Source organism: Molothrus aeneus, chromosome 2 (assembly GCF_037042795.1).
Source record: "Molothrus aeneus isolate 106 chromosome 2, BPBGC_Maene_1.0, whole genome shotgun sequence".
In the NCBI taxonomy this organism is placed as follows: Eukaryota; Metazoa; Chordata; class Aves; order Passeriformes; family Icteridae; genus Molothrus; species Molothrus aeneus.
Genome location: NC_089647.1, coordinates 20,327,405 through 20,471,583, shown reverse-complemented (window position 1 = coordinate 20,471,583; position 144,179 = coordinate 20,327,405). Strand labels below are relative to the sequence as shown.

Genomic DNA, 144,179 nt, shown 5'->3' with positions numbered 1-144,179 from the left:
ATATTATGCCCTCTTTTATTTATCATTTCCAAAACAAAGTTTTTCTCGCCCTGTTACTTAAAATACCTTAGTAGAGCTAAAGACTAAGAAAACACAACTTTTTTCTGGATTCATTAAAAGCAAAGCTATCTGTGTACAGGAGGTCTCAGTGTGATGCTGGGAACTCCCAGCTGGTTTCAGTAAGCTCTCTGGAGAACTGCATTTTCGGTGAGCTTTACTTGCATGTCTGTAAGGTGGGGAGTTTCTGTGGGGCCTTGAGCTCTGTGAGTGCCATGGGCACAGAGACCCATTGTGTAGCTCTCCGACCACAGCACACTGAGGCATGATGGATTACTCCCAGAGTTCATGTGGTAGAAAGGTTTTCTGCCCTGTGAAGGATGACACTTCCATTTTCCTGCACAGACCCATTCTGTATGTTACAATGGTACCTTGAATTCATCAAGTGCTATTTGCAAAATGGCCAGTGACTTTGGATTCTTAAGCTTCTTGTGTTTGAGCTGTTTCCTGTTTCAGTAAATAGCAAAATATCCAAGGACTGCAATGACAAGAAGATGAAGCTACTACCGTATTTCAAATGTTTGCCTAATAAAATGGTGATTCTTGCGCATATTCGCAATGGTAATTTCAGGTACTGAAACACCAGGTCTGCTCAGGGCAATTTTGAAATTGACTTGAGCTGTTTTCCATGTTTCTTAGCGGGTGAACTGAGACACTTCTAGCTTTCAAGGCAGGGCATTTGACAGTATCCTCAAAAAGGTTCTGGCTGCTAGATGAAAAGGTGAAAAAACTGGGATGAATGGGGGAAAACCTCACTTCTGTTTTATGTCATAGATTCAGACAGACGATCAACAATCACTCGTTTAATGAGGTACCAGCGTAGTCTTTCACCTTCGCAGATCCCCAAAAGCTTAAACCATCCAGCAGCTTCTTCCTTGCAACAAGTGCCACAGCCAAAAGCCAGGCCTGGCCGACACCTTCTCCTCGCAGCCTACAAACTCTGCCAGACATACCGGTGATTCTCATTTTCCTTCTCAGCTACATGGAAAAGCACATCCTCTCAGTGTCACACAGTCCTTAGTGAAACAGAACAGTGGTTCAACTTCGAAGAGCTCAAGTATGCCAGGACAGAAAGCTTTCACTTTCACTGACTTGTCCCCTTGCCTTTTCTTTGCAGCCTTTTATTTTCAGAGCATGCACTGAGGCATTGCACTTTGCTTCTCAGCTGAGTGTATTGTCATATTGCTGGAATCCCATGTGTCCATCTCCTTCTTGCACAAACTGCTTCTCTGATGTTATGTGCTTTCCTGCTCAGCTATTTGCACCATCTGAATCTAAATGGAGAAGTTTCTGGCTATGTCTCACACACACAGATATGCCAGGATGAAAAGGTTGCTTGGACCATGCCGCTTAGGTTCGAAAACCTCCATTCACTCCACAATCAAGAGACAGCTTTCTTTGCTTTACATCCTGCAAACTTCACACACACACACACGCGCGTGTGCATGAGAGACAGAGAGAGAGAGAGAGCTATGCATCTTCTTTCTTTCTCAGCTGCACTCACCTATCCCTTACCTTGAACTCTCTACCACTTTTCTCTTGGCTTTGCCATGCATGGACATTTCGTCTTAAGACATCCATTGTGTTGCCTACCCCTCCCCTATATTGCCTTGCCTTTCCTACCCAATCTTGCATTTCCTTGTCATTCCTGACCACTCCTTTGCCTTCCTGACCCATGCATGTGCTTCCCTTGCCCTTCTTACCAATCCAGTGCCTTGCTCACCTACCCTCCTTTTCTTTTCCACTTGTCCAGCTCCAATCTTTCATTTCCTTCTCCTTCTAGGAGCCTTATTGCCTTGCCTCCCTGTCCTTTGTGCTGCCTGGCAAAGCCACCACTTGTCTGGCCTTGCCTTGCCTTGCCCTTGAACCCCTTCCTTGCCTTGCATGACATTGCTTACCTGTCCCCCACCTGGAATTCATCACCTCTCTTTTTGTGGAATTTCTTCAACTTGCATTGCCCTGACTGCTTCTCCTAGGAATTTCCAGGCTTTCACTGGCTTTTTTTTCTCAAGGTCCCAGTGTTTCAGGAGCATGTGAGAGGAAGCCGGGAGGAAGTCATGTGCAAGCACACTATCTGTCCTGACAGCTTTCTTCTGACATCTATCCTTACATGTCTTGAATTTTGGATGCAAAATTCAGGTTTCACCCTTGGGCTTCAGGACCAGAATGACAACTCTTTTGTATACAAAGGAAAGCAGGTAATGCAAGTGTCTCAGTGGAGATTAGAGATGGCCCATGCAAGACCAAGACTGGACAGAGTGGTCTATCCTGGCCACTTCTGTGTACCAGCAATATTTGAATGTACCTGCCACTTGCCTTGCTTTGGTAACCCAACATTTTCCTTGCCCTGCCCTGCTGATCCTCCATTGCTTTGCATTCCCTTGCATGCCCATGCCTCACATTTGACCTGCCTAGAGTTTTCCTCCAGGACTTTGCCTTGCCTAGCCCTTCCTGTTACCATTACTTCCTATGCCCAGCCTTGCCTCTAACTTCTGGGACTTTTCTCACCTACCACTCCATTTGCTTTCCCCTCATGGCTCCAGCCTTGCCAGCCTCTCCCTTGATTTGCCTACAATTGCCTACACTTGTTTTGCATTGCCTTACCTGCATGGAAGGCGAGGCAAAGAGTGGTAGGCAAGGCAAAGCAAAGCAAAACCAGGAAGTTATTTGTAGGGCTAGGCAAGGTAGACATAGGCAAGCAAGCAAAGCTAGGGTAGGGTAGGCTAGGAAAACTAGGCATGGTACTGGAGGCAAGGCAAAGCCAAGTGACTTGGAGTGCCTTTCCTTGGGAAGTAAAAGATATGATGGCAATGTTGGTAGGGCAGCTGATAAGGTACCGTGGGGAGGTATAGTCCAGCAAGATATTTCTGTCTTGGCCCCTTCTGTGTAGGAGTTATTGTTGGACAGAGTCAGTACGGGACATGATATGCAACTTTTGCTTGGTGAGTTCCTGAAGGAGAGCAGCGATGCTTTCTCATGGGAAAGAAAGAACTTAGTCCCAGTGCTGGTGGTGCAGATAAGAAGCTGTGTCGTGCAGCTTAAGAGCAGCAGCAACTTTCTATCCTGGCATATTTGGTTTGGAAGCACTGACTCAATTAGTACAATCATGGAGCTTGTATCCATCTTTGGAAGGCAGTCTCCCTCCTGAAAGAATCCTTTTGGCATGTGTTTTGCAATTCCTCGAGGCAGCCTTCTTGAAATTCTGCCAGCACACTTCTTTTGGACAAGGTAAAGAGTTGTGCTGGGTCTTGGTGTACAGCCTAGCTAGTGCCTCTCACAGGAAATGCCCAATAGCAGTGTTCTGACACCTTTGTACAGGTCCTGGATGTGACGGTGTTCACAGGGGTTTTCGGATGAGCGAAGAGACAGAGATCAGACTCCATATTTCAGAAGGCTTGATTTAATTTTGTATGGTATATATTACATTAAAACTATACTAAAAGAATAGAAGAAAAGGTTTCATCTCAGAAGGCTAGCTAAGCTAAGAATAGAAAGGAATGAATAACAAAGGTTTGTGGCTCGGACAGAGTCTGAGCCAGCTGGGTTGTGATTGGTCATTAATTCCAAACATCCATATGAGACCAATCACGGATCCACTTGTTGCATTCCACAGCAGCAGATAATCATTGTTTACATTTTGTCCCTGAGGCCTCTCAGCTTCTCAGGAGGAAAAAATCCTAAGGAAAGGATTTTTAATGAAAAGATGTCTGAAACACCTGGATGTTTTGGATTTTGGAGGAGAGGATGCCATTTCTTTTGAGATGGGCTTCTAGTTCCTCCTCTCTTTGGCAAAGTTTGGATGGGCACTTTGGGTGGTCTCAGTGAATTGAAAGTCTTTTCCCAATAGGCAATTCTCTGGGTTAGAGTTGTTGAACTGTCAGTGGGAATGCAGAGGCCAGGCCTCTGCAGGACAGGTTTTTGTCCCTTGTAGCTTTAGTGTGTGAGCAGTCCCTAGTGCCATTTCGATCCTGATTCTGAGACTGAAGGCTAACGATGGTAACTAGAGCTGAGAAGGATAGTGGCTATATCTGGGTGTGTGTTTATAGTTTGATGGGTGCAATTGAAATTGTAGGTAGCAAAGAGCTTTCTCCACTGACAGTTTTGCGAGCTCTGTTTTTGGCCAATGTTTGCTAGTTTGTTACCAGACTCTAAGTGAGAGAAAAAGTTTGTTAGGGCAGAGGAGTTGGTGTTGGCCTTTGAGTGTGGTGCAAAGAAGAGTATCCACTTGGAATGTGGGAGGTCACGGGTCAGGCACTGAAGTGGTAATGCCCTGGGAAGAACCTCCCTTACTAGTTCAGGGTGAGAAACTGAAACATTTTCCCAAGATTCTCCATTCCTTTATGTAAATCTAGCCTTGGCACTCAAATGGTACTCCCTCCCCTGTTTTAGAAGACTCTGTACCTTCTGTTCACCCATTGGCCTCTGTTCAGAACCACTCCCCTTTCTGCTCCCCACTGGCTGTGGTTGTGTCACCCCATCCCAGCTCCTCCCTTCTTCCCTAACCCTGTTGGTTTATTTGTGTCCCAACCCCTCCCACTTTTCCCCGGTTATATACCTGGTCCCCTCCCCTGCTCAGGGCTCTCAGCATCTTGTGCCTGGGTGTCTTGTGCTTCTGTGGGAGAGATCAGCACCCTCTCTCTGGCTTCTTGAGAGACCCTTGAAGGGTCCAGAAACCCTTCAGTTGTGGTTGTGAGCCTTCCAGCCCATTATACCCCCCACCTCACCTGGAACCTACCTTCCCTAGACCCTCTGCTGTTCCTGTAATAAAGCCCAGTTGGATTCCTCGAGTCAAGAGCCCTCCTTCATTTTCTGGTCGAGCATGCATTTATTCCATCCAGGCCTGAGTGTAAGGTGGGCTGGGGGAGCTGGTCGTCAGGACTGGGAGGGGATCGCTCTTGGGAAGGTGGTCACCCTGACAGCACCTGCCCAGGGGTTCCCACATTGGAAGGGAAATTTTAGCTAAATCTTTTTGTCCTGTCACAGTTGATTTGATAGCAGGGACATTGCTGACTTGGCTGTGTCCTGGGAGTGGTTTCGAGCTGGGCTCGGTGTGTGTCCTTGTTTTGTGAGTCGACAACGCCATGGTGTGGTTATTTTGATGAGCATTGACAGTGCCCAGGAAAAAGACAAGCACTTTTCTAGCCCAGCCCTCTTTGTGTGGGAGCAGGGTGGGGACAAGAGCTCTGCTGGGGATCCTGGCTTTTGGGCACTGACAGAATGTGATACTGCATATAGCAGAGAAGGAAGAGGAATCATTTCATTGTTGGCTGTACAGTTTAGAAGCTTCAAAATAAAAGGCAATTGCAGCACGGCCTCTTCCTTTTAGAATGTTTTCTGGGCCATCAGCTACTCAACATGTAACTCGCACTCCCTGAACTGCATCCAGCTCCCTGGAGATATGCACTTTCCCTCAAGATCTATGTACCATCTTGCACTCTTAACTCTTGAAGATCCCAAACCGCTTCAAAATGTCCAGCAGCTGCTCTCATAGAAAAAGTCCTACAACAAAAAGGCAGTGCTGGCCATAACAGTCCCTTTGCAGTCTGTAAACTAAACAAAACCAAATTACTCAACAAAAACCCAAACTTGTAACTTTGAAAAAACTTCTATTGAAAAGTAGTGGAAACACTGGAAAAAGTGTAAGTTCGCTGCTTGCCAGTGTGCCTAAAACGCATAAAGTGAATTCCTGCTATACAGTAGCTCCAACATGTCAACAACATGATTTCCAAGTCAGCCTTCTCAGAACTCTAAACAAGGTGGCTGCACATACAAGAAGCCTCTTCTGATGAGTTACAGCAGCCTCTCACAGAACAGAAGATAGGCTTGGGAGCTCAGCACTTTGGACACAGAGACAGGTTGTACGTGGGTATCGCTGATGTGGAACCACTGACCTTTGACTGGCTCGGTTTCTGAAGCTGTGAAAGGAAAAATTTAGGAGTAAAAGTTATTACAAAGAATTGAAGCAATCAGTTCTATTACTGTTCTTCAGTAAGAATCATAGACTACAATCACAGAATCATTGAGTTGGAAAAGACCTCCAAGATGGAATCCAACCTGTGACTAATCATTGCCTTGTTAAAAGGACCAGAGCACTGAATGCTATATCCGGTTGTCCGCTGAACACCTCCAGGGGTGGGGATGTCGCCACATCCTTGGGCAGCCCCTTCCAATGCTTAACCACTATTTTGTCCTCTTTTCTTCCTAATGTCCAACCTGAACCTCCCCTGGCAGAGCTTGAGGCCATTTCCTCTCCTCCTGTCACTGGCTGCCTGGGAACAGAGCTGGATGTCCACCTTACTACGCCCTCCTTTCAGGCAGTTCTGGAGAGTGATAAGATCTCCCCTGTAGTAAACCCCATGGACCCAGGAAACCATTAATGCTAAGATTCTGCTTAACACAGTAAGCAGTAAGAATAATGAGGGAATATGTTGTGAATACACTCACAAAACAGTATTTTCCAGTTAATTAAGGGAATATTCTTTCCGGGAAATACACGTTAGTGCCTCAAAGACCGCAAAACACAATGCTGCATACGAATACCTTCCAAACTTTGGGGAAAAAAAACCCAAACTAGTTTTATAGAAAATAAAAGTAATGTTAGCATATTTTCAAGTTAAGCTAATACTACACGCATATGTACATGTATATACATATTAACTTGAGGCTATATACATGTATCAGCCTGCTACTTACCTGCTGAAACCTCTTTAAGTGAAGGGTTAAAATTGGAGGAGCTAGAGAGATGAGCATCTGCTTTTTGGCATTAGCATAAACACACTTCTTTTCATCTGCAGAAAATAAAAATCACCAAAGATTAAAACAAGTGATTTATATCAAAACAAAGGTTACAGCAGGAATTTATTTTTACTATTTACAATGTCATCTATTACAAGACCTGAGAAGCTGAGCATTCCCCTTTAATACAATGAATGAAAGTAGCCAAAGTTGTACAAGGGATAATCCCCCCACCCTTTACCCACTCAAGAAGCAGACAGGGATATGTTTAAAGTTTTCTTTTTAAAAAGTCTGTGATACTTATGTTGTTCTTTGGTCCACGATGCCTTTGTGTACACACATCTCACAGTATTTTATTGGTCTCGGTAAGTGTTTCATTATGGGTAAATTGATACAAACAATGATGGACTGAATCTTCCTTAGGGTTTAGCTCTTCCCTGTTTGCCAGAGTACAAAATGCCACTTCGGGGTCATCTTTGCATGTCTTGTTGGGAACAGGCTGAAGGCCATCCAAGGTATTTGTGTCACTTGTGTCACTGGCACCCAAGTGGAGTTTTGAAAAGTCTGTAGCGAGCTCTTCCTCATCTTCATTGTCATCATCTTCCTCTTTCAAAGACAGGTTGTCAAGGCCATTGACAAACTTCATAGGAGAATCTAAGCCTTCCATAGAGAGATCCATGAGTGACTCGTTTTCTTCCCACTCTTGTTCTGGCTTTCCTCCATTTTCATGCCTGCTTGTACTAGGTTGACTATATGATGCTTTTATCCCCAATCGTCTTGTTCTGTTTATGCTGAATAATAATTTGCTGAATAAATATTAATTATAATAAGAAGAATAATAAGAATAAGTTTTGCACCTTTAAGACTTGTTCCAGAGAGTGAAGGGGGCAGAGAAGAAGTGCACAGTTTGTTTTCAGTCACTGCACTCACCCCTCCACATTCCTGCTCCTGGACTGTGTTGTCTGCAGATGGACAGACAGCAGGACAGAGCTCTCCTTTGCTTTTAGTTAGTTTAGCTAGCTGAGGCAAAGAAGTTCCCTGGACTGTGGGGTTTTTTCCTTTTTCTTTGGACCTGTTCAAACCTGCTGTGGACTGAACACCCAGGGGAGCACCGGCAGCTCACACCTGTGACCCACCAGGCCAGGCCTGGCCTGCTACATTTCCAGCACCAGAGGGACAGATAAGAGACTGAGTGAGCTGAACTGCAACCTGGGGAGGGGACTTTCTCAGTTTGTCATCTCTTTTGGAGAGCAAGGGGTTTTATTGTTTAATATTGTTTAGGTTTTATTGTTTAATAAACAGTTTTTTTCCACTTTTCTCCAAGGAGGTATTTTCTCCTGGACCAGTTGGGGGAGGGGCCGATTGAATCTGCTTTCCTAGAGGAGCCCCTTTGGGGGTTCTCTCCAGAATTTGCCATGAATCAGGACAAATACATTTATTGGCGCCCAACGCGTGGCCCAAGAAAGTGGAAAAAAGCTCTATTGATTGCATGTTGGTTGTGCTTGCTCTGTAGTGAGTTAAAGCAGTCAGTAGCCATTTTGCTTGAATTTGTAATGTCTCTTGGAGTGGAAGCCTTCATGTGATTCTGGTCTCTAGACCTTTTTAAGGTTTCAATACCTTTCTGGTCACTAGGATTATTGTCTATAATACGTAATTGGTACAATAGAGGGGCACGGATTGGAATAGCTATTGTGCTGGCCTTGGTGATAATGATTTATAGGGCGTTTACAAAGATACTGGAGTCTGTTTATGATATGTATGGTTTATGGCTTCTTCATCCTACCCTACATCCTAGTTCCAGTAGTATATTTTGGGAATTTATTAGTCGTTGCACACAGTTTGTTAGAGGAGGAGCAGGGAATGAGGCTTTCCAGCCTTTCCTTTCCTTCTTCTCCTTTGAATCTGTTATGTCACTTTTTGAGAATGTTCAGTTTCCCTTGAATGTTAAAGAGACCGTCTTTCTGGTATTTAATCTGGTAAGCTTCCTCTCTATGGTCTGCAGCTTCTCTAGAATGAGGGCTGAGATATCCAGAGGAGCTGGTGAGACTCCTGACCCAGAAGCAGATGCAGGTGTGGCAAAATCCTAAAAATCCTGAGTGGTGTGGAGAATGGGAAAATAGGCTAAACTCTGAAGGAATTTTCTGATCCTGTAAACTGGGATTTTCCATGTAAACGAATTCAGAACCCAGCTGTGGTGGTTTGACAGGAAATGTGTTTTTTGGGATGCTGTGTTTTGGGCCAATGGATATTCAGGCTTTAATATTGGCATTTAACCTGGCCATTTAGGACATGGACACGCCTCTGAGAACACAGGGTTAAAAGCAGAGCTCTCCCCTGGGAGGGCCCTTTTTGGGTTTCCGGCAGGAAAGAGTTCGGGTCTCTCCCCCGGCCCAGCTGCTGGCTGGGCAGGGGGAGGGGAAAAGCCATGTGGCCGAGAGAGGTAGGCCTGAGCCCGGGGGTGGAAGGGTGGAAGAGAGAAAGAGAGAGACCGGGAGCCATCGGGCAGCCCCCCCCTGAGAGACAGAGAGAGAGAGAGAGAGAGAAAGAGAGCCAGTGCCTGAGACTGTAACCTTGAAACTTGATAAACATGGGCCTGTGACGGCAGCACGGCTGGGACGGAGAAGAAGGGGGGGTTCAGCCGGCCGCTTGTAGGAGCTTTTAACCCCTTTTTGGAGAATGAGAACTTACAGATCATTGACCTCTCCTGGAAGATAGAGTGGAAGATGAGGAAGGAAATGTGCAAGTGTGAGAGAGGTCTGGGCGAGCGAGAGATAGTAGAAGAGTAGAGAAGAATCCTAGTGGGAAGAGATGATGGAGTGGCTTTTGCTGGACTCTTTTTGTATAGCCATGGACAGAACCATGTTCCTTGTGATACAGAGACTGCATTCTAGGGGGAGGCAATGGCCTCAGAACCAAGAGGGTTCAGTGTTGGTGCCCCTTGGCCCCAGGGGGTGAAAAAATATGGGGGGGACAGGTGTCCCAAAGGAGAGATTGTGGGGACAGGTGTCCCAAAGGTCAGACTGTGCCTTTTTTTGATTGGACAGAGCATCCTTAAAAAAGACAACCCTAGAAGCAGCTCTGGTCCATGTTCAGTGGTGAGAGCACTGGACATGAAAAGGAAGAGGTCACGATGGCAGATGTACTCTGGGCGGTGCCACGAGTGACACAGAAACACACGAGGCTTCAGCTGTGTTTCCAGGGGAAGCCCATGGTACAAGAAGGACTCCTCTCCTCTTGATGAACTGAGGATTGATTGTCTAAAAGGTGGTGCTGGACCGAGAGTTGTTGATTTGAGAAATAGATGTATTGTGTTGGAAATTTGGTGGGGGGAGGAGGAAATGCATTTGTGAGGTTTTCATTTTCCCTGTGTGTGTTCCTTTTTATTTGTAGTTGTAGAGTAGTTAATAAAGTTCTGTTTTCTTTTCTTTCCTAAGTAGGAGCCTGCTTTGCTTATTCCTGGTCACATCTCACAGCAGCTACCAGGGAGAGGATATCTTCATGGGGGCACTGGCATTGTGCCAGTGTCTAACCATGACACCAGCTGAGGTGGGAAAATACCTGAAAGAGAAGTGCCATGATGATTTTAAAGAGAAAAGGCTCATTGCAATAAGTTGGGATCTGGCCTATGCTTATTGCACTCTGTTAGATACTGTAGGGCAGCAGACAGAGGCAGGGGGGCAGGGAGATAAAGCAGCAGCTACTGCAGTCACTCAGGCTGCAGCCAACACCCCAGGCTCAAAGCCAGCAGCTAAACCAGATAAGTGAGCCTAAGCCACTGGCAGTTGCTGCAGGAAAAAAGCACACAAGCAAAACCAATCAGCCAGTGACTGACGATGATGATGCAGGGGAAGGACCCTCAACACCAACTGATACAAAAGCCAAAGTTAACGCAACTGACACAGCATCAGAAATCAGTATTGAGTCCTATTCCCTGAAGGACCTTCGTGGCCTAAGGAAGGATTACACTCGAAGACCTGATGAATCTATAATTAGTTGGTTAGTCCGTCTCTGGGATGCTGCAGGTGAGGCTACAGTTTTGGATGGTAGTGAAGCGAGGCATTTGGGATCCCTGTCACATGATCCTGTCATTGACCAAGGAAAGATGAGGGGGGTTAACCCTCACAGCCTCTGGGCACGTGTCCTGGGAAGTGTAGCACAAAGATGTGTGCAGACAATCTCTGTATGCAGCAAACCCAGTGGAAGACCATAGAACAAGGGATTCAATGCTTGGGGGAAAGGGCAGTGGCAGAGATTGTCTTCTCAGATGACGTAAAAACTGTAAATCCAGACTTGATACAATGCACATCTGTGATGTGGTAAAAACTTGTATGACTTGGGCCACAAGAATATGCTTCTGCTTTAGCAAAGATAAAGCGAGATGAGAGGGTGAGGAGACTGTGCTTGATTTGGCAAAGAAGCTCCGAGCATATGCAAATGCTGTACATGGCCCAACACATGCCAGAATCGCAGCGGTGGAAACACGTCTGCAGAAATTATAATGTCATGAGTAGAAGAGCTGCCCATTTTTTTTAAAGGTTGCAGAGTTAACAGGTTGGGCCAGTTGCTGCCAGGGTGGAGTTCTAAGTGTTTGTTATTGTAATCACCTGTTGTTTTTGTTAACTACCTGTAGTTGATGGTTAAGAATTCCCACTTAGCTGGGCGTGCCCTGCTGCTTCCTGGAGAATGTCACCAATGATGGTGAAGAGGAGGAGACCTTGGAGTTAGCATGTAAATGACCTTGGATCCAGCATGCAATGGGAGAAGCCCCTCACCAAACCTAGCCAAAAACCCCTAAAAAGAATGAGCCAACACAAAATGGAGGAATCAAAGTGATGTCTAGATGTGAGGAACAGAATCTAGTATCTGCTTAGACCCTTTTACCCCTAACCCTAACCTAAAAGGATGTCGGCTAGACAGAGGACCTCAAATGTTAAACCAGAAAATAAGGGATTCTCCTGATGCTCTTGTGAGGACAGAAGCCCCAGTTCTGCCCACAGACCAGTGGATAAAGTTGCACTCTTTCTCCTCCTCCTCCTCCAAGTCACTCCTGGGAGCAGCGGCGGCGTGAGCGCGCACCCATAGATTCTCCCCACCCCAGCTGATCACTTTTAATAAAGGCATTAAAAAGGAGAAAGGTCCCCTGCCAGTGTTTTTTTCAGCTGGGGACTCATCTGGGATAGCCATGCCCAAAGAGGACACCAGGACTGGCCATCTTGATCCTCCAGGACAGCTGGCTATCAGGACCAAAGAAGATCAGCTTGGGACCAGTGACACGGAGGAGCGCCAGACTGGTGAGAAGTATCCAGTGGCAGGAGTAGGGGGCAAGTGAGTGTGTGTGAGTGAGATGGGGGCCAGCAACTTGGACCCACAGAGCGAGTGTGGACCTCCTAGTGCTGCGGTTCCGGACTCCCACGAGGGAGCTGGCCGAGAACAGGGGGAAGCAGGTGGAATCAGTGTGAGTGAGTCACCTCCTAAGGGGTAAAGAGGGCTCCCCTCTGGGCGTGCAGAGGAAATAGTGTATGAGTGGCATGCACCCCAAAAGTTCTGACAGAGGGAAGTCAGGCAGACTGCAAGTCCCGAGAAGGATTCGGGCAAGCTCACAAGTCCTGCAGGCAAATTAAGTCCAGACAAAGGGTTCAGGCACGAATCCCAGTGAAGGAGGCCAGAGTTTGTTTTTAAGTCCTGACAAAGGGGTCAGGCACGAACCCCGGCAAAGGAGTCCGGGGTCTCGTGTTTTTAAGTCCTGATACACAAGTCCTAGCATTTGGGGAAGTGAGGCAAATGAGACATCAGGCAGTGGTTTTTCCTGACCAAGGGAGTCAGGCACGAATCCCGGCGAAGTAGGCCAGGGTCTTGTGTTTTTAAGTCCTGATACGTAAGTCCTAGCATTTGGGAAAGTTAGGCAAACTAGAGATCAGGCAGTGGTTTTTGTGTAAAGTCCTGAGGGGTCAGGCAAATCTGAAGTGTGGATGAGGAAGCTGGAACTCCTCAAATAGAATTTTTTCTTGAGATTACTTGTCAGTACATTTTTTTTGAGTAAAGGCAACTTTGTGATTTTTTTCTGTTGAGACCTGAAATAATGGGAGGGTGTAATAGTAAGAAGAGAGGTGAGAGATTGAAGAATATACCCCCCCACAGTCCCTTAGGTGAACTTCTAGAGATGGGATTCTATAGAGGCAATGGAGGGATCAGATAAGGTTAAGACGATTCACTACTGTATAGAAATCTGGCCAGAGTTAGATGTGCAAGGAGGATGGCTGTGGTGTGGGATGAAAGACAAGTGGATGTGTCAACAATTTAGTCATATCTCACAGCTCGAGGAGATACCGATCCTGAACAACTATTATATGCAGCTTGTTGGTTAAAGAGTGCTATTGGAGATGAAGGCGTGCAAATTTGTAAGGTGCAGAGGAAGAAAGAGGGGAATGAAGGAGAGATGCTAGAGTTAGAGAGAGTAGTAAAAGGTGGGACCCCTAGACTATTTGCCTCCTGATGCCCCTCCACCTTATAATCGTCTTCCTCAGGCACCTCAAATTGCAGATCTGGCTTTTCCCCCAGCTGCCACCCCATTACCACCCTCTCTAATTCCTTCTACCTCTTTGCCTTCCTCTATGGTAAACTTGGTATCTCCCCCAGTAGCCACTCCCTTACTACCCCCTTTGGCTCCTCCAGTTGCTTCTGCACCCCCACAAGTGCCTACTCCACCGGTTACACTCTCCACCCCTTCTCCAGCTCCAATTAACATGCACCCAGGCTTCTCTCTCCGTCCTATTGCTGTCCCCTTACCTCCTCCTAGTTGGGATACAAGTGCCTCCTTACCTGGCAAACTCTTATCACGGAATACAGCTGTTGACCTACAGAAAGTCCAGGGTAATGCTAATACCTCTCAAATTAGTAGTTTTGGGTCGGAGGATGGGCCATACTGCAGTATCCAAGACCTCCAGGGTAGAGAGACTTTTTCCCCTCAGAGAAGTTCCTATGGGAGGAGTAGTGAGAAATGTTGGCTTTGTGAATGCTCCTCTAACCACTTCTGAGGTGAGAGGATTCAAGAAAGCATTAGGGAATTTAGTTGAGGATCCAGTGAGCATAGCCACTCAAGTGGATCAATTCTTAGGTCCAAATATCTACACTTGGGGGGAGATGAATTCTATTTTAAATATATTATTTTCCCCAGAAGAGGTCCAGATGATTAGAGCTGCTAGCATAAGAATTTGGGAGAAAGAGAACCGTCCGGGACCCCAGGTGCCATCAGGTGAACAGAAATTGCCACTAACAGATCCCAATTGGAACCCTAATCAGGAGGAAGGGAGGAAGGCCATGATAGAATATAGGTCTTTGATAATTTGGGGGATCAAAGAGTCAGTTCCCAAAGGAACTAATACCAAATTGGCATTTGAAGGTGCACAAGAAAAGGATGAAACTCTTGCTACTTGGCTTAATTGCCTAAAGCGGAACTTCCAATTGTACTCTAAAATAGACCCAGACACCCCAGAAGGTCAAGTGCTACTAAAGATCCAATTTGTTACCAAATCTTGGCCTGATATACGGAGAAAACTGGAAAAGATTGAAGATTGGCAAGAGAAAGACATTAATGAGTTATTGAGAGAAGCATTGAAAGTGTATTTAAGGAGGGAAGAAGAAAGAGCAAAGGCCAAGGTTAGGATCATGGTTGCAGTAGCTAGAGAGAGTGTGGGGGCAAGCAACTCTATCCCACAATCCAAGGTAACAAAAGAGTGGGCGGGTCCACTACCAGGAGGAGGCAAGGATAGGCCAGTACTCTCAGGTACAAGAGGGATGGAGAGACCTCAAGTCCCTTTGAGTGAAAGGCGCTGCTATTATTGTGTGGAAATTGGACATGTTAGGAGGGTTTGTAAAAAGCTCAGTCTCGATGAGGCAATAGCCAGGGAACAAGAAGCCTTAGAGAGTGTTCTTAGAGGTGACAATTAGGGGTGTCAGGGGCTTTACACTTTAGGGGATCCAATGTAACATATAGAGGAGCCTTGGTAAACTTTGAAGTGGGACCCCTAAATGAAGAATTTGAATTTTTGGTTGATACAGGAGCAAATAAGTCCTGTCTCAACAAAGTACCAGAAGGCATGGTAATTGGTAGAAAATTTTGTGAGGTATTAGGGGCTGAAGGGAAACCATTTAGAGCCTCAGTGATTGAAGATGATGTAAAAATAATTTGAAACTCAAGACAGCGTAAAGCTAATTTTATTTACCTACCTAAACTAGAAAAAAGTTTGTTAGGAAGAGATTTACAGGTCCATTTGGGGATTGGGATTGTCCCAAGAGAAGGGAGGATGGTAGTACAAATAATGAATTTACCCCAAGGAGACGTCACAGAGATAAACCCCGAGTTATGGGCTGAAGGAGGAAAGCAGGGACTATTAGACATCCCGCCAATAACAATAAAAATGCAAGATGACACATCACCCATACGGGTTAAACAGTATCTGATTTCCCTAGAAGGAAAGAAGGGGCTTGCCATAGTTATCGAACAACTGTTGCAAGAGGGAATTTTGGAACCCTATATGTCACCGCACAATACCCCTATACTGGCAGTTAAGAAAGCTGAAGGGAAATATAGGCTGGTGCAAGATCTGAGAGACGTCAACAAAAGAGCCATTGCTAGACATCCAGTTGTGCCCAACCTGTATAGTCTCCTAAGCTGAATTCCAAGAGAACATGCTTGGTTCACTGTTATGGATTTGAAGGACGCTTTCTGGGCATGTCCTCTGGCAACAGAATGTAGAGAATGGTTTGCCTTTGAATGGGAGGACCCAAGTACAAAACGGAGACAACAGCTAAGATGGACCCGATTACCACAAGGGTTCACTGAGTCCCCCAACCTCTTTGAACAAGCCCTGGAAGGTTTGCGAAAACAGTTTGTTCCTGAAGAGGAAGTACAGATTCTGCAATATGTTGATGACCTGATGATGTCAGGGAATAGAAAAGATCAAGTCAGAACAACTAGTATTAAGCTTTTAATTTTTTGGGGGGAAAAGGAACTGAAGGTTTCCCAAGAGAACCTACTGTTTGTACAATCAGAAGTAACATACCTGGGGCACATAATAGGAGAGGGATATAAGAAGTTAAGCCCTGAAAGAATTTCAGGTATTTTATCTCTCCCAGCTCCAAAACCAAAAAAGAATGTGAGGAAACTCCTGGGCCTGTTCAGATATTGCAAGTTATGGTTGGATCAATACACACAAAGTGTAAAATTTTTATACAATAAATGTGTAGCTCCAGATCCCATAATATGGACAGCAGAAGACGATCAACAACTGGAGAGCTTAAAAGACAAGTTGTCTTCTGCCCTGGTCCTAAGTTTACCCCCTTCAGCACTCACAAACAGATCGAAGCCCACCTCAGGAAGGGCTTTGATCTGTTTGTGAGTGCTGAAGGGGGTATAGCCTATGGTGTACTAACTGAAGAGTGGGGAGGCTGCAGGAAACCCATGGCTTATATCTCCTAATTGTTAGATCCAGTGGCTAGAGGCTGGCCAGTTTGTATACAAGCAGTAGCAGTGACTGCTATCCTGATAGACACCCAAAAATTGACCTTACAAGGAAAAATTAAAGTACACACTCCTCACGATCTTAAAACAGTGCTGAACCAGAGAGCTCAGCAGTGGCTAACTGATGCAAGAATATTAAAATATGAAATAATACTAATGAATACAGATGATTTAGAATTCATCACATCAAATACCCTCAATCCAGCACAATTTCTTAGGGGAGAGTCTATAGAAAATTTAGAACATAATTGTCTTGAATTGATTAGCCTTCAAACAAAAGTAAGAGAAGATTTAGAAAGTCAGCCTCTAGCAACTGGAAGAATCTTGTTCATAGATGGCTCTTCGAGGGTAGTAGTGAAAAAAGAGCTTCTGGTTATGCCATCATAGATGGAGAAACTTTACAAATTAAAGAAAAAGGGAAATTACCCCAAACTGGTCAGCCCAAAGTTGTGAAATATATGCCCTGAAAAGAGGATTAGACTTACTGGAGGGAGACTGGGGAACTATTTATACAGATTCCCAACATTTGCGATAGTACACATATTTGGGAAAATATGGGAGGAGCATGGATATCTAAGCTCAAAAGGAAAAAGCTTAGCCCATGAGAACCTGATCAGGTCCATATTACAATCTTTACAGAAACCAACAGAAACAGGGGTGGTCCATATAAAGTGGCACAAAAAAAGGAGACAGTCTTGAAGTTAGAGGAAACCGACTGGCTGATCAGTTAGCAAAGGAAGTAGCTTTAGAACCAGGGATCCAGTGAAAGTTTTTAAAGCAGAAACCACACCTGAGGGGGGAGAAAGAAGAGAGGAACCCATATTTAGTGAAAAAGAATTGGAGGTTATAAAGGATTTAAAGTTACACCAAGGGCAATGAGGGGAGTGGTTAACCTCAGATGGACAGGTGTTTCTAAACAAAGCACTTGCTCAGATAGTGCTAACAAAACTACATAAATTAACGAACTGGGGGGTCCAAAGACTATGTGATCATTTCCTAAGAAATAACCTGTGCATAGGTGTATATAGCCTGGCAAAGGCAATTACAAAAGGGTGTTTAATTTGTCAAAAAGTAAACCAGAAGGTTATGAGAAAGGTAGCACCTGGAGGGAGAGAATTAGCTCTAAGAGCTTTCCAGAGCATACAGATAGAATTCACTGAGATGCCTCCAGTGCAGGGATACAAATATTTACTGGTTAGAGTAGATCATCTCACCCATTGAGTGGAAGCCTTCCTGACTAAAAGGGAAACACCCCAAATTGTGGCAAGAGTAATCCTGGAGAACACTATCCCCAGATATGGAATGGTGAACACCATAGACTCAGACCGAGATCCACATTTTGCAGCCCGAACATTGCAAAATATAATCAAAATTTTAGGAATGGAAATTACATGCTCTGTGGCACCCCCAGAGTTCTGGGAGGATGGAGAGGATGAACAAAACTCTCAAAAATGTATTGTCTAAATTGATCAAAGGAACAAAAATGAATTGGCTAAAGTGTTTGCCCCTAGTGCTTTTGCACATCAGAACAAGACCCCAGTCTGATATAGGGATTTCACCCTATGAAATGATGTTTGGACTGCCATTCTTGTTAACACCCTATAGCACAGGACACTATTTGGAAGGAGAAGAAGCTACCAGAAAATATTTAGAAGTCATTGGAAGAACCCTGGAAGGACTTAGAAAAAGAGGATACCTCCCCCAAACATCCCCTCTGGACACGAAAGTACATAACATTAACCCAAGAGATTGGGTTTTGATAAAATCCTGGAATAGTGGACCATTGATGCCTAAATTTGAAGGCCCCTTTCAGGTATTTCTCATTGCTAATTCAGCTGTGCGGACCAGAGAAAAGAGTTGGACTCACATAACGGGAATAAAAGGACCAGTCTCACCTCCGGGCACTGGACAGGATTCAACATCTGTTTGTCTCTCTGGCATTGGGCCAGAGTCCACACCACTCTCACCCCCTAACTCAGGACAAGATTCAACCACATCACAAGTTAATTCACCTGAGTATACCATTATAAAAGGACCGAAAGACTTAAAGTTGACTCTCAAAAGGAAGAGCAAAAAAGACTGATGAACTGAATAAGAAAAGAGTTTGGAATCAGAACCATACCATATCTTAAAGTGTTATAAGATGGTTCTGTGTTTAAAATCAGTTTGTAAAAAAGTTAAGACTGTTAATAAGTAATTCTGGTTAAGTTCCCCCAATTTAGTACCAAAGACTCCAGATTAATCCTCTACAGAGCACCCCCCCTAGGAGAAACCAAAATTAGTAAAGACAGACCAAGAGAGGTTTAACCAGAGAAGTGGGTAGAAGGGACTCTAAAGAGCTTGGAAGCTTCTTCGTAAAGTCCCCAAGAGGCAAGGCTGGGTGGGCAGGTCGTGCAAGATGACCCATACCGGACTCTTGGAAAGGGTAGTAATGACGGCTTTCATTGCTGGTGGTGCTCTGGGGAGCCCAAAAGAGCCATGCAGTAAGTGCTACCAACCCCTTTATGAGGAGGAAGAAGTAAGTTCCTTGTTGAGAGTGCACACCAATTCTAACCCTCATTGTGTTAACCTCTCCCAATTGGTTCTTTGTCAAGAGGATGAGAAAATGTATTGGATGGCCTGGAATACTGCCACTTTTAGGCAGCGACTCCTGGGAGAGTGCCCTGTAGGAGAAGCCTGGTTGTGCTTTGAATGTGATGCTGCTGAAGCAAGCCTGGTAGATCTGGTCAAAGAGAAAGAGATAGTAAAAGCAATAAGAAAACAAGACCATTTAGAGATACCCCGAGTTAAGAACCTATTCATAGATTCGGTGAAAAAAGTTAGCCATAAACTAAATTTAACTGATTGTTGAGTACGTACCCAGATGACTGAAATTTGGCCCTGGGAAAAGATTAATCTAAGGCAATTAGAAATTTTAAATTGGATACAGAATAAGTCAGAATTTAGTATTAAGGGGTACAGTACACCGGTAAAAAGAATAGTCTGTAAAAGGTATTTAGGAGTAAAGAACTCTGCTACCCGGTGGATCCCAAGAGATCCAAATAGATTTTGGTCTGTTGAAAGGAAAGAAAAGAACAAGTGTATCTACCATGAAGCATATGAATTTTATGAGTGTACTGAAGAAGGGATAAACCCCTTTTGGGGAATGAAAGACATTTCTAAATATTGGGAATGTCCAACAGAACCTAAGAACACATTTTTGGGGCCCCTAAACACCTGTTTTGGATCTATAGTACTATAGCATACACTAAATTGCTGAGAGACTGGTCTGGCAGCTGCACCACTAAAATGATAAAACCAGCTTTCTTCGTATTTCCCAAAGAAACTGAATCAAGTTTAGGAGTTTCTATATACAATGATTTAAGAGAAACCAAACTGAAGAGGCAAAGTGCAATAGAAATTGGGAGAATCCAAAATTGTAAGAGTCAGGTTTGGACCCCGAGAAAAATTATTAAGACTTATGGCCCAGCCACCTGGGCTCAAGATGGGTCCTGGGGTTATTGGACCCCAATATCTATGTTAAACAGAATTATCTGGCTTCAGGCAGTATTAGAGATGAAGAGAGCAATCATTAAAAACCTCTTGAATGAAATAAAAAAACTAGCATATATAAGTAACCAAGAACGGACTCCTACACTTGATTCCAGTTGGTAGGATAACCTATGGACTTTCAAAGGAGATTGGTGGAAAAAAGTAGCTTTCTTCACTGTGTGTACATTTGCAGGTTTGGTCTTTTTATTATGCTTACTTCCCTGATTCATTAAAATGGTAATATCTGCTGTGCAGACCAACCTAGGGATCTCTAAAAAAGTTGACCTGAAGAAACCAGGAAAGGTAACAAAGTTAAGTAACCATGATTACCAGAGTGCTCAAGAAATTTATAGCCAATACAAAAAATTAAGGAAGTTCTATGCTCATGAGTCAGAAATTGCAAGTTGATGCAAGCTTAAATTTAAGCCTGATAAAGAAAAAGAGGGGGGACTGTTATGAGTACAACAGCTGCCCATTTTTTTTAAAGGTTGCAGAGTTAACAGGTTGGGCCAGTTGCTGCCAGGGTGGAGTTCTAAGTGTTTGTTATTGTAATCACCTGTCGTTTTCGTTAACTACCTTTGGTTGATGGTTAAGAATTCCCCTTTTTGAGTGACACCCTGCTGCTTCCTGGAGGATGACACCCAGACGGTGATGGGGAAGGGATATCGGATCCAGCATGCAATGGGAGGGAATCCTAGGGCAACAAACCTAGCCAAAAACCCCTAAAAAGAATGAGCCAACACAAAACTGATGAATCGAAGCAATGTCTAGACGTGAAGAACAGAATCTAGTATGCACCAAGACCTTTTTACCCCTCACCCTAACAAAAAAGATGTTGGCTAGACAGAGGACCTCAAATGTTAAACCAGAAAATCACGGGAATTCCCCAATGCTCTTGTGAGGATGGAACCCCCAGCTCTGCTTACAGACCAGTGGACAAAGTTGCACACTTTCTCCTCCTCTGAGTCACTCCTCAGAGCAACAGTAGCATGAGCGCAGACCCATAGATTCTCCCCACCCCAGCTGATCACTTTTAATAAAGACATTAAAAAGGAGAAAATTTTCCTGCCTGTGTTTATTTCACTTTAATCTAATATATGTCAGAAATAATAAATCTAGGCATATAAACTTTGAGGAAAGGTTTGAAATTCTTTTGATTTGAAACACATTTTATATGAATACTAACTTACAGAGGACTAAAATATGTTGATGTGCATTTGAGCTTGACACTTTTTGAAAAAGTGCATAGAATTTAAAATAAAACCAATAAAATTAAAAACTTCTTGCCATTTCTTTTTCCTCTGGTATTCAAAATTGCATATGTCAAATATCTGTGCTTCATACAAATCTCTCAGACACTCTCAGAAAAAAGTTTTTGTTTCAGACTACATTGTCGTTTATGTAGAACACTAATACTAGTGAAGGTTTCTCTGGGCATAGCGGGAACACCTTCTCATTGAATTTGTGTGCACAATGCATTTTATCCAAACTGGAAAATTCATCCCAGCTGTGTTCTATTCATCATTCCTACTGCATCAGGCCACAAGATTCTGTGAAAAGTATCCTGTGGACCTGGAACATAGCTCATGTGAAACAGATGAGAGGTGATGGAGAAGTTGAGGGAGAGAATAAAAGAGCATATGGCCCAGTACAGACACCAGAAAGTACTTTTTCATGTGATCCACAGCCTGAACAATTGTTTAGCACCCTTTAAAGGCTGTGTTTGACAAACAGGGCTGAAGCAGGTCTTCAAAATATCCGGGACATCAAAATCCATTGAAGGAAATTCCCATGGCCAGTCACCTTGCTGCTGATAATTCACCCTCCATACCAGCTGATCAGGCCTAACAATGCTGCTGCAAAAGCTTTGTGAAAAAGGTAGGTACATTTTCACAGATGCAGGGGAAGATCCCCTTGGATGATGATTCCAAGGGATAACTTGATGGAGCAAGTTATGTACCCTTATCTACTGTGAAATATCTAAGTTGGTGAGTTCACCATCTGTCAGTATCACTTTAGAAAATAAATGTTTGATCCACAAAAAATATTTCATATGTCCTGTCTACCTGCTTCATTTCAGTCAATGAATAGGCTATGTTCCATCAGCAAAGTGTTTATGGTCATATGTTTCTTTAAACTGTGATCATTCTTTATTTTTTTCTAAATCAGACACTGTCTATTCATAAGATTCAGATGTCCATGGTAGGGGTGTAATTAAGTTGCATGTTCACTGTTTAAAAATATCCTTCTTGTTATCTTTTTATTAAATTACTGACATGTAACATCAGTCTGAGAGCTGGAAAAAAAACCCTTAATTTGCTGTTTGCCACGTATCATCTAAGTGATGCAAATTCTACTTGATAAATCACAACCATACCTTGCCATATAATACTACTAGTAAAGCCTTCACAACTTTTTCTTCATTGTTAGGTCTTTTGGTGAAGTGAATGATTAGAACATAAGCAAGGGCATTTGTTCAAGACGCTCCAGAAGGAGTTGCAGTCTGTTCTCTTTGCTGCCTATGTTAGCACTGAGCTGCAAAAAAAGAAAGATTACTAGGAAAAGTGTTACTTTTAGTCTAAATTTGTAAATGATGTTTGGAATATCCTGTTAAATGACAAGATGCTATTTCAAAATATGGCATCTTAAGGGAAAAAGTCAGCTTTAAAGAGGTTTTGAGACAGTTGCTTCTGGAAAAAAAAAAAAAAAAGAGTTGGAGACATCTATGGTCTTTAGCCATACCATTTTGAAGATTGGTTCAAAACACAGTTCCTTCATATAGGAAGAACAGAGGACCATAAATGCGACCCATTTCAAAATGGAGTTCTATATGTTTCTGGTTGGGATTACTGGACATCATTCCTTGTAAAGTCGAGGGACTGCAGTTAGCTCTCCAATAATTTCCTTCCCTGAAACTCATCTGCATTTGTTCCTTTGTCCAGAGTCCCCATTTATTAGTGATGGCATACTCCATCTATGCATTAGAGTATTCAACTAGAGTGTGTCTCATACTTTCTAGTTAAAATTGGCTGGAATGGAATGGGTAGTTACAGTTGCTTGTTTACAATAGTCTTATTTTGATAAGTTTTCTTTAGACAATGTTTAAGCAGCACTAGCACATAGGAAGTACAGCTCGCAGCAGGGAAAGACACTCTTCTGCTTTCTCAAGTTTCCTGTAGTTAAATAGACGCCAAAAGGCTTTTTGTAGTACTGCTACTGTCTTGTAGGAATACTTGATATAAACCATACTTTTGATAAAATTACTAATGTGCTACTTCTCCACAAGGCAGAACATTTTTCTTTTAATAATATGTTTTTTTAAGTTGGAAATGTGAACTTGTGCACCAGCCATGTGGAATGTACTCCTACTTCTTAATAAGTTCCACAACCTTCTTTAGAAAATATTGACTCTGTGTAACTTCAAAATAAGAATTCTGGGCATCTTCATTCTATTGATGTAATTTTTTTCTACCATGCTATTATTGTTTTCTATTAAACTCATTTTTACCAATAGAAATATTTTTCCCTGACACCTATGGAAAATACCCATGTTTACTCAATAGTGCAGCATCAGTAAATTGTTTAGAATTATTTCAACATGGTCCCAAACATATCTGACAGCTAGACAGCAGTGGTTAGCAACAGTGAATGGGAATAACTTCTGAACCATTTCAGTAGATTTCCCAGTAAGGGCTTGCTTTTTGCCCCTGCAAATTTTCCCAGAGATATTGTCTGGTTAAGAGTTGCATCAAAAGAGTATTTTTGCACAAACTTTGGGGCAAGCTCTATCTCAGATTTACTAGTGAATGCAAAGAGGGTGAAAGTGCTGCTTCAAAACCCTCTGTGTACTTTCTGTGCCAAGAGGGGGGTGACCCCAGAAATAAGTTTTTGATCTCTCTTCAGAACACAAGGCATGTCATCACCTCATTCATCTTCTTCTGGGACTCATAGCATCTAAAAACTAAGAAGCTCTCTTGCTTGCTAAAGTGTGTTCAGCAAAAAACCTTGTCCCATCAGCAAACTTGAACACAACTATAATCAAGTTGTCAGGGAAAAATAGAATTGGGAAGAACTGCACATTTTTCTGGAAAAAAACCTCCTGCCACAATCTTACAGACATCCTTTGCTGGTATCATTTTTAATAGTTGGGTTTTTTAAATTTTGTATAAGATAAAATATTACTGCACCTTTATGTTTTCTTTATATTAGTGCAGTCATTTCTTAATAGAATAGAAGGAAGCCATTTGAATATGCACAAATGGCCTTTTAAAATACATATGCCATAGCACACTGTGAAAGTAATTAGCTATAAATAGAAATTCAAAGGTTTAAAAAGATTTTGAATAAAGTAAGTCTAAGGTGATAGAAGAAAAAGAAAACAGCAGTTTTCTTCTTCTGGTGAAAAAAACCTGAGGAAATTGCGCAGTGGAGATGTATTATTTCGCTTCCTGAAAAACTGAGTAGGTTTGCTATTGCCAATTGTTTTCATTAAGAAGGAAGAGATTCCTTTGGAAAAAAAAAATCAAATTGATTTGACATAAATGTTATGACAGTTAACTTCACCAATCCTGAAGAAAAATTCTCATCACTTGATATGGAAATCATGATGGTAATGGAGACAAGGATGTCTAAGCCGTGCCATCAGGAACATAAAAAAGCATTAAAATACAGGTAAGACTGAGCTCCTGTACTACTGAGAAGAGAATGCAACAAAGACATTTTCCTTTAAGAGTCTTCAGGATGTACAGCAGATCAAATTTTTTCATGTGAAGTATTTATGAATTGAATGAACCTTTAATATTGTTTTCAAAAACCTATTTACAGTATCCCTTAGAATGGTACATAGTTCTTATTAATAGAAAAAGAAAAGCACTTTTTTCCAAACAGTTGTGCACTCTTAAACAATCTACAATAAAAATAGTAATTTTTCATGCTGGGAATGATGTTAATTACAAAAATGCCTTGTAGCACACTTGGCACTGTAGTCTCTTGATTAGCATAGTTTTTTATTCATCAAACAAGTTTCACATTGACTATTTTTCACCTTTTAATAATGGTGTCTTTGTACTTATGCAGCATCCATGAAGAATTTCTTGGGTGTTATTTTGTACTTGATCCTAAATGGCAGGTTCTGCATTCTGCCATCTGTCTAGCTTTCCTGTTTGATGCAGCTTCTGAGAGGTATTTTCAGAATTGAGGACTACCTGCAAGAATGATGTTAAATACATGCATTTTACTCCTCGGTTAATGCAAAACTATTTTTCTTTACAGCACAATAATAATAGGAAAATAATGATGGTAGATTAAATTCGTGTAGTAATACAAAGAGGACTATCATCATCATTAGAAACCAAGCAAGTCATATTTATTGCACATGCAGTACAACCACTAATGCAAATTACCCTGTAAATTCAAAAGGAATCTGTATCATAGGAGTGGGTTGAATGTTTTCTATTGATATTTTGCTTAAACCAGAAAATTAATTCTTTTGACAGCCAACTCATAATTACCACCTAACTTTCAACTACTCCTTTCAAACAGTTGAAACATGTCTGTTTATAAAACAATACGGTACAGTACACAATACCAAATCAGGTCATACACATTCAAAAGAAAAAGATTAAAGGACAAATTCATTCACATCTGCAAGCCCCCAAGAGTGTACAGGTCAAATGTCCCTAGAAAACGAGGCTGGTGGCAGAAGTTCTCTATGTTGGCACCAGCAAAAGCAGCCGCTATCTTTATAGGATGCAATCTTGCTTACATCACCCTTCAGAGCAATCTTCTGTACCCCTGCCCAATACACCTTCTGCTCTATTCCTTGGACTTCAGGTTTGCATTTCTACAGAGTCCTGTCCTGCAAACTGACTCAAAGTTCAGGTAATAGATTTCCAAGATTTAGAAATGTCAAGTTTATTTATTTCATATTTCATTCCATCTAAGCAAACTGTAACTTTCTGAAGTGAAATATGTTGAGGATGTCATGTGTATTTTGCATGTTAGTTCTGCTTCACATTAAAACTTCTCACAGACCCCTGTGGTCCCTTACTGCAAAAATATATAGCTGCAAAGAGTGGTTGTGGGAAGTTAGAATTGCCAGAAAACTATATAAACAATCTAACAATAGAGCCATGAATTTCTGAATATAATTGCACCATGTAAAGTCAAGATATAATATTTAAATTATTTTCATATGATAATGAGTGTGGAGAAGGGAGAATCCAGATAGACTTTTTTTTCTTTTTAAGAGTTCTGGGAAAAAAATAGCCTTAACCAGGAAGCATAGCATTAAATACTTCTATACAGCATGAGCTCTCATTATCTAATCATATGATTTGTATAACTGAATTGGAAACCAGGAAATAAACGAAGAAAAATATTCAAGCTATAAAAGATGTGAGTTTAAAATTTTCTTTGTATTTCCTATTAAAAATATTAGGTAGATAGATGGTCACCCATTATTTAAAAAGCATCTGGACATAAAAAATAGGTAAATTTCTGTGGGACTTGGATATCAGGTATTCCTGAAAAGCTTTATTTCTCTGCTTCCCAACCCTGATTCAATCCACTTAAATGCAGCTGTATTTCAGATGCTGAGTGAAATTGTCCATGTAATGCATATAGTTGACAAATCTGCAGAGAAATAGATAGATTTGAAGATCTTTTTCTGTAAATATCATTTAAATTATTTGTACAAACACACAGATGGGATTTCTGCTGTCTTCTTCAGGCCACTTCCTCCAGAGAACTCTCAATTAAATCTCTCTTGTTCTACTCTTCTGGTGATCCAAAGTCAGCACTGGGATTATCCAACTGCATGTAATTACTCTATGCTATAGCTGCACACTGAGGGCTTCTGTGTGCAGCATCACGTGAGCTGTACTAATGTCACCCTGTTGGTAAGGGACAAGATTGTGCACTCATTTTGTAATAGAAATTAGGTACTAAGAAGGAGGTTGGAGGATTTAAATATTTCTGCCTCCAGCTTAAGCAACACTAAATCTTGGTCTTTATCTGAAAAACTAGGTGAATTAACCCATTCGGCATTCCTATGCCAAAAATGTCAGTAGTACCCTTAGAACTGTCAAAAGAGTAACAATTCCAATCATTACTTTATAAAAATAATTCATTTGAAGAAGTCGGGAAGAAGGATGAAACATGCAAATATCCTACCCTGAGAATCATTCTGTTGATTTGCACAGGTTTCTTATTATATTCCCATCTAATGCATCGGACATGCGTGCTTGTGAGGACACAAATACTTGCAAAGTTTACCAGATAAACCATGTTCTCTTCAAACAGCAAACCATTTCTTGATGGTTGTGTTTGCTAATTACATTTAGACTCAAGGTTCTTAAAGGTCTTTTCCAACCCAAGTGATTCCATTGTTCTCTAAGTTGCATATCCTGCTTATCCTGGTTTATGGCATATTTGGCAGAAAACCTTGAAAAGGCCCCCCCCCCCCCCAGAAAGCCCACCCACACGGCCCCTCCCCCAGCTAGTTTGGGAAAAATTTCCTCAGAAAGAAGTGGAAAAACCCTGCTTATTTAACAGGCAAAGCACTCCCTAGCACAAAAAATGAACAATAGCAGATGACAAAACTCATTCACCACTCTGAAGAGATGACAAATTCAGAAAGTCTCTCCTGTGGGTGCTCGCTCTGTTGTCAGTTCCTCCAGCACTGGGAAAGGCTGCTGCCAGGAGTAGACCTTGGTAGGCCACAAAATGTAAGCTCTCGGTGCTCCCCAGGTGCCCAGTCCAGAGCAGGTTGGAACAGTTCCAAGAAAAAGGAGAAAAAAAAAAAAAAACAGTCCAGGGAAAACTCTGCCTCAGCTAGCTAAACTAACTAAAAAGCAAAGGAGTGCTCTGTTCTGCTCTGTCAGTGCCCAGACAACACAGTCCAGCGCAGAATGTGGTGTTGCTTTCAGAGGAGTGAGTGCAGTCTCTGATAACAATCTCAGTGCTTCTTCTTCTCCCCACCTTTGCTCTCAGAACCAGTCTTGAAGGCAGAGAATTTAATATCCAGCATTAACAGAACAGAGGACTGGGGATACGAGCATCATAAAGTCACCCTAGGACACAGCTCTATTGAGATATGTCACCAGACTATGCTAAGACAGAGTGTTGGAACTGCTGATTAAAATTCTACTATCACAGTGAAGCTGAGGAGGAAACACAGCTCACTACAGTTACTTTGTGGCATGCCAATACTTCCTTTTGATCACAATGTTTTTCGTTTTTAAGTCCCTGACATCACAGGCATAATTCAACATCTTTTGGACAGGAAGGAAGATATTATTCTTCTCATTGTACTGATGGGTAAGCTGAAATGCAAAGCAGTTAATTCGAAGTGAAAAAGCAATCAAGTCAATAGTAAAACTCACCACAGTTTTGTTTACCACCCTAAATCCTTAGTATCTCAAAATACAAGAACAGCTGTAAATACCTTGAGGCTACCTGATTTTTTCCTATACCTACATGGTAGGGTAAGGGATAAACGATCCCAAACAATGGTAATCCACAACAAAGCATTCTTGACATCATGTTTGTGTTTTGCATAGCGAGCTCTTCACCTGATCAAGTTGTTCCATTGGAATAGTTTGGGGAGTATCTTAGAGGGCTGTGTGTTGTTTGGTTTGAAACCAATCCATCATTCAGGTTGCCAGTAGCAATGAGAGAGTTCAAAATAAGATAGGGCTATGCATTGATTTTCATATATGACATACGTATTTCTACAACACAGAAGGCTGACCTAATGCTTTACTATAACATGGCTGAAGTGGCATCCTGTCCCCCATTCCCCCATTAGTTTTTCCTGCTTATTTTTAGCTGCTTTCTTACCAGATTAATGAGCTGAACTAGCTCAAAAAGGAATCAGATAAGTGCCAGACCTTTCAATCAAAAAAACAGATGCAAAGTGATGATTTGTAAGTGCATTTGAAAATAGAAATTTTTTTTGTACTTTTCATAGATACATGGCATTCTCTAGAATGACATTGCTCCAAAGTTTTGGTGCTGGTTTTGGTTTTTTTTTACTCAATTGTAAATGCTACGCATTCTTTTTGGCCATTTTAGTGAATAGATTTTCTGATACGTATGAAAGACAATCTGAAATTCCCCTCATTTGCCTCAGGACCCTCCCCAGGACGGACATCAGGATGCTATGGCCCCTGAGCAGAATTCTGGCCTGCCAAGTGATTGTTCGCAGCTGTGTCTACAGTGACTGCTCCTAGCAGGGCCTGCCAAGGGCAACATGCCCTATATGCTTGCACCTGCTTTCCGACAATAGCACAGGAATTTTCCCACCTCTTGGCCAGATGAACTTGCTGGGACAACTTCGGTAGCCCCCCCATGGAAAATCCTTCATCTGCTTCACTACCACCATGAGGGACGGAGATAGAAGCCCCCCTCCCAAGGACTGAGACTGAGACCCCCGTAATTCTGATCCAGGGGTGCTGGCCTGACTGAAGCAGGATGCCTGCTGAGTGTTGCCTGCAGATGTGTTCACTGGACCTAGACTGGTTTCCCATAGAAACAAATCCTGAAACAATGGGTCCCACTCACTGCTGATATTGACTTATCCTGCTGAGAACATGGACTGTCTGTCCATACCTATCTGTTCAATACCTTTTTTCCCCCTCAGCCATTTCAATAGACTTCTTTTTGATTGTATCTATTCCTCCTCAGCCATTTCAAGATCTGTTCTCCCCTCAGCAATAGACTATAATAGAACCTTAAAGTTAACCAGGACATTGAGGTCTCTCTGGTGTGACTTAGGCGAACTCCATCAGCTGGACTTCAAGGATTTTGTCTGTCTATGTTTGGTAGCTATACTCCCTCTCTCTTTCTCCTTCTCTTTTCTATTTTTTTCCTCTCCCTAATTCCTTTCACTCGTTTGCTGTGGTCATTCTGTAAAGGTGCATTTGTTTTGTTTGATACTGCAATCCCCTTTCCGTGTTGTATTTGCACTCCGAGATCAGTTAACAAACCATCATGACTCCCGTTCGCATGAGCGGATCGTGACAATATGTTCTTTCAAGCTGAAATTGGTTCTAGTCAATATAAGCACACTGGTAGGTAAAAGTAGACTATAAAAGATAACATTCAGAATGTATTTCCCTTGTCTTCCCATTAAAGCAAGTGAAGAAAGCAGACAGGAGATCTTCAGATAACATGCTATGTGAATTGAAAAGAATCTGTCCTTATTTGAAGCAACTGAGAAACTCACACAATGAAATACAGTTCAGACAGATGGAAGGGTCACATATGATGTCAAATTGATACTTTTAATGTTTGAATGAAACAAGATTTCTTGAAGTACAATCCAATAAAATGAAGGTGAATTTGCAGAAGCAGTTGAACTGGGTCTGTTTTATAAACACAATGTTTTCTAATTAAACTGAGGATTCAGGAAGGCAAACTTGAAATTTGGATTTCTTGAAAGGATTTAGAAACATACAAATACCAAGAGTGGTAGTTCATTAGCTTTAACAGTCTCTTTAAGATAAGATTTATTTTTAACTTCTTCTTGTAGTAGGTCTGAAGACATTAGGAATGTTGTAATATTGAAAAAAAACCCAAACGAAACTACCAAAACAACTTTCTCAAAAAACTTTGAGAAACCAGAGAAGTTATGCTTTTTAGGTGTTAAGCAGTCCTTTAAAAGTTGTCTCTGGCAAAAGAGATAAAAAACCACTAATGACTGTGGAGTACATTCCAAAACTGTAAGGAAGCATGTAAGGGGCAATAGCCTGTAATAAAAATACTTTGTTGAGCCCATCTGTTGAAAGCATTCCACAATGGTCAAAATTATGATTCACATGTTGTGGGATAAAAAAAAAAAAAAGAAGAAGGAAGAAGAAGAAAACATAAGGGAAAAAATATTTTGAACATGTTTTCCCATTCCAATATAGTATAACTGTTTTATTTCATTTTGTTCCTAAGACTGGTTTATATCCTATTAAGTATTTTACAATCGAGAGTGAGAGTGTTCACTCTAACCCTACAATTTGGATGGATCTCTTTTACTTTATACAGCAGCTGATATGGTTTAGTACTCAGACCCCAAGAATGAAGGAGTGTGGCAGATTTAACCTAACTGCCCAGTCCACCAGAATGCTTAATTATGTTGAAAAATGCTTTGTTATATCCCATTATCTAGACGTGTCTCTCTATCTCCACTTTGAGCTCCTTGATCTTTCATCTACAGGATGAGATCCAATTTAGCTTTGCAAGGATATAGCCTTTCAAAACCACATTTTTTATCTTCTGTATTCATACAAGTACATTTCTACTGCAGTTGGAACAGTTTGGAAGATCCTAGTTGTTTTGCTTCTCAGATATGTTGCTGCATAAAATAGCTCTTTTAATTTTTTCCCTGCTAAAGTATAGGGTGATGACTGTGATGCTAACTCATTATCATAAATTCTGCAGTCTTACAGAGTATGCAGCAAAGTTTTCTCTTCTTCTGAGGACATTTTACTCTTTTTATGACAAATGCTGAAGGTCTCAATTTAGTTGCAAAGGTCACTGATTCACAGATTGCAAAATTGTTAAGTCTAGTAACTAAGAAAAGTGTGCTGTTGCTGTGTGTGTAAATGTCATGTCAGCTACTGTTGGGATAAAAAGCATGAGCATAAGCAAAGATATCTGCATGGATATAGAAGAAATGAAGAAGACATTTGTTGTGATTTCTGCACTAAGGAACAAGAAGAAGTATGAAGCGTTAATTTCAGTGGCTAAGACAGTATCATCCTTGCGCCAGTTCTCTTTAACATCTTTTGAACAACCTGGACATGGGACTTGAAGGAATATTAAGAAAGTTTGCCAAAGACACTAAATTGGGAGGAGCTGTGAACTAACTCCCTTGAGGGCAGAGAGACCCTGCAGAGAGATCTTGACAAATAAGAGAGATGAACAATTATTGACGGCCGGGACTCTATGCACAAATCACAAAAGGGGCGGGACTGCTGGGGAAGGCGTCTCAAGCTGTTGTATTTTCCAGCATCAGTCTCATTATATGGTCATGACAATGGGAAGATGCCAGCAGCTCACATCCCCGGCAGCAGACAAAGAACTTAGTGCTACAACTTACTTTAAAAGGTTTTTGACCAATCACACAAAGCAAAAGCATACTGACAGAACTTCTATCCAATCACTATAAGTACACGTACCTTTGGTTAAAACAGTGCTTGTTTATTTCGAATACAATACCTGCTTGTAACAAGCCTTGAGATACTATGCACAGAGCTCCATTATTAAGCTTAGAACTTCGAACATCTGGCTAGATATACTTTGCTGTAGCTTAGGCAGCAAAGACAAACCTTATGACTACTGCTTAGCTCCAATCACAGTTCTGCTGTCTCTGAGGCCTGCCTTTTGCAGCTTTCCCAAAATCTTCTGTTTTTAAAGATTCCCACAGGCAATCAACAACCAGATGGAGTTGAACAAGGGCAAGTGCTGGATTCAGCACCTGGGACAGGGCAATCCTGGTGGGTGTATAGACTGGGGAGGGAGCGAGAGGCTAGAGAGAAGCACTGCAGAAAGGGACCCAGGCTCCTGGCCAATGGCAAGCTGAATGTGCATCAGCAGTGCCCTGGCAGCCAGGAGGGCCAAGCCTGTCCTGGGGTGCATCAAGCACAGCATCACCAGCTGGGTAAGGGAGGGGATTGTCCTGCTCTGCTCTGCATTGCTCTGCTCTGGGGCGGCCTCACCTTGAGTGCTTGGGGGCAGTTTTGGGTGCCACAATGAAAAAAGACATGAAGGTATTAGAAAGTTCTAAAATGAGGTCTACAAGGACAGGACTCAAGGAAATGGCATGCAGCTGAGTCAGGAGAGGTTTAGGTCGGGTAACAGGAAAATGTATTTTAACCCGAGGATGGCTGGGCACTGGAAGAGTCTCTCCAGGGAGTGGTCACAGCATCACACCTGTATGAGTTCAAGAGGCTTTTGGACATTGATCTCAGGCATAATGTGTGATTCTCAAGGATGGTCCCATGCAAGGCCAGGAGTTGGACATGAGGATCCTGATGGGCCCCTTCCAATTCAACTGATTCTACAACTCTATGGTTCTGTCCTGGCCCCTCAAGCATCAGTCTCATTATATGGTGATATATATATTGCTTGCTCTCACCAGATTTTGATCTGCTCTTGTTGGGCAGAATTGGTCACTACTGGCAAATGATATTTATCACAAAAGACAAAGTGCCTTTTCTCTATTTCTCAAGAAATTTGAACATGCACCCTACAATCCTAAAAAAGTCTTTTCCTTGAAACAACACTGTCCTATGCCCAGTATTCTTTCCAGATCTTAAGGAGAAAGAAGGCAAAATGAGGGGACCTATTACAATGAAGCATTGTCAATTTTTCAATTCTTTAGCAGTATATTTGTACTTCCACTATTCTTTTCTATAAAACGATGGTTTTGTGTAGCATGTAATTTTCTAGCAAGACACACTTTTTCAACTTAGCCCATCAGTCTCTGTGAAAATATATTGTCAAAAGCACAAAACATATGAATAGGCAGTGACAAGTGAGGGGGAAAAAAGAGTATGAGAAGCAGCTCTGTGATACTAAAGTGAGACAAGAAGGAGGAGGAGGTGCTCCAGTTGACAGAGCAGAGAATCCCCCACAGTCCCTGGAGGACATCATAGTGAGGCAGGTTGTCTCCCAGCAGTCCCTGGAGAACCATGGAGGAACATATACCTACACTACAGCCTGTGGAGGGCTCCATGCCACAGCAGGTGAATGTGCCTTGAAGGAAGCTGCAGCTTGTGGAGGGAGGGCCAGAAAGCCATCCTTGACCTCCACCTTTAGTGGAAGAGTATGTGCAAATGTCAAACAGCTGTTAACTCTAATCTATTATCTTTCCAGTTCTTGACATAAGTAAGTAAGAAGACAATATAAGAATTAGAAGCCTACATCTTTGGCTTGAGGCTCCCATTGTCTCTGCCACTCCCTTAAAATTTAGTTTGATATGAAATAAAATTCAAGATCAAGTTCTTAAGGCTTGATGTTTGGGCTTTTCAGAAAATAGGGAGTGCTAATAACTCTTGTCACTGTCATTTTTTTAATAGAACTAAAAAAGTTAAATTACTCTTTTCTAAGGACTTATGGAAATCAATTGTTAGAGGTGGTGAGACTGCATTGTATAATTAATCTGAAAAGAGAATATCATTTAGCTACATCAGTTGTGTACAAGTATTTTACCAGGAACTCTAGACTTTTAAACAGACTTAGCACACAATAGTTATCTCTGGGAATATTTTAGTATGTATAATGCATTCATCTTTAAATAGTTCTATCTGTTTTATAGTTATGACTTATGTTTTAAATTTTATTTGAAAAGAAATATTTGTGATTCAGATAATTTACAGTTCTGAGGCATTTCAGTTGTTGACAGTTTTTGCTGTCTCCTGAGGGCAAGAAAATAAGTCTTTGTACCAATACCGAAACAAACTAAATGGAAAAGACTTTTCTTCATTATTTTCTGATTATTCTAACAGGCACAACAGCAAAACCTCTGCTATGAGTCTGAGTTGCCCTTCCACTCCTGGATGGCAAACTTGTAGTGGCTAGTATTTTATTTGCACACATTTCTGATGCCGGTTGTTAACTGTTTTGCAGAAAGATCTGTCAATTGTTTTCACAGGAGGACACTCCTGAATTGCTTCACTTGTCTCTGAACCAAAGAACTGAGCTGGCATTCCATTTCTGAGATCTTGCTGTGCTAAACCCTAAACCCGTTTCCTTAAAATGCATTTTACTTTAAACCAAAGCACTTCATTACTTCACGATGTAATCTGTTGTTCTTAATGTTCAGGGGATTGTTTTAGAATCATTAGAACATATTCCACTAAGCAGGTAGAACATCTGTCTTATGTAGTATACATCACTTGGCTTTGATTCATGGATCATAACATCTGGCAAGGAATGTTATTTACAATCAATAGATGAGCTGGGGTAATGGGCCACAGGTCTAGGAATCTTTCTCAAATTAATTTTGCTTTAAAATTTAGCTTTTGCCATTTCAAGTGTGTCTTTATTAAAACAATCAACTTATTTCTTATCTGTCCCACAATGAAGAACACTCAACAGTGGCTGAGCATCCCACAACAATTCTAAGAAGAAGAATCATCTGAGCCTCCAGTGTAGCACAGGGAGTCTGTCATCAAACCAGAGTCTTCTAGGTATCTTGTCAGCCTGGAGAAGAGCAGACTCTGGGCAAATGTTAGAGCAGCCCTCCAGTATGTGAAGGCAGCCTACCAGAAGGAGGCAGATGAGCTACACAAGGGCACGTAGCGATAGGAAAAGTGTGGATGGCTTTAAAACCTGAACAGTATGTGTTTCCTTTGGATATTGGGAAGGAATTCCTTGCCAGGAGGGTTGTGAGACACTGGAACATGTTGTGGGCGACCCATTCTTGGAAGTGTTCAAGGCCAGGTTGAATGGGTCTTTGAGCTTAATGCAGTCTAGTGGAAGGTGTCCCTACCAATGACATGGGGGGTGAATTTAGATGAACATTTAGGTCCCTTCCAACCCAAACTATTCTATTATTCTATGATTATATTCATTCTGTGCAGTAGCAGTAAGTTGTTTAAGATAGAAATAACAGATTATTGATTGTGAGAAACTGCCATCCAATGAGTTTAACTGTTTTGGTTTCACATATATGCTCAATTTAGCATTACTATATCTAGCAACAGTCCTGGCACTTAAATATCATACACACAAATATTTTATAATTTTTAAGATTTCTGACATTTGGGAATTTTTTTTTCCTTCCTTCCTTCCTTCCTTCCTTCCTTCCTTCCTTCCTTCCTTCCTTCCTTCCTTCCTTCCTTCCTTCCTTCCTTCCAACTTTGATGTTAATTTGCAAATTGTGAAGTAGTTACAGTAAATGACTCTTCCCTAAATATTATTTTGACACTTAGAAATGGATAAATAACAACATTGTGTGAAGACAGAGCACTTAAAAGTGATTTTAAAGTGAGAATTAGAGCTAGATATTGAAAATTCAAAAATAAAAATTGAAATTATGGAATGGATGGTTTTAAGGGATTTGCTTTGTATTTCTGTGATACAAATTATGATCTCCATTTTTACACCTTCTAAAAATACATCTTGAAAGTTACTACTTTGGATAACAAAAATATTTCCAAAACAAGGAAATTGATTTATGCAGATGAAAATATAATATTCTAAATCTTCTTCATCTAGTCCAAAGGATTGTGTTGCCTTCTTGGGAAGGCTGCGGTGACCTGGTTTCAGAGTCCAGCACGGCGATCTCCTCCTTGGGATCCTTCGGGGCCAATAATGGACACTAACACCAATGTGGTGGACGGTTAAAGGCGTTTATTGAGGGGTCTCAAGGGGATGTATGGACTAAGGGGTTTCTCTACGTCAGAAAGGGGTTTGGCTATACTTTCTAGGGTTAGTATGGAGTGGAAAGTTACTGGCATCCATAGGTTAGGGGGGCTACACGTTTGGCTACATTCCAAGGGTGATCCTTATCTATGGGGAGAGGGGTTGAAGGATTCCTGTAATTTTCCGTCACAGCCCAAAATCTTCCGAACGCCTGTCCCTTTCCTATCACAGGATTGCCCTTACACAGAAAGCTTTATGGAGATTTCTATTCTTACACAAACACAGAAGAGTTTTTCAACTGACTAGAAAATCTTTAAAAGCAAATTAACCTTTGAAAAAAAGATCAATAAAGATCAGGAAATTATATGTATCCACATTTACTATATGTTGGTTACTTAATATGGGCTCTGTTTTGTGGGTGAGTACACCTCCCGTCCACACACACAGATACACCTCTTCCCCCTGCACACTGATGTGTGATATTGGGTCTCAAAGAAGGGACTATCTTTTTTCTGTTCACTAGGTTTAGATTCTCAAAGTCAAGGGGTATTCTTCCTGGATCTATTACCTGGATTTATCACCTAGAAGGTAATAAAATTAATTAGATATTTGGTAAAAACTGTCCTAACTACGTCTTCATGTGAACCATTTAGTCTAACTTGGGTTTTGAGAAGAAAAACCCACTTATATACAATTGTTTTTCAAAGTATTATGGCAACTGAAGTATAATTACATTGATATTTTGCAGGAAGACATCCATGGCATGTTTAGCACACACCTACGGCATGCATTTTTTATTTTATCAAAGTTCCTATCGAGCCTTTTGGATTAGTACTTGCAAGTTTCTAAAATGTAGGAACCATAGTATCATTTCAAGGAATGAGGTGTGAAAAAATAAGTTGAGCCTATACGGTGCCCTGTCCATAATTTCTAGCTTGTAAAATAAGAAAATAGCCATTCTTATAAAGATGCAAATACAGCATATGCAACATCTATGCAAAGTGTGCACTATAAATTCAGGTAGAAATAACAATTTATTAAAAGGCTAATCACTGAAGAGAACAAAGCAGAGGCTGGGCTACTGCACATCACTGCAATTCTTTGTCCTCATCTGGCAGAAATCTATTGAGCTGGAAGCTCATTTGAACCTTAATGTAAGCAGTGACTAAGAGCACACATATTTAAATTGCCTTCTCCAGATCTTTCTATTCCTTCTATTTTCTTTTTGAATATGGAGAACTTATGCTACAAACTGCAGAGGCACTAAGTAGTGACTAAAGGGACTTGCCAATCAATTCTTTAAAGGTAAGTGGTTTTCCCACTATCCTTCCTTTCTTCTTTGGAAAATCTAAAACATTTTCATCAGAAACAGTAAAATTGTCTTTCACTATACATTCTATGAATGATGTAGAATAAATATTGTTCTCCATAATGTCTTTATTTTACCCTTTTAAAATTTGACTTTCAGTGGGAAAATTTGGTTATTTAATCTTGGGTATTTAGACTCAGTGAAAATCCTCTTTTCAAAAGGAAATTGTTAGGAATTGATTGTGAGGATTCCTTCTTCAGCAATATCTTTTGAAAGTTATTGCCAAAACATGCCAGTGAAGTTTGGAGCATAGGAAAAGTCTATTAAACAAATTAAACCAATTAAAAGAAACTGACCTGATTTGTACAATCACGTACAGACACAGCTATATATGTCCATCAATAAATAGGAGTATTTTATTTCTGTAACCAAAATATCTTGCACAATTTAAGTTGCTTAAAACCATAGAAATAATTATGAGTAATATTTTCAATTATAACAGATAGAAGAAAGCTCTGCTACTTACTTAGAACAGAAAATCGTATTAGAAACAATATTTAGGCCAAAATAGTTTAAGAAGCAATATGGTTTCAAATAGACTTGGATTTTTCAACTCCTTAAACTGCCAAGAGCTACCTTTACATTGTGGAAGAGAAGTGAAAAAGTGACAACGGAATAAACTGTTTCATTAGTTAGTTTCTTGGTGTGTTTGAGCTTTTAGGTTTTGTTTTTGGGGGTTGTGGTTTTGGGTTTTTTTCCTTGTTTTTATATTGTTTCTAACACAAGATACAGTTATTACTTCTAGTGTTCATTAACCCTATCTGGAGATATTTAGGTTCTGATTTGGCTAGTACATCAAAATTACAACAGTTTTTATAGAAGTTAATGCCTAGAATGCAACATGAAACAACTCTTCAGATGTAACCAAGTAATTGTACACTTTTCCCCCTAGATACTTGAGACTAACAATTTACAGCAGAACTCTACATTGCTTTGTGAATGCGGCAAATTTTTTTTCTCAATATTTTGACTTTTCTGAAGAATACTGGAAACCAAAATCTGTAACAACCAGTATCAGCATATTACAAATTATTTCGCCAGGGAAAAGAGCTAGATGGTAGACAAGGAGATGCTTTGGTTGTTTTTTTCCCCAAGTCTAGATTCTAATAGTGGGGGTCCTGTCCTTCAAGCAACATGGTAGAAATAAACATATGAGCATGTTGTTCTTAAAAGTCTGATGAGAAGCTCTGTTTGATAAATTATGAGTGTGTTTTGGGATTCTGGACATAATATAAAAGTGTCTTTGATCAATGGTGGGAAAAAGAGTGGAGAAGTATAATGGGAATACTCTTTTCTTTAGTGGGTTTGTCTTCTCAAAATGACACCATAAATGCTTTATAATATTAAATGACAGAGCAGCCAATTGAACCATTTCTGGAAATTTTTCCCAGTGTTCCAAAAAAAAAAAAAAGCTTATGCAAATATTAGGGAAAAAATGGATCCAAAAAGTATTAAATTATAGATTGTAAAGGCAGTTAAAAATGCAACAATTGCTGATGGGAAGCTAATAGGTGGCTAAACATGTATTCACAGGGTACATGTCTCTAAAGAAATACTCTAACTAAAAGCCATGAATTCCTTCTATCATAATTTTAGTATCTTTCATCTTTTAAATGTGAATGAAAAACATCATTAAGTACTCCATATGTATCTCTCAGATTCATCTTACATATAAAGCAAATATTTTTTCACTGGTTTGCTTGAAGTTCTGCTGACTGCATTGTGCATTTATTTGCATGCTTTTTTGCTTCTTTCTGCTGTCAATACTGGGCAATACATGCCATCTACAAAGAGTATGATATCGCTCACCGAAGCAAATGGATTTAATCTTAAGGATCCCTTTCTATTAAATTGACAGAAAAGGAATTGATTGATTGCACCTAACCTAACACTGAGTAATTTGGTAAAGGTCACCTTGAGAAAACTTTTTTTCTGCTAGGATTCAACTCAAGGATTGGAACAATTGAGAAGACCGCAAGGCCCTGGAGCATGGAGAGATCTTCAGCCTCTGTGGATATATACCGCATAATAAAATTATCAACTCTCTAGATTTTATTGACTGTACTGAGCAGAATTCTGGCTAGAATCTCTTTCACACATAGATACTCCTTTTCAAGACACATGGTAAGATGAATCTCCCCTCCTGTTCTGTGCAGGTATTTGTATTTCTATTGACTATTTAGGATACCTAGATGAATTTCAGATGTCCAAAGTTACGTGAAACAAAGCCAACCCTCAAGGCCTAGAAACCTCTCCCTATAAGCTGCAAAACACACAATGTTGCAGTTCCGTAAAATTTGCCAAAGCAATGACTAGAGCATTAACTGTGTGCAAAATACCTGCAAAGAGATTGTTTTCAAGATATTCATAAGATATATATGTGATATATGTGTCTTCTTTACTAGGAAGATTTGAAGATACATCTTTTAACTCTTCAGTGAATAAAACCCCCAAAATATATTCATTTTTTTAATTTAGTGCTCTCCTTCTTACAATTATTTAACTTTGCACGCCTTAATTAAAAAGCATCCAATTAAGAGAAAGATTGGTAAAGCCAGATAGGAAAGAAATTAGAAATTGGTTACTCAGAGTGTGAGTAGGAAGACAGGGAACCATTCAAAAGAGTAAGGAAACTAAACAGAAGCAGTGACAATGAGAGACATCCAGCAAGTTTCCTGACGGGATTATGTGTTATTTAATCAGTGACAAAGTTAGAAGAATCTGCACATTTGATGTCTAACCACGGGAGCACACTAGACATTGTGCATGTGCATAATTGCCAAAGTAACATGACAAAGAGAAGGAAATATAGAGAATTATAGAACTGAGTAAGAAGACTTTTTCAATCATTGAAACTCAGGTGAATTATCCAAAGAACCCTTTTTATACTGTAAAAGAGCAGATATAGACAGTCTGGTAAACTGCAGATATGTATCATTTGTAGTCAGAAAATGATTCTCAGAAAACGACAAGTTCTAGTATGGACCAAAAGTTCCTGACTGTCACATATGAAAGTAGAAAAACACAAATCAGAACACCTGGCAAAAGTACCTAGATCTGGTGATCAAGATCTGGATCAAGATCAAGATCAAGGGCAGCAGTGAGTTTTTCAAGAAGCAAAAGCATATGCAGCTGATTGTGCTTGTGGATGAGCAGCTGCTGGATTTTTGCAATTCCCTTCAGTGCGCACAAAAGCCGAGTGCTCTACTGCTTCATTCTTCACCTTGTGTGATCTGCACAGGACTGAAGCTGAGTGAGGCTATTCAGCTTTTCTTGTTTTCAGCATCTGTGCTACATGTGTGCACTGTGACATCTCTCGGGATCTTTTCCTTTTGCGAGGTTGTAATGTGCCTGTGGCTGTGAAGAGGAAAGTGTCAGCAAAGGTGCTTCAACCTGGATTATTCTTCATTTATCTTTCACCTTTTTCTTTTGCAATGTCCATAGCTAGTTGCCTTGCCCTCTTTCATGGACTTGGCCATTCCATGACAGACCCTAAAAACTTCAAACCCAGTATTCATTAAATCATTGAATTGTGGAATGGTTTCATCTGGAAGGGACCTTAAAAATCATCTTGTTCTTGTTATGAATAAGAAGCTTGACTAGGCCAATATTCAAGCAGCAATCAATTTATTATTTAATATGGTAAAGTATGAGCAATACAGCGCTGGGTACAGTGGGGGAAGTTTTCCCTCCAACTGCACACCGATAATTGATGGTTACAGGTATTTATAGGGGTACTCATCAGTTTTTTCAACAGTTTCTATTTCCAAATTATTACATCACAATTCTATACACTATTGTGATCTTAGTTTCTCAGGATGTATCTCAAAAGGAGTATCCCCAGATGGTGATGGTCCAGTTTCCGAAAGAAGAAAGATGAATCCCATCTGGTGGAGTCCAGCTCCCCAGATGTGTCCACCTTTTAATTACAGAGGCTACAAACCTCATAACAGTGATGTCCAGCTTCCCTTTGGTCAAAACCATAAATCCTTGAGGTGATGTTCATCTCCCTTTCTCAAACTGTTTTTCCCTGCTTCAATAAGGTGTGAGATAAGCATATTTGCTACAAATATTCTAAAGCTATAGTTTAAAGGATACAAGTAATATTCTAAAATTATACTTCAAAAGGTTATTATTGCAGAGCTTTTTTATGGATTAAATGCAAGCAAAAAGCAACATCCTTAACACCTTAATTCCAATGCTCCTAAATCAACCAGGGTTAATTGCAAACAAAAGATAGGTTCAAAGGCCTTTTTCCATGCTTTATTTTCATCAGTTATTATGAGAATTTGCAACTATCCCATTGTCGATGTCCACACATTTCGCATTTACAAGTACACACTTTGCCTGTTTGTACCTGACACGAAACACAGCTTTGCATCTCACATTCTGATCCTCTGCCATGGACAGAAACACCTTCCACTCGATCACGCTGCTCAGAGCCCTGTTCAGCCTGGTCTTGAACACTTCCAGGCATGGGGCAGCCACAGCTTTTCTGGGCAAGCTTTTCTGTGCCAGAGTTATTTCTGTAATCTGTGAGCTAATAATTTGTGACCACCTGTCCCAAATACTAAGGGATGTGGGCTTGGGCCACATTATTTTGGGAGTAAAAAGTGCCCAAATTTTTCTATGTTCCAGCCTAGCACTTGAAAAATGAATTCTTGCCCTGTACTGAGGAATCCAAGTGTTCTTTGCTTTTTCTATTTTTTAAATTTTTTTTTTATGGAGATGGATGGAAATCATATCCTGGTGCTCACCCAACTCTGAAGCTCATGGAAATATGTTACAGCTCCAAGAAAATGAATGGTTATAATTTTTAAAACTACCATTTCTCCAAATTCCCAACTGGTTCCTTGGTTCCTTTCTCTGGTGCATTCCTCCAGCAACAGGAGGGGGAGAGACCAGCCATAAGCAAACGAAGCCCTATTCCCAGTAGCTCAGATGCCAACTCTCCCTCTTTGTGACACCCGGAGCAGGCTGTCTGCTCTGGATTGAAAGTCGTCTCATCAGACTCACTTTTCAGCCTTGCCACGTGACATGTTATGACAAGCTTTTAACTTTGGAGCAGCATTGCATAGAAACATGTCACTGCTTTGGGAGCAGCATGGCACAGGCAGCCAGATCCAGCTCCTGCTGCAGAGGTGCCAGCACCTCTGAGCCCCACACCCATGGGGTGTAGGGGGCTAGAAACATGTCACTGCTTTGGGAGCAGCATGGCACAGGCAGCCAGATCCAGCTCCTGCTGCAGAGGTGCCAGCACCTCTGAGCCCCACACCCATCCCAGCCATGGCTCCTGGGGAGGGATTGACCTGGGATGCTTCAAATGGCCTAAGCACACCTGAGGCAAATGTGTGACCTCCAACAAGTAAGTGACTGGGAGTTAAGAAGTGAAGCTGGGAGGCATTTTTCAAGAAGTAAGTGCCTATAGGTTGCAGGACCTTGGTTTGTAAAACCAAAGCTGTCTAAGAACCCAAAAAGAGAATGTTGGAACTGGAAACTTCCCATTGGGATGAGGTAGTTAACAAGGGCATGGTCTCTGCTGGTTTATCTGTGCCTGTTGCTACTGGTGGTGGAGGGCAAATACAAGATAATTCTGGAAAAATTCCCAGAAGTGAGTCGACACTTCAGAGTAGCTGAGGACAGCTACACTTCAGCTGGTGAGAGCTGAGGAGCAGGAGCTGCTGCAGACTTCGTGGTCTCAATGGCTTGTTCTGTTTTTATCCCCTCACTGCTTTCTATCCATTTAAGCACACCTGAATGATACCAAAAAAGGCTTTTGACAACAAGCTGTCTCTGCTTTCCTAGCCACCCTGCACATTGCCGTGGGTTTTTTGTGGATGTATTTTGCTCTGAGGAGATGGTCACTGCTGACAGAGCTGGTTCTGGGGCTGCCAAGCACCCACCCATGCTGAGCTCATCCTGCTCCCTGCCTTTGCTTCATCACAAAAAAGGACTGACCAGGTGAAAGCAACCTTTGAACCAGTTCTGTGACTCCAGGGTGCACTTGGGAGATGACCCACCACAGTCCCTTCCAACCTTCCCCATTCTGTGATTCTCTGCATTTTATGAGCACTCAATACCTCTGAAAACCTGCATTAATTAGCCTGTTTGACATTTTAAACAACCTTTGTCTTGACCTGAGAGTACAACTCCAGTAAGTACAACAGGCCAGTACTGAGGGAAAGCAGTGTGACCCAGCCAGTGTCCTACAGCTGAGACCTCTTCATCCCTCCACCAGAACAGTCTCACTCATGTCTGACCACAATCTGAGGGCAAGTTGTGACAGGCCAAATCCAAGCCAGGGAGTGAGTGCACTTGGCAAAGCACCTGGGTAACTAGGTGACCCCCAGACAGGGCTCAGCCCCTGGGCATATTCAGGACAACCATGTTTCTGAAGATCACACTGGGCTGTGGGGAGCTGTGTGCTGCAAATTCCTCTATCCGTGTGCAGTGTGAGAAGGGCCGGTTGGTCATGGCCAAGTTTCCATGACCACTGTCACAATCCGCTAGTTGCTAGTGGGGGTTGTGACGGTTCATTAACTTGTCTCAGAGTGCAAAAACAACGTGGAGGGGATTTCAGTATTGATCAAAACAAATACACCTTTTATTGAATGACCACAGCAAATGTGATAGAGGGATTAGAAAAAAGATAAAAGATATAAAAAGAGAGAGAGAGAGAGAGAGAGAGAGATAAAGGGGATATAGCTACCAAATGTAGAGACGAAATCCTCGTGGTCCAGTCAATGGGAAATTCGCCTAGTCATGTCAGGGAGAATCTCAAAATCCTGGTTAACTCAGGGATCTATTATAGTCCTTTGCTGAGGGGGGAACAGACCTTGAAATAGCCAGGGGGAAACAAATACAATAGAGAATAAGTCTCTTGAAATCACAGAGGAACAGGTATTGAAAACAGGTACAGACAGTCCATGTTCTCAGCAGTGAGCAAGACCCATTGTTTTCTTGGTCCAGGAAACCCATCTGGGCAAACATCTCACTTCGATCAGGCCATCCCCCTCCCCCCCCACACCACGTGTTAGGATTACAGAGGTCTCAGTCTCAGTCCTTCAGAGGCGGCTTCAATCTCCATCCGTCATGGTGGTAGTGAAGCAGATGAAGGGTTTTTTGTGGGGGACCACCAAAGTTACCCCTGAAAGTTCATTTGGCCAAGAGGTGGGGAAATTCATGAGCCATTGTCATGAAGCAGGTGCAAGCATATTGGGCGAGTTGCCCCTTGGCAGTCCTTGCTGGAAGCACTGTTGACACAGCTGTGAAAAATCACTTGATGAGCATCCACCTCAACCAGGCCAGAACTCCAATTAGAGTCTTCAGTGGTACCATTCAGTTCTTGCGACAGTTGTGAGGCAAATAAGGGAAACTTCAGTCAGACTTCAGACTTCAGACTGTCTCTTTCAACCACCCACAGGAAAAATCTCATGGCCTTGTTGCTCTCTGAATTTTCAGGAAGGAAAAAAACCTAAACCCTGAGTGTAGGTGAGGTTTGGCTTTGGAGCTCCTCCTGGAGTCAGCTCCAGAGCAAGCAGGGTTGATGCCAGCTTGCCTGTTGCTGGACTATTTCATGGGCAGAGTAAGCAGATAAGATGTCCAAAAAAGTCACAACTGGCTCAGCTGCCACATCAGCACTGAGAGCTTTGGCTGTCCTGCTCTCCCTGGCCTACTCCTGCTGTGTGGGCTCCTTGCTGCTCCTTCCCTCAGGCCCTTGGGAGGGAGGGACAGCTAACATTGCTGGATGGCTCACAGGTCCTTGCATCAGGACAATGGCCGGTGTTACCCAGGAGAAGAATTCATGCTGACAAAAAGGGGAAAAATTAATTCCTGCTCTCTCAGTGTTCCCAAATCCATCCTGAAGCAATGGCACCATCATTGCAACACTTGCCACTGAGTTATCTTCAGGTTTAACTGTATTGTGGGCTTTTCTGTGATCCATTTGTTTTAATTGAATATTCCTTGGGTCTGGTTCAATTTTCCACCAACTTCAGTCCCAAGACAGGCCTCCAGTCTTCTACTGAGATCAAGAAGCTACTGTGAAATTTAGAGCAAATGGGAAAAAAGAAACTCTAGTGACATGTCACTCACAATTTTAAAGAGCAAGAGCCATCCCTCCCTGGCAGGCTGCCTTTTTCTCCCTGTAATCTGTCCCACAAAGAGCATGGGAGATAACTCAGTGGCAGATCCCTCCCCTGGACTGATAAAAGGGGCTTAAATTTACCAGCATGGTCTTGGCACTGCAGAACAACATTAGAATGATAACACTCATCATGCTCAATGAACTTCCAAACCTTATTTATAAACTTGAAAAAAAGGACCTGAGGATTTGTTATCCTTTGGATGAAAAAAAAAGACAAACAGCACATATGTCTTGAAGTTCCCCTTATTTAACCCCCACAGATAGTTTGCCTGATGCACTATCTTCCATCAAAAAAAAAGAAAAAATATCATTTTCTGGAGGTTAATCTCCTGTTTTCAGAGGAAAAGAAAAAAGAAAAAGGAAACTATCACCTCTGTAGATGGGAAAGCAGAGGCAGAAAGAGGGCAAGAGAACTGTTCTGTAGAAACAGATCACATCGCTGATTATCAAAGCAGTAATTTTATCACAAGTCTTGTAACTTTGAGGGCAGACTAGCTAATGATTCAATTAGCAGGGAAAATATCCATATTGCTGCTTGAAATGTTCTGGGCAAATCTGTCACTCATTTTGTTATATATCTGTGTACCTACACCAGGAGTCAGATTTAGAAAATCCTTTTTGTCTACCCATATTCTTTACATTAAAAGAAACAAAACAAAACACTTTCAATTACTTTTTCCCTAAGCCCCAGCATTCAGGGCAGTGAAGTATGGACTTTGACATCATTAGCACAGAAAAAAAACCCACATTTTTTAGTCTTATTCCTTGAAAGAAAAGAATTGTCTCTTTATTTAAGGTTGTTCTGCCTTTCTTTTTTATCAGATTCTCCTTAAAAACTCCGGCATCCTTTGCCAAGTGTTAACCACTCTTGCTGGAAGCAATAATTACATCCATGAGTGTTATGTCATTTAGTTTTAAATAGGAAAGGCAGGAGATAGTGCCTACTGGAAGGAGCACGTCTTGGGAAAAGCCTTTGGAAAGGAATACATAAAAAAACCCCAAAGATCTGAAACCCTCATCACAGGATCCATGGGTGGCTGGCACCCTGACAATTGGCTGAGAAGGGCTCACTAGCAATTTCTGGGAATGGTCTACTAGTGGGACATATCCATTGACTTCTCCAACCATACCAATTTTAAGAACTCATTAATGTTAAAAATTATTCAAAATGGAGAAAAGACAAACAAAAATCAACATCTGGTGTGATTTTGATAGCTCCAATTTCAGAAATAGAAAGGAAGGGACTTTGTTAGTGTACAAATATTCTGCAAAACTTCTTGAGGTCAGAGTGTTTCTCCTCTCTGTCTCCTTCAGGACAACTGACTGGAGAGAGGCAAGGAGAGATTTTTATTTGTGAAGTTTTGCATTTAACCATTATGGGAGGTGGTACAAAGTGAGACCTAAAGGGTGGTGGCTCTTTGGCAGTGACTGAAGTTCTCTGACAGCTCTTAACCCCCCATCCCTGGGGTTTTGAATTGGGCCAGGGAAACAGACGTCTGTGTGTTAATCCTGTTAGAGAGGAAAGCTTACCCTGGGTATCTGTCAGCAGGAACCTGTACCTCCAGGCCTTGGTAGCACTGACTTCTTAGCCAAAGCTTCCTGCTGTGTATGAAGTATCCTATCACAGAATCAGAATATTGTGAGTTGGAAGGGACTCGCAGGGATCATCAAATGGCCCACAGAGGATCAAACCCACAAACCTGGTATCCTTAGCACCATGTTCCAACCAGCTGAGTCAGTCTCAGGGTCATCACTGAGGCCACCAGCAGAGCAAGATCTCCCCATGGTGCTGCCCAAACCAACTCAAGCCGGTGATGGCACAGGCAGCATCAGCTCGCGGAGTCACTGTGTCATTGCTGCCAGCGCAGGTGTCAGAGCAAGGAGGAGAGAGCTCACTCTGAGCTCACCACAGCCCTGCCTTGGGACTGACTGCCAAACAGAGCTGTGCCATGCATGCCATCATCTGCATGGCAAAGAGAGGACATGAAAAGCCACTAAGGAAACTGCCATCTCCTCCCTGAAGTCTTCCCTGAAAGCCAGCAGCCACTTTGGGAAGACTGCATTTGCTGCCCATCAGCTGCACTGTGTCTTACAGGAATTTAAATACCCCAGGTTTGGCTTGATCCTGAGCAGAAAACAGTAAGGACAAAGGGAGAAGGCTGCGCTGCAGGGCAGGTGGATCCAGGCAAAGCTGATTTGGGGAGCAGGCTTGTTCTAACAGCATTTCATTTTCCACTACTAGAACTGTGTGTCAACAGATTTCAAATATCTTCCTAAGTCCCTGTGTCTTGCTTGAAAGTGCTATGTCTTTATCAGACCATTGATGGTCCTTCTGAAATGTGAGTCTCACTGGCTGCATCCAAACCTTTTGCTTGAAGAACATTCCTAATTAAAGCAGATTGGGCCTTTGGGAAAGAATGGGCTGCAAAGCATTTCCTAAAGCATTTTCTACTCCAATTTCATAGTGAGAAAATATACCTGAAGCATGATGCTGGGATTAGGATTGAGACAAATATGAGTTTGGTGGGTCAATTTTACCTTGAGAGCTTGAGAAACACTGGAAGCTCAAGTGATGATCCCAGAGGGTTTAACAGACAGATTTCACCCTCCCAGAAATACAAGGGCCTTAAAACCACTGTTAATTTGTTGACATCTTTCATCTTACTCCTTTCAATCCCACCTCTTTTTATTTTCTCCATAACTGTCTTTACAGATATTAATTACCATTGATTTAAGTCTTTCTCCCTGGGTCTTCCTTGGTTTTGCAATTATTTGCAGTGACATAATTTTCGACTCTTTTGTAGCCATTTCTGCAGTATTAGGCGTGGCTACTACCTGCATCCCCTTGATCACCTGCTGAAAGAGTTGCACTTAGCAAGGTGTCATGCATGGTAAAAAGATTAGAGTTGCTATAGCACAGAAGAGGACAAACGCTATTCATTTAACCCATAGCTTGCCAGGTATCCATGACAACGTGTCCCATTCCCATCCTTTCCACCTTTGGACTGGTACACAAACTAACTTGATTTTCTTTATTATTTGTTTGACCACTTTTCTGTTGCCATCTCTTTGCAAACAGCAGTTTGAAGAATTTAATAACTCGTCCTCCTTCTGCTAATAGATAATCTTATACCATCCAATGCTGAAATATTGCATTCTTCATTTGAGTGGCTTGGTCGTCAAGAAGGTCAAGAGCCATAGCTGTCCGGTTGCTTATAATTTCAAAGCAGGTTGTAACCTAAATATCCCATTCAAATTATAAATGGGTTCTCTGGCACTTCATATTAATTCATAAGGATTCCAAGTGGCTGGTCTATAGTGTGATACAATTTTTTCTGGTGACCATTTATCTTTTCCCCATTTTAGGGTTCTCCCTCCAGCCAGGGCTGCATCAATTGATTGCTTTCACTAATTAAATCACCATAGATTTTGATTCCTAAGTGAGTTCCCTGAACTTGTGGTAGGTCTAATATGCCCCATATAACATCCTTGAGCAGCTTGGAGGTAAGCTGCAATACTCATGGTGACTGCAATGCCAGTCAATGGCATCTTTCCAAAGCTGATGTTCCGTTAGCAAAGGGGCCTTCCTACTCTGTGTCATCAATTGGTGGGTCAAAAGTTGGATCATTTCCTGGCCTTAGCGGTCCTCCAACAGTAGCTACCCCACCCTAAGAGTTACAATGTTTTTATTTCCAAGCTCCCCTGCAGGATTCCCAGCTACATTTACATCTGCAATCTGTTTGCTTGGATTTGGAGAAGAGCTCACTAACAAAGGGCTCAAGTTTCGTTTTGGTGTTGACATTTGCACTGATAATCACAAACAACGTGTTCTACTCGTGGAACTTTCTTGGAGGCAGCTTAAAAACAGGTGGTCAAAAAATCCCTTGTCCCTCCCCACTGCTTTACAGCCTTCAAAATCTTTTTGGTAATGATTGTAGGAACACCTCAACCAGCTACCATTAGTGAGCTTCACAGGCATTTGATTGCATTTGCTTGATGTTTGGAACAACTGCAAGGAGGGCAATTGGGAGTCCAGACCCAGATGTTTAAACCCAAAGGTAAAGTCAAATCACAAACGCTTTTCCTACATAGACACCCCCTGTCCTATTTAGGCAATAAGTGCCTGATTCAGAAGAATGAAGTCACCATGGGCTTCCTTCTTTTACCCAAATCCTGTCCCATTATGGACCTCATTTAGGGTATTGATCCACCATTTAGATTCCACTGAGCTAGTCACCCACAGCCACGCTTCAGATTCTTCTGGCCCTCTGCAGACCCAACAACAGCTAAGGTTAAAAACTTTGGCTGCTTCTTCTCCTAAGGCTGGAAATGGATTCTTCCATTCCTGGCCTAAACTTAGCTGACAATATAAAAGTAGAATTAGTAAGGAAAATATTCTAATAGTGTCTTCTAATGACTTAGTCTAATTTTCGCCTTGTCTTCCATACCACCTGTGGCCAGTGAATGCACAGAAATCACTTAAGATAAAGAAAACAGTGACAGCAAGTAGTAGCCCCCCAGTGAGTGGAGATTCTAAAAGAAGGATGCTGATGCCCATCCAGACTATTTCAGCAGACAGTCTGTGGTAGGTACACACGGCTTGCCCCAATGTCAGCGCACTGGCTGTTGCTCCAGACTATTCCTCCTCTGCTGAGATGTCCTAATCTCTGGGGCCTTAGAGACCTTGACTAGAGTGTGATGGGTCCACCTGTGTTCAGCTGTCTTGATGGCTGTTTCTGTGGTCAGTAGCATTGGAAAGTCCTACTCCACTTTGTCACCAGTGGTGCATCTTTCCACTCCTTAAGCAGGACTAAATCCCCTGGTTGGATGTTATGAACAGCCAAAGTCCAAAGGCAGGGGCTATGCCAGCTGAGCTTCCGGTTGAAGGGATTTCACGAGAGACAGTATCCTGGCCACCTATTCTTTTAAATATACATCACTTACCTCTACACCCCACTAGGTTGAGAATTAGCCAGGTGAGGAATCCCAAACAATAATTCAAAGGAAGAGAACTGATTCTCTCTTCTAGGTCTGGCCTTCATTCTTGCCAAAGCCAATGGAAAAAGCCCTACCCATGGCATCTTGGTACCTATTAACAGCTTCAAAGGGTGTTTCTTTATTTCTCTCTTCATTTGTTTTATACCTGGCACAAGTTCTGGTGGTGCTAGGGGGTATGGAGGATCCATTGTTTTCCTAAAGTAGCCATAACCCCTTGAAGGATCTTTCTTTTAAAATTGGCTCCCTTGAGTCTGTTGCTTCTACAATCCTGTATCTTGAAATAATTTGTTCCAAAAATACCTTCATAGGTGATGCTGTAGCTGCTGAAGCAGTTGGGAATGCTTCTGGCCACCTTGTTAGCTGATATACTATTACCAGAAGATATTTAAGCCTTCCCACTTGGGACATCTCAGTAAAATCCACTTGGCATCTTTATGGGAATTTACAAAATTAGACGGTTTTGGGAAAGCTCCAAAAGGCAGGCCTCAGAGACAGTAAAACTGTGATTAGAGCTAAGCATCAGCCATGAGATAGGTGAGCAGAAAAATTATTTAAAAAGTAGAAAGGCAAGGACAAATAGAACAACAGTTTGTGTATTGGCGCTTGTCTAGAATAACTCTCTAAGCTACAGAAAAGTTTATCTAGCAAGACATTAGGAAAGTTGAACTTAATAATGGAGCTCTGTGCGTTGTGTTTTAAGGCTTATAAGTAGGTATTGTATTCAAAATAAGCAAGCATTGTTTTAACTAAAGGTACGTGTGCTTATAGTGGTTGGATATAACTACTGTCAATGTGCTTTTGCTTTGTGTGATTGGGCAAAAACTTATAAAGTAAGTTGTAACATTAAGTTCTTTGTTTGCTGCTTGGGATGTGAGCTGCTGGCATCTTTTCATTGTCACAATCATGTAATGAGACTGATGCTGAAAAATAAAACAGCTCAAGACACGTTCTACAGCAGTCTTGTCTTGTTCGTGATTCGTACATAGCTTCTGGCTGGAGATAAATGGTGCTCCATGTGAGGAACTTTGTTAAACTAGAAGAATAAAAAGAAATATTGTAGACAGTTCAGTCACTGGAAGGCCAAGCTGTTAAACAGAAGAATAAATCATCCCGTTCGTCATCTGCACCTAATGTCCTTGTAAGTAATAAGTAGCATTTTAAAAGCTCCTGAGCTACACGATAAGAAATCATTTATCTAAAACAGAAGGAGACATTTTTTACTGGCTTGAGAAAATTTTACAAGATAAAAGATGTTCAAACATCTCAAAGCATGAACTGAAAGACTTATTAATCTGAGTAAAAGCAAATACTCAAAATATAGACTTGCAGTCTACTTTCACCTTTGATTTTTGAAACCAGATAAACTGGAAAATTTATAATCTATTCTCTCTCAAAAAAGAAAAGAACTGTGAGCAAACTAATGCCTGTCTCCAGAGCTTTAATAGAGAGCTTTAAACAAAATAATCATAATAAAGACTTTTTTGAATGCCAAAACAGAACATCTGGTTCTGAGATTTTAATTCCAAGTAGTGCTGAGCCGTTGTCCTCTTCTAGGAAGATCTCGAGTTCTGTTCGAAGTTCCTTCCCTTCTAGCACGTCCAGAGTTTCTCCAAGCAATGTAGACAGCACCCGGATCCCCAAGAAGTGAGAATCAAATCCACTTTCAGCTTCTGTTGTGTCCTCTGTTTCTTCCGAAATTCCCTACGTCACTGATGCTGTGACAAGCCACCCTCACATTCCTCTGCAGAAGCACCCACCCCTGCAATGCCTGAGAAAGCATTCAAGATTTTCATTGCATTCCAAGAATGTAAGAAGTCAGAAGTTGTGTTCTAGAGAAGATGAGAGTCGCACAGGTCCGAGAGATAAGAGTTAGGAGAAGCTTTGCAATACAAGAGCTGTTTGTTCTGAAGTTGTGCAAGTGAAGACTGCCGAAAGAAGCTCTAGGTCTGCTCTGCCTAGTCAAAAAGCTGCGGAGGTCACTCCTGCCACTACTTCCCCTTCTCAGGAAGATACCCCCTCAGATCTAGCTCAAGCAAGCAGATTGCTTTGCAGTTCTGAAAATTCTTTTCTTGCAAATTCTTCTCCCAAGTCTCTCCCAGAGTTTTTGCTGTTTTTAGTTCCCCAGCCTCCAGATATAGGTAGTAAGAGAGCTTTAGATTTGGCTCTGCCTGCAGAGGAGCGAGCAAAAAAGAAGACAAAGGTGGCAGGCAGCAGCCAAGGGCTGAGCGAAGCCAAGATGGCTCTGCCCAGACAAATGCATGAAGTAGAAGCAAGACAGCTCAGAAAAGTTTCTGGAGAACCACAAACAGAAGCTTTAAAGCCCCTCTCATTCGCTGCTAAGAGAGAAAATAGCATGTCAAAATCACAACTTAAAGCTGAAAGTTTTCCAGCTGAGTCCCCGCAGACAAAGATACAGTGTGAAACCTGTAACAGTTCATTAGAAAGTGTCACAAATACAAATTCGAGATTTGCAGCTCGAAAGTAGCCCAATTTGTATAATTCTAATAAAACCCAATTCAGTAAAATGAGAGGAAATTTATCAAGCTCTAACTTTTTTCCTAGCACCAATACAACACATTCCTCAGCCGCTACCTCCATTGTGGAAGAAATGTTGAGAATGTGAAGCTCGCCTCCTCCTCCTCTGCCCTTCCTGGCAGGGCTCCCGGAGAGGCGTATAACTCAGGCAGCACTGCTGCCAAGATTTCAGAATTCTAATCCTCCGCCCTTCCTGGCAAAGCTCCTGAAAATATTTGTTGCTGCGGCAACACCTCTGCCAAGAACTTAGAGCTTAGCAGAGTTCCTAGAACAGATGATGACAGTGACAATACTACCTGTTCTGTATCAGAAACAATAGTGATGTGAGAGAAAAATAAAACACAATCTAAATCAGAAGTAAACCCTCCATTGCAATTACCTAATTAGTCTAATATTAATCAAAATTTAGAAAAATATTTAGATTCAAAGAAACAACTCCTTGCATTACCTCTAAGATATAGTCGTAATGATGTAAAACCACGATTTAAAAGTCTTTCTCACCATGATATAAAAGAACTACGTCAAGCTTTGAAAGAGAATTCTCTTCTCCTTATTTTAATAATGTGTTGAAAAGTATATTTAATTCTTATGACTCAGTCCCTGCTGATTGTCAAAATGTAGCTTCCCTGATTTTAACCAATTCACAATATCTTTTATAAGAATTACAACAGAAAAACTTCTTAATAAATTAGTTGAAAGATATGAAAATACTCCTTATAAGACTATAGATGCTACCCAACTAGCAAGTGATCCACCTTTCCATAGACCAGAAAATCAAGCAGTAGAATTACCTCAGACTGTATTAACAGATATTAAAGATGCTGCTAGAAAAGCTTTGTTTTCAGTTGAGCCAACTAGTACACATGTAAATGCTTATACCATCAGACAAAGTGAAACAGAATCCTATAATTCTTTTCTAGACAGATTACCCAAGCAATGTTCAGATGAACAAGCACGCTCCTATATTGTTCAAAACCTTGCTTTTGTAAATGCTAATGAAGAATGTAGAAAAATTATTTTAACTTTACCTAATCAGCCTCCAGCTGTTAGGCAGATGCTAACAGCTTGCAGTAAGCTCACTTCTCCACAACATCTTGCTAACATGCAAGTCAATACATTAAGAAAAACATTAAGAGATAATATGACACAACAAATAGATAAATTTAAAGAGCTCCTAAACAAACAAGAAAAAAATTAAGAAAAATCTGTTAGTACTGTACAGTTAGATTCTGATAAAAAAGTTTGTTGCTTTGCTTGCAGTAAACCAAGTCACATTAAAAAAGATTGTCCTACGAAAACAATCCAACCTAAACAACTTTCTATTTACTGTCGATGTCAAAAAAAAGCATCTTGCTAAGTACTGTCACTCTCAGTTTGCCATCGATAGCAGACCTTTGTTGTTAAACTCAAAAAAGAGTGCGGATTACCACTGCGCCCCGACACAAGTAGTAGTACCTCCTTGCAGCCAGTTACCCAGTCAAGTAGTATTAGTACCTCAGTCATTTATTCCTCAATCAACCAATCCTCAAATAGTTCCAACTCAATACCCTCAAGTGCAAAGTTCAAATTAGCATCCTCAAAATTAATTCATCTATTAAATAATTTGTGTTGTGAAAACATTCCTATTAGAATTGTCAATCTTTTTCAACAAAGACAAGATTTTTTGATTCTAAGCAAAGCCAACAACAAAATTTTTAGACTTTCAATCTTCCTTCTCTTGTTTCAGTAAATTCTAATGAAGAGCTAGTAATTTTAGCTCTTGCACTTGATGTTCCTATAGTAATTCCACCAAAAACACCTATAGCTATTGCATTTCTTTCACCCATGAATACACCCAAGCAAAACAACTTTCCAAAGAATTCAGTTGTGTCTGTGCCATCTAATACCTCAGGTCCAAAAGTCTTTTAAGTGCAATGTTTAGACTGCAACTGACCAAAATTGACTTGTAGCCTGACTCACTGTAGTAAAATAATTTATGTTACAAACATGCCAGACACTGGTGCAGATGTCACTGTAATTTCTCACATGTTCTAGCCCAGTGATTGAGATTTAGTAGCTCCTTCAAGTTCCCTCACAGAGATTAGAAGTGCTACTGTGTGTTTGCAAAGTGCATCCATGATTAACATTACAAGTCCTGAAAGAAAGACAGCAACGGTGCGTCCTTTTGTTGTTCAGAAGCCTCTCACTGTCTAGAAAAGAGACGTCCTGTCCCAAAAGAAAGGAAAACTAGAAGTAAGACTGTGATAGAAACCACATCAAAACCTGCCACTTTAAAGCTGACCTAGAAAACTGATCATCCTATATAGATTGATTAATAGCCTTTAACAGAGAAAAAATTAAATATACTTAAAAAATTAGTAAAAGAACAATTACAGCAAAGTCACATCACCCCCACAAATAGTCCCTAGAACTCACCAGTATTTGTCATCCACAAGAAGACATCAGACTCCTAGAAGTTACTTCTTCATTGAAGAAGATCAATGAAGTGATTAAAGACATAAAACCTCTTCAACCTAAACTCCCTTCTTTATCAATGATCCCAAAACACCAGCCTCTCATTGTCATTGATTTAAAAGACTGTTTTTTCCACATTCCACTTCATCCTGATGATGCTCCAAGATTTGCCTTTTCAGTTCCTATCATCAATCGAAGAGAACCCATGCAGAAATATCACTAAAAATCATTGCCGCAAAAAATGAAGAATTCGCCTATAATTTGCCAGTATTTTGTTGCATAAGCTTTGTCTCTAGTTCGACAGAAGTATCCAAGATCCATAATTCTACACTACATAGATGATTTGCTCATTGCAGCTCCAATGCAGACAGAGATAGAGCAAACCTGTACTAGTGTTGTTACTGAAATCCAAAATGGTAGACTTAAAATTTCTGCAACAAAAATCCAAGAAGTTCCACCCTAAAAGTATCTAAGATAGAAGATGACTGAGAAAACAATAACACCACAGAAGATACAGCTCCAGACCAGTGTCAACAATCTGCAAGACTTACAACAGCTTCTAAGAAAAATCAATTGAGTCAGACCTGTTTTAAGAATCACCGACGATAAACTAAGTCCACTTTTCAATTTACTGAGAAGAAGCTGCAACATCAGCTCTCCTAAAACCTTAACACCTAAAGCTCATACAGTCCTTGACAAAGTCATAAAAGCTCTCCAAGGACGACAAGCTCATCGCTGTATTCCAGAAAAGCCTTTCTTTTTTGCAATTTTAAGAGGAAAAATGCAACTTTGTAGTCTCAGTTTTCAGTGAGACCCTTCTGAGACAAATCCTTTGTTGATAATAGATTTTTCTTCCCTACAAGTTTCCAAAAACTATTTTTACAGTTTTAAAGATGATAGCACAAATTGTAATTAAAGCCAAAACAAAATTGTTAAGTTTAGCAAGTCAAAAATTTGCAGTTATCTATTAACCATTAAAAAAAATCTTAATTGAGCAATGCAAAATTCTGATGATTTGCAGTATGCATTGTTGAACTTCTCAAGTGTTTGTTCTGCTCATTACCCAGCTCACAAATTATTGCAAGCAAAATTGAGTTTTAGAGAGAAACGTAACTTAAATAAAAAAACCTTTAAACGCAATAACTCACTTCCCTGATAGCTCTAGCAAAAGCCACAAATCAGTCGTAACTTAGTTAAATCAAAAAACTAATGCTTGAGAGTCAGACATTCAAATAGTAGAAAGATCTCCTCAGATTGTTGAGCTTGCTGCTGTAGTTCGATCTTTTCAACTCTTTCCCCAACCTCTTAATTTAATCACAGATTCTGCTTATGTTGCTAATGTAGTTAAGAAATTAAAAAGATCAGTTTTAAAAAACGTTAACTATGACACTTTATACCATTAGCTTTCATGTCTTTAGAGAACTTTACATTATAGAACTAATCCATATTTTGTTTCTCACATCAGAGCTCATTCTTCGCTTCCTAGATTTTTAGTAAAAAGAAATGCAAGAGCAAACAAACTAACAATAGTTATTTCAAATGCTTTGCCAAACATTTTTGAACAAGCAAAACTAAATCATGCCTTTTTTCACCAAAACGCGCAAGCACTTGTGCGAATGTTTCAAATTTCCAAAAGTCAAGCTAAAGCTATCATCAGTACTTGCCCTGACTGTCAGCTTGTGCAGCCTCCTGTTTCTACAAGAGCAATCAACCCATAAAATTTGCAAAGCCTGAAGTTATAGCAAACAAATATCACTAAATACCCTTCCTTTAGTAAATTTAAAAATATTCATGTTTCAGTAGACACGTTCTCTAATGCAATTTTTGCTTCCCTTCACACAGATGAAACAGGTAATCATGCCTGTCATCATTTTTTGCAAGCTTTTGCTTCATTAAGTGTGCCCCAAGAAGTAAAAACCGACAATAGTCCCATGTATACATCTCAAAAATTAGTCACATTTCTAAAAAAATAGAGTATTCGTCACATTTTTAGTATTCCTCACTCTCCCACAAGTCAAGCTATTATTGACAGAGCACATCAAACATTAAAACGCATTCTAGATCAGCAGAGAGTAGAGGTCACACCACAGATGAGGTTGAACAAAGCTTTGTATGTTTTTAATTTTTTAAACAATTTGGTTGCAGAACCCAATCCACCGATTTTTAGGCATTTTTCAAATAACACACAGGCAAAACTGAAAGAAAATCCCCCTGTTTTAATTAGAAACCCTGAGACTGGACAAATTGAAGGTCCTTTCTGATTAATCACCTGGGGCAAAGGGTATGCTTCTGTCTCTACAGGTGTAGGAATTAAGTGGGTCCCACCCAAGAACGTCAAACACATGTTCGCACCCCAGAACATGTTGACGAGTCCAGAACCGAGGAAGCAAGTACAAGATGTGAGCCGAGCAGAGGAATCCCAGGACACGCCTGATGTTCTTTGTGCAGCGGTGGAACCTGCAAACTCTGATTTTGTGTCAATGTTATTTATAAGTGTGTCAATTGGATGTCAAATGTTTGTTTCGTAGAGCTGATTTTTGGCAAAAGTGTGGGTTTTTGTTTTTGTTAGGTTATAGATCCCCACTATTGGATCTTCAAAGTCAAATCTTATCTTAAGGTCAAAAGCAAAGTTCCTAAATTGATATATATGCGAGGATTTTGCCAAAACTTAGCTCATGAAAAGGATGGAGCAAAATCAAATTGTATGTTGGTGTTGGTGGGTTTTCATTGTTTTTTGTAGTGCAGATTTGCCTGTGGAACAACCAAAAACAAATGTTTGGGTGACCTCAGCCAAGGCAGCAGGCTCCGATACTATATACTTGTCTAATTCGGAACCAGAAAAGCCTTTCTCAACCTGTCTGCTTGGTCTGCCAGTAAAAGATTTGCCTTTGATCAAAAAGCAATTCAATGGTGAGCCAGGTGAAATTGACAATGGGAACAATCCTGCATTGAACTGGAATGTTTGGGCCAAAGAACTTCCCAAAGCAGTATCTGAACCCCAAGAACTGGAAATCCTTGGTTCTTTAACAATGGATTTTTGCTTTACCTTCAGAGCTAGTGGTTGGCGAGAAGGTGATCCTCCAAAGTACAATGTTACTCCCCATTATTTTGCATACAGAAACTTAAGTTTTTGGTGTAATTATTCAAACAGTTGGGATGTGCTTTCTGAGGCTGACCAATATCCACGTCAATTGCCCAAGGGATATTGGTTAATTTGTGGGGATAGGGCTTGGCAAGGCATTCCATCACACCTTGAAGGTGGCCCATGTAGCATTGGGATGCTCACTGTAATTGCACCCACTGCCAAAGTGGTCATGAAAAAAAAACAAAGGTGAATAAGATCTGCTCTTCATTATGATGAGAACTGTAAAAGTAATTTTATGCCTTGGAAGGCTGCGAAAAGGGTTTCAGCAGGTTTGTTTTTACCCCAATTGGCTTCCGCAATGGCATTGAAACAATTAGATTGGGTTGGATGTTGGCTGAGTAAACAAACTAATGCCACATCCACTGCAATTAGTGACACATTGACCGATGTTGATAGTGTTAGACATGCTACCCTTCAAAATAGAGCAGCAATTTTCTTTTACTGGACATGGTTGTAAGGAATTCGAAGGATTGTGTTGTATGAACCTGTCAGATCATTCTGAATCCATCCACAAAAGCATACAAAAACTGGAAGATTTGACAGCCCAAATTAAAGAAGATGGTGGGTCCTGGTTAGATGATTTGTTCCAAGAATGGAGCTTTGCACCTCGGCTAAGGCAACTTTGCAAGATAGGTCTCTGTGTATTGGGTGTTTTGGTAGTGATATTAATAGTAATACCCTGTATACTTCAGTGTGTGCGACGAATGATGAACAAAACTGTCAAAGAAGTTTTTATCATACAAGAGAGAGAAATAGGAAGTGGATTCACAGAAAGTGCGTGAAATCTCATGGAGATGGTGGATGAAGGTATAGAAATGGAAGAAAGTTTTGAGTTAAGACCCTGAAATCGACAAGAGTTTTTTGAACAATGACTTGTAACTATTGTCAGGTGTGACTTATGCCCTTTTCACTGACTGGACCTTCACAGTATTAAGTTGTTGTGTTGTAAAATAGCAATGCTTAGTGCCAACAAGAACAGGCTTTAAGCAGATAATAAGCAAAAATATTATAGTAAGGCTATGAAATGCAAGTAATAAATGACACGATTATGAAGGTTTCTTTTTGAGTGAACAGAGAGGGGGAGTTGTGGGAATCCATAAAATCAGAGGGTTTTAGGAAAACTATAGAAGGCAGGCCTCAGATGCAGCAGAATTGTCAGTAGAGCTAAAAGCAACAGCCATGAGATTAGTCAGCAGAAAAATTATTTAAGCTGTAGAAAAGATATGGGCAAATAGAACAATAAAACTGTGTATTAGTGCTTGTCTAGCTTTCTAAGTTGCAGAAAGTTTATCTAGCAAGATATTAGGAAGGTTAAGCTTATGAATGGAGCTCTGTGTGTTGTCTCTTATAAACAGGTAATGTATTCGAAATACGCAAGCATTGTTTTAACCAAAGCTACGTGTGCTTATGGTGATTGGATAGAACTACTGTCTCTGTGCTTTTGCTTCATGTGATTGGTCTAGAAGGTTATAAAGTATGCTGTAACATTAAGTTTTCTGGCCTGCTGCCTGGATTTGTGAGCTGTTAGCATCTTTCCATTATCACAATCATGTAATGAGACTGATGCTGAAGAAATAAATAGCTCGAGACACTTTCCATAGCAGCCCTGTCCTGTTCATGTCTGTAAATAAACTGCCGGTGTCATCTTCCTTTTAGAATGTTTTCTGGGCCATCAGCTGCTCAACATGTAACTCACATCCACTGAACTGCATCCAGCTCTCTAGAGATATGCACATTCCCTCAAGATCTATGTACCATCTTGCACTCTAACTCTTGAAGATCCCAAACCGCTTCAAAATGTCTAGCAGCTGCTCTCATAGAAAAAGTCCTACAACAAAAAGGCAGTGCTGGCCATAACAGTCCCTTTGCAGTCTGTAAACTAAACAAAACCAAATTACTCAACAAAAACCCAAAGCTGTAACTTTGAAAAATCTTTTATTGAAAAGTAGTGGAAACACTGGAAAAAGTGTAAGTTCACTGCTTGCCAGTGTGCCTAAAACGCATAAAGTGAATTCCTGCTATACAGTAGCTCCAACATGTCAACAACATGATTTCCAAGTCAGCCTTCTCAGAACTCCAAACAAGGTGGCTGCACATACAAGAAGGCTCTTCTGATGAGTTACAGCAGCCTCTCATAGAACAGAAGATAGGCTTGGGAGCTCAGCACTTTGGACACAGAGACAGGTTGTACGTGGGTATCGCTGATGTGGAACCACTGACCTTTGACAGGCTCAGTTTCTGAAGCTGTGAAAGGAAAAATTTAGGAGTAAAAGTTATTACAAAGAATTGAAGCAATCAGTTCTATTACTGTTCTTCAGTAAGAATCATAGACTACAATCACAGAATCATTGAGTTGGAAAAGACCTCCAAGATGGAATCCAACCTGTGACTGATCATTGCCTTGTTGAAAGGACCAGAGCACTGAATGCTATATCCGGTTGTCCGCTGAACACCTCCAGGGGTGAGGATGTCGCCACATCCTTGGGCAGCCCCTTCCAATGCTTAACCACTATTTTGTCCTCTTTTCTTCCTAATGTCCAACCTGAACCTCCCCTGGCAGAGCTTGAGGCCATTTCCTCTCCTCCTGTCACTGGTTGCCTGGGAACAGAGCTGGACGTCCACCTTACGTCCACCTTTCAGGCAGTTCTGGAGAGTGATAAGATCTCCCCTGAGCCTCCTTTTCTCCAGGCTGAGCCCTCCCAGCTCTCTCAGCCACTCCTTATATCATTTCACTAGCTTCATTGCCTTTCTCAGAGAACTTAGCAGCCGTGGCAGGAGGCTGGAACTACATGATCTTTAAGACCCCTTCCAACCCAAACCATTTTGTGATTTTGTAAGAAAAAATTTGAAAAATATTTCCAATGATTTACCATGAGATTGTCCTCGAAGAACAAGATCAGAGAGGTGGTTGTTCATAGCTCTCATTTTAACATAGGCAGTGTAGTGCCCAGACCTCATTGTTCCGCTGTGTTCAACAACTCCATAGAGAGAGTACAAGACCTTTGTATTCCCTTCAGCCACATTCTAGAAAACCACAAGTTTAGCTATGTCAGCCAAGTGCTGGGTTTTAAAGAATATAAGCTCTTTGATTTTTTTGCTGATGAAATGGAAACTGATCATTAGAGATTCATGCAAGCACTACAGTTATGAGCAGTGAAATGCAAGTTATCACACAAAGTAACAGGCTTGAGAAGCATTGTGCAAAGATTTTGCTATGCAGCTTTGTTGTGAAAGCACATTAGAACATGGGAAAGGAGAATCTGATTGTTTTCCCACTTACTTTACATTTAGCTGTACAGAAAGGAGCCAAGTCTATCACTTCTGGGAACTTGATATGCCTGTTAACCTTCTGCAGATTAAATCCAGCCTTAAACAACCAAAGTAGAGGGAAAACCCCATCATGTTAAAATGGAGCATACTAAAACCACACTTAGTTACTAAATGTTTCAGGTTAAAGTTTCAACAACACAAATTAGTTTTACCTTACACAAAACTGAGTAAAAGCAATTTTTTTTTCTCTGATGTCCAGTATTCCAGCATTACTTCCTTGCCCCCACACGCTGCACTGGAGCACAAATTAAGATGGCTCTTCAGCTCATTCATACATTAATGTAATAGTAGCAGAAGTGGAAAAAGAATCAGCTCTAATGCACTTCAGTAACTATGAGGCCAACTCTGGCTTCTCAGATACTGTCACATGCCTGAGGATCTGATCTTAGAACACCCGAACTGACGCAAACTGCTCCCACCTTAATCAAACAATTGTCCAGTATCAAACTGGAAAAACAAAAGGGAGATGATGATAAATGTTATTTTCTTCATATTACAGTCTCTTGGATCAGGCTACACATTTCCATTTTCTATATGAAATTGGTTTTCATCTAATTAAAGTTGCCTCCCTTATTTTTCAAGTATATTGACCAAAAACACCAAACAGCTTTAAATTTAGAGGTACTGTCTCCCTTTCCTTTCCTTTCCTCCTTCTCTCTTGAAAAGCTAAAGCCCTGAGTCAAAAATTTTTCTACAACTTGGGAATAAAAAGATATGTGACTTCAGTGTCTGTAAATAAAACTGAAGTTACTTTCCTTTCATCCTTCTGCTCCACAAGGCTCAGAATCCTCTCTTTTCCACTTCTGCCAACTTGATACTTACTTGTTACTAGTAAGGGATCCTATTTACCTATACCTACTGAAATATATGAGCCTATGAGCAACTGTAATAGTAGGAAACCATTAATGCTAAGATTCTGCTTAACACAGTAAGCAGTAAGAATAATGAGGGAATATGTTGTGAATACACTCACAAAACAGTATTTTCCAGTTAATTAAGGGAATATTCTTTCCGGGAAATACACGTTAGTGCCTCAAAAACCACAAAACACAATGCTGCATACAAATGCCTTCCAAACTTTGGGGAAAAAAAACCCAAACTAGTTTTATAGAAAATAAAAGTAATGTTAGCATATTTTCAAGTTAAGCTAATACTACACGCATATGTACATGTATATACATATTAACTTGAGGCTATATACATGTATCAGCCTGCTACTTACCTGCTGAAACCTCTTTAAGTGAAGGGTTAAAATTGGAGGAGCTAGAGAGATGAGCATCTGCTTTTTGGCATTAGCATAAACACACTTCTTTTCATCTGCAGAAAATAAAAATCACCAAAGATTAAAACAAGTGATTTATATCAAAACAAAGGTTACAGCAGGAATTTATTTTTACTATTTACAATGTCATCTATTACAAGACCTGAGAAGCTGAGCATTCCCCTTTAATACAATGAATGAAAGTAGCCAAAGTTGTACAAGGGATAATCCCCCCACCCTTTACCCACTCAAGAAGCAGACAGGGATATGTTTAAAGTTTTCTTTTTAAAAAGTCTGTCATACTTAAGTTGTTCTTTGGTCCACAATGCCTTTGTGTACACACATCACACAGTAGTTTATTGGTCTCGGTAAGTGTTTCATTACGGGTAAATTGATACAAACAATGATGGACTGAATCTTCCTCAGGGTTTAGCTCTTCCCTGTTTGCCAGAGTACAAAATGCCACCTCAGGGTCATCTGTAGATACTTCGCAAGTCTTGTTGGGAACAGGCTGAAGGCCATCCAAGGTATTTGTGTCACTTGTGTCACTGGCACCCAAGTGGAGTTTTGAAAAGTCTGTAGCAAGCTCTTCCTCATCTTCATTGTCATCATCCTCCTCTTTCAAAGACAGGTTGTCAAGACCATTGACAAACTTCATAGGAGAATCTAAGCCTTCCATAGAGAGATCCATGAGTGACTCGTTTTCTTCCCACTCTTGTTCTGGCTTTCCTCCATTTTCATGCCTGCTCTGAATTTCTGTACTATTTCCCTGTATACTCAAGTCTTTCTGAGTTAAGCAGTGATCTTTGCAATCATGTGATGATTCCTCTTCTTGCTTCTTATCAAGAGTTTCGGAGCTCATTTCAGTATCTGATTCTTGGTTGTACTTGACATCTATCTCTGGCTGTTCAGTTGTGCAGAGATCTGTCAAGTGAAGCACCTTTCCTTGAAGTTTTTCCTGCCGGCGTTGGCTCTGCTCATTTAAATACATAATAAACAAGAGTACAAAAAACAAAGTAAGTATAAATGATATTTAGCATTTCTTACCACTTATTTGTAATCTTTGTTGCATGCCATAGATGCACAAGGCAGGAGGGAGAAGAATAATCTATGATTTAATGATCAGAGGTTATCAGTTCCACCAATACTGAATATATCCTCACTCAGACATAGTTCCTACTGCTCCCTGTTATATAGTATCATCAAAAGACAGCTAATGATGCCCTTGCTATCTTCCTGATCTTTCTTGTGTCTGTATTCTAAAGTGTTGTGAATATTCTTGCAATCAATGACTGGAAAACAGTATGATACAAATTAAGGCTTCTTCAGACAGGCAACAAATTCTACTGGATATTATTATATTATACCTACCCAGCAATGCTGAACAGAACATCTTAACACCAAAGACATGGGTATAATTGGTCTTTTCAGTTGTGTATTTTGAAAAGAGGAGAAGTTCTAAGCTATCTCTTCCTTCATGTAAACTAAGGAAACAAAAAAGAATTTCTTGAACAGAAACAGCAAGCACAAAGTGAAACACCTATCCAAACCAACCTTGGCTTTTTTTTTGGCCTGTTTCTTCATTTTTTTCTGAAGGTGCTTACTTGTACCACGGGGCTCATATTTCTCCTTAAGGTAATGGTCATTGATTTTATCCTCTTCATCTTCAGATTCCTTTTCTTTGTTTTTTTTAACGTTGTCTCTCTTTGTAATTTTCCCTTTCTACAAAACCCAAAAAGCCACAGAACAGCCACAGAAATAGAGATGTTATCTGAGTTTTCAACTTAAGGTAACATTTTAATGATGTAACGTTCAACTAACTCACACCCTGGTGTTAATGGAAGGAGTGTCTCACTTCAGAGAGTCCATATGAAACAGAATGAAACAGTATGAAAAGTAAGGCTATTGAGGGCCAAAACCTAAACCTGTAAAGGGGCAACATCACCTTTGCCTCTAACAGATCTCATTAAATACATTGAAGAGTAATGTTTTACACAAGCAGAGACATTTTCTGTTGAACTCTCTGCCACAGAATTTGTTTGCTTCTGCTAAAAGGAAACTTGTTTGACGCCAAAGTCAAGCCCCTTTGGCTCTGGGGGTTCCATTCCAATGTTTATGAGTAAACAGTGCTACACAAAAAATCTGAATTATTACACACAGAGATTATCAATACAAAACATAAAGCAAATCAAGTACTTTGAGTGTCTGAAGATTATTCAAATAAATTTTCACATACTATCCTATCAACATTTCTTATCTTTATTCCATAACCTGAATATTAGGAGAGGTGTTCTTGGACTTGGTGCAGGAAAATGGATGAAAAATGTGAAAACAAACCCCCAAAGAACTCAAACAATCTGTGTGATTTTCCAGAGACAATTTATAAGCCACAACTTACAGGAATGACTCTCATTAAAAATCTTATTCTCTGTCTTTCTGTGCAATTTTGACTTGCAAAAGAGCGACTTCTACAAAGAAGCTTAAATACTCTTCCTAATGACTGTATAATAAGTGTTTTCATATGAATTAAAAAAAAATAAAAGCTGAAAAGTACCTATGACTGTTTCTTACCTGAACATCTAGTATGGGAAGTGACAAATCAAGGAAAGACTCATGGACCAAGGACACCTTTAAATGAATAATCAAGAGTCCAATTTAATTTTGTTTGGAAACAGCTGGCTTGCTGTCAACAGGTGTATTTGCACGTGTGCATTCAAGGCCCTCTTTTACTTGTGCACTCAACTGTAAAACACGGTTCATTTACCTCCACAAATAGCTTCCAATGACCAAAAATCCAGAAGTCACATTACCACAGAAATAAGCAGGAAATACTTTTATGAATGTCAGTTATCTAGTGAGATTGCACCTTAGGTCCTAAGAGACCCATAGCTGTAATCCATCATGATATTCAACTAGCCCATTTGCTAATACACTCAATTACTTCATTCTCAGGATATATTATCCCAATAGCATCTTCTTAACTGTTCTCCTGGCACTCCCACGGATTTTTCCTTGTGGTAAAGGGGAAAACATAATCCCCTGAATGAAAAAGGAAAGGGCCCCATAACAATTAATTTGCTCTATGATCTGTACCACTGGAAAGTGTTCACTGGGAATCTAGGAGAGAATTCTGGCAGAGGCAGCTTGCTGTTTCTGACTTCTCTTTCTGGAAGGCTTTTGAAAGGTACTGCAAGATTAACTTTAAAGCACAGTGGAAGAAAGATTCCAGCCAAATCATCCTCCTTTTTGAAAAGCATGCAGCTAGTCAAGTCTTATTTCTACAGACAGTCACTTTGGGGTTCTCCTGCAGATTACAGCACATGACACTCCAGGTTATTCAGAGCAGGCAGTTTACTCACAGTTCTGCATTCCTCACACATAATTGTGCTGGTTAATTCTCCACCAAAGATTCGATCTACAAAACTTTGTATTCCCTTTTTCTTTTCATATTCTGAGAATTCAAAAAGTATATAGTAAAGTTAAAAATATTACACACAATATACTGGCAACCAATCTCATTACGACATACCGAATAAAAAAGGAGACTATAACATGCAAGATGTATGACAGAACATGTTGGCCTGTTCTGGTTTCCTCAGGATAGCAAATACAGCAAGATTCTTAAATTAAGAATCTTTTGTGGATCAAAAGAATGGCGATGAAAATACATTCCTAGAACACAGCTTGGTTAAACCATACCTCTACCACTTTCTCTGCTCAAATGCATTTCCCTATTTTCTAAGAAATACTGCATCTCAGTAAGAATTCCTGTTTTCTCTCTAGACTGAAACAACTATCTGAACTTAAAAAATAAGCACCAACTTTTGTTAGACAAACAAAACCATTTTCCTCAAGTTGTAATTTCAGAGTAACAGAGTCTGAATTTATATTGTCAGATTATCTCCTAAGTCATGTTGAAAAGTTAAAAAATTCTTCTGTTCACTGTTTGGAGTTTTTCTATACTACTGTTAGGTAACAATGGACTATTAGCAGCTGCATAAATTATATTCACATACTAGTATTTTAATTTCTTATGTTTGAATTATTAATCATTGCCTAAACATATTTTAATGTATGATGTCTACAGAATCAACTCTCTCTTATCCTGTTAAGAAGAAAATGCCAACAAAGTTCAGCAAGACATTTAAATATATACTGAAATTATTGAGGCTTTTATTCTAGATACACATATACTCAAGAGGTCATAAAGCTGTACAAATAAACATGTATCTTTTAGTTGATACAATTAATGTTGCTTTATATACTTCAACAAAGGAGATTTTACAAGTTACTGATGCTGTCATAATTTACCTTTAATTTTCTTTTTAAGTTCTTCTTCATTTTGTTTGTTAGAGTCACTCAGTGCCTTTAGCATTCCAATGCTTATTTGCTGAAATTTTCAAAACAAATATACTCTGTAAAATTTCCTAAAAAAAATAATTCAGTTAGCTACTTCATTTTATGATGTGTTTCAGATGGAGGAAAAAGTATAATCTTCACCAACTAAGAGAATCAATACAAACAACAAATACCTGTAGAACCACACAATAGTTCCTGTAGATATCAAAAAAAAAAAGAAAAAAAGAAATCACCAGAGAAGTTGCAAATGAAAACTGACATAAAACCCAGGGATTTCTGCAAGTGTGTTTCAGAAATTAAAATCTAAGGATATTCTTTAGGGTGCCTACACATACTCCCAACCCACTTTTTCTGTGGGTTCTCGTTGCTAATATGGTTCAAGTGAGTGCTATGGACAGCACAACCACACTTCAGAAGCTGACATATCTCAGGAAATATGTTCTTTCTCCCTTCAGCAGAAGAAAGAGTCTGGGTCCAGAGTACGAAGAGAAAGGTACGCACAACTATGACTTTAGCACTCACCTGGATTTCTTCTGCTCTCATTCCATCAAGTAAGTAACGAAGCAGTTCATGACTGTCTTGCTGCTGATAACCTTTGAATCGTATTGCTCTGTTAAATGAAATTTTAAAGTATAACTGAATTCAGAAATAAAGCAAAAATTATTCACAGCAAATATACATGGACAAAATCTCCAGAATGTAAGTATATAAAAGCAACAAGTGTCTACATACAGTATTTTCTAAAAATATGATGCCAGCTACACAGTATGTCACTGAGTAGCTTTCATTTTACTGCTATTAATTTTTATTTTGCTCTTCTTTCAAAAATTAAGATTTCTTTCAATAATTAAAAATTATTCTACAAATTTTGTATGCTCTGTTCTGAGCTAGAGATAAAAAAAGAGGAAAAACTGACAGTCTTAAACAACAAACTTTTTCATACCCACTATGACGTGCAATTGTACAGATACTTACCTTTTACAAACCTGAGCAAAAAGTTCCTTAGGAGTCACTACTCCTTTTTTTGTCTCTTGCATTTCTGTCACAAACTGATGCATGGCTAGTGTTAAAGGACCCGGCTGATCTAGTTTTATTAGCTGAGGTTCCTGTTTGAAAGAAAAGCAACAGAGCTGTTTTGCCTTAATTCAGTGGCAGATTGTTTTGCAGTAAGTTCTTCCTTTTCAGTTCCTGAAAATGTTATTGTCAAATAGAATACCCAAAATTCCAAAATGGTAATCAGTTAACCTGACAAAAACGATGTGTAGTTTATCATGAAATGATATCACAACTCACTCATTTATTGCTTAGTTCAAAGTCTGGATTTCTCACCTTTACTAGGAAAAAACCCAGTTTCTTAAAAAAGATTGTGCATTTTCTGTCATCTAAATCTCTAACTATAATGACAGGTGTGCTATTTAAGTTAGTGCTACAGACATCCTCTAATTTCCTATTTTGCATTTAGACAAGTGGCACTATAGCAAGAGTTACACATTTTCATCCTTTAAATAACATCATCATAATACAAGCACTCCTTCTACAACAGAGTATTAAATCACTGCTCTTACACTCTGAACAAAATACCTCCACTGACTTCAGAAGCAGTTTTATAGAAAGCAGTGGTGAAGCTCCTGCTGATTTTACACCCTAATCTTGTTAGTATTTAGCTGGACCATGTAGGAGAAGGGACTGTAAGCAACCCTGCCCCTGATGAATCACGGCTGTGCTAATTATCAAAGAGTGGAAACAGCCTTGCCCATCCAATGAAGATGGGTGTTATAAGAGAGTGGGTTAGCTAGCCAAGGGCAGTCTGCTGGGGATGGAGCTGGAGTTTACGGGCTGTGAATAGGAAGCTGGCAATAGGAACAGCTTTAAAATTGACAGATAAGTATCGCTGGTTTCCTTAACAGACTGGAAGGTGAGGACAAACACTACGGAGGTCAAAGCATATTACCATGCATAGCTCAGGTGACTCAATTTTAATCGTTGTGCCAGGTATTTTAGCTTCTTTAAGTAGCTCCCTCAGGACTGGAGTTTGTGATAAATTCTGTAGAACACAAAAGACAGAAAGAGATTGGAAAACAGGGACAATGGGAAGGGCAGTTGAACTTCCTTAGTCATGGAATTTGTAGCAACCAGTTCAGCAGCATTTTCCCAAACATAGAACTAAAGTGGTTAATTACCACTCTAGAATCCCCATCTGTGTTTAAGATTTAAAGGTACATTCTGTATAGCTAATAGGACCTCCAATGCCCTCTATAAGCATTACTTCATATTGCAGAAACCCTAAATGTATTTTCCTTATACAGACTGATCTTTTGACAAATGTATTTACTAGTGTCTATTTCCAAAAATTCAAAGGATAAAATGCAATGTATGTATTTGCTTGGTTTAAAGTGTTTAAAAGTAAATCAAAAGCAAAATCAAAGTAAAATCTGCAAGTACAGTGGGAATTTTGTTTTGAGTAAAGCTTCAGTATCAAAAGCCAAAGAGCACAAGATAATGTCAGTTTCAATACACGTGAAAGAACAAGTATATTCTACATTTCTGAGCTGAACAAGTCACACAAGATGGCAATGCCTGCAACTTGCTCATCCTGTTTTTTTCATCCAATATTTACTTTTGATTTCCTTTTGCTGAGAGAGACATTTTTATTACAATGAACACCCATGGTTTTTGAGTACTAATCTCTTATAGTCTAAGAGGTCACAAGGGTGAAATATTTCATATTTTTAAAAAATAACTAGAAGTTGTCAAGCTTATTTTATTTCAGTGAAAAACGCTGTCCCTCAAGGACAATGCTGTTTATTGTATTTACCCTCAGAGCAAGTCTGAACCTGTGGCTCCATTTCTTCATATTTCTCTGGGCCAACACACTATTTTTAGAAAGAAGCCATCATTCCTGGCAGATAAAAAAATCCCATTCTAATTGTGTCACTGTAAAATGCTGGAGGCAAGGTTGTTGTTTTTTGTTTTGTTTGTGGCTTTTTTTCCATTCAAAGTTTTTCTAAAAACAGCAAGTTCTGTACCTGCATCACTGCATTAAAGAAACATGTATTCCCCAAGTTACTAAGTCCTTTCACAGTGACTTCTCCATTTGCAGTTGAATGAGAATTTTCTTCTTTAAGTGAAACTTCTTTTCCTTGTTTATTTTTGCTGTCTTTTTCTATTTTTTTATTTTCAACTTCTTTGTTCTCTTGTTTTTCGACTGAAATAATAAAAACATATCACAGGTTAACACAGTTACAGGGTGTAGGCTAGAAAAGATTATTACAGCAGGCAGCAATCTATGATGTTTAGAGCTCATACACATGATATTTAATTCTTTCATTTTTAAATACGAAACTACTGGTTTAGGTTCTTAAACTGTCTAGGTAATAGAAGTTAAAAAACAAACAAAACAACAAATTGCGAACCCCCTGAAATGCCATTTTGAATCAGCAAGCAAATTAAACATCTCTTGGCACACAAGCCATTTATGCCAACATACTCTGAAATTCCTCAGAATGTTCCTTTCAAAATCACCTATGTGAGGGCTTTCTCCCACAACATCCAAATGGCTCCGACTGTTGAGGCATTCTCATATTCATTTCATGTACCTAATCAAATGATACTGAAAGGTTTATAGTCTTCAAGACAAGTTAAAAATATTTTCCCCCAAATTATTTTGGTGTATTGCCAAGAATTTCAACAGCCTGTTTAATAAAGCTGTAAGGGAGTTCCAGGCAGTTTTTAAAATAACATCCACACTGGTTCTACCCATTTGGCTGTCAGCTGTTATTAGGTTTCTGGTAAATAGGGCTGAGAGCTAATACTATCTGTAAAATCAAGTAAAACAAGTTCAGAAAAAACAAGAAAAACAAACAATACAATCTTAGAACAAGAAACAGATAGATGAACAACAACACACAGAACACATGAAACAGGCAACAACTGCATGCAAGTATTCATTGGTTTTCCAGTTCAAACCCAAGAAGAAGATTTTGTCAACTCATATGAAGTTCAACTGTCTCTCTGGGAAAGACTGACCACTCAAAAAACTCTGCTCCCTATAGGAAAACCTCACCTGCTTCCTGAAAAAATTGAATTCAGAGACAGCCACGTAGCACTGCTGGATGTTTGTGTTCCATTTCCCACAAGGCCTGTGATTTCACCCAAGTGTTGGAATTTCTTACAGTCATTTGTTATAGCACTTATTTTCAAATGCAAATTCATCCAATTTTTCTAGTGGAAATGCCTTGTACAAAACTAGTTTTGCCATTATGGAAACCATGGGGTTTTTGCTGGGTTTGTTTTCTTTTAAACAATCATATTTTACAGATAGACTGCAGGCTGAACACAATATTTTAGAGTTCTAAAAGCACTGCAGCTGCCTAAACTAAACATACAGATCCAGTGATAAAATCTCTGTATACTATTCCTTCCATTAGGATATGTGCTGCAACAGCTGGAGACTTAGTCATTCCTAATACATTCAAAAATACTCACTAAAAGACTTTAGAAAAATCAAATCAAATTATCCTTAAACAAGGACAATTTTTCTTTAGATCTCAAGACAGACTGAGCAACACTGATGAGTAAACACAGCACCCTAAGTACTGAAAGTCAAATGTCTATTTGCAGAAAAACTGAACATCGCATTTTAGAAAAAGTCACAGTAAAACTGTCCTTTTTTCTGCCTATTCTTGTATGTTTTGTCTGTAAATGTTTAGGGGATGCTGAGCAAAATCCTGATCTAATTAGGCCTATGGGCTAGGACATTACTTATGCTATCAGAATTGTGACAAAGAATATTAAAAAAGGGGAGAAATTAGTTTTTCCCTTTACCATAAGGAGTGTAAATTCTGGATTTATAATACTGTCTCCAAAACTTAGGAGACCTGATTTACTGTACCTATACTATAATTGCTTACCTGCATGTGATGAGTCAATACCAACTTGTTTTCTAACAAAATCCACAGTCTGGCCCAAAAGGGTTGAAGTTTTATATGGAACTTCATTATCACATGGGTAGCACCTGTCTCCGCCGCCCCCAAAAGAAAAAAAATTAATCCTATTTTTTTTCTATTATTTAAAAATCCTAAGCTATTTACTTTTTTGATGCAATTTATTACACAAAGTTATAAAATCACAAGTTTTAGTGTAAAAGTTATAAGTCTTAGAGAAGAATTCAATCTACTTGTCACAAAAATAAAAGACTTAAAAATTATCTTTAGTAAATTATTTTGGTGACTGGCAGTTGCAATTTACAAATATAAATTAGACTTTTAAAAGATGTGCTTAGAAACCCTGCAGCAAGAAAAAGAAAAGCTTGGATAACTTTGCCAAAATCAAGAAGGTAAGCTATCAAGCCCTAAAGGAAATGACTTATGAATATTATGGTATGGAAAAATATTTTGAATATTCTAGTCAAGTAAATATTTAATTGTACTTAAATCAGTTAAGAAATAATTCAAGTGTCCACCCTTAAACCTGCAGACTTGTATTTGCTCTTCTACTGCTGATACAAACTCCATTTGTCTCTTTATAAACAAAGAAGCTCAGGTTATGCCAGTAATGTGCTTTAGAGAAAATTGTAGGAGAAGCTGCAGTCATAAAGGCTCAAGAAGGCTAAAACCATGACAGGACACAAACATCTGAAGAAGTTTTACACATACCAATTTTGTAGTTCCACCCAATCAACTCTTTAAAGAAGTACTGATACTTCTGCATTTTGGAAAACACCAATTACAGTTCTTAGGGAGATTTCAGATTACCATAAGTCAGACTCAATTTTCTGATATTAAAAGCAGAAGTCTGCAGCAAAGTGTTTCCCCAAATCTCCAGCCCCCCTGGCATTAGCTATAGTCATCACATTTTCTCATATTTCATTTAAAAATTTGACTCAGCTTTTGGATCCCTGATTGCTTGTCTATTGTCTATCTGGTTAATAATAAAAATAGACATTCTCACTCCTGGAATAACAAAGGACAGTTACTTCCATGGTGTGTTTTAACACCATAACCTTCTACCTGTCAAAAAAAATTGTAGACAATCTTGAAAGAATCAAGGTATTGGAAAAGGTCTTGTTAGTGATGGCTGTTTGACCAGCACTGAAAATAAGTACAACAGCAGTTGTAAACCCAAAAGCACAGAACTTAGTGAATACCTAGAACTCTCCCTTTCTTCTCCGCATGTCTTTAAACTCTTTACAGTTATTATTTATATCCAATTTGAACCACATGTGCATGCACACCACAGAGAGGTTTGGTCACACATTCATATAATGAATAAAAGAATTTTTATTAGAATTATGATTTTGGTTAAAATTTTGATCAGAATTTCTGTACTAGGCCCACTCTGAAATACAGTTCTTGACAGTGGGTTTGATCTACAACTAGGTTATAGCCAATATATCAATCTTTGAATCATTTCTTGGGCAAGTTTGTACAACCAAGAAATTCTAGAAGGAAGCCAAAACATCTTACTTCCACAACTTCCTCTTACTTGCAAGTATTTTGATTAAAAAACAGGGAAAATAGGGCACTTCAAACCTACAATTTTAACACTAATTAAAATTCACAAAGACAAGCTCACTAGTTCATTAGTTATAATGTTACTGACAATGTCCATTTCCATTAGAATTCATTAAAAGTAGTGATCGTTACATGTAAGTACTAAGTATGATCAAGTAAATAGATAATGTTATATAAAATGAACAAAATGACAGATACTAAGTTGCAAAACCACATTACTAAGCAAAACAAAAACTCTTTATGTCAAGTACAGTATTTCTATATAGCACAGTTTAGAAAATTGGGGTTCCCCTCATATACACAAGTGTATAAGTACTTTTGAGAGAAGAAAAAACTACCAGGGACGTTGATTTTGTATTGCTTGATCCAGTAGCATCTTGTAATTCTGGCTATGCTTCCTGTCTATATGTAGTATTAAAAATCATATTTACAGAGGAGATAAAAGTAATGTTGTCACTAAGTGCACATCAGAAAGAACTTTCTTCCCAAGGTCGAAACTTAAGATTTAGATCTACTGATCAACATTTGTGTCCATGTGTCAGTATTCTGACCAAGTAAAAACAGTTAAATATTAAGTCAAACACATTTACTAGTTGGTCAAGTTCAACCTTAATTATGAAGATTTCCAAATCATAAATTTTACATTAAAATAACATTTATTCTGCAAATCTCAGCAAAGACTGCTAGAAATTACATGTTTGGAAATATTTTAATATATGCCTAGAGAGAAATCTCAGAATTCACAAAGAAAGGACAAATTATATTCCAGCCTCTGCTGCCCTCCAGCTCTGTCTTGTGCTGCCTGACAAACTCACCACACACTCCAGTTGTCCAAATTGAGAACCAAACAGTGGGGATCTGATCTTGGTGTTTCATAATGTTTTAAAGCATGCTGGCCAGGAGAATTTCTGCCACAGCCCTACAATATTGATAACCACAAGTGTCACAAAATCCATTTGACTGCCAATGAAACATACATAAATTCAGAGTAAAAACAAAGTATTACAATCAAAACTGTTCAATTACGTTCAACTAATTGGGATCAACAGATGGATATCTATTTCAAAATATTTATTTCTGCAGATGGATAAATTACTGGGTGCAGAATAAAGCTGCTATGGGACTGAACATTTAATGAACAAATTCCAGTCTAAACACCTGAAAGAACGAAACAGAACCAAAACCTCTTCAGCATGCAGAGTTCTAATTTTCATGAACTATCATGAGCATTAAGATCTTGCAAAAAAACCCCACAGATTAGAAGTATTTTTATTTTCTCTGCAAAATAATTCACTTTCTAGGAAAACCAGTCCTCAAGATGGTGTTTTAGCCTTAAGCCTACTAAATGTCTTTGAGCCATCTTCCAAGTACTTCATTTGACATTCAGAGCAGACATTTTTAAATCACACTCTACAGTATATAAAGTCATCTAGGTAGCACCATATTTACAATAAAAAAAGAGAATATAAGAATTTATATAGAAACTCTCTTGTTCCGCTGCATTATGAGATACTGAAAGGTATTAAGACAAATTAACAACAAAAGAGATACCCTATGGCCACATTTTAGGCATAACCATATCGAAGTGCCTTCATCAGTCTCCTCCTCCTCAGCCTTCTCTTGTGTCTTACTGCCTGCCTTGCAGTCCTGACAAACATGCCATTCCACATTTTGCAGTGCCCTTCTCACATGGCCTTGGTCCAGTCCTTTACGAATATGCTTGCACACAGGTTCTACAAATTAAAAAGCACAAGAAGGATGTAGGTAGCATAAAAAATGCAAGCTTTTAATATACTGGCAGTAATACAGAAGCTAGGATAGTCTTTCTAGAGCCAAGGAAACACGAACAATTTATCAGAGTATCAGAAAGAAACTTTTTGTTACCACCATTGACAATATGGGTATACTGTTGCTGCATCCTAAACTTTGAGCTGTTTTTATTGCTCAGATAGTGTGACAGCTCATAAACTATCATTGTTGAGGCAAGACTACAGCCTCAAGATTGCAATCTTCTATTGGCTTAAACTGAAATTGGTGCAAACTTTTGTACCTCCAGTTTTGTTTCTGTCAAAGATTACAGGATTTTATCAAAGTGCAAATGCTAGCCAACAAGAGACAAACATAGATATTCAGCATTCTTTTAGCCTTTCTGAAAAACATAAGCTTCATCTACAAAATTGTCATTTAAAAAACAAACAAAAAAATTTTTGTATATTGGCAACTACTGTTATAGTGGAATTATTCACCATGATTAGTCTTAGTTTCATTTGTAGCTTTAAAGGTCTTTGTCGTCTTAAGGTAACCTATTCATAGGCAAAAAATTCAGATGCCAGCAGCAGCTAGAACATAACTGGTCTCTTTTGCAGGAGAAAAAAGAGGAACAGTTACAGCAGACATTGACCCTGACTCCAGGAAACAAGCCCCCAACAACCAAACCAGACAAAAGTAGATAAAAAAGGCATCCATTAGAGACAGAAGCTAACACAAGAAGACCAGGACAACCAGGAAATCAAAGCACAGTGGACTTAAACAGGCCATCCCACCAAGTCTCCTCAAACTCTTAAATGCTCTCTCCCCCAACTAAATTAATCTGGTTCAAATCACTTCCCCAAAAAAGATGAGAAAGACACAATCTGTAACCTGGAAGATAAGGTAGTAGAAGAGAATGCTACACAACATAAGTAAAAAAAAAAACTACAACAACCAAGGTAAACAAGTCCAAAAAAATTCACAGGTGAGATCGAGTGGAGCTAGGAGAATAAAATTTAGTATCTGTGACTAGGAACTATTTGGAACAGAAGAACAGAAAGAAGAAGTTTTAACCAAAATACACTATGAGAGCTGAAGTGTCCAGAGTCAGTATCAAATTAGCTGCTAGAATAAAGGAAAACTGCTTCATAAAAAGTATTTTAGTCACAGCTTTTACTGTTAAAGCAAGAATCTTCTGCAACAAACTTTTCACTAGGAAAATGCAACTTAAGCTTGGCAGCTGACTCCACAAACCCTTTATATTCTGAGTAATTTTACACAATCTGTATCAGTAAAGAACTGTGTGTTTGAGTTTCCTAAAAAAACCAGAAACTAATCTCAGTTTTCAAGACAGGATTATTATTTTCTAGCATGCTTAGAAAAGTCACAACAACAATATTTCTTGCTAGACTTGAGTTTCAATTAAAAATCCAGATTTTGTATATGTGACTTCAAAGCCAGTGACTAGTGTGAAGGCCTTCTAATGTTAATGAGCTTTCAAGCCTTCTCTGAGGTTAAGATAAACATTAGGTCCACAAACTTCTCCAAGGAAACATACTCAGTATATCTGGAGACTCATCAGACTGTGCAGTTCTGCCTTTGATGCGTTTCTTGCCCATATTTGTTATCTGTAATTGTTCTTAAAAGGAAGAGTGACCTAAAAAGAAAAAACAGTAAGATTAGAAAGTAGTTTTAGTTGTCCTTGTTCATTGCTACACAAGTTATTTCTATGGCCAAGCTCCCTTGAGGTGAATTAACTTGTTTTAATTTGACATTTTCAAAACAAAAAATATTAATTATAGCTTAACATGAAACAATTGTAACTGTTGTATAGGCAAGATCACAGTGTGAATTACAAAACCCAAATGATTTAAAATGTTAAATCAAAAGCATTGCACAAAATAACAAGACTGGAAACTTTGTTATCAAAAATCCTATAAACCTTAAGGACTTGAAATAATACCACAGGAATTTTATGAAAAAGAATTGGTTTTGTCCCAATTCAATCTTGAAGACTTTGCAACCTTTTTATTTTGTTTACTGCAAATTTCCTGTTTCTTTGATGAAATCTGACAGAAGTAAAATACTCTTGACATATTTGAAGATACACAGACCACGGGAATACTGATTTTTCAATTTCTTTGCAGGGGAAGATCTATCATTACCTTCCCCACATATCAAGCAAATAATTCAGACAGGTCTGTTATCTACTATACCTGTGGATCCTTCTCGACAAGAGTGATCTACACAAGAGTGATCTACCACTTCAGAGTCCTAACCCAAGTGCTTGGCTTCAGATAGGCGGCTACTGCACATGTGATAGACCATGTTTAGTTTCTAGTCTGTGTGGCAGCCTACATTGCTGCTAGTAGAGTCCCAGGTAAAGAAGCAAAGAGGGCCTTTGCATAATATCCACTATATATTATTCAGCAGCCCAGTAAGATGTTCAGGTCACAGGCACACACACATGGAGGGTCCAAGCGTACCAGTCTCTGAAGGGCCTGGGGGTGAACCTGGTCTCGAGGCAGTACAAAGATAAGGGCAAATCAGGGAATAGGGAGGGAGTAGCTCAGGGACATAGGAACAGGGGAACGAGCCAATGGGGTCTTAATAGCTTTTTGAGGTAAGTTTCTTGTGTCTCCCTAAACCAGGGAATGCCCCCCAGGGTCTCCAAAAGTCTGTAGCCCCTGTACCTTACCTGACAAAAGATCATCCAAAAATCTCAGGAAAACTTAAAACTCACGTTGTACAATGAAAACAAAAAAGCTAAAAGGGCTCAAAATCAAGAATCTGCAATCTTTGCAGGCTAGCTTAACCCTGCTGTTCACCCTTCACGTAAACACAACCAGCACTAAATCTGTATCAGTCCACCTTTCCAAGTTAATTTCTATGCTGGTACATGGCAGTACACCAGCCCCAGAGCACAACTGTCTGCTTGGAGGCAAAATAATTAAGTCAGATCAAGAGAATCAAAGAGAAAAATTAAGCTGGGGAGAGTTTAGGCATGATACTCACAGAGGACGTTTTGTATGAAAAGCCATTTACAAACATGAGCATGTTTGCATGAGCATACTCTTAGGGCAGATGACCCAATTATTGATGGCTGCTCGGCAGCCACTTCATCGAGAGCAGAATTGCCAACTTTTGCAACTTAGCATTCACCTTGTTCAGAAAAAGAAGTAACTGTTCACCCAACAACCTTCCTCTACAGCATATTTTTCTGCAAAAAGCTACAACACTTGGTCTTGTATAAACAATTTTAATTAATAAAATCCTTTCCAAGTTGTCCTTGCTCCTGCCGGGAATGCAGGACAGCATCAACAGGTGGGGCTGTTAATTTAACCCCAGCTATGCCTGGGAAGACTTGTCCGACAGGCTTTGCACCACGGCAAAGCCCTCACGATGAATGCACAGCCTAAACGACTGAAGCATTTTATATATTTTTTAAATAATATCGAACGGTCTGTAAACGACCAAACGCGCACCTGCCTTTGACTAACACCCTGGAAAAAAGCCCTGAGAGCTTTTTTACTTGGGGAACCCTCAGGTTGCGGCGGGCAGCAGGCCGGACCCTGTCGTCAGGCCGGACTTCCCGTCCGGCGAGTAGCAGGTGAGCCGTAATCCCCGAGCCCGCAGCCCCCCGGCCCGGCCCGAGGCCGGGCTGCCCCCATGACCCGGCCCCGCCTGCTTCCGATTGGCCCGCGCAATGAGCGACAGCTGTCGTAGCCAATCAGGAGCCCCGCGCATTCCGGCAGAGGAGACGGCCGCAGCGTGCCGGCGGAGCGAGTCCGGACTTGGGAGGAGAGTAGCTGCGGCGGTAGGAGCGCGGCGGCAGCCTCGGGGGATTCCCGTCCCTCACCTGCCGGTGCGGCGGGACGAACAACTTGGTGGAGCATGACTCCGCCAGACGAGGCAGACGGCAACCTCTTACCTCAATCACCAGTGGAGGGGCGGCGGTCACCGGCTGCCATGCGTGCTTCTGGCGCGCTGCATTGTGGGGCCGTGATGGCGGGGGGTGTCGTGGGGTGGTGCGGGACGCGTACGCGCATGCGCGGGTGCGACGCCGGCTCACTTTCCCCTCCTCTGTTCTCTGGGGGCTGCGGTGTGCGGTGGGCGGTGTGGAGCGGGGCGGTGGTGGTGTGTTCGAGGGGCACGGGAGGCTCCCCAGTGCTCAGGACACCCGAGTAGCAGCCCTGTGTGGAAGGCGTTGGTTTGGTGAGACACCAGCGCGTCCTGTCCCACCTCAGGGCAGTGGAAACTGCGTGGGCTGTCTGTGTGTGTTACCCAGACTGCCCGGGAGACACGAGCCGGTTATGATGGGCTTGTTCATAACTATTAATATCCATTAAGTCTACGGCTTCATCGGGAGGGGAAGTGGAGAGGGAGGCACTCTCTGGCGACCAGTGGCAGGACATGAAGCTGTGTCAGGGGAGGTTTAGGGTTGGATACTTAAAAAGTTTTTTCCCTCAGAGAGTGGTTGGGAACTGGAACAGTCTCCCCGGGAAAGTGGTCACTGCACCGGCCTGACCGAGCTCAAGAAGTGTTTGACAATGCTTTTCAGGCACAGGGTGTGACTTATGATTGTCGTGTGGAGGGCCAGAAGTCAGACTCGATGATCCTTGTGAGTTCCTTCTAACTCAGCATATTCTGTGATTCTTTAACATGATTTTCATATGAGTAGTTAATGAATTTTGTCCCATATTCAAGCTGTGTCTTTCTTCCCTGTATTTTTCTTTGCTCAAGGAACAACAAAAATGGCCAACCAAGAAGCAGCAGAGATACAAATTTCAGAGTTAGATTTACTGTCTAGCATGTTTCCTTATGAGGAAGAGTTTGCTGTCACAGACCAACTGGCTCTAGCTGAACTGAAACACTGTGTTGAAAATGAGTCTGCCGAGGTGCCATCTTCAAAAGTTCAGTTTATACTGAATGTAAAGACAGAGGTGCCTAATGCCTCTACGGTATTGTAAACCCTTTTTTAAAAAAATTATCGTATTACTTTGTGGGATTTTATGGCTTATGTGAAGTAAACATTTCCTCATTTATTTTTAGGTGGAATTCTCTATGTCCTGTGCTTTACCATTTAAATATCCATCTGTTCTCCCAGAAATTACTGTGAGGTACAACTGCTAATAAAACATTTATAAGTTACAGTGTACTGCACAAATACGGTTATGATCAGAGAAAGCAGTCCTTTTTTTTTTATGGTTTACTGCTGAATTAAGCCAGATTGACAACAGTGCTGAAGAAAAAACAAATATACAAGCTTATGATTTCTCTGTTGTGCTCAGCAAATAAGTGAGGGAAAGGGAAAAAGTGAGAAGGAGCCATCACCTGTACAGAAGGGTTACATGTAGATACTGTTCATAGGTCTGATGCTCAGGAAGAAAGATGTGTCTATTTTGATAAAGCTTAAGACTTAGTAAAGGGGTGAAAAGATAATCAAAGGTATTACTCTTCCCTTGTCACAATGCTGTTTCTTCCAGCCTTCTGATCTTTTTATTTCTGTTTAAAGACGTAGACTTGTGTATTACAGGAAATTAGTTCAGCCACCATACTTACTTTTCAAGTACCTTTTTCTTGATTTTATTTTACAGATTGGTAGTGCTGTTTGTGAATTCAAGAGCTAGCACACCAATTAAATAATAATTAAGATGTTTTCATAGCTAATATGAGTTAAATATCAATAGCAAGTGCATATTATCTAGCTATGCCTGATTTTCTTGGCAACTTGAAGCAAAACCTTTGAAAAGTTATGAAGGGTCTGGAACAAAAGTCCTAATCAGAAGCAGCTGAGGGAGCTAGGGTGGTTTAGCTTGGAGAAAAGGAGACTCGGGGGACCTTATCACTTTCTAGAGTTACTTGAAAGGAGACTGTAGGCAGGTGGAGATTGGCCTCTTCTCCCAGGGAACCAGTGACAGGTCAAGAGGAAATGGCCTCAAGCTGTACCAAGGGAGGTTCAGGTTTGGACATTAGGAAGAATTTCTTCATGGAAAAGTTGGTCAGTCATTGAAAGGAGCTGCCCAGGGAGGTGCTGGTGTCACTTCCCTGGAGGTGGTCAGTACATGATTGGATGTGGCACTCAGTGCGCTGGTTTGGTTGACAAGGTGATCATCAGTCAAAGTTTGGGCTTGATCTGGGATGTCTTTTCCAAACGTAAGGATTCTATTATTCTGTGTTTTTAAAAAACATGCTAAATTGTAAACACATATATATATATCTATATGCATTTTTTTTTAGGTCATCATTATTAAGCCGCTCTCAGCAGATTCTCCTGAACTCTGATCTAAAAACATACTTGATGCAAAACTTCAATGGCGAGCCCTGCATACTGAGTGCAAGGGAATGGGTTAAAGACCATGCAGCTGCTTACATTGACAAAGATCTTTCATCCTTCTCAATGACAGCCGCAGATGCCACAAAGTCAGAAGTCACCATGTTCACTCGATTGTGGATCTACAGTCATCACATTTACAACAAGCAAAAAAGAAAGAATATTATTGAATGGGCCAAGGAGCTCTCTCTGTCAGGGTTTTGCATGCCAGGGAAGCCAGGTGTTGTTTGTGTAGAAGGTTTACAAAGTAGTTGTGAAGAGTTCTGGTCAAGGTTAGTTCTTCTTTATGCTTAAATGCCATTAGTAGTTAGAATATTGCATTTTGTCATGCTCTACATGTGGCCAGAAGGTGGAAATTCAACCACCTGCCAAGCTGTGAAGATCTGTAAAGTATTTGTGTTTATAATAATGTATTTACAACTCTGAATATCCACTGTACTGTTGGTTGCAACACTCAAAGAAACTGGTACTGCAGGATGCACATTTATTTCTGTTTTATATTCCTCTGTGTTTCACTTTTATAGAGATGGATTGCAGTACCCCAGTTGTGTTAGATTTGTGTGCTTTTATATCACTTCACATTTGTGTTTAATTTTGCTCCCATCATTTATCTTTCTGGGTGGTGCAGACTAAATAAGCATTGTAATTTGATTGTATCAGCTAAGAGTCTCTGAGAATTCTTAGCACAGGGAAGACAGAAGTGAGTCCTGAAATGGAAACCACATCCTCATTAATTATTTTGTGAGCAATAGCATTAAAGGTTTCCAGTCCTGAGGAGTTAAAAAAGCCCCAAGCTTCTGCTTATGAGAGTGTTTGCATGTGAGTAGTATTTCTGTGACCAGCTCGTGAACCATTATCTCTGTCAATATATATACACAAATAGAATTTATTGACTTTTGTGATAGTAGTTATTCCATAGTATTTCCCAAAACAGTCTTTATTTTATAAGTAGATTAATATTTCCTCAATTGCTTTCAGGATAAGAAGATTAACATGGAAAAGAATCCTTATTCGGCACAGAGAAGATGTTTCTTTGGAAGGTGGAGGACATGCTGAGATCCAGAAGCAACGAAAGTTCTCCACTTTGGAAGAAAAATGTTTTGATGCACATGGTGCCCGGGGAAATCATATGGACTTGGGGCAACTATATAATTTTTTAGAAGAAAAAGGATGTGCTGATATATTTCAAATGTACTTTGGGGTTGAAGGGCATTCAAGGGGTTGAAGATCAGCAGAGGCCCCAGCAGCTACATTTTTAATTTAATCCTCTTAACAGATTCCTTAGCTTTTCTGCAACAGTTGATCAGAGAGGGAATTAATAATTCATGATTCATGTGATGAATTCAGTTTTCAATATAAAAAAAATATCCAGTGAAATCCTGAATAATGGAAATGACTCTATGACTGCTTTGTGCACTTTCTGGTGTTGAAGAGATTTAGGGTACATACCTATTTAAAATGAAAGAAAATGTGTTTGATAACCTACTGGACAGTTACAGAATTGTAGATGGATGAATGTGGTGAATGAATCTACAAATAAGAAAAGACAAAATTGCAGTGTGGGTATCTCAGGAGTGAGAACATGATGTTTACATTAATCGTTACTGTTTACATACACTTCATGAAAACTTTTCTAAACAATCTTCTACTTTCAACCTGAAAGTTTAGTAAGCCCTGAGATCATTATTTTATTTTAAAAAAGAACAAAGGGAGGGAGCAAGTTTACAAGAGTCTTACTCATGCTACCAAGATGAGCTAGGATTCCTACTCTAAGGCATAAGAATTTTCTGTAGGTCAAAGTGTGTGTGCAAGTAAGATAGATACCATGGTGTCTCCACTACATCTGTTATTTTGGTTTGTGTAAAAGCATAAGGGTACCAAGGATCAGGTTCCCTTATAGCATGCTCAAAAACTCTGAAACAATCCTCAGCCTTCTGAGTTCCCAGGTTTCCAATGCTGTAATATGAAGTGCATTATGTTGCATATATTTTTGAGTGGGATTTCAACAAAGTTGTATCACTGAATGCTAATTTTGCAGATACTGCATCTAAATCCCTGTAGAAAAAAGCAGACATTCGTTTCTTTTGATTAAATATTTTTATTAAATATTGACTAAATGTTTCTGTACACATCCAGTAAAATCGCTAACATTCAGCTCTCTCGTGTGGACTTGGAACACCTCTTGTAGGGATACTTTACAGCGATGTCATTCCACAAGGGTGGGTGAAACTTTCCCAAATCCAAAGTCTTTGTGTACAAGAACGCTGCGGCTCCGTAAAGGCCTCACGGGACGCTCGAAGTTAAGGATCGATTGATTTCATTTTTATTTCTTTAAAGGATATTGCTGAGTTTAAGGCCACTGACGCAGGTACCCTCCCGCGCCGCGCGGCCCCGCCCCGGAAGTGTCGGGGTACCCGCGGTGGCTCCGGTCGGGCCCCGGTTCCGGTGCCGTCGCCGCCATGGGGGGCAAGAACAAGCAGCGAACCAAGGGCAACCTGCGGGTGAGCGCGGCCCGCGGGGCCGGGCCCAGGGCTCGGGGGCTCGCGGTTCCGGCACTCCGGGTGCCCTGGGCGGAGGGTCGCGGACCGCCGGAGCCCGGCTCCCTCGGCGGGGCAGCGCGATCTTCGGGGCCGGTTGTGGTAGCTGGGGCTGGGCCTGAAGCCGCCTCTTGGCCTGAGTCGTGCTTTAGGGGAGCGTGACTGCTGCTGCTGTGGTATTTGTACGGAGACGGAGAGCAAAATCACCGCGGGTGTAGATTTAGCAAGGTGTCGGTGGTACATTCGGTGTGGTTTTCTGTGCAGAGTTTTAGAATACACTCTTGCCAAAAGGCCAGAGATGACGTGACATCTGCCCTATCACTCAGAATTGTGGGAGAAGTCTGGTGTTCAGGTTCCCTAATTCCTCTGTGGATTTAGGGAAGACTAGGGAATGCAAAGCAGCATATCTTTAACAGCTCACATGCAGAAAAGATTATTTAAACCCCACAAGCTCACAAAACTGCTGCTTCCATAAGGAAGTAAAAGGTATTTGCATGATGAGGTGTCCCAGAGGACATTTAAGCCTCAGTTAGTTTTGGGGTAGTCTTTCGAAAAGAGCGTGTAAACAAACCTGAGCCAATAATACAGTGGGCAAATGGGGTAAACTAGAAGTGGTGCTGAGCTCCAAAACACACACTGTCTGATGGTATTTATTATATTTGTTACATATGCATGCTTTTGCTACAATTCTCTAAATCATTTTTGGCCGCTTGGTTGCTGGGAGAATCCTTTATTTTGGCTGAGTGTTTTTGATGTTCAGAGAATTAAGGAGAATTCCCTGAGAGCTGTATTGGCCTGTATAAGAGCTAGGAAGCTGTATAAAAACTAGGAAAGCCAGAAATAGTGAAGGAGGATAAATAGTTTCTTAATAAATTGTTTATAGATTCTTAGTAAATTGTTTGCTTGCAGAAGGAATTTTCTGCTAGCAAAAATGCAATAAAAGCAATCATTTTCCATAAGTATTCATGCATTATGTGAAAAGAGAATTTTGATTCACAGAATCATCTAATAGACCCACAGAGTGATTTAGGTTGGAAGGGACCTTAAAGCTCATCCAGTCCCACCTCCTGCCAGGGGAAGGGACACCTTCTACTGGACCAGGTTATTCCAAGCCCTGTCCAACCTGGCCTTGAACACTTCCAGGGATGGGGCAGCCCCTGCTTTTCTGGGCAACCTGTGCTAGGGTTTCACCACCCTTATAGGCAAGAATTTCATGTGTAATCTAAACCTATTTTGTTTCAGTTTGAAGTCATTCCTCGTTGTATCACTACAGTTCCTGATGAAGACTTCTCTCCAGGTTCCTTGTAGGCTCTCTGCTGATACTGGAAGGATGTTCTGAGGGCTCCCTTGAGCCTTTTCTTTTCCAGGTTGAACAGCCCCAAGTCTCTCAGCCTGATCCTAAAGTGAAGAATAATTTTCTAGGTTTCTATGTTTAAAGCATAGGTGGACTCTTCTTTGAGAGACTTTATGTTAATTAGAAGGTCCATTATAAAATAAAATTAGGATCATATTTTTAAATGCGTAATGTGTGCAAAATAAAATTAAATGGATAATTGACTCCTGTCCCTTTTCTTTAGCCTTCTAGCAGTGGCCGAGCTGCAGAGCTCCTTGCCAAAGAACGTGGAACAGTGCCTGGGTTTATCGGCTTTGGGACATCTCAGAGTGATCTAGGATATGTTCCTGCAATTCAAGGAGCAGAAGAAGTAGACAGCCTTGTGGATGCTGATTTCCGAATGGTATTGCGAAAACTTTCTAAAAGGGATGTCACAACCAAGTTAAAAGTAGGTGTATCCTTTGCCCCCTGTAATTTGAGAATGATACCATTTTCTTAAGGGAGGAAGAGGAAATAACTAATTTCACTTTGGTGGATTTGCTAGAACTGCAATACAGATTACATCCTGGATAACACATAGCAAGGTCCATCATGCAATTATCTCTATAGATGCTCATTTGCAAGAAATTATTTGATTTTTGGAAAAGGAAGTTGCAGTTTCAGATACAAACTGGTAAATTACAGAATATATCTGCCTGACTTCTTAAGTCATGCCCTTGATATTTTAATTTTAGGCTATGCAAGAGTTTGGGACAATGTGCAAGGAAAGAGAAGCGGAAGTTGTTAAAGGTGTTCTTCCTTATTGGCCAAGAATTTATTGTAAAATTTCACTGGTAAGTATTGAAGTATTTAAATTAGAAACTTACCTATCTACTTCCTGTGACTACTTCTAAGGTGGTCTTTGTTTGTTTGTTTGTTTGACCTATCTACCTTTGTTGAAATTACTGACTTGTTTTAGGAGAAACATCAAGTTGAAGGAAAATACTGTTCGTTTTGTGGACAAATTTCAGTATTGGCAGTGGGTGGAATCTTGAACTGTTGATGTCTGGGATGTACTTCCTTGATAGGTCTATTAGACCTTTATGTTTAAAAGATGGTACTATATTTCTTAGGAAAAGTTCTTTTATGTGGATTCCAAAAAGGCTAGAGAGTCTGTTCAGTTAACATAATTATAAACTTTCTTGATCTAGGGCTGACCAGACTTAACATTAAAAAAATACCCCAAACCCAAATATGAAAAGACCATGTGTAGCTAGATTAGCAATAAGTTTCTTCATCTATTTATTGTATTTCCAAGCTGTCTAGAGTGGCTACTGTTGAAAACATGGTATGGAACAAAATTAATCACTATTCTTAACTATTAGAGGAATTCCTACTGTTTCTTTCTTGAGTCAAGAGTGTAAAAAATCATGATGTTGTAAACTCATTTGCAAATAAAGGATTGCAATGCACAGCTTATGGCAGTTCTAACTCAGAAGATGTCTTCAAGGCTTCCTGTTTCTCATGCCTCTTGTCTGTCTGTAAAATGTTTGTATAAATTGGAAAAAAAACCTGCTGTTTGGGATATCAGGAGAAAGTTACAATCTGAGTGTACAACAGTTGGGAATATGATGCTACTAAATTAGGACGCTCCCCATACCTTGGGATACCAAAACTTTTTTGTCATTGGTGTGTATTTTCAAATCTATGTTTCAAATCCAATTAATTGCAAACATGGCTTTTTAATCACCACTTTTGCTTTGAAGTACCTGAAATCAAAGGTACATTTCTAAAACCAATAAACCTTTCTCTTTTTTTCCTTCTTTTCTTTAACAGGATCATGATCGCCGTGTTCGAGAAGCAACTCAGCAATCTTTTGAGCAACTGATTCTTAAAGTCAAAAAACACTTAGCTCCTTACTTAAAAAGTATCATGGGTTACTGGCTGATTGCTCAGTGTGACACTTACTCCCCTGCTGCTTCTGCTGCAAAAGTAGCTTTTGAAAAAGCTTTTCCTTTGAGCAAACAACCTGAAGCCTTAGTATTCTGTAAGGATGAAATTCTTAATGTGAGTTTACTTTTGTATTTCTTTAAGGCTTTGTATATGTCAACTTCTGTTACAAGTTTAAAAATCATCCTTACCCCATCTGTGCTTCATGGTTAAATTTCTTTCTTGCCTGAAACTTTGCCCCTGTGAAGAGAATTGTTTGGGTTGGAAGGGACTTTTAAAAGGTCTTTGTGTTCCACCCCCTGCCATAGGCTGGGACACGTTCCACTAGACCTGGTTTCTCCAAGCCCTGTCCAACCCGGCCTTGAGCACTTCCAGGGATGGGACAGTCCCAGCTTCTGTGGGCAACTTATGCCAGTGCCTCATCACCCTCACAGGGAAGAATTTCTTCTGTAAGGAAATATAAAAAAGAAAAACAATAAGGAATGCAGAGAAAAAAATACATATTTTTTTTGGACTTGAGATGAGAATGACTGGAACCATTGGAAGGAATGAATTGTGAATTTCCTTGTGTGCATTCCTATGTAATGATGTTCAGTCAACACATAATGTTGCTGACAGATGGAATAATGATGCTGGAGTAGTTTAGCTATAGTGAAGAAGAATGCAGAATGCTGAGCAGTGTTTCAGCATCTACAAGTTTAATTCTGGCCATTATGCTTTTCTGTCAGATATGATACTCAATGGACCGAATTAAAAAAAGTTCAAAGATTGCATTGCCAGTCCATCATGTGCAAACCTAACTGATTTGATTTGCCTCATTTTGGCTTCTTTTTAGCAGGAGCACATTGGCATGGGGCTGCAATTTACTAAGTGTTAGGGAGACTCAATTCAGACAGTACCACAGGTACTGTGTTCACCCATGAGTCAAATTCTCTTCCAGCATGTTTACTAGCATGTCTAAAAATGTTAGAAAGACAGCTCAGAGGTTGTGAAACTTTATTGTAGGGCTTCTCTGAATAATGTGTGGACTATATTGTTCACATATAAGTATTAGATTTCTTTGTGTTTATATGCATGGCTTTTTCCCCCATAGGTACTTCAAGATCACCTTCTGAAGGAAACAGCTGATACACTTAGTGACCCTCAGTATGTTTGCCTGCTTAAATGGATATTTAATTCTTTAAATCTTGGTCTTTATTGGGTTCTCTGTACCTGGAAGTAGTGAATTTAGTTTTGTTTCAGGAGACAGAATAATTATTTGAATCCAGATCCCAGCAACTTTGATTGGGACTTAAGTGTTGCATACAAGTAGAGATACTATAAAAGAAAGGCCAAATTATATATATATATATATATATATATATATAATTATATAAAATATTAATATTATATTATTTATTATATAATTTATTATATAAAATCAGGCCTTGTTCTGCTAAATTACCAGCTAGCCCGTTACTTATTCTAAGTGCAGGTAGCTAAATTCCCATGTGAAAAATCATAAAAAATGAAGGCAGTTAATGCAACAGACTGTTATGTTAAGAGAACTGTTTGCACCTACAATAAACAAAAAATCTGTCTCTAAGGATCAGTGAACAAAATATGTAAACTAACCAAAATGAAGATATTTGACAGATGGACACCCTAGCCATTTACTGACAATTAAACTGAGTGTCAGTGTATTGTTAGCCAATTTGGTCTAACACAGTACCTTCTAATATTTCCTATTAATATGAGCTTTGTGAATAAAGAATTGGCTTTTTCTGCATGATAAAATTGAGTCCCAGCTGCTTATTACTACAACACTTAAATAAATGTTTTTGAAAGTGTTATCAGTTATCTAATTTTGTTTCAGCTCTTTTAAGAATATCATTTGTGAGTAGCTGGAAGATGAGATGACTTTTAACTTTTTTTCTAACACTTCATAGTGTAATTTAAAACCTCTGGAAAGTTTATGTATTTACATTCCTGGCACCTGAAATTAAAAAACGAACACAAAAAAAATGAAGGCAGTTTAGTTTAGACAAATTTGGGATGACTGCTGGTTTATTTGTGGTCCACTTTTAACTTTTTTGTTTGTTTTGCTTTCTGAGAACTGTACCAGAAGAAGAAAGGGAAGCCAAATTTTTCCGGATTCTGACGTGTTCCTTGTTAGCTTTAAAAAAGTTGCTCAGCACGTTGCCAAAGAAAGAGATGCATTCATTGGAGGAAAAGTTAATGTCACTTCTGTCCCAAAACAAATTTTGGAAATATAGCAAAAACAATGTATCACAGGTGACTTTTAAATTTCTTCTTTATTTTGCTTGGTTTTCGTTACAGGTAATACCCTTAACCTAAGGAAGTATTAATTACTTGTATTCTACAAGGATGCACTTGGTACTTCGCTTAGGTTTGAAACAGCCTTCAGGTTTCTAGGTAGATTCCAGAAAGGCTAAAGAAACTGTTCAGTTAACATAATTATAAATCTTTTTGATCTGGGACTAATATCTGACTGGACTTAATGTTAAAAAACCCGCCAAACTCAATATAGACAATATTACTTGAAAATTTATTAAGTAGGCTAAATTTTTATTTCCATATCATCATGATCTACTTTTTGGCAATCTGCCATCATTAAAATTCATGTAGAAGATACAAACTCTGTCAACTTAGAGCATGTATTCTTGGTGCTTTGGGGTTTTCATTTTTTAAACAGTTTTACTGGTCTTTAATCTGTACATAGAGTAATGAATTAATGCAATAGTATTTTGTTTAAAAGCTTTAAGTTGCTTTTGGGAAAAAATGCCTTTTGAGAAGTATATAAAAATACAACTTTTGACAGGCATTTCATTAGTAAACAAATTGCATTAAAATATTTGATAAGACTGTTTAATAACTACTTTGTTTTTCTTGGTTTTTAATAATATTTTAGCCTTTGTTAATGTGATAAAATACAGGCATGGTGTCTTGTAAACTTTTGTTGACTTTAAAAGGAATCTTATTAACTACATGTAGTGACAAATTCTGCTTTTCCTTCTGTGGCCTCTGTCAGGTTCGCTCAGCTTTCTTTGAGCTGATTTCTGCTTTTTGCCAGCACTTGCCTGAGGTGGTGAAAGCTGAAGCACCAAGAGTTTGTCCTGCTGTTCTTCTCAGCATTGATGACAGTGATGCAGTGGTGTGTCCTGCTCTTTGGGAAGCAGTGCTTTATACTATCACCACTATTGAGGTAATGTGAGATATTTTCATCAAATTTAACTTTTCACCAAGTGTTGTTCTCTGTGTAGAATTAGGAAGACAGGCTTGACTGGGTTTTCTTTATGGTTAATAACAGGAACTCCATAAGGGTACATCCTCCTTCTTTCAGTGTAACTTTCAAATCTGAAAATTAGAGTTGTTTTATAGATTTAATTTAATTAATCTGAAACCCTTTCATCCAATGTAGTTAGTAGTTAGTCAAATAATGCTTAAAACCTTTTTCTTTGTTAAAGACAGTTACAAAAAAGACCTGCAGTGCATTTTTGGTTAGTTTGTTTCCCCTTCAAATGTAAGGGTTCTGTAGCTTTTTTTTTTTGCTTTTTTTTTTTTGCTTTTTTTTTTTTTCCCCTTAATTTTAAGTGAAACACTGGCTTTGAATTTATTAGCAGGATGAGTTGTTGCCATAGACTGGGATGCTTTGAGGGTTTAACGCTGCAGCTCCCATTTGCAACTGCTGGAATGAACTGGAACAAGTTTTCTTGAAGAAAAACCCCTAAACGGTCTTTGTTCAGCTTGTTATAAATATAGGTATCTTGAACTATAATAGATATGATAATAAATAAAATAGATCAGATGACAAAAAAAATTAGGGAAGGGGAAGTGCCAAAGCAGTTTCTAACCATCAGAAAATTTTTGAAGAGAGTTTTGAAGTTAGTGATACTTCCAAACTCATTGGCTTGCCTTGATAATGAGAACTTAAAATTAAATACAGTATTAATTACAGTAGTGATTCCTATGAAGCATCATGAAAGTATGATTAAAGAGAAACCTTTAATTGCAGTTGCTGTTAAGAAAGGTCAATTGATTTTAAACAGTGCAGAAATAGTTTTATCATGTTAACTTCACAAGCCAAAATAGGGAGAAAGTGATTTTAAAGATACTGGCAAGTGGGTAACTTAACAGAATTTAAATTTCACCATGACATGTTTCAGCTATAATATGGGGATGTGGGTTAAATGGCTACCTTGGGGATTCTTCTGAGGCAACATATTGTTTAATTTATAGTAAGTGAATTTCTTTCTGTAGGACTGTTGGAGTCATGTAAATGCCAGAAAAGGAGTTCTGCCAAAGCTCTGGACAGTGCTTCGAGAAGGTGGGCGAGGATTAGCTACTGTTATCTACCCAAACCTCCTGCCCTTCATTAGCAAGGTGCCTCCTGACGTTGTGGAACCAAAGCTGGAATACTTCAGAGTTTTTTTCAGCTCTATAATTCAAGGGTATGGACCACAAATTTATTTATTTGGAATCAGTCTTTTTCACGTTTGGAAACAAAGAAACTAATCTTTAAGCATTTGAAGATAAATGAGATTATATTTTTAAAATTATTTTCAAAATCCAAAACTGGAATCAGTTCTTTGTGGCTGTTCTGTCATTTTAAACCTTCAGCTTTCCTTTTTATTTTACTATATCTTCCTTACATGAAGCATTCTTATCTTTCCTTGTCAAAGCTTTGTATTTATTCCATGACAAATTTGAATATGGAAAATTATTATAATTAAGAGTGACTCTTAGGAATCACGCTCTTCTCACCAGTGTGTAATTCTTACATAGGGGGATTAGCCTTGTGATAGTGATATTTCCTTTATGCACAAACTGTAATTATTGTTATACTCATTTTTAAAGAAACTGCTTGTACTTTGTGCCTTTAAAATACCTCAAAACTACCTTTCTATGAAATGTAATTTAAATGTGCACCTGTGCATTGCATACTCAAAAGCATATAGAAATTATTTTATGAAATACTGAAATTTAATTTATTTAAAAAATAAATAAAAAAACCAGTTCTCTACTGATGCTGGTGTGAAAATTAGCAGAGCTCTTGGAGAAGAGAGTTATGTAGGGGTTTGTTTGAAAAGTGTATAGAATTTTATTACACGTAGGAATGATTGTAATATTTCTGTGATCATTCGTGTGATATAATATTCATTAAAAAGCAAAGAAATTGCAGGTTTTCTGGCTCAGAACTGGGGAGACTGTCTTTAAGTGGCTTTCTTTTTTTTCCTCTTTTTTTTTTTCTTCCTCTTATTTTTTTTCCTGTAATGACAAAAAGTCACACTCTCTGAACTTCTGTGGTATGTGTGGAAAATTGCAAAAGAGTTTTGACAGCCAACTGGAACAGGAGACAGTGTGCTAGGCTGTATATGGTTTCTCTGTTTATATAGATCTGTTTTTTCTGAAGCTAAGACTGAATGAAGAATTTCATTGATATAGATTCTGTTAAATTCTTGGGTTTATCAACTTTCTAAATTGACTTTATTTTGATCTGATTCCTGTAAATGAATCTGTGATCCTGTATTCTCATACTGGTGTCTGGATCAGAACAAGCTAATTCAGGGTACATTGATAACATTCATACTGGGTTTCTTGAAAACTGGGTTACTTGGTTTCTTCTGTGTCTTCTCACAGGTTGTCAAATGAGAGGACAATAGCCAGTCCTTCAGAAAGTTCAGCAATTATAACTGCATTTATGGAGTGTCTGTGCTTTGCTGTACTACAGAAAGGAGAAGACCAAAGCCAAATTCATCAAATGCTTATATGTGACCAGGTATTAATCAGAAATACTGAATATTGTTGTGTGTACATTTAATAAGTCAAAATTAAAGAGGAATGGGAATTTTAGGTGAGGATTTACTTCTCTGTTGAGAGTTTCCCTAGATTTTATGGAAAAAAACCATACAGAATTGTCAAGGCTGGAAAAGACAAGATCATCCAGTCTTGCTGTAGCGCAGCCACCACTAAATTCACGTCCAGACCATGTCCCCAAGACCCTCATTGAGATGTCTCTTAAGCACTTCAAGAGCTGGTGACTCCACCAACTCCCTGGGCAACTTATTCCAATATCTGACCACATTTCCATTGATTTTTTTTTTCAATACCTGGTCTGAATTTTCCCTGCTGCAATTTAAGGCCATTCCTTTCACTTGAGACAAGGCAGAAGAGACCCACCTCCACCTCCTTTCAGGGAGTTGTAGAGAGCAAGGTGTAACAAAAGTAAAGGTACTGAATTTAGGTTTTTTTTTCTTCCTATGAAATCATCCTTCTTACTGTGCAATTAAAGTTATATTTAAGGGGGGAAAAAGTGCCTCCCATCCTGTATGTTTTTATAAAATGTTCAAACATAAATAATTCTGATATTTGCAGAGTTGTTTCCAGAATGTTTTTCAGGATTATATAATTTCTTGGCATTATAAAGAATAAAATTATTTTGTAAATTGGATCACTGTTCTTTAATACATCTTTTTTGTCTTTATAGTTGATTCCTTTTGTCAGTGCTGTACTTAAAGACCCCAAGTTACAAAGTGGACCATTGTTTTATCAAACAGCTGAAATGCTGAGTTCCTGGGAAGCTAAAGCAGAACTCTCCAATGATGATGGCACAGATGAAGTTTTCCAGAAACTGTTGTCAGATTTTTGGGGCCATCTTTTAAAAATGTGTATACTTCATGTTGATAGGTTGGATGCTGACAGGAAATTACTGTTTGCCATATCTGGTATGCTAGAAATTCTTCATAATCCGAAGAGTGCTATGAAACCAAGCAATAGAAAATCTCTAAAAATCAGATTTACAGATGAGGATGAATTTGGAAGGAACACTGAGAGTCGAAAGTTCATGGAAATTAGAAATGGTGACTCTGAAATTCAGGCTGACTTGCAGCAAACGTCACATCTAAGGAAAGAACCTCTAGAGAACTTAGTCTGCAACCTGGCTGAGCTGAGCATTGTGTATGTCAATGAACAGAAGTCAGAACAGCATTTGAACTTTCTCTCTGCCCTTCTCAACACTTTTTCCTCAAACAGAGTTTTCCAAGTACTTTTAGAGCAGGGAAATAATGTAAGTCCTGCTCAAGCTGAATCCCAAAATGAAGTAAAAGCTCATAACCGAAGTCCATCTGTACAATTTCTGTATCTGAATTTAATAACCTGGCTGAAAGAAGACTGGAGAAAAGACACCCATTTCCTGGTTGATATTTTATACAGTGTACTTCATTGTTGCAACAATAATGATGAAAGGAAAGTCATTCTGGATGATTTAGTAAAGGTATGACTTGTACATGATATTGTTAATTTTTATCAGAGTCTTTATTGTGGGCTGTGGTTCACTAATAATCTTATTTTGGCACTGTTGCATGGATGATAATTCTACATGAATTTGGGTTAAGTTCAGCATAAGGAAGATAGTTTTTGGAAAGCTGGACATGATAGTGTTGGGGTGAAAAGTTCTGTCTTTTTCTGTATGGTCTAAATCATTTTAAAAAAGTATCATCAGAATTTCTCTCCTCTTGGTTCTTTATACAGTGTACTTTAATAGTAGTCATTGGTAGCCTTTTGTATAAATACAGTCCCTTACTGAATTTCGTGGGAAAGAAAGATTTGCAAGACAAAAATGATACAATCAATAACTTTGTTACTGAATTTTATCAGCTTCTACTTATGCCTACAGAACAGATAAAATGGCATTAATTCTTCCTATTCAGCAAAGATTTTTTATTAAATATTGGGGAATTCTGTTTTTCTTTTCAGATGGATCTTAAGTGGGTTATTTTTCTCCAGATAATTCAAAAGGTAAAGATTAAGATTTTTTTTTGTTCTTGTTATGCGTAATTTTTAATAATTCTCTGATGTTAGCTTTGAGACTCATATGTGTTTGTAGTGGTAATTTCCATAGTTTGAAAATCTTACAGTCTTAGAGTTGTGTTTGATTTAAATGCACTTAAATCTGGGGACAGTCTTAAAAATGAAATGATGATGCCAAAACAAAAAAATCTTTGTCCTGTCTGTTTTCGGTCAGTTTGCTTTGTGAGCCAGAGGGATTCCTGATTTGTGGATCATCTATTCTAAGCTAGACAGAATGGAGCTGGGGATTAGACCAATAATTAAAATTATTATTTATATCATCATCCTTACAAGGTGCTTATAAGGGAAAGGTAGTATTCAATTTTTTCCACTGAATATCGACAAACTGACATTTAAGTAATTGCATGGGATGAAATAGGAAGTGTATGATGAATTTTTGGACAAGAACTCATAACACTTGACTTACGGTCTGGTACATAGACCACAGGATCTTCCCTCACATATGCTGTGTATATTAGGAATACTGAGTTTTTGTGATTTTTTTAACTTACAGTGGCTCATCAGCAAAATAAAGTTTTTGTGACCTTCTCTTTCTTCTTAAAGAAATTCAGGTGCTGTAAACGGTTTTTATGTTGTAAATAGATTTTATTTCAGCCAACTTGGTCATCCAGAAGTTATTTTTCTAACTCCAGTGTAGGAATTTCCAGGGCTCTATAGTTGGAGGAGAAACATAAGGAAGCATTTTCAGAAGGTGACTTGTTTCACTCTGCAATAGAGATCTGACCCAGCTATAAGTTGCGGTCTCTGACAAAAAGAAAGTTGGGGGGTGTTGTTGCAGATGTAAAATCTGAAGGCTTTTTATGGCAGATGATGTAATTCTCACTGTATGTGCAAGTTTGACATACTAATCTTATGCTTAGTAATAAAAGTTAATAGTTAATAACGGGTTACACAGAGAAGCTGTGGCTGCCCCAGTCCTGGAAGTATTCAAGGCCAGGTTGGATGGGTTTTGGAGCAGCCTGGTTTGCTGGGAGGTATCCCTGCCCATGGCAGGGGGTTGGTACTTAAATTGGAACTTGGAAGATGATCTTTATGGTCCCTTCCAACCCAAACCATTCTATTATTCTATACCCTCAAAAGATTCCTGGAATGTTTTTCTTGTGATCCAGGCATGCTCAGGCACAACGAAACTTTCCTTAGTCTCTGACTGGCTGAAAGGAGACACGCTTGGAGAAAGACTGGTAATGCTGGCGGATGATCTGTGTCACCTGGGCTTAAAACCTAGAGCAGCCTCATCAGGATCAGCCTCTTCAGAAAGGTGGACCCTTCTGAGCTTGGTGTTGTCACAGCACGTTAAAAGTGGTGAGCATATATAATCCTTGGAGTTCATGAAGTGTAAATGCTGCACTTACCCTTTGCATAAGATTGAAAGAATTTTGGATCTTCCAGAATACTTCATCTAGAACATGTAGGCTTTCTCCTGGTAGTTTATTGTTGATTGGTTGGTTTTTGTTGGGGTTTTTGTTTCTTAGTTTTGGGCTTTTTTTATACTTAAGCCAGTTTACTACATACTATTTAATTTTGTAAACACTAACTTGCAGCAGTAGCTGCCATTTTTTTGGTCCACATTGCTAAACAAGGGCAATGTTCAAAGAGAAGATTCAGATTTGCAAGTTTTGAAAACTTGAGGAAAATTTAAGTAAGCTTGATCTATCAGCTGGTGTGCTGTAAAATAATATGATTTTTTAAATCATACCATGTGAAATTTACCTTCAAAACTGGAATACCAAATCAATTGTTATGGACCTATGTGTGTTTTAGTAATGCTTTGTTACAGGATCTTTGAATTTTTTTCAGCCATTTCCATTTATTTTTATGTCTTAAAAACTCTGTATGTGCTCTTATGCTGTATATGTATTCTGCTTTTTTTATTAATAGCTATTATTCATAGCATCCTATTTAATTTGTTAATATCATCCTGTTTAATTTGTTTGCAATTTTAGTATCTTATATAGACTTCCAGGGGAGTTCATTTTTCTTCATGTTTTCCATGTAAACTCAACATTTGCTTTGATCCCTGTGGTGACATAGTTCAGTGTCAGTGGATGCTGTGCACATTCATAGTGCTTCCAAGTTTCAAAGATACACACAGGCAGCTCACTGTGGTGCATGTTCTTAGACAAGGCATCCTGAAGGTGTCCTAAGATTGTTTTTTCTGTTACTGGAACTTCTGATGTAAAGGACCTTGTTTTTTCTGTTACTGGAACTTCTGATGTAAAGGACCATCCGGAAAACCTCTTTCTCCAGAGAGAGTTCAACAAATGTGCTTGTGAGTGTGTGATGTTCTAGGGCTAATTGTCCAGTCACTTTGCTTTTTGACTCTAGAGCCAGAGGCACTCCTGAGCTCATTTTCTGCTGGGTGGTGGGTGACCTGTTTTTAAATCATATTGATTGAAGCCTGAGAGATTTTGATGAGCTATGATGGTTCTTGACTTAGTCATTAAAACCAAAGTAGAGTATGTCGACTTTCAAAAGGATTTTTTTAATGAGATCTCCTACCTAAGTTTCTTAAGCAAATTGTCTTGGAGAGAATAGGAGAGCCTTTCATGGATCAGTAGCCTAGGATGAAAGGAATTAAAGGGGAAAAAGAATAAATAGTGAAAGGAAGATAATTGTTGCTGAAACTTCACAGATCCATAGCAGTGTGTTGTGATACTGAATACTGAATACTGATACAGAAGATTACAAAAGAAATCCAAAGTAGTAAATACTACAAGTATACATGGGAAGAACACAATTGTAACTGTATCAATTCAATGACAGACTCTGACCTGTTAAAACTCAAAAAGAGATCTTCAGTCATTGTGGTGTTTCCCTGTAAGGGACAGGTTGTAAAAAAGTAGTAAAAGAGGAACACAGTTTATTAGGAGCTGCTCTGAAAAGAACAGAGGACAAATGAAAATTATTATAGCATGTAGTCAATATACTGAATATGTAGTTAATATCTGGAATACTACATGTAGTTTTGGTCACTGCAATATTCTTGTTCAAGTTTGGTCACTTGCAATATTCTATATGCTTTTGAAAAACATGTAATAGAATATGCCCAAAGAAATCTGGCAGGGATGGTTAGACAAGCAGTGGCTTCTGCTTGTAGAGGCAAGAAAACAGACTAGAATTTGTCAGCTTCTAGTGGAAGTGATTAAGGATGGGGTTGTGCTTAAAAGTTGTAAAATCACAATTTGTATAGAAAATGCAAATAGTGAGAAATGTATCGTTGTTTCTTTCAGTGGAAGAACTTGAATTTCTAACACATGCTTAGATAGCAGTCTTGAGGGCCAAGAAAAGTATACTTCTTCATACAGTTTATAATTAAATAATGGAACTCATTGCCACAGGATACTGTGGAGTTTGAGGATAAATGGGATTGGCTTGCTTGTATCCCATGAAAAAGGATCTAAGCATGTTTGTGGCTATATGCAATAGTACAGTGAAATCTTTGTCTCACAGTTGGTTGCCAGAAGCTAGGAGGGCATAAAAGGGGGAAGGTTCACTTTGCACTTGCTCTATCTTTATTACCTTTTTCAAAGCTGCTTCAGCTGGTTTAGAGAACAGATACTTAGTAGTGTGAAATGTTGGCTGGTGTCTGTGAAATAGAAGAGTTTAGGTATCCATTAGACTGAAACTGTTTTGCACTTTATTTTGCATTCAAAATTAGTTAATAAAAATCAAATTAGTCTATATTAATAAGACATCTTTGCATGGTCATGTTTATCAAGCAATCAAAGCATATTGTCTTTTTCCTCTGCCCAACAGAATCATTGATTGGTGAAACCTTTGTTGAAAGGATTATTGATAAACTTCAAGCAGCTCTGTCTAAAGCGAAGGATCTTTCTGAAGCTGGAGATACTGAACCATCAGTATCTTTCATCTGCGATGTGGCCTCAAGCTTTTTCAGCTCTGTGAAAGGCTGTTTGCTGATGCCATCCTCAGAAGACTTGCTCCTTACCATCTTCCAGCTGTGTGCTCAGAGGCAGGATGCAACACACTTGTCAGGTAATCTGGAAAAAGAACTTCAGCCGAGCTTTTTCATATGTGATGATTACATATAAATTCTTCCTTTTTGTGAAATAGAATCATGAAAGTATGTGATAGAATACTGGGTTCACATACATTGAGCAACTGCAGCTGTAACTGACATGAAAATCTGTGCTTTAATTTACAGTGCCCATAGTTACTACTAAGCATCAAGTCCTGAACATGTTTACAAGGATTTTTAAGATTTTTTAATGTTAGTATCAGCTAACTTGGAAGCTATGATACTGCACACTTTTTGGACTGTTACAGAAGTTGTTTAAAGTCTACGAAATATAACAAATGAACTTTTTTTGTTCATTTTGCAATCTGGGCGGTCTATGAAAAAATGTGTACAATCGCTTCTTTACAGACAACATTCTGAAACCATTTATATTGGCCAAGTTGCCCAAACAAATTGTGATCCATGCCTCTCTCTACCAGTCTCCTGTTCATGTTTATCTGAGATGCTGATTTATATTCTCTGAATGCAGAATTTGAGGGTGTAAATTGATACATGCATTTACTGAAGTTAATACAAGTAAATACAATGTTTCAGTGTTGTCATAGAAGTGAAGTAGGACAGTACTAGCTTGAAAAACACTGCTGCTTTATAAATGCCTGTTGATGCTGTGAATGTTCAATATTTTGGTAGAACGATCTGTAGTTTTGAAGACTGTATGGACATATGGTAGCAGACAACAAGAACATCACTTTAATTCTCAAGTGAATTAAATCTTACCTGTGAGTCACAGTTAATTTAAAAATGCTCTTCAACAAGAAAGCTATGTATGTGCCTTTGATAGTTTTTGCATGTAACCACAGAAAAGAGAATTATTTTCCTACTGTAGGACCTTTAGACATGTGATTGTTGCTATATGCTGTAGTTTGTAATTAGAGTTTACCTGTTTGTGATAGTTTTGCTTGTCTACTTGTTGTTTTGTTTTCTTTTTTCCTTTTCCCTATAATAGATGTACTTGTATGCAAGTTAAAACACACTTGGATGTCTGGTGTAAATTCACTTGTGCATCAGCTTCAGGGCACTCAGAGCAACTTTTTGTTTAAAGCTGCACTGTGGGTCAAGAACCAAGTTCAGTCTTCCTCTTTGGATGTTAAAAGGTAATTGGGATTCACATCTGTTCCATAATGTGTTGTTCTCCAAAACAAACCAGGATCAGTGCTATAATAGCCATTATTTAATTGACATCTGTATTACTGAGATTTTTCAGCCTATTGGAGGCAGTGGGTAGAGCAAAACTTATACCACTCCTGGTACAGCATGTATGGAGCATTGTATCAATGGAAAATATGCAGGTGGCTCTTAATGAATAGTGCCAAACTTGTTTGCAGTGTCTTCTCCTTTTCTCAGGCTTCAGGTTTTGATCTCTGCAGTCAGTGATTTGCTGTTGAAGCTCATGGAAGCTGATGGACAGTCTGGATGTCTTGTGAGAGCTTATGTTGAGCATGTGACACCAAACAAAATTGAGTGGGGGAAATTGCACGAATCTCTGTGCTCTGAGGTATGGAAATGTTAATGGATTGTACAGGGTGGTCAGTCTTTCCTCAACCCTCTGTCCCCTAGGGTGGTAAGCTTTATTTCCTATGACATGGCACTGCACTTGTGAGTACCATATGTTTGTGCAGAGGTTCTTGTCAGCCATCTCTGTTTATGGACCCATCCAGTACTACTGGAGAAAAATCAAAATCCATGAAATAACACTTTTCTGCGCAGAACACCAGCAACTTGCTTTACAGTTCAGGAATTTTATCTGACAGAGTATACATTGTGAAGATGTTTTTATCTCTAAGTTAATTCTTCATAAAGATTAATTTTGTGAAAGACACCAATATCTGCAGAAGAATGTGGTTTGCTATCTTTTAACAAAATGCTGACATACATAGAGTAGAGAGTGGGGAAGGACATAAATTTCCCGTGCAGCCACCAGTAACCCTATAATTTCTTGTAAAATACATAGAGTTCTAAAGAAATGTATTTGTTTCTGAGCAGCAGTACAGTACCAAATTACTGCAATTAGGTTTTTAATACACTGGAGTGGGTCATCCTCACCATTGTGCTTTTGATATGAATGTGTATGTTTCATGTTTGTTTCTTAATAATTCTGAATTTTCAAGGTTAAACAGATCAAAATATTTTTTCATACTCTTTTTATGCACATATTACAGTGGATGCACAAGCCTCTTTTGGAAGGAAGGCTTAGTATGAATTGTGAACCTCTGGGATCAAGTGTCAAGCTGTGTGGCACAACTAAACTTCCAGGCCATCTGTGTACTTCAGCCTTATTAAGTAAAATAGTACTACTTCAGCTGAAAAATCATGTAGTCCATGGAGATCATGATTCTGAAAGAAAGAAAATTGATAATATAAGTAAGTTACAATGGTAAAACTTAAAGGAATTTTATTTTGTAGTAGTTGTAACCTGTATTGAAAATTAGAAATGCATAGTTAAAGTTTGGCATACAGGTATGAGAAATTATCCTTTCATCTTTTGTTTCCTTTTTTCCTTTCTTTTTTTTTTAATGTTCAGGTCTTCTTTAAAAGTAGTTTTTATATTCCTGGGACCTCTTTTGGTTATATACATCCTGTCTCAATAGAACTTTGAACTGGGAGAAGTATGAATTTTTTAAAACTTCAGATACGTTCATTGCCAAAACACACTGTGCATTGGCATGAGTGGGAAACAAGAACTGTATCCCTCCCTTGAGAATTTAACCATAATGTAAAGATAGTTTGAGACAACAACTTATCTTAATTCCATGAGGTGGAATCTAGTTTCCTTTTATTTTCAAGAATGCTCAAATTAAATGCAGCATTATCAAATTAACAATTCTATCTCCAGAATTCTCGCCATGATGAGAAGTGTAATTGTGTAGTGTGGGTCTTGTAAGCTGATGAAGGAACCACATGCTAGCTCTTATGACATTTACTTGGTTTTCTTCTGGACTTAGGTATCGACTGCCTTGTCTGCAAGAAATATATGTTAAAGAAAAGGGGGAGAACAGAGAGGAGTCATGTCATGCTTAATTTGCTTTAAAATTTCTTGACTATCTAGAACAGATTACTGTAGCTTTTTTTCTCTTGTATGTTATGATAAAATGGCAAATATCCAGTGCATGCTCTGAACCACCTAAGATTGCATGTAAAAATAATATCTTTATTGCATTAAAAACATATTTTAAAAAACCAACAAAATCTTGACCTGAAACTTCTTGCTTATGCAAGTCAGTAGTCATTTATAAACAACACCTGTTATTTAATTAGTTGCGGAACTGTTATATTCGCTACAATGGATTGAAGAATTGGAGAATCCTCCTTATCTGCTTCTGGAATATCTTCATATGTTAGAAGAGATGGACATCACATATGAGGAGTTTAGTACTCTGAGTAGTACAGCTAACCTGCAGCAAACTATATTTGTCAGGTATGTGAGAACAAGTGAAACAACTCTTAGCTCTGTTTTCACAGTTTGTATTGTATAGAGTGCCTTTATATTTCCACATGTGTGTTGATTCAGAATGCATCCAAATGCTTTTGTGGTGAGTCCTGAGCATCTGTATATATTAACCAGGGTATTTCTTCTTTGAAGATCAGAGGAACATGGAAGACTCTGGTCCTTAACCATGGCCAAAGTGATCCGCGCTGAGAATGCTGTATCCTGGGAGAGGAAAGAACTTTTCAAGACAACAGAAGGGTATCTTAATACTGCTGCCTATAAACTTGCAGTTTGTTGCGAATGTTGATAGTGTGAAATGATCCTGATTCTGACCATTGACAGCTGAAGGCTGAAAATGAAGATACCTGTGTATGGCTTGTGAAAGTCAGACTTGGTTTAGTATGTGGGATTAGTTATGTCAGAGGATATTGCCTCATTATGAACTAACTGATACTTTGTTTCCTAGTTCAGCTTTTGCATTCCTTTCATTCTTGGTGTTTTGCTTGTATGAATAGGTTCCTTCCATTAACAGAGGGCAGATTGCATACACTTCAGTGTTTATCATCTTTCTTAACTGAGGAAGAAAAGAGGGAACTTGTCTTCCATTGTGTGGCCAAACTTATGACATGTACACAGACAGAGCTTTCCAGCACTGACGGTGAGTATGTTCTTACCTCAGTGTAGTTCATCAGAATTTAAGAACATTATTTTGTAATAAAGTTTGCTTTTAGATAAAACATATTTACTATAATATCGTTTTTCCTATAAAGAAATGCTTTCTCAGTTTGCCTATTTCTTCTAGACTGTTTGGCATAATAATTTTCTGCCTCATTCAGGAAGTACAAGCCTTACTGCCAGATACAAAATTAGAATGAAAAGACTTAGGCTGTTATTATTAAAATGTTGCTGTACTTCAGTGAACCATTTAGGCTTTACACAGCATGCAAAAATACTACTATTGTCAGCTGGTCATGATAGTCTTTAGATAGTTTGCCAAGAACTCTTTCACAGTTTACACACATATTTAGTAATTTTTTAGTAGCTCCTCCAACTGAAACTGCACTACATTAAATGTCTGCAGCTGTGGAAAATTACCTAAGATATGGTTGAGATGTATTATGATACTGCTTTGAATATAGCCACTTATTTTGGGTCTACAGCCACTCTATTTGGGTGTAAGCTTTCACAAACTTGCTGCTTTTCAAGAAAACTGGAAATGATCACATACAGTCCTTCTATCTGTATGGATTACATGTAATTTAAGAGGAAAGTCCTTTGTGTTTTGGCCCTTACTGCTTTTGTGTGTACTTGTGTGTACTCTTATTGATCAGTCTATATGAAAACTGAAATGCATGGTTTTTATTTTGTAACAGAACTGTGCTTACTTAAATTGGAAAAACTTATCTTTGGTTACTTTAAACTGTGGACATCTGTCCCTTGGCAGTGTTCTTAGGATTTCAGATGAGTTCTTCAAATGGATGTTCTTCAGGTGTGAAAATGATCAGTGTTAGTGACATGCAGAAATTGAGAGAAATATTAAATATCTTTACCATGGTAGTTTTCTACTCTTTCAACTTAGGTGAGGCTTTCTGGCTTTCTAAGTGAACCAGTGAGGCAAACGAATGTGTCTGTGAAACTTTGAACAGAAGAAAATGGAAGAATCCTCACTTCTCCTCTGTTGTGGAGGCCTTTTATTTGTAATTGGTGCTTCCCTTCTACTACTTCTCAGTTTTCTAGGGATTCCTGAGCAGAACGTATATGTCCAAATTCACATTAAGTGGGATGTAGGTTGTAGGCTTACCATTCCAGTGGTGTCTTTTCTTTTCAGCAGCTGAAAAAAATTGCTGCTGAACTTGTTTAAGTGAAGCAGGGGTTTGTTTGGTTGGTTTTGCTATGCATATGTGATACTTTACCTTATTTTTTTGTCATTGTGCTTGTTGGAAATGTTCATTTTGTCCAGGAAATCTAGATAAATACAGTTCTTCTTAAAAATGGAAAACAGTACTAATGCAACAGTTGTACTTCACTCTAAAAGTAAAAATTAACATTCTGACTAGAACTCCAATTAACATTCCAATAATACTAAAATTCCAAACTTTCAGTTGCATTGTCTTCATTATCTGCCCAAAGTATTGCTTAGCTTACTGTATTTTTAGTAGCACAAAGAAATTTCAATCTTAGGAGGTATTTTCCTTTTTTAGATTTTATAATCTATCACCTTATCTTATAGGAGCTGTTTATTTTTAAAAGTTTGGATAAGATATTGTATTTTGATTTAACAATGACATTTGTGGATTAAGTGTTCAAAGAAGAAAGCTTAGGTATTATCCAAACTGTCTTACAATATTAAAATGAAGTTCTATTGACACACATTCTAATGTTTGTTTTGTCTTGATAGTTAAGACTATTGAGTTTACATTTTATTATGTCATAGGAGCATTTGGGTGTCTTTCCATTTTGAACTCCTGCTTGAAGGATAGAAGTATTGATTGTGATCATCTATTACCTGCAGTACTGAAAATCATAATATCTTGGAAAAATGATAATGAGGACAGCTTTCTCTTTAGCTGGTAGGTGCAACTTTGAGATAATTTGACTTTTTTTCTTATTTCTAAGGCAAGAGTTTAAAAGTACAGACTAATTCAAATAAATTAATTAATTCAAATAAAATCAATCTGTACAACTGCCATCTACTGCTCTAATATTACATATTTAAGCTTTTGTAGAAACTTTGGCTTAGTGTATCACTAACTCATAGTGCACAAAAGTACCTGGAAGGCTGGGAGACTGAGGAGCTTTGTAAATGCTTTTGAAAGATGTCAACTGTTTTCAAATGCATTCAGAACTGACCAGCTTTTGCAGGTGTTGCTGGATGTTCAGTTCCAAGTTCTGTTTGCTTATTTTGGTAGCAGGAAAAATCTTGCATACCAGACTTAGCTATCTTTTAAAGTTCTGGACACAAAAATGTAACTTGAAAAGCTTCCAGCGAGGAGTGGAAATATACTGAGATTATCTTTTTTGACTATAGTGAGAAAAATCCAGGCAACAAAGTTCCAAAATAATTATAAAACCATTGAGTTTTCTGGGTTGGAAGAGACCTTAAAGCTCATCCAGTTCCAACCCCTGCCATGGGCAGGGACACCTTCCATAAGACCAAGTTGCTCCAAGATCTGTCCAACTTGGGCTTGAACTTCCAGGAATGGGGCAGCCACAGCTCCTCTGGCAACCTCTGCCAAGGTCTCCCTCACAGGGAAGAATTTCTTCCTACTAATCGAAACCTATAATATATAATATATAGTATTTGGACACTTAAAGGGTTAATAACTTTTCCTAAATTGGTAACTTAAAATGATTATTTTTCTTGCATTGATTTAATTAAAATTGCTGACATTCGTAGTTTATGTAAGTAAATATACTTACATAAACTACGATTGAGCAAATGTTTAAATTGTAGAAATGTATGAATCTGTAATTTAGGAATCTTCTTTAGACTTGGCAGCTAATGTAGCACTCTACCTTTGAAATACAGAATATCAAAAGCACACAGGACACAGCATGGTAGTGCCAGACAAATTTGTCCTGTGAGGAGGAGTGAAGGCAAGAATATAAATACTCAGGTCTACAACATGAATCTATATAAGCTTTGGTTGTATTTTTATTACAGCAGTCTGAAAGAAGCAAGTGCTCAATTGCTTGGTTTCAACATTGAGTTGATGCGTTACCTTCCCTTGTTGCTGAAATATTCTGCAGCTCCTTTGGCTGATAATGAGTGGGACTTCTTGATGTGCTCCATGCTGGCTTGGTTAGAGGTAATATGGAACCATCTTCACTTTTAATGTACTTACCTTTTTGATTATTCCCTGAATATGGCAATGACACTGTAATCTCAGCCGAATTCTTGACACAATGACAAGAAGAATTGCACAAAATCCACTTTATGTTGGACTTTGGACAAAGATTTAAAAGCACAAGCAGTTATACTGTCCTTTTTCTTTTTGTGTATGGAGATAAAATCAGCTCACTCTTCAAGTAATACGATCTTTAATAATGGCATTGGTAATTGGAGAATAATTTTGAAATATATCTGCTGTAGGTCTCTATTGAAAAATTATTGATTAATTGAAAATTAATTATTGATTAATTGAAAAATTATATTTCTTTAAAACATAGTTTAACATGATACATCAAAATCAGCTGAATGAAAAGCAATGTCTGCATTTCAATATCTACTGATCTCATGAAGTATCAAAGTTATATTCTAATGCTATTAGGAAAGAGGACAGTAATGTTAGTAGTCAGATGACTACTTACTGATAAATCAAATAAATATACAGAACCTGTCATTCTGTCACCTGTACATTCAGAAGGGCAGGCTGGAAATTTCATGTGACCTTTCTTGGTCTCAGGATTAATCTTACCTAATGGTATGTGCCTCAAAACTATGTATTTTGTTTAAAAACAAACAACAAACTTAAAAGAAAATCTTGTTGTGTAGACTAAGTAGGGAATATTTTTAATTGATAATGATACTCCTTTCTGACAGAACGAGTAAGAACAAAGATAAAAAGAAAGCATCTGTGTTAGGGGAGAGGAAATATTCACCTGATAGCCACTTCAATAATTTCCAGTTTTTAGTAGTATGTTGTCCATTGAAATTTCTTTTTGTCATTATAAGGAAGGTTATATAATGGAAACAATCCATGTTTCTAATGTTGGTGAGACTTGGGAATTAATTTCAGGTAGTCCTATTGAAGTACAATTTCTATTTTTAAACCAACCTCCCCGACCCACAGAATTTTCCAATGGTTCTTGCAATTTAATTGTCTTTGAAATTACACTTTTTGTTGTAGACAGGAAATGTGAAACAAATTTTAAAGGAAATTTATGGTTAAGGAATCTTCCTCTGTGTTTATTTCCTCCTAGACAACAAGTGAAAGCCGTTTGCTTTACCATATCCCGCTTGTGCAGATTTTTGCTTGTGTCAGTTGTGACTTGGCATCTGCCCTTAGCACTTACTTTGAGGCTGCAGCTCCTTACAGCACTGCAAATCTTCCTAAGAACTTGGTCAGTGAATGGAAGGAATTCTTTTCTGAGGGAATTCACAATTTGCTGTTACCCTTGTTGGTGAAAATCACAGGCAAGTATATGACAAGGGGATAACAGCCAGGCTGTTTTGAAATAGAACTGAACAGGCCACATTTTTGAATTTACAGGAATATAATGTAAATAGAGTTTATAACAACTCAGTTTTTTTAACACTGACATGTTAATTAGTAAAGTGATTGCATATAACATAGAGATTGTTAAGATTAGATGGAACCTGTCAAGTGCAATCTTGAGTTGTTTCCAGCAGAACTTATTTATGGTATCATCCATACATTCTGCATCACAGCTTGTCTTCTTTTAAACAGGAGAAACCAAAAATGCATCAGAAGGCTCTTTTCAGAACTCTGTATTATCATCTTTGGGTGAAGCTCTAACTTACATCTCAAAGGACCAGTTCTTAAACCATAAGCTGCCACCGAAGTTTGTTGCAGGCCAGAAGACAAATCTTCCAGATAAACTCCAGACTCTACTGAACACACTCTGTCCGTTATTGCTTTTCCGGGCTCGACCTGTACAGGTTTCTGTCTACCATATGCTGCATAAGTAAGAAGCAACAAATTTTTCACTCTCATTGCCTCTCAACCCTCCTGCCCCTTTTTTAAAAAAAATGTGCTATAGGATATGCACTTGTAGCAAAATCATATTCCATTATGGGAGAAAATCCTCAACTGGGCAATTCATGTTCTTTTTTGGAGGATACTATATAAAACTGTGAATGCTAAAGTTAATTGTATTAGCAGACTTAAGAAAGGTATTTATTTTTAGCCCTTATTTTAGCACTCATGGAATCCTAAAATGCAAACTGAAATATTCCAGGTTTTATCTGGGCCTGACACTACCATTAAATAGTATGACATTTTTATTTTCATTAATTTAGGTAAGAAAGTAAATACAGATAGGTAGTACTGCTGTGAACTCCTTGGATATTTCTAATTCTCAGAGAGACAATACAGAATTTGTAAAATATGTGCATTTGGCTCCCCAAAATGCAGATTGCAAGGCAGATGGCTTAAGCCAGCCACCATTATCTTTCACTTATACTGAGGCAATAGCTTTATTCTGATAGAGAATTTTATTTTAGCATGGCTCAGGAAAAGTAACAGGTCTGGAAAGAGAAGTGAGCAAGGATACATGCTTGTTGGCTGTTGCTCTTGACCAAAGATGGTGGCATGTTTCTGAAAAATTCTGTGTTGTTGTTAAGGAATAACTGCCATTATTTTATTGTCTGTCAGAATGTTGATGTTGATAAGCAAAGAACTATGCATCACATATATTAAAATAGTTTATTAAAATTATTTTAAAATTAAACCTGATTTCCTTTCCATATTTATATAGATTAATGCCTGAATTGCCTAAATTTGATGATGAAGATCTCAAGTCCTATGGTGATGAAGAGGAGGAATTGGCATTGTGTGTATTATTTCCCTCACTTTTTATAGGACTGTCTTCCATATTTTTAAAATGTGCTAAAAGATTGAAATTTGCAGCAGAGTAGCTGTCAGCTAGGAGATGTTAAAAAAATGCATAGCTATGACAATAAGGTTATAAATATTTAGAATATTAAATATTTTGGTCCTTTGCACTAAAACTGGAGACAGTATTTGCAGTTGTTTTTAGGTGCAGTTACTGGACTAAATGCTGTATATATGCTTTATATTAAGAAATCTTGGCAAATTTTTACTTGTATTCAGGATGTATCTGCACAGATAATTTCAGTTACCTGAAACAGAACAAAATTAACTCTGTGTTTTATACAGCTTGAATCCCATGAATTCTCTGGTTTGAAGAGGGAATGCGGTAACTGGTTAAAACTCCTTTTTAACCTCAGCCCAATGATTAATACCTTTCCTAACTGCAGAGATGCAAAAGGCTTTTCAACCCAGAGCCAGCAGTGATTAGGAGATCATTGTTCAGTTGCTCATTTGTTGATGTGACTCCAGAGAAAGCAAGCAAAGTGGCTATCCATGATGTAGGTTAAATCAGATCAGCCATAGACCACTCCCAGATGAAGTGATCAGCATTCAGTTTAAATTTGTCTTCTAAGAAGGTAAAAGCACCAACTCTCCCATTCAGGGAAAAAGAAGAAAATTTTAAAAGAGTAAATTTTCCTGTAATAAAAGGCTTATTTTATGTTGTGCGTGCATGGCTTTACTTTCATGACTTTCTAGGAAGGCTATGAACTTAAATTCAGTTCATGCTGTGCTCAAGATTTGAGTTTACTATTCCAGATAATATTTTTCCACAGATCACCTCCAGCAGCTCTTATGTCCATCCTGGCCACTCAAGAACTCTTGCTAGAAAACATCCTGGAATGCATTCCGGTTGGAGAATTTGCAGTTATTCAACCCCTGAGTGATGAGTTCTGCCTTGTTCTAGGATATCTTCTCACTTGGAAGTTGACATTAGCTTTCTTTAAAGCAGCTTCTTCTCAGGTATATTTTCAGAGTCTTTTTAACTGAATTTCTTAACCTACTTTTTTAGTTTCAGTCTCGATTTCATCCAGCCATTTTCTTTTAATTATGTAACTTCTTATCCCTTGTTTCTGTGAAATTAGTGAAAATTCTGAAAGCAGCAACAGACTTAGATTTCTGCACCGCTGTATTTGAGGATGGCAAAATTAGAGCAATGAAGAACTAAGATTCATGAAAAGATGACTCTTTCTTGCATTTTCAAACAAGCTTGGTACATATTACATATATAATCTTCTAATCATTCGCAATGGTGCAGAGAACTAAACTTGTCTTCTAAACACTACTTCTGAATCACAATGTTGCTGTTCCTCCCTGCAAGGACGTATTTGTATTATTTACAGTGTAAGCTGTATTTACCATGTTTTGGTTTTTTTGTGAATTTTTTTAATGCTACCAGCTACGTGTTCTCTACTCACAATACCTTAGAAGAACTAAAAGCTTGAATAAACTGCTTTATCACTTGTTCAGGCTTATGCCTGAAAACCCTGTCTTTTCTGGGCCAACTTCAGAAGTTCCAAATAAGGACACAAAAACCTTCTTTACTGAAGAGCTTCGTTTAGATGTCAAAGGTTAGTAAAAACTGTATTTGTGCATTCGAGAGAGTTGTTATATTTGAATAAGCTTTTTTTCTCAAAAATACTTATTTAGAAAGTCTTACCTATAAAACAAATACACAGAGAGACAAATACATACATATGTTTAATAATCTTTTGTTAACTCTCCCCATTTGAAACTTAAACAAAGTTGACATGTTTATCAGAGAAACCAAGAAAAACATAAGTCAGGAATAATACATTGCTACTTTTGAATCATGAACGTAACAATTCCAAAACACTAGAAATGTGTGATCTATTCTGGAACCATTGCTTCTAGAGAAAATTTTTAATATTAAATAAAATTTCCATATTTTCTTGTATTTTAATATATAAATTCAAAATATTAAAAACCATTTTAATATATATTTTTTAATGTTTGAGATGGTAAATTGTGTGTTGTTTTAATCATGTTGTTCAAAAGACCCAGTTAATCAGTGATGATGAGAGAAGATGTGCTGCTTTTTGAGCTGAGAAACATGAAAAAGGGAATTAGATTTTTAAGTCCCTTAATTTAATTTTTTTAATGTACCTACATAGATATAAGCAAGGAAATGGAGTTTCCATTTCTAATTTTTCTCTTGGACATCACTGTATGCTGCAGAACAATTTATCCCGATGACAGTAAGAAAGAACTACTAACATGACATCCCAAGGGAAAGTCTTCCCTTAACTCATCATAGAATCATTAAGACCTCTGGGATCATCCAAGTTCACCCTTTGAACACCACCATGTCCCCTAAACCATATCACAAAGTGCTCTGTCTGTGTGTTTTTTGAACACCTCCAGGGATGGTGACTCCACCACTTCCTTGGGCAGCCTGTTCCAATGTTTATCCACTCCTTCAGCAAAGAATTATTTCCTAATATCCAACCTGAACCTCTGTTGGTGGAACTTGCCATGCTTGCAAAGCTCAGCTGTCCTCCAAACACCTTATTGTTTGTTCGCTCCAAAGTGAGTGTTTTGTGATTTCTACAATATAAAATTATTTTTGATTCCTGGTGTCCACTTGGAGTTCAGTTTCTAAATGAAAAGGTGAATTCTGAGGTGTGGAGTATCAGGCTAAGGAGCAAAAAACCAGCCTGGTGAAGAAGGGCTGAGTCAAACAGGCCCTTAGAATAGCAATAATAGGAACATGTACATGAAATTCCAAGTACCACAATTATATTTGAATCAGAACTTTGTATGTGGTGTGGAGGCACCAACTTCCATGACTAATGTATTAAGAGTATTTCAACACCTTTTCTTTCCCTCCCAGGGACAGGGATGCTGTCATCCCAGATCCCACACTTGGCCTGCTCTGTGTACCTTATAACTCTGAAAGATCTGCCAGCCATGGTGAGGCTGTGGTGGAATAGCTGTGAGAAGCGTGTCTTCAATGTTGTGGATAAATTCACAAGCAAATATGTCAGCAGTGTGCTCTCCTCCCAGGAAATAGCTTCTGTTCAGACTAGCACACAGTTATTTAATGGCATGACAGTAAGACTTTTTGTCCTTTCTTTTTATTTACTTGAGTTTTTTGCAAACATTTCAGGAAATTTTACTTCTCAGACCAGACTGTGGTTCTGTTTTATATGATTGCAATTTTGTTGTTCTAAATGACTGATTAAACATAATTTTGCTTGGTATCAATAAATTAAATTGATGTTTATTAATATTCTGCTTGGAAAAAACATGAAAGACTGGATTTTAGGATGTTGAAGAATTTGAGGAAGTGGAAGGTACTGCTATCAATATACTACTTTTTATTTATTAAAAGATGTAATCAATCAGTAGAATGAAAACTGGCTGGTAATTCCTTTTTAGTTTACTGAGATATGAGTAGATTTTTGTTTTCTTTGAAAAAAGTGTTTACCTGATCTAAGAAAATCATTTAATATGCATAGGAATGTGTTTATATATATATATATATATACAAAGACTAGAGATGCTGAATGGCATTTTTTAATACGTGTATTTTTTTCAAAGGTAAAAGCTCGGTCTGCAGCACGAGAAGTCATTGCAACCTATTCTGTTGATGATATCTTTATTGAACTAATAATACAGCTTCCATCAAATTATCCACTGGGATCCATAACAGTTGAGAGTGGAAAGAGGGTTGGTGTAGCTGTACAGCAGTGGCGCAATTGGATGCTACAGTTAAGCACATATCTTACACATCAGGTGAATTTCAATATAGTTCTTAGTTTTGAAAATTTAAAAGTCCTTACAGCAGAAAAACATTCCTAGTAATGCAGTATTGTATAGATCTGTGTAATAGATCTCATTAGATTGCAAACCTTTGTAGAATTGGGTCATTCTTACCATCTGCTTTTCTCCAGATACATAAACAGAGGTAAAATGATCAGCCTATTGTTAAATCCAGAGCCCAAGATGAAAATTTAGATCTCTTAAGATATGGCCCAGTGTTTGTCCTGTGTGTCAGTACCATCTCAACTATAATTTGAAAAAAACCACAAACAACCAAATGACTACAACAAAAATCAAAACCAAAAACCCCATCCATGGAATTCTCTGAAAGACTGATGGTTGCTGAAATGGCATAATCTGTGGTTAGACCAAAACAAAGCAGTGATTGAAAATTTCAAAATCTGTTTTTAAGTGCTCCTGAATACGCTCTTCCTGCACTGTTGAATACTCACTTTTCTGTAGATCAGAGTATTATAAATTATGCACTGTATGTATTGCATGTAGTTTCAGATTATAAATCCTTCAGGCCTTGTTTCCTTTTATGTTTTTATGACTACAACAGGAATAGTTCAAAGGAGTTCTACAGTATTAATAGCTCTTTTCCCTCTTTTAGAATGGAAGTATTATGGAAGGCTTATCTTTGTGGAAAAATAATGTGGATAAACGTTTTGAAGGCGTTGAAGATTGCATGATCTGTTTTTCAGTCATTCATGGTTCAAACTATTCTCTTCCCAAAAAAGCTTGCAGAACGTGCAAGAAGAAGTTTCATTCAGCTTGCTTGGTAAGTACCTGGAGTAAATCTTTTTAAATAGGCAAAATACCCTAGAATCATAGAGCAGGGTCAGAAGGAGCTTAAAGCTCATCTGTTCCATCCTCCTGCCATGGGCAGGGACACATTCTGCTAGACTAGGTTGTCCAAGCCCCATCCAGCCTGGCTATCCATATAGTTTAAACCAGAAACTTCTACTGTATTACCAACAATTTTCCACTTTGTCATTGGAGTATCTGGGATTAACACAGGGATTAACAGCACTCATAAGTTATTTCTGTGAATTTTGTACTAAGATGTAAGGGCAGGTAATGAAAGAAGAGCTGCTACACAGTGTATGTCTAACAGGTGTATATACAAATACATATGTACATATACACATGCATATATGTGTGAGTGAAAAGGGTTTTTTTACTGTTTCTTGTTTTTTTTTAAAGTATAGGTAATGTTTTGATAGTTACTTTCACAGAATCACAAAATTAACTATGTTAGAAAAGACATTTGAGATCAAGTCCAGCCTATGACCTAACATCACCTTGTCAGCTGGACTATGACACTAAGTGCCACATCCAGTGTTTTCTTAAACATCTCTGGAGATGTTTAAGAAAAGACTGGATGTGGCACTTAGTGTCATAGTTTAGTCATAGGGACAGTGACTCCACCACCTCCCTGGACAGCCCAATCCAATGCCCAGTCACTACTTCTGTGAAGAACTTCTTCCTATTGTCCAGTCTAAACCTGCCCTGGTGCAGCTTAACACAGATCCTTGGCAATAATGGTTATTGATAATGCACTAGTGTTTCTGTACTCAGCTTGCCTTCATATATTAAACAGACGTATTTCTCTTTTTCAGTACAAATGGTTCTCATCCAGCAACAAATCCACATGTCCACTCTGTCGAGAGACATTCTTGTGAAACAAAATGTTCTTCTTTCTGTGAGCCAAATAAGAAATAAAGAGCAGGCAATAAACTGTAGAAGTTAACTATTTGGAAATAATGTCAGTTACTTTAAATTCTTCACTAGTGGAATATGACACACTTACCTCTGGACTGGCTTTTTGTAAATTTGAAGATTCTTCTTTGATACAAAGAAATATATAACAATAATTTATTTTAATTGGTATATTTTTAAGATATATTAAAAATTTCAGAAATAATGTGGAGTTATGTCTGAAAAGTGGTGTTTAAGCCACAGCGTAGTTAATTAAAAACTCTTATTTTAGGCATATTCTAACATGGTGTTATGTAATTAACCCAGGTGATACCTCTTAATATAACAGCTGAATATAACATAGGTTACCACCTAAAGATTTGATTTTTGATTATAATGCATTCATAATAGTCCCTTTTTTTGGGGAAAAAAGAATGCTGTTGCTGTTAGACATTAAGGCATGAAACTGGTGATAATCTGTTAAAGCGTAAAATTTAAACATAGCCTCTTCTAATAAAGTGAACTTTCACCTTTCAAGGTTTCTTTTTGCCAAAACTCCCCAACCGTCCAGTAGCCTAAAATCATGAAAACCCAGAAACCCAACTAAGGAGAGAGACCATAATCGTTCCTGCATCACAGTGACACCATCTATTTATTGCTGATTGGCTTTTAAAGAGAAGGCAGATGCACTGATCAGTTCTTGTGTATCTTCTTCTTCATGAGCTGGCAAATTAGCTATCACCGAATGTCTACTGTACTTCCACTGTCCTAGAATAATAAGGACTCTTAAGTGAGCATCCAGATGTATCAGAATTTAATAGCCTTCAACTATACATTTTTTCATGCCTTTTTTTTTAACAGTGGTAGCATACTAGTATATTCCAACTTGAATGGTATTTGTGGTGGGTTTCTTTCAAAAGTCAATAAAAGTGGGGAATAAATAAATAAATAAATTTTGTCAATATCTGTAGTCTCTGGTTTGCTATCTCTTCCTGTATGTGATAAACTTTTAGAAATTAATCGTATAGATTTTCAGATGCTGAGTTTGTAGCATGGTCAATTGGCTGTACCTCAACAACTATTATTTTAGATTTTTAGCTGTTGATAACTGAAATCTGTATTTTTAACTGGGCTGCTAGAGGAGAAATTCCTTGACCTTTTGTTTTGAGTAGGTGAGAATGGAAAGGATTTAAAGCTGGTATTGAGAAGGTCTAACTGAAAAGACAGAGTAGGGAACAAGCTGTATTGTTTCATAGTTACTGATGCTAAAACTCCATCATTGCCTCTGTTTCATCACTTTGGTTATTCTAAATTACTTCTTTGCAAGGTCATTTACTGATCTGAAGGCAGATGCCTTAATACCTTTTCATGGATGAGTACTCTTCATCTAGATTACTCCATGGTAGTATTCTCCTTGTAAAATGGGATAAAAGGGAGTACAATCATAACCACAGTGCTGCCCAGAGATTTCAGGGCAGTAATAGCCTGCCTTGAATCATGGAATCGTTAAGGTTGGAAAAGACATTTAAGATCCTCAAGTCCAATCATGAACCTAGCACCGCCTCCATGTTCACTATTAAACAGTGTCCTCAGGTGCTGTATCCACATGGGTTTTGAACACTTCCAGGTATAGTGACTCGGCCACTTCCCTGAGAAGCCTGTTCCAAAGCTTGACAACCCTTTTTTCCTAATATCTAATCTAAACCTCCCCCAGTGCCACTGAAAACCTGAGGCTGTTCTATTTTGTCCTGTCCCTTGTTCCCTGTGAGCAGAGCCTGATCCCCACCTGGCTCCACTCTCCTGTCAAGGAGTTGTGGGGAGTGAGGAAGTCCCCCCTGAGCCTTCTTTTCTCCCACCTCCCTCAGCTACTCCTGGTGCTCCAGACCCTTCTCCAGCTCTGTTCCCTTCTTTGGATACGCTCCAGCACTTCAGTGTCCTTATAGTGAGAGACCCCAGGATTGGATGTGCTTCATGTGAGAGACAACTGCTCACTTTGAAAATTTAAAAAGGTTTATTAAACCTTAACAAAAATACAACAAAGGACTACATAAGGAAAAAGCTGCAGTGCTGGGAACTGCCCCTCGTGCATACCATAGGGCCAGTTCATCTTCAAGATGGATGCTCAGTCTTTTATACCCCTGGGGGTTGCATCAGCCAGCCCTGGCCCCTCCCAAAGTCTTTCAGTCAGCTCTTCTTTGCCCTGCAGTGGAGACTGCTTTCTTGTAACCTGATTGGAGGTCAGGTGTCGCCATGCCCCACCCCCTAAGCAACAAGCTTATCCATTCCTAACTGCCCCATACAAGGGGCACATGTGCATGCCTTCTTTGTACCTGCCCTAGACAACCCTGGCTGTCTGATGGTCACAATACAGGGGGGAAAGGGAACTGTGGGAACAGCAGAGGACATCTAAACTACAATAACATAACTATACATCACTAAAGCTTTTATTAATATTCACAACACAATAGTTATCTTTTAATTGTGAGAGCAAATCATCTCATTATCCATCTATAACACTTCAGCAGTGCCCAGCACAGAGGGACAGTCACTGTGCTGGTCCTGCTGGACACACCATTGCTGATACAGGCCAGGTGCCTTTGTGCGGTAGGCATAGGGACAGGCGTTCGGAAGATTTCGGGCTGTGACGGAAAATTACAGGAATCCTTCTGCCCCCCTCCCCATAGATAAGGATCACCCTTGGAATGTAGCCAAACGTGTAGCCCCCCTAACCTATGCATGCCAGTAACTTTCCATTCCATACTAACCCTAGAAAGTATAGCCAAACCCCTGTCTGACGTAGAGAAACCCCTTAGTCCATAAATACCCTCGAGACCCCTCAATAAACGCCTTTAACCGTCCACCACATTGGTGTCAGCATCCGTTATTGGCCCCGAGGGATCCCAAGGAGGGGATCGCCATGCTGGACTCCGAAAACAGGTCATCGCGGCCTTCACAAGAAGGCAACATAGTGGTGCCGAAACCCGGGACCGACGAGTCCGGGCGACGGGGATACTCCTGGCCAGGGGACAGCGTCCACAGCGCGGGAACGACTGTGGCGAAACAGGGGGACGCCCCAAAGAATCGCGATTCGTATGGAAGCAATAGCGAAGGTCGTAAGTTCGATACATATGCAATGGGGAATCAAATGTGAGCTCAGGAATTTTAATCTCGCTTTAACGAGACTCCTTGAGCTTGGGGTCGTTAGTCGACCCATAGATATATTGCACTCTGAGGTGTGGCAGAAATGTACTGTCGCGCTAGCAGAGGACACAAAAGCCACAGGCAGCAGCAAAAGCCTGAAAGCGTGGGGGAAGGCAGAAGCAGCCCTACGCAAAGCATTAGAAGAACGGGAGACGTGGAACGCTGCGCGTTCCCGTATGTTAATTACGCCACAGCTGGGGGAAGGGGCAATAACGCGAACCCCCCCCGGTTGCGACCCGATTGAAAACGGGGAAACGCGGGGGCCGGGCGCATCCCATCCCTCCCCGAGCCCGGAGCCTCCGGAGCCCCCGGAGCCCCCGGGGGACCCCCTGACCCCTTCGGGGGACCCGCCGGGACCCAGACCACCTCCGGAGCCCCCCGGGGTACCCGCGGGCCCCTCGCCCATCCCTTCCCCGCCGATAGCCGACTTAGCGCAAGAAGCGGAGGGACACGCGCGGTCCTTTTGGGAGGGATTGGCGGCAGAAGCCCGAAATATCGAGAGGGCAGGCGCGCGGGCGGGTGGCGGAGGGGATCCGCCGCCCTACCCGTTTGAATATGGCACGGGTGGCCGGGAAGAGGGGCGGAGCCCGTCGGCCCGCGGCGGGAAGAACCCGGAAACATGGCCAGCCGCGGACGCGCATGCGTGGGAAACCAGCGCTGAGCCCATGCCCAGCCGGGAGCCGTGGATCCCAGCAGACGCGCATGCGTGGGGGCGCGACAGAGGGCAGGCACTCGCTCGGGAGCCGCGCCCACTGATGCCACCATATATGGGAGAGATCCCTCCCTGCGGGAGGCAGGGCGAACCCAGGGGGCGGGAGCGGCACTGCCCCCGAGGGGAGGAGCAGGGCCGAAGCCAAACAAAACGGCAGCAGAGACCAGAAGTTCATTGGCAGCCGACTTCCGACTCTGAAGGGAGCCACAGCTCCCCAAATCGCTCTGCGGAGCCCACCAAGTCCAGCAGCGACTCGGAAGCAGAGAAAACAGAATCAATGCGGTTTCGGACGAAACCAAATAAAACTTTCAACGCAGTCGAGAACCAGCCCCAATACGAACTCACCGATTGGGGTAAAATTAAAATCGAATGCGCGGGATGGGCGCCCGCAGCATCAGTGCATGCCTTCCCGGTGAGAATTACAGGACCCCAGGGGAACCAGCAAAGAACATATACTCCCGTTAATTCCAAAGACATTCAGACAATAGTAAAAGCTATTTCAGAAAGAGGAATTAACTCAGGGGTGGTCTCCACTCTCGTGGACAGTCTTTTTAGCAATGATGATTTACTCCCTTTTGATATAGTGCAAATAAGCCGTATGCTTTTTGAGAGGGAGGGGACGTGTGGGATTCAGCCCCCTCCCGCTATGGATGCGAGACGGCCCATCTATGCCAACCCATAGTGGGGCAGGGGATCTTCATACCCTATGCTCCCACAGATAAAAGCACACAGAAAGGGAGAAGTATGACCTACCCCAAAGCCCTGCCCACAAGGGTCACCGACGTCCCGACTGGCAATGAAGAAGCCTTCCAGATAGGCCGCTCAGCCAGGTCAGACTCGGACCCAATCCTTCGCATGTTAGAAGCTACCTTTCTATCCCTAAATGAATCTAACCCTAACCTAACCGACTCCTGCTGGCTTTGCTACGATGTTAAACCCCCCTTTTACGAAGGAGTCGCTTTAGATACCCCCTTCAGCTATTCCACAGCCGATGCCCCTCGCCAGTGCAGATGGGACACATCCCGTAAAGGAATTACCCTGAGTCAAGTCACAGGTCAGGGCAGATGCTTTGGCAATGCAACCTTAGCTAAGCGGAAAGGCGACGTCTGCACCGAAGTAGTTGAGCCTGACAGGAAGAATAATAAGTGGGTAGTCCCATCCGCATCTGGGATGTGGGTTTGCCAGAGATCTGGAGTGAGTCCCTGCGTGTTTCTTGCCAAATTCGATAACTCTAACGACTTTCGTGTTCAAGTTCTTATCATCCCTAGGATCCTGTACCACTCAGACGAAGAGGTGTACCACCTTTTCGAAGAAAACAGCCGGCTCCACAAGAGAGAAATACTAACAGGTATAACTATCGCAATGCTGCTCGGCCTAGGAGCGGCTGGAACGGCAACAGGTGTCTCAGCCCTAGCAACTCAACACCAAGGACTGTCCCAGCTGCAGATGACCATCGATGAGGACCTGCAGAGGATCGAGAAGTCCATTTCCTTTCTAGAAAAGTCAGTCTCCTCGCTCTCAGAATTGGTCCTGCAGAACAGGCGAGGACTGGATCTCCTGTTCATGCAACAAGGAGGCCTGTGCGCTGCCTTGAAAGAGGAATGTTGTTTCTACGCTGACCACACAGGAGTCGTTAGAGACTCCATGGCAGAACTCCGAAACAGACTGGCTCAGAGACAGAAAGACAGGGAAGCCCAACAGGGCTGGTTCGAATCCTGGTTCAATCGATCACCATGGCTAACCACCCTAATTTCTACCCTAATAGGTCCATTGGCAATGCTGCTTTTAGCTATTACCTTCGGGCCATGCCTGCTGAACAAGCTAGTCTCATTCGTTCAGGCCCGCCTAGAACGGGCTAGCATCCTGTTCGTGGGACAGCAACAATTACTGTGAATTCAACAGGGAACACTGCCAGTCACGAGAGACTTGCCTGGCAGAAACTTACTCAGGTTTCCCAAGACCCTTTTCCCTAGTCAGATCTCAACCTCCTACCTCATTTCAGTGCCTATGTATAAGACTACCTCGTTCATTTGTGAAAGAGGGGGGGGGAAGTGTGGTAGGCATAGGGACAGGCGTTCGGAAGATTTCAGGCTGTGACGGAAAATTACAGGAATCCTTCTGCCCCCCTCCCCATAGATAAGGATCACCCTTGGAATGTAGCCAAACGTGTAGCCCCCCTAACCTATGCATGCCAGTAACTTTCCACTCCATACTAACCCTAGAAAGTATAGCCAAACCCCTGTCTGACGTAGAGAAACCCCTTAGTCCATAAATACCCTCGAGACCCCTCAATAAACGCCTTTAACCGTCCACCACATTGGTGTCAGCGTCCGTTATTGGCCCCGAGGGATCCCAAGGAGGGGATCGCCGTGCTGGACTCCGAAACCAGGTCATCGTGGCCTTCACAAGAAGGCAACACCTTTGACCTTCTTGCTTACCTTGCACACTTGGCTCATGTGCAGCTGCTCTTGACCAGCACCCCCTGGGCCTTTCCTGACTGGCAGCTCTCCAGCCCCTCTGCCCCAGCCTCAAGCTCTGCTCGGGGTTGTGAGGACCCAAGCGCATCACTCGGCACAGAAAGACCCTTGCTTCACCTTTCTATTCAGAAGGACACCATTTCCTTCTGACAGAAACAAACTTTCTAATTGTGCCTTGGACCTGTAAAAGTGCCTGATAACTACACCAAAAGGAGCACTACTGATTCAGAGCATTTAAACCCAGCATAGCTACAGAGAGGAGAAATTACAGACTGGAAGTTTTAATGGTTGTCTGAAAGCTGAAGTACAGGATTTCTACTTCAGTGCCAGTTCTACATAGTACATCTTTGTGAGAGTCTGTCTGAAATATCCCTCATCTGCCTCATGATCGTCATTTGGGGACCACTGAAGAAGAGACACCCCCCCCCCCCCCCCGTCTTAAATCTCTGGTTCTGTAGGAGAAAGTTACACATGCCAAGGGCCCCAAGACCTGAGCATAGTGCTAAGCTATTGTTCACAGGTTGTGTTTGCTGTACACTATGCTGAGCCCAATGAAAGAAGAAGGGGACGCCACACCCTTTTTGCAACAATAGCTTTGGAAGCTGTCCCATCTGCTTGGCTGGACTTCTCCTGCATTCTGGGTGGTCCCCCCACAGAAGACTCCTCACTTGTCTACAACTGCCATGACAGACAAACTGAGACGTAAGAAGCCTCTTCACCAGAGAAAAACCGAGACATGAAATCCCTATGTGAGAAGACCCCCTCTCATACTTTCCAAGGACTGGGACTGAAACCCCCAACCCGGGGGAGGTGTGCAGGGGGAGGCAAGATGACCAAAGCAAGATGGATGTTGCAGATGTGACCACTGGACCAAGAAGACAATGGCTCTCCTTTACTGCTGAGAACATGGACTACCTGTTACATCTATTCCTTATCATATCTGTTTCCCCCTCCCCCCTCACAACTTCCAATAGAGTTATCATAATAAAAACCTTTGAGTTAGCTAGAGATTTTGAGATCTCCCCAATGTAACAGGCAGATCCTTGGTTGGACTGGACCAAAGGACTTCGTCTCTACGTTTGGTAGCTATATCCCCTTCTTTTTCTCTCTCTCTCTCCCTTTTTTCTCTCTCTTTCTCTATCGTTTTCTCTCCCTTAATCCCTCTATCACATTTTGCTGTAGTCATTCAATAAAAGTGCATTTGTTTTGATTATTACTGCAAATCCCCTGTGCCATGTCAGTTTTTTTGCACCCTGAGATCAATCCACAAACCATCACGAAACCCATTCGTAAGGACGGATCGTGACAATCTTGTATATATATTTATACAAGTCTCTAATAAAATACAGTTCCTGCCACTACTCAGGTCACTAATCTTACCAGACCACTAGTCAGTGGCTAAAATTTAGAATTCAACCCAGCAAACCCAAGTGTAGGCTTGGCAATTTCTCTGAGAAATGGGAAAATGGATTTTTAGTCACAGCACTACTTAATTGTTACAGAAAGTGAAGTAAATAGTTCAGGCTGTGTGATGGTGCATCCCTGTTCTGCCTCAGGCTGCACTATAATTATCTCAGAAATGCTCAACAGGCTCTCTTTGCTTTCATTTCTGTATCTATAGAATTGAGCTAATATTCCTTTGTGAAAAGAATAGTTTTTAAAACATGAAAATGAGAAATATATATCTGAGGGCTAAGCATTATTTATTATTGCATGCAACAGTTCTACTTGCTTATAGATATCCAAGTGCTGTTATACTTACAAGAGCATCAAAACAGACACAGAATTAGTCAAGACAGCATTATAAAACAATTATATTTCCTTTCTTTCTTTTAACTTTATTTCATTCCTTGATTTCTCATTTCATTTCCTTTCATGAAATATAAGTTCATTTTATGAAAGGAAATTAAATCTTTCATTTTCAATTAATATAATTTCATTAAGTTTCAATTAATTTCACAGCATTTCATTCCATTTAATTTCATTGTGTTCCACTTAATTTCCCTTCATTTCACTTCATTATATTTCTTTTTCTTTCTTTTCACTTCACTTTGTTTCTCTGGTCCAGACTGTACATCATAAACTGAACAACAAGAACAGCCATTTAATGAAGAGCCTAAATGTACTAGAACAAAAAGCATGAACTTTCTCTAATGGCTTTGCATGACCTGGGTACAGGCCTTGCAGGAAAGAGGGAAAGGCCATCCTTACAGAGGATACATACACGTGAAAAAATATTGTTCTTGAAGATACTTTGCAGTACTCCACCCATGCCATACATACATGTAGGGAAGAGTCCAAAGACATTCAGGAGGCTGAGAATGGTTTCTGGTTACTTGTTTGAGTTTCCAACAGTGGGTGTGTTTGTCTGGGCCTGTAGAGCCTTTACTCTGTCAGGCAGCTGAAAAGCACTGCCAGGTCTGTTCAGAGCAGCCCCAGAACCACAATTAACACCTGGGGCCTAGGAAGAAATGTCTTATCATCAAGAGGTGTGAAGGTTAGTGAAATCTAAACATAGTTTGTTTCAGTTGTACAGCAAGGCTAAGCCTTGACTTAATCAGATCCCCAGAGAGCCAAATTTGTTTTGCAAGATGAGATTTTTGTAGATAAACAGGAAGTACCTCAGCACGTTACCAACTTGTGAACCTAGAGAAGCAAAGCACAGGAGCCTATGGTAGTTTCGTTTTGGTAAGAAAACAAAGACTGCCTTTTGAAGCAGGGAAACAAAAGGTGGTGACTGAAAGCATGTGCCTTTTAATGTGCAGATAATCTCTTCCCACAAAGATCAGCATTGCTCAGTTTTCACAACTTTTTGGAAGAAATTAAAACGTTATTTTCACCACTGTCAGGCCCGAAGCAGTTCACTTGAGAATTTTAAAAGGACTCACAATTGTCCATGTACTCTGAGTTGTATACACAGGAGAACTACTGACAAGATATTCTCAAGAGGTCAAAGCAACACAAAAGATTTTACTGGCAACTTTAGAAAAATCAAGGAACTTTGTCAAAAGATTTAGTGCAACATTCTATCAACATGAAACACTTCTCAAAACATTAGCTTGTCCCACTCAACTTAGCAAATTTTAAATGCATTCGATTTCAAGTTACTCAAAATTCCTAGTAGAGGGAATTAGAAGAAGGAGAGAGAAAGACAGAAAAGATATAGAAAAGCACACATATAGCTACCAGTTCCTGGGTTCCAACGATGGTAGAAACTCCAAGAGGTAGGGTCCAGACACTGTGATTACCTCATGTTCAGCCTTCAATACCCCTTGGCCTTCCTGGGCCCCTCCCCCAGGTAGGACTTATGGTTATCTGGCCACTCAGCATCTGGGTTAGAGGCTCCAGAGGCTGGTGGGGACCATCACCTGTGCTGTGCCCGTGATTGGCACCACTGTGGGATGGGACACAGGCTCTAGGGGTGGGAGGTGTGGGACAGGTCACTGCCTCAGCAGGGCAGGGCCTGAGCTGCCCTTTCCCCCGCACAGGCATCTCAAAATGTCTCAAGACATTAATCTTTGCAGTCTTTCACAACCGTCCACTAGCTTTAGAACTGGCCAGTGAATGGAAGGACTGTACTGTGTCACTTTAGGTGCTACATATTCATCCCCACCATCTCATGTGCCTCTTGATAACACTGTCACATCTGACATCACAGCCAACAACAGTTGTGTTAAGGCTCAGTGGATGGTCTCCAGATTTTTTATATTCACATTGCAGCATCCTACTAAGGAGCAGAACACCAGTGGGAGGAGAGAAGCCTCCTGATTCACCTTGTCCAGTCAATATATGACTGAAAAGAGCCACTACTAGGTTAAATCACACAGTGAAACCACACAATCACAAAAGTGCCCAAAAGAAAACAAATAGGCTCAGGACCTCTTCTGTGGGAGATGTACAGCACTTGCACAGCCTCCCTAAGAGATGGTCCAAGGGCCTCCAATTCATAATACAGTATTTCCTATGACTTGTCTTTCTTCTACTATTTTTGCATCAGATATTCTTACAGGTATAGCCACAGAGGAAGCCTAAAGAACAGAAACAAAGCTGTACAGCTCTCAAACCACTAACCAACGTAAAAGGAAAATAGTGAAATCTGTGGACCTAAAGGTCTGTTAATGCCAGCAAAGCGCATTACTGCTCTTCATTGCAAACTCTTGCAAGGGAGAGACTGGTCACTACCACCAAAGCAACCCACACAGTATACAAGCCTCTTAAAAGATTAGATGAAATGAATGTGCCCCTAGACAGTAAAACATATAATAGATTTCTGGTTGAAGTCTGAGAGGCTACAATAATTTTCTCTTATGCAATCTTCTCCAAAACAACAACACCTCTCTCAGTACAAGAGATAGGATTTTTGAAATTTGATGTGTAATAAGAAACTTGCCTACATTCTAGTGTTTCTGGGTTACAGGAAGCATTGTAAAGCTATTTAAGTTGTTAATACACAGAAGTCTACTAGTTAATTTTACATCAGGAATTTAGAAATTCTACAAATTCTACAAAGGCTGAGAACTTTTGGAAAATGCCATTTCAAATGCATTTAATAATGTAAAAGAAATTTGAGTAGCTTGCAGCTTCCTTTGTCCATACCTTATTCATCAGCAATCCCAGTTTTCTGTAGAAGTGATAGCCTTATAGACCCTCCATTTTCTCAAGAAAGTCACATTTAAAAAGCTGACTTCACAATGGGAAAGCGAGGTACAAAAACTCAAATTAATATAATTTTTGGTTAACATATGACTACCAGCTCCCCAGCTGAGGACATAACATTTGCACATGATGGCCAACTACCTTGGTCAGAGGCTGAAGACCCCTGTGACCTACCAGCTTCCTCTTCTCTGCAGTCTGAGAAGAAACTTTACTAAAACAGTGGTCCTGCATTATATGCAAGAGATGGGAAGTTATAAGCATGCTTTGATTTTGGACACTGACTTGTCATGATGAAACAAATGGTTGAGCATAAATGGTTTCCAACATCCATGCAAGGCTCGCTCCTCCAGTGTGTTTTTTTTTTCTTTTTTAGAGGGGCTACAGAGCTCTAAGCCTAAAAAAGAGAAATGAAACGCAAACCAGAGATAAATCAGAAGAGTTAAAGTATTCTGTCTGACCTCAAATTACAGAAATGTTGCCAGGAAGCAAGCACAGAACAGAATTGAAAAAACAAGAGAAAAACTCTCCCCAAGATCCTGAAAAACTTAATGCTTTTTTGCAACTGTCTTCCAAGGGAATAGCCCTTGCTGAAGTTCAGATTTCCACTGATGAGTGCAAGCTGACCAGTACTCAGAGAGAGATGTTAATTAGACCAGGTGGATATTCAAGGCTTCCTTTCCTCATCTTCTGAAGGTTTGCAGCACCTGCCTGTTGCCAAAAGGATATCTGGGATCAGAATTAGCACTGCAGCGTCTGTTACCAGCAGAGCAAGCTCTGGAAATTTTTTTCCCTATAGCAAAAATGTAAAAAAACCTAAGACATTTCAGAAGTAGCCTTTGCAACACATTTCTCTGCATGTTTTGCAGAAAAAGTCTGCATTTCACAACTAGGAAATGTGAATGCTAACTGCTTGGAAATCAGACAATTCCTGGCTAACAGTTTCCACAATGAAAGGGCACTGCCTTCCCAAAAGCCTTATGCATGTATTTTTGACTAAATATGCATTTGCTCTTGGTAAAGACCAGCTCAACTAGGGTTATGTTTAACATCACAGGAGTTATTACTGGGATGGAACACTCTGGTGACCCCTTTGTCTAGCTGGCACTTTAACTAGGGTCAGCTTTGAAGATACACTGGGTTGATTAGGGCTGGATACTTTTTATCATTCCAGCCTTCCTGTTTGCACAATGAATGGAGTGACATTATGACTGCAGAGTAAAAGGCAAGAGAATGAATACTGTGAAGGACAAAATGGTCCAGGAAAATGATCCAGGACAAGATCATTTGAGACAAGACTGAAGTCACCTTCGGCTTTCACTAAATTATTTCTAAAGATCTTTAGTGATGGTTTTGGTCATTCAAAACCATACATGCCAGAATCTTATAATCACTACCAACAGGGACTTCTCCTATATGTTTATCCTGAGAATCTTCTTACAAACTTAAAGCCATTACTTCTTACTGTTTGAAGCAGAGGCGGAGAATTTTTACTCTCCTCCTCCTCTTCAAATATAAATGCAAACCTCTCAAATGAGGTTTGCATTTATATTTGAAGACCTCACATCTCATAGTAGCCTCATGACCTCAAGTCTTTCAGTCCTTCCTCTGACTAGCAGTCTTATTTGCTGTTCCCTCTACTCTTCCAAATTGGTTGACATCTTTTCTTGAAGCACAATGCCTGAAAAATTGGATCCACTACCTTCTAAGATCCTATTTCTCTGAATCAGCAAATACAATTCTCAAATAATTCCTTTGTTTCTTTATAGGGAAAAAGAAAATCTAGTGGTGCTCTGTGCTAGGCAAAAGATTGTGCAGTCATAATTCTGGAAACACCATGATTGTTTCAGAAAATGTACAGGTGCTATGTAAGTGGTAGATGTTCACCCTAATAATATAAAAGCCATAAGGCTTTTTTAAGGCCATAATGTCAAGGGGAACATGGACTGGGAAAATACTTTCTACAACTAAAAATTATTTTTCAAATTGTATCCATTTATTTTACCAGGAGTTGTGACAATCCTGGGCCTGCCAACACCTACTTCAAAGACTGTGGAAAAAGGAGCCAGAAAGATAACTCCCCTTCCCTTCCCTTCCCTTCCCTTCCCTTCCCAACAAAATATACTTTTACCTTAAATTCAGAGAAATGCATACAGATTAAGACAAATATATAACTGAGCTCCTTCAGTGGTGACTTGGCTCACAAATACATCTGCTACAAGCTCTGTGGTTTGGGATCATAAGAATTCTTTGCAAACCCCATCCCAACAAAGGTGATTGAGTCACATGCTTTGACATGGATCCTGAAGACAGACCTCAGAGAAATTTAGCTTAGAATTTTGAAAACTTATCTAAAATCTGTAAAAGCCACCTGCAAACATGTTCCTAGATATACAGGGTACAGAAGTATAGGAGAGGCTCATGAATGCTGAGGAGTCTACACTGCCTGACTGGGCACTACAGCACCCACAGCCACCTCAGCCACTTGGCGGTGAGAGGGAGATGGCTCTTGTCCCCTTGGTCCAAAAGCACCACTGTCAGTAGACAGAGCATTTCTTTGCAAAAAATGGGTGAGGAGCATAGCAGCTAACCCATCAAGACTGCCTGCTGTTGGGATCATAGCCAGTAAGCCTTCATTCTGTCTATAATAATGAACATCCTCTCGACATCCCCAAGAGCATGTTAATCATTTGTGGCTTGAACAGGTTGATAGCAGACCCCACTTGAGGGCTGATCCTTTGTCCCCATCCCCAGAGAGGTGCTCCCAGTGTCTGCTGTCTGCCCTGCTCCTGGCTGGGAGGTAGGACAAATCTTGGCTGCTGGACTCACTCTGCTGCTCTGAACCAACCCTCGCCCTACTGCACTCTGACACAGGCAGAGAAATCATCTGTAATCCCACTCCATTCCTGTTAGATACACTCAATTTTCACTGTGTGGGGGATGGGAAAGGATCTAAATAAAAAAGACCAAGTAATCTCCTGTTTTTACTTTATCTGATTACTGTGGAATTTAAGGTGGAAAGTACCAGACTTCCAAAGCATACTTTCATTTTCTACTTGCAGGATTTTTTTTGACGAATGTGTCAAAGCCCCCAACTTCCTCTGGGAAATGTTTTAACTAAAAAAATACCCTGATAACCTGAATCTGCTTGCAGAAAAAAAAAATACTCTGTAATTTACACTTGAAATATTTTCAATGTACCAAAAGTGTACAGATAAAACAACATGTACAGTTCCCACAGATGGGGAATTTAGTGAATTGTCAGACCAATGCACTCATCTGCATTTGCTCTTGTAACAGATGTCAACATCTGAGTTCACCTTCCTAATCTAACAGTTATTCCCAAATAGTTAAGCAATGGCAAAAATCTCACTAAAAGAGTGGATGCTACAGAAGAGAGAGATGTCAAATACCAAAGAAGGCCACATGGAGAGGTTGCCTACACCAGGAAATTTTTGCCCAGCATATGCCAGAATTTTATCTGTCTGTTTCTGCGGGTGAATGGTGGGTAGCACACCCATAAGTCAGGCTGACCGCATTAAGAAGGTGTAGAGGTGTTATTCCACCCAGCCCACGAGCACCAAGGACCAAAAAAAACCATCCTCCACTTCAGTGCTGGCCAAAGCCCAACTTAGTTATTCAGGAAACACCAAAGGTAAACTTTAAAGCCCTCTCCATCCCAGAAAAGGTCACAATGAGTGACCAAAGCCTCTGCAACCTGGCCATCCTCTGAAGGGAAGAACGAAGAATGGGCAGAGGAGAGCAGGTGGGGAGGATGAAGGTGACTTGGCTATGCAGGGGCAGAACCTGCTTCTCCGTGTTCTTTTCCCTGGGCATGCATCCCTCCCTTCTGATGAGGGTTTTAAAGATGTGACCTGTGTGGCCTAGGACTGGTTCTTTGGCAAGCCACTAGATGGCAAGAAACGGCAAGGATTGAGCACCAGCCTTTCTTCCCTGCAAAAGGGATCCCTCAGCCCCTGGCTGGAGTCAAGCTTGTAGAACGTTCCTCCTAACTTCATCTGAGTGCATCAGAGCACAGGCACAACCCCTCTACACTCAACGGCCCTCGAATTACTTTCCTCTTTTTATTTTTAGGTGATATTTTGGGTGTTTTTTGGTATTGCTTAATTGTCTTGCTGTGCTAGAAGAAGTCATGGCACCTGTTTTGAGATGCCACTGAACTGTGGTGATTCGTGAACAAAGCCTGTTCACTTTAGGGAAGAGCAGGTGCTTCTCTGTAAGACAGGTTGACGTGCCACCAGCTGAACGTGATTTTCATTGATTAAAAACAAGCCAAAGTCCTCACAGAAACGTATATTATATCCTTAATTGCTCAACCTTTTGCTCTTTTTGCTGCAGTGTTATGTGTCCAGAGAGAAAATCCCACAGAACTGTTGAAATTTCAGGGTTAAATGTCTTTACTCTGAGCAGTTTACAGCACTACCAGCTGAGGTATGATTTTTTAGTTGCATTTTTATCCAGAACAACTCTCCTTTGTTAAACTAAAGAACACCAAAATAATTTTACTGTAATTATCCATTTTCAAGTCTTTTCTCCAAGCTTAGGCTTTTTCATTACTCTGTGTCAGTCAAAACCCTTATGATCCAAAAAGTTATATGCCAAACAGAACAATATTGTTATTATCAATGTCTTTGTTACCTCCTGTCTTTATGGACCCAGAAGAATTCCTTACAAGGATGAAAGCTGTCCCCTGCCCCATCCCTGCCTTGAGTCCTGGATATGCCTGGCTACATAAAGCCAAGTCAGGGAGCTGAACATCTTTTGTTTTGGTGACTCTCCAATTGCCACAAGTCACAATTCCTCCTAGCAACCTGCAAATACAATGCCTTATCTGCAAGGCTTGCTTCTACTTGGCTGTCCCAAACAAATTGTTAAACTAATTGACTTCTTTAGACTTTCTCAAAATAATATGTTTCTTTTAAATTTAATTTCTCTGCATTTTCTACTCCCAACCAGGTTTGTTTCTGACAGATACAGTATTTCAAAACATGTTGTCTTTTCCCAGAGTTCCTTCTTCCTTCAGGAGGCAACTAATTCAATGCTAAAGAAAGTATTGTTTGTCGTATGGGATGTAACCAAGCCTCTTAAACCTGACCTTGTTATCTTCTCCCCGGAGCCCAGCTCTGGTGTGGGATTCATTCCACCCATTGCAGACAACTACAGTGGCATATTGTATCTGAGCCAGGCACCAAAAGGCTCCACTGAGACTCATGGGAGAAAGATGAATGATATCTCAGAATCTGTGCACATCATAGTTACGTGGGCATTAGATAAATCACCACATCATCATCATTGGCTGATTTGGTCCTAGATTGGGAAGGAAGCCTTCCCATCCACAGAGTACGGACCCAGTGACCTTGCTATGAGCTTCACCAAGAACACAAATTCCTTTCATCTGCTGTCATACATTTATTTTCTGTCTTCTTCAAGCCTCCTTTCCAACTGCTGTAAAAAACATCCACAAGGACCAATTAAGGCAGGTCTAACACTGAGATCTGCTCGCCTGATCTGTCTGCTGGGTCTGACATCCTTTGGGTCTAGATCCAGGACTGGAGATCCTCAACCTGTGTGAGTGTCCTGCTACAGCTATGGACAAAAACTGAGCAGGAAGCAAAGCAACCATGAACCACAGCAGAAAGTACCTGTCAGCCCTTCAAACATAGAGGATTGGAAGCAACTGAAGCTACAGGGCTGATCTCAGGAGCTCAAAGCTGTGAGCAGGTAATACAAGGAAGGTCTCAGTGCAAGAGCTGGCACCCACTGCTCTGCAGTGCAGGTGAACAGAGCTGCTGCCTTCTTCCCTAACATCAAGGTGGCAGCAAAAGGAAATCCAACACTTGTGTGCACAAAAAATTTCAGGCCAGATCATAAGTGTCCTTTAATCCCTGTGGCATCTGAAGCAAGATACCAGATTTCTAGGTAAACATGGAAAAGTGCTGCCTTCCCCTTCAGGATAGGTCATTACGTGGTCTAACATTAGTTTCCATACCAATTGAAATGAATATAAAGGTGGCAAAGAGGTTGAGTCCCAGTTTTCTGCTGCACAGAAAAAAATTATTCTCTTTGTCCTGACCATTTTCTGGCATAAGCACCTTCTGAGGTTCTTGGTAAATGAACCAAAAGGAAGAAAATTAATAATAATAGAAAAGAGTATTTTCATAGTTTCATATTTGTCTAAGCAGAGAGCCTTTGAGGGTAGCAGACATACCATGCAAGCTGTTGCATCTAGAATTAACCTCTTTCCATCATGGAACTTCCTTAAAATATGTGAGGGCAAGAATGTTAAATTCCATGGCATGATTTACTGTGAGATCAAGTCTGTTAAAATTGCTGAAAGACAACCATTAGAAACCCTCATCCATCACTGTAGAGAGTAAAGGAAAACTCAAGACTAAATCCTGAACTGCTACTTCTTCCCTTCTTCCCTAGCTAAAGACAGGGCTGCTGGAAGAACCATCAAAGAGAGATGTCCGTGAAGTCACGAGAATACCAGGTCAGCCATTTAGGATAATCTCTCTTTCATGAATTGCAGAAATGAAGGAAGGTAGACAAGGAAGGAAGGGAATTTTACACAAGTTCCACCCAGGAGATCAGCGCAAGCATGGAAAGAGCAGCTGTGTTAGTTTAACACAACCTGGCTTTTAGTGGGGGTGTAGAAAAAGCCACAGAGGCTGCTTCTGAAAGAGAAGCTCCTCAAAACTTCTACTGTGTCTGGCAGAGCCAATCCCTGAAGGCTCTGATGACGGACGTATTGGCTAGCCCAATCAGAGAAGTTAGCAATGCCTCAGTGAGCACATATTTAAGAATGAAAAAACGCATGCAAGCCCTCTTTTTTCCTCCAAGGGGTAGGGAGGAGGCCTCCAGGAGGTCTTCTGGCATGGCCGGGAGGAGCCCATCCCAGCTCATCCCAGCGCCAATAGTGGCCATGTGGCCAGGGTGGCACAGCCAGGGCAGCTCAGCCAGGATTGTGCGGCCACTGCCATCTTGGCATGACTTGCAATGAACTTTATTTATTTAGTTGCTTTTAACCAGAAAGGCAAGGGCAGCTGGTGTGGCCTGTGTGGACATGTCAGCAGGGACCACATGATCAGCAGTGAAGGGCATGGCGAGCAATTCCCCAATTTAGAACCCAGACGGGATCAACATTTCAACACTGCAAAACTCTATAAAAACTTTTCAACTGATAGAACTTGAGAACAAATGAACCTATGGACACCAATTTTCTCCCAAGTCAGAGAAAAGAAAAAGGTGAAGACATGTGAGGAGAACAACATGGCAATGCTAAGGGCAGTGAAAAGGAGGGAGGGGGAGGAGGAGGTGCTCCAAGTGTCAGAGCTGAGATTCTTCTGCAAGCTGTGGTGAGAACTAAAGTACAACAAACTGTTTCACTGTAATTCATGAAGTGCATGGGGAGATGTAGATGTCTACCTGTAGCCTGTGACCACAACATAGCAGAAGAGACTCCCCTCCCTAAGTGAACAGAAGAAAGACTTTCAGAAGTGACTGTTGCAGACAGAATAGCTGCTAGTAAAGTCCAGGGTAAGGAAGCAAAAAAGAGCCTTTTCATAATATCCACAGATGTTTAATTCAGCCATGTGGTAAGATGTTCAGGGTCCCAGGCACATTCATGGGGGGACATGAGGTTTTTTTCCTGCCGAGGGACCTGGGGATCAACCTGGTCTCGGGGCAGTACAAAGATAAGGGTCAATCAGGAAATAGGGAGGGAGTGGCTCAGGGACATAGGAACAGTGGAAGGAACCAGTGGGGTCTTAACAGCTTTTTGAGGGAAGCTTCTTGTGTCTCCCTAAATCAGGGAGTGCCCTCCCCCCAGGGTTTCCAGAGTGACAAACTAACAGAACACCCCATGTTTTGTCTCCCTGCACTGTTGGTAAGAAAGAAAGAAAGGCTGGAGGGCAGAAAGGAAAGTTGTTCTAAAGGTTTATGTTAGTACTCATTTTCCTCCTTTAATTCTATTAATAAATTTTTATTTCTGCCTTTTAAGTTTTAAGCCTGTATTGCCCTTAGAATGTTTTCTCCTAATCGTTATCTCACCCTATAAGTCTTTCAGATTTTTTCTTTTCCCCTCCTCTGCTAACCTGTAGTAGAGGAAAATGAGTGAATGGTTTCTTGAGGGTGCCCGCCTTTTAGCCAGTATCAAACCCCCACAACAGCCAACCCTGTGTTTGGCAGTGTGCACTTGGGATCTGAACTGAAGATGACTGCAATGTGGAAATTTACTATTCTAATCCTTATAAAATGCCTCACCCAAAGGACTATCCCAGCAAGTACAGCTTTCCAGAGCCAGAAAAAACAGTTATTGCACTTAAATATCACTTATGTCCCAAAGAACAGAAAACAAACATGACCTATTACAGGACTCCAGAGAACTGCAATTTGCCCAGAACTGGGGGAGGGTAATTATTCAAAATCAATTCTGATTTGTTTTTAGCAAGATATATAAAATTAATCTCCCTAGAATTCTCACATTTCTTTTTCTAAATATTTTTTTTCTTTTTGCCAGCTTCTCCTTTTCCATAAAACCTTTGCTTACTAGTTGTACAGGGTTAGATTTTCTTTAAGTTTTAATAATTTTTGTTTTGGCAATATGAAGTAGTAGATACACTCTCTAGTAGATTATTCTGTTTCTTAAATACAGATAGACTTGTTTTAAAAATTGTCTATTATCACATGTACTCCCAGCATCACTTGGATGCCATTACTACACCAACCATTCCATTATAGTTACCATGGAGAAAACTGCACATACTGAGAGGCTATCTTGACCTTTGAGTATTTTTCTTTCTTACAGAGCTTCATTCATTGGTGAGGGAAACTGGGATATCCACATTCCCAAAGAAAAATGGTGGCAGACAGTCAGAAACATTCATTTAGATATGACCTTTGCAATCAGCCAAGCTGAAAATACTCATCCCCCATCCACACATTGCATTTGGGCCCCCTTAGCTTATGCCTGCTGGTTGTTAAGAAGCAAAGGCAGCAGTGTTTTATGGGGCTACCTCAGGCAGTGTCCCTGAGGTTAAGAACAGGTAAAGCTCACAGGAAGACTTGGGAGCTCTCATTAGGTTATCTGATCTGGCACACAGCTCTGGTGCAAGTTTTGATTTATTCCAAACCCATTCAGGGTTCACAAAACCCACAGAAACAAGTGAAGCTATCTACATTGGCAGCACACAATGGGCACTCTTAGAGCAGATGGGAGCAATTGATGCCTGGCAGGTCTTCCAACCAAAAAACAGATCTAAATGATGAAGTTCTGGTTTTCTTCTTAAAAATGATGATGGTGTTGTGGCCCTCTCCAGAGCAGAAAGTCTATGATAAGGAGAAATAAACAATCTTAGTTCCTTCTGAGACTGTCCAGAGCTTGCAAGATTCTTTGGAATAATGAGCAGGCACAGATGCCAAACAGAGGACTTAACATCCTTCCTTAAAAAAAAAAATTCTCCTACCATGTCATCTTGTTTTCCCTGAATTTATTGCAAATGCTGTTTGTTCCTGGCAGAAGGTTATATTTGTAGTGGATGAAGGACTATTATCAGGGTTTGACACACAGAGAGCAATAACCTATAATTTTCATAGACACATGGATGTCTGTGTCACTTCATAATTTCTTTGCTATGTCTAGGCCACAGGCTCAGTCTCTGTCAGCAGCCACAGAAAGAAAAGGGAACTGCAGAAGGGCGAGTGGCCCCAGCAAGGCAGGAAGGGGTCAACATTGGCATAGCCAGGCCACAGTCACATGCCAACCTCTGGAATACTGTTCAGACTGCCGATGTGCCAAACTGGCTTCAGCCGCTTTAGGAGGGGGGAAAAAGGTTTGAAATATATCAGGTGTATGAAAACTGTGGAAGAATGGCTACGTGGCAGGGGCCATGTTCTGGACCAAGAATTGGGAGGATGCAGCTAATCTGGTCCCTGCACCTGCAAAACACTATGCCCTTGAGCATAGCTGTGGTACAATAACAAGTAGTGAGAGACACATGAGAAAAGAAAGATGTAACCCCTAGGGTATGAGGAAGAGCTGATATTGTAGTATAGCCAATAGATTGCTTAGCTTGCAGAATATGTATGAGCTTATTACTTGTTGTGCATAAAAGTCTGATGCTCTCTTCAATAAATGAAGCTTGCTAAACACTCATATTGAGCGTCCAAGTTTCCCTCACCACGACAAATGGCCCCCGAACGGGGACCCTACAGAGGGCTTGAACCTGCAAGCCACGGTTCGGTGCAGTATTCCGTGTCAGTCCCGACACAGCACGGGAGGCAAAAGAGCGGGCTCTGCGTCCCCGAGCGACCTTAGAGAAGGGTCTCGGCCGACTAAGCGCCGCCGACATCTTGCAAGGGCTGCAACAGCGCTGATGACTAAATTAGAAGGTAATGGAGGGACAAGCGGTGTATGACCTTTTTAAATGCTTTTTACAAAAGTGGGGATTACAGGGTATTGACCTGGGAAAAGAACTCCCGGGATTGCTTGCATATGGAGTTGCAAAAAGGCGCTTTGCAGATCCCAGTCAGGTCTTTGAGGAGTTAGAGTGGCCTAGGTTTGAGGGTAAGTTGTGGGAAGCTGTGTTAGATGAGTGTAAAACTGCAAAAAAGTTGTTTAAAACTTGGCAGATAGTTGTTAATGCACTAAAACAGTACCAGGCAGAGCAGAAGGCTGCTCAGGCAGCCTCCGCCCGAATGGGAATGCCTGTTCCTAGTGAGAATAGCGGGGCCTCAGCATCTATGTCCTCTTATCCTCTGTCCCCAGCAACTACCACGGTGTATCAGCCGGGGGGGACGGCCTCTGCAGCAACCGCCCGAGCCGCTCCTTCTGCACCTCCACTGGCAGTGAGGGATTGCCCCCCCTCTCCGGCTGGAGAGGACGGGCGGGGAAAGAAAAAGGAAATGCTTGACCCCGAGGTGGTGCGAATTGCTAATGAAAGGTGTAAGGCATGGCGAGAGATTACAGGAGAGGTGGTAGTTGCAGGCAACTGAGCGGCTGCTGATGCCTTGCTTGAGGTGGCTTGTCCGGTGGTTTACGCACCAAAACCTGCTGGACGCTTTGAAGCAACTATCACTACCTTAGATTGGAAGTGGCTAGCACAGCTCCGTGCCACTGTAAGTGAATGTGGTATCCATGGAGAACCAACTTGTCAGATGCTCAATTATTTGTGGGGAGGGAACATACTGTTGCCATCGGATATTAAAAGCCTCATGAGGCTAGTGCTTACCCAGCATCAACAGTTGTTGTTTAATGCTCACTGGCAGGCTGCGTGCCAAGAGTCTGTGGCTACCCTGAGACAGCCAGGAGATCCGCTATATGGAGTTACTTTAGAGGAACTTATGGGGATAGGGGCATACCTAAGGACGGAGGCGCAAGCACTAATCGGGCCTGAGAAGCTGAGGGAGGCTATGAGATTATCCTGGATGGCGCTCGATAGGGTGAAATTCCCAGGGGGTATTCCCTCATACATGGGAATTAAACAAGGAAGAGAAGAGCCATTTGAGTTGTTTATTGACAGAGTGGCGAATGCTATTCAGACAGCAGGGGTCCCCGAATATATGCACGGAGCACTACTAAAGCAATGTGTCGTACAAAATTGCAATCCCACCACTAGGGGTATACTTGTCACACTCCCTGGTACTTGGACTATTGAGGAGGCTTTAGAACGAATGGCTCAGGTGCCGGTGGGGCCGCAGGCTATGTTAGTGGAAGCAGTAAGAGATTTGGGAAGTAGTTTCAGGGAGTAGGCGCAGGCGATGCAGAGTCAGGTGTTGGCTGCCCTTGCCCCCATGCAAGCGTCAGTAAATCGGCTTCAAAGAAAAGGACCATCACAATTCTGATGCTTCTGCTGCGGAACTGCTGGCCATATGCGACGGGATTGTACAATGGGAGCTGTGTGGTGCCAGCACTGCAAGTCTGACGCACACAATGAGTCAGCCTGCCGGCATGTCTTGGGAAATGGGAAGCCCAGCGGGAGGGATCGCCCTGCTCCGACACAAGTGGCGGCCCAGAGCCCAAGCGCCTTCCCAGCACAAGCACCTCCTCCTTCCGCCCCGCAACCAGCGGAAGCCTCAGTTTGGACCTGGCAACCTCAATAGACTGCACCTTAATAGACTGCAAACCGCAGCGTATCCCAATGGGGATTAGGGGCCCTGTTACAGCCGGCGGACAAACCGTGGGAGCTTTGTTGATTGGAGGCTCGTCTGCCAGCATGTCGGGACTTACTATTCTTGTTGGACTAATTGATGCTGATTGTACAGGTGAAATACAAATAATGGTACAAACACTATTCCCACCATTGTTTATTCCAGCCGGATCATGAATTGCTCAATTAATCCCCTTGCCTCAATTAACTGGAAGGACTGTACCACTTGGCAAGCAGTGACATGGTGAAGGTAGTTTTGGTTCCACAGGAACAATGGCATTGTTAACAGTGGACTTAAAGCATTGTCCTAAAAAACATTTTGACGTCCAGTATCAGGGTCAAACCATCACCCTGGTTGCGCTCCTAGACACTGGTGCAGATGTCAGCATCATAGGGACGCAGAAATGGCCACCCCAGTGGCCCACCCATGCAGCAAGTGCCACAGTCGCAGGAGTAGGAGGACTCACGCTTGCACGAAAATCCCCTCTGCTGAAAATTATTATAGAGGAAAAGTCAGTCACCTGTACAGTTTCTGTAATACCGCTCCCTGAGGATGTCCACGCCTTGCTGGGCCGCGATGTGTTGGCACAGTTGGGAATGGTCCTTACCACAGATCTCCCTTTATAGGGACGGCCATTGCATGGACTTTCCCAATCCCACTCCAATAGAAAACAGAGGACCCGGTGTGGGTTGAGCAATGGCCTTTAAAAGGGGAAAGTCTCATTCAGGCACACAAGCTGGTACAGGAGCAGTTTGACCAAGGACATCTCCAGTTATCTGTTAGTCCTTGGAATACTCCTATTTTTGTGATCAAAAAGAAATCTGGCAAATATCGGCTCCTGCATGATCAGATGCATAGTATGGGAGCCCTGCAGCCTGGACTGCCTAATCCTGCAATGCTTCCTGAAGGACGGTCCCTCCTCATTATTGATCTAAAAGACTGTTTCTTCACCATCGCCTTGCATGAGGCAGATAAGCAGCGCTTTGTTTTTACCCTGCCTGCGTTGAATTGAGAAGGGCCTGCCCAGTGATATGAGTGGACGGTACTCCCACAGGGCATGCGTTGCTCGCCCACTCTTTGTCAACTGTATGTTGATGCAGCCTTGCAGCCAATTTGAAAGGCGTGGCCCAAAGTTATAATTTACCATTATATGGATGACATTCTTTTTGCTCAATCATCACTGTTCTCTCCAGAGCAAAAACAACAATTGGCTCAACAGCTCCAACAGCAAGGCCTGGTGATTGCTACAGAAAAGGTGCAGGAAATGAGCCCTTGGAAATACCTAGGGTGGAAAATCACTCACCAACATATTCAGCCTCAAAAACTCACTATTATGATTGATCTTCAAACACTCCATGATGCTCAGTGACTATTAGGAGATCTGCAATGGCTTCGTCTGGTGATTGGCATTCCCAACGAATATCTTGAGGAGCTGTGACCTCTTCTAAAGGGTACAGACCCTGCGGCTAAAGTATCCTTAACTTCATGACAAAGAAGAGTACTGCAGGACATTACCTCCATGGCTGGCCATCACGTTACTCATTGCCGCCAGGAGGGCGTTCCATTGAATCTTACCATCCTGGCAGGAGACAGGCACCTATTAGGAGCCATCACGCAGCACAAAAAGAAAACGGGGGAGAAGCAGGCAGCCCAACAGATCGTGTTAGATTGGATTGCCCCTCCCCTACAGCCCCGAAGAACGGTGCAGGAAAAAGTACGGATATTGATGGAGCTGATTAAGAAGGGCAGACTCCAAATTCTGCAAATTACAGGAGAGCGACTGGGTGAAATTCACATTCCTATGCATGAAGAAGACCTAAAGTGGTATTTGCTCAACTCCACAGCTCTCCAGACTGCATTGCTAGAAGATGGAGCTGCAATTTGCATTGAGCCTTTAAAATCACCTGTATTAGCATGGATGGCAAATCAGGGCTGGATAACTATTCTGAAACGGGCTGATCAACCACTGCCGAATGCTGTTACGGTTTTTACAGATGCTGGGAAGCGGTCTTGAACAGCCGTTGCCACTTGGAGAGATGTTGACGGATGGCATCATCAAATCCTGCAGGCAGAGAAAAACGATTCCCTGCAGACCCTTGAGCTGTTTGCAGTAGTATGGGCCCTGTCACATTGGTTGCACAAACCCTTGAATATTGTCACAGATTCACTATATGTGGCAGGGGTAGCAAATTGCATTGAGGATGCAAGTATTAGGGATGCAAACAACAAACGGTTAGGAGAGCTCCTGATGCAGCTCCAGCAGGCCACACGGCAAAGGACTGCTGGCTATGCTATTTTGCACATTCGCAGTCATCAACGGGACCAAGGACTTGGAGAGGGCAATGCGAGGGCAGATCGTCTAGTGACTGTGATGAAAGAAGCCCCATTGTCGCCTCATTGCCGAGCTAGAGAGACTCATGCAGTATTCCACCAGAATGCTCGGGGTCTCCACCGAGCATATGGTCTTTCCCTGGAAGAGGCTAGGGCCATTGTAAAGGCCTGTCCTATATGCAGCCATCATAATCGAGGTTTAGGGCTTGGAGCAGGAGTAAATCCAAGGGAGTTGAAGGCCAATGAAGTGTAGCAGATGGATGTCACGCATGTGCCTGCATTAGGTCGGTTAAAATACCTGCATGTTACCATTGTTACCATGTGGCTTACAGCCACATGATTTGGGCTACCCCTCAGCCTGGTGAAAAGTCAAGGGACGTAAAACGGCACCTTACAAGTTGCTTCACTGTTTTGGGGGTGCCTCGTTTTATCAAAACTGACAATGGGCCTGCCTACAAAAGCAAGACAGTTGTGCAATTCATGCAAACATGGGATATAAAGCACGTAACTGGCATAGCTCGTTCCCCTACAGGTCAGGCAATAGTAGACCGAGCTAATGGAACTGTGAAGAGGTATCTTGAGAAATTCCAGAGCATAGTGGACCCACGTGAAAGGGTTAATAAGAGCCTGTTTGTAATGAATCATTTGTGTGTGTTTGGCTACCACCAAGAACCTCCTGTAATTAGGCATCAAGTTGGCCCTACAGAAAAGCACAAACAGCCATCCAGGTGGGTCTTTTACAGAGACCCCAAGACAGGACAGTGGAATGGGCCTGCAGAAGTGGTCTTTGTGGGCAGGGGTTACCTTTGTGTGCTTACTGAGCCGGTGGACCAAACTTGCCGTCAGCCATGCTGGTTCCAGCAGCCAATGAGGAGAAGAGGCGGTTGCTCCGGCTCCACCTGGCGATCGACCCGCTTCTCCGGCCAGCGAGACAGCTGATTGACCCTCGATTACTCAACTGGAGGACTCTTGACCAGCTGGCATAGCTGATAGCTACCTTGCCTATTATAGCGCCTCGTGGCCTTGTGTACGCTATTTGTAGAAACTGTGGGGACAAGCGTTGCTGCCCTTGGATAAAGATTTTCTGTGGTGGCTGTGAAAGAGATCTCTGAGTGCGTCAGAGTGTGCTGACAGGATTGTGGTGTGGTGTGTTGAGTGTGGTCGTGAGTGGAGAAGGAAAACAGTACTTGCTGCATTACAGGAGGAAACCAGATTACCTGGAATCCAGGGGTTATCCCTATATGAGAGTTGGGAGCAAAGAGAGATTGCTAGGTTAAAGTGGGAAGTACAGTGGCAAGTTAGCAGAATTAAGAGCCAAACAAAGACAAGCATCCTGCAGGAAATCTGTGGTAAACATGTTGACCTGCCAGGACATTGGACGGTTCAACCAAGGCAGATGGAGGAGTTATGTCATCTCCTTAGTATTCCCCCTCCTCCTAGTAGAGACAACAAGACACGTAGAAGGAGCAACAGGAGGAGGAGGGCTAGGAATTCCCCGCATGGCCCCAACTCAACCTAAGACCAATATTTGGGTCACTCTTGCAAACCTGACAAATCAGGAGGCCATTTGTTTGTCCTTGTCTTCCCCAGGTAATCCATCTACAACCTGCTTGGTTGGGCTACCAGCGGATCCTTGGCCATGCCCTTCAAGTACACCCACCTGCAGGACCGATGATGCTAGGGCAAGTGTAGATAACTGGGACCAATGTGTTTCCCATTTTTCCATAGCATCGCAGGAACCCTAAGAATTGGAACTGTTAGGCTCAGTGATGGCAGATGCATGCCTCAATTTTAACCGTATAAGCCGGATACCAGCCAAGAACCATTCCACTGTTTTAACCTCCAGCATGGCTGTCTACCGAAATGCAACAGCCAAATGCAATTATACCACAAAGAAAGTATCAATCTCTTCAAATGACCCTATTCAATTGCTGGCAGGTTACTTTTTAATATGTGGAGCCTGTGCCTGGCCTGGTATCCCATCTATGCTGCAAGGGAGGCCATGTACAATTGGACGGCTGTCTCTACTTACACCCAACACTTCCATGATACTAAACATGAGCCGCCGCCATCATCGAAGTAAAAGAATGGCCCATGCATTTACTGCTGACTGCAAAGATGATGTAAAATTTTGGTCCCCAGGGGCCATAATTGCGGCATCTTTTCTGGCTCCAGGGGTGGCAGCAGCAGGCACCCATGCCACCCTAAATAAGTTGGGATGCTGGCTTGCGAAGCAAACCAATGCCACTTCTATGGCACTTTCTAGCCTTTTGCTTGATGTTGATTCTATTCGCCATGCAACACTTCAAAATAGAGCTGCAATTGATTTTCTTTTGCTTGCACAAGGCCATGGTTGTGAAGAATTTGAAGGCATGTGTTGCATGAACCTTTCTGACCATTCGCAGTCCATCCACTCCCAGTTCTCTGAGTTGCGGAGGTTAACTGGCAACCTACAGGTAGAATTGGGCTTTGGTATTGATGGATGGCTCAAATCTTTAGGCCTGGGATCATGGCTACGCTCTATTGTTAAGGCTGGCATTATAGTAGGCATTATAGCTTTGTTGGTAGTATTAGTTTTGCCTTGCTTTTGCATATGCTTACAAAATATGGTGCAAAGGATGATATCTGCTGCATTTAATCAAAACATTGCTTCTGCAAAAAGAAAACAGGGGAATTGTGGAAGAATGGCTACATGACAGGGGCCATGTTCTGGACCAAGAATTGGGAGGATGCAGCTAATCTGGTCCCTGCACCTGCAAAACACTGTGCCCTTGAGCATAGCTGTGGTACAATAACAAGTAGTGAGAGACACATGAGAAAAGAAAGATGTAACCCCTAGGGTATGAGGAAGAGCTGATATTGTAGTATAGCCAATAGATTGCTTAGCTTGCAGAATATGTATGAGCTTATTACTTGTTGTGCATAAAAGTCTGATGCTCTCTTCAATAAACGAAGCTTGCTAAACACTCATACTGAGCGTCCAAGTTTCCCTCACCGTGACAGAAAACAGCTATTTTATCTAAAGAAACACAAAAGGT

The 144,179-nt window shown here is 40.3% G+C and overlaps 3 protein-coding genes across 15 annotated transcripts; 2 read left to right on the top strand and 1 right to left on the bottom strand.

Annotated features, from left to right (window-relative positions):
- Window positions 1-60,773: 60,773 nt before the first annotated feature.
- Window positions 60,774-80,090, bottom strand: USP16 (ubiquitin specific peptidase 16). Of its 10 annotated transcripts, none has more exons than XM_066572046.1 (18): window positions 79,998-80,090; window positions 77,625-77,723; window positions 75,869-76,050; window positions 75,133-75,236; window positions 72,716-72,819; window positions 70,832-71,010; window positions 69,757-69,849; window positions 68,781-68,911; window positions 68,328-68,415; window positions 67,758-67,836; window positions 66,806-66,897; window positions 66,018-66,074; window positions 65,001-65,168; window positions 63,750-64,419; window positions 63,408-63,502; window positions 62,136-62,222; window positions 61,726-61,879; window positions 60,774-61,099 (listed from the first exon to the last, which is right to left on the bottom strand). In XM_066572046.1, the coding sequence occupies exons 2-18, from the start codon at window positions 77,683-77,685 to the stop codon at window positions 60,975-60,977; spliced, it is 2,469 nt and encodes an 822-aa protein (XP_066428143.1). In that variant the 5' UTR covers window positions 77,686-77,723; window positions 79,998-80,090; the 3' UTR covers window positions 60,774-60,974. The 10 variants fall into 10 exon arrangements, with proteins under 10 accessions (XP_066428143.1, XP_066428145.1, XP_066428144.1 ...); XM_066572048.1 differs by lacking the exon at window positions 79,998-80,090 and adding an exon at window positions 79,926-79,980; XM_066572047.1 differs by lacking the exon at window positions 79,998-80,090 and adding an exon at window positions 79,552-79,658.
- On the top strand, window positions 79,773-84,506 carry RWDD2B (RWD domain containing 2B). 3 transcript variants are annotated; one of them, XM_066572059.1, is made up of 6 exons: window positions 79,773-79,883; window position 80,506; window positions 80,810-81,027; window positions 81,119-81,186; window positions 82,307-82,672; window positions 83,379-84,506. In XM_066572059.1, the coding sequence occupies exons 1-6, from the start codon at window positions 79,773-79,775 to the stop codon at window positions 83,623-83,625; spliced, it is 1,011 nt and encodes a 336-aa protein (XP_066428156.1). In that variant the 3' UTR covers window positions 83,626-84,506. The 3 variants fall into 3 exon arrangements, with proteins under 3 accessions (XP_066428156.1, XP_066428154.1, XP_066428155.1); XM_066572058.1 differs by lacking the exons at window positions 79,773-79,883; window position 80,506 and adding exons at window positions 80,149-80,281; window positions 80,537-80,687; XM_066572057.1 differs by lacking the exon at window positions 79,773-79,883 and having other exon boundaries at window positions 80,148-80,687.
- A 352-nt stretch (window positions 84,507-84,858) lies between these two features.
- Window positions 84,859-116,560, top strand: LTN1 (listerin E3 ubiquitin protein ligase 1). 2 transcript variants are annotated; one of them, XM_066572044.1, is made up of 30 exons: window positions 84,859-84,901; window positions 86,515-86,718; window positions 87,005-87,103; window positions 88,086-88,316; window positions 89,293-89,345; window positions 90,293-90,473; window positions 91,231-91,404; window positions 92,460-92,650; window positions 93,840-93,978; window positions 94,687-95,472; window positions 95,955-95,996; window positions 97,178-97,370; window positions 99,825-100,064; window positions 101,054-101,201; window positions 101,452-101,602; window positions 102,267-102,468; window positions 103,363-103,522; window positions 103,688-103,792; window positions 104,050-104,192; window positions 105,969-106,104; window positions 107,199-107,343; window positions 108,458-108,671; window positions 108,946-109,183; window positions 109,976-110,050; window positions 110,886-111,072; window positions 111,509-111,680; window positions 112,964-113,184; window positions 113,674-113,868; window positions 114,509-114,676; window positions 115,518-116,560. In XM_066572044.1, exons 1-30 carry the CDS (start codon window positions 84,860-84,862, stop codon window positions 115,578-115,580), a joined length of 5,298 nt encoding a protein of 1,765 aa, XP_066428141.1. In that variant the 5' UTR covers window position 84,859; the 3' UTR covers window positions 115,581-116,560. The 2 variants fall into 2 exon arrangements, with proteins under 2 accessions (XP_066428141.1, XP_066428142.1); XM_066572045.1 differs by lacking the exons at window positions 87,005-87,103; window positions 88,086-88,316 and having other exon boundaries at window positions 86,515-86,673.
- The last annotated feature ends 27,619 nt before the right edge of the window (window positions 116,561-144,179 follow it).

Bases quoted from the DNA above. Each gene is read 5' to 3' on its own strand.
- RWDD2B (XM_066572059.1), top strand. From the start codon at position 79,773: ATGAGCGACAGCTGTCGTAGCCAATCAGGAGCCCCGCGCATTCCGGCA. The intron at 81,028-81,118 runs GTATTGTAAACC...ATTTATTTTTAG, and splicing joins AGGTGCCTAATGCCTCTACG to GTGGAATTCTCTATGTCCTG. The intron at 81,187-82,306 runs GTACAACTGCTA...ATTTTTTTTTAG, and splicing joins CTCCCAGAAATTACTGTGAG to GTCATCATTATTAAGCCGCT.
- LTN1 (XM_066572044.1), top strand. From the start codon at position 84,860: ATGGGGGGCAAGAACAAGCAGCGAACCAAGGGCAACCTGCGG. The intron at 95,997-97,177 runs GTAAAGATTAAG...CTTGTGATCCAG, and splicing joins TTCTCCAGATAATTCAAAAG to GCATGCTCAGGCACAACGAA. The intron at 108,672-108,945 runs GCAAGTATATGA...TCTTTTAAACAG, and splicing joins CTTGTTGGTGAAAATCACAG to GAGAAACCAAAAATGCATCA.
- USP16 (XM_066572046.1), bottom strand. From the start codon at position 77,685: ATGGGCAAGAAACGCATCAAAGGCAGAACTGCACAGTCTGATGAGTCT. The intron at 75,237-75,868 runs GTATCTCTTTTG...TCAATATTGTAG, and splicing joins GCCTAAAATGTGGCCATAGG to GGCTGTGGCAGAAATTCTCC. The intron at 66,898-67,757 runs GTAAATTATGAC...TTGAATTCTCAG, and splicing joins ACTTAAAAAGAAAATTAAAG to AATATGAAAAGAAAAAGGGA.